General features: G+C 40.7%; 9 protein-coding genes across 12 annotated transcripts in view; 7 read left to right on the forward strand and 2 right to left on the reverse strand.

Annotated features, from left to right (window-relative positions):
• The window catches only part of LOC134879758 (general transcription factor II-I repeat domain-containing protein 2A-like), a 2,593-nt gene extending 2,501 nt beyond the window's left edge, over positions 1–92 (forward strand). Inside the window, exon 2 of the mRNA XM_063906258.1 lies at positions 1–92. This exon is cut by the window's left edge and continues 996 nt beyond it. The gene's annotated coding sequence lies outside the window, so the exon portion shown is untranslated.
• Positions 93–19,673: 19,581 nt separating this feature from the next.
• Positions 19,674–22,541, forward strand: LOC134879823 (protein FAM200A-like). The gene is made up of 2 exons (XM_063906348.1): positions 19,674–21,977; positions 22,116–22,541. Exon 1 carries the CDS (start codon positions 19,893–19,895, stop codon positions 21,972–21,974), a length of 2,082 nt encoding a protein of 693 aa, XP_063762418.1. The 5' UTR covers positions 19,674–19,892; the 3' UTR covers positions 21,975–21,977; positions 22,116–22,541.
• Positions 22,542–23,075: 534 nt separating this feature from the next.
• On the forward strand, positions 23,076–32,881 carry usf1 (upstream transcription factor 1). The gene is made up of 11 exons (XM_063907742.1): positions 23,076–23,238; positions 23,880–23,941; positions 24,080–24,129; positions 24,669–24,781; positions 26,194–26,307; positions 26,974–27,128; positions 30,429–30,530; positions 30,641–30,699; positions 30,779–30,873; positions 30,979–31,107; positions 32,139–32,881. Exons 2-11 carry the CDS (start codon positions 23,934–23,936, stop codon positions 32,226–32,228), a joined length of 915 nt encoding a protein of 304 aa, XP_063763812.1. The 5' UTR covers positions 23,076–23,238; positions 23,880–23,933; the 3' UTR covers positions 32,229–32,881.
• Positions 32,882–33,539: 658 nt separating this feature from the next.
• gkup (glucuronokinase with putative uridyl pyrophosphorylase) lies at positions 33,540–56,140 on the forward strand. 2 transcript variants are annotated; one of them, XM_063906244.1, is made up of 23 exons: positions 33,540–33,715; positions 36,679–36,785; positions 36,889–36,933; positions 37,103–37,256; positions 38,119–38,190; positions 38,332–38,420; positions 39,570–39,717; positions 49,299–49,376; positions 49,850–49,941; positions 50,061–50,166; positions 50,256–50,335; positions 50,425–50,493; positions 50,948–51,008; positions 51,106–51,122; positions 51,216–51,273; positions 51,925–52,017; positions 52,109–52,169; positions 52,249–52,362; positions 52,723–52,780; positions 53,687–53,755; positions 53,831–53,894; positions 54,024–54,095; positions 55,489–56,140. In XM_063906244.1, the coding sequence occupies exons 1-23, from the start codon at positions 33,659–33,661 to the stop codon at positions 55,582–55,584; spliced, it is 1,860 nt and encodes a 619-aa protein (XP_063762314.1). In that variant the 5' UTR covers positions 33,540–33,658; the 3' UTR covers positions 55,585–56,140. The 2 variants fall into 2 exon arrangements, with proteins under 2 accessions (XP_063762314.1, XP_063762315.1); XM_063906245.1 differs by having other exon boundaries at positions 33,612–33,715; positions 36,679–36,798.
• Positions 56,141–56,941: 801 nt separating this feature from the next.
• Positions 56,942–100,526, forward strand: ubash3bb (ubiquitin associated and SH3 domain containing Bb). Its single transcript, XM_063907479.1, has 14 exons — positions 56,942–57,184; positions 91,308–91,361; positions 92,342–92,528; positions 92,695–92,893; positions 93,752–93,921; positions 94,017–94,225; positions 94,620–94,764; positions 95,230–95,353; positions 95,456–95,575; positions 95,665–95,757; positions 95,846–95,990; positions 96,932–97,038; positions 97,158–97,267; positions 98,029–100,526. The coding sequence occupies exons 1-14, from the start codon at positions 57,057–57,059 to the stop codon at positions 98,164–98,166; spliced, it is 1,929 nt and encodes a 642-aa protein (XP_063763549.1). The 5' UTR covers positions 56,942–57,056; the 3' UTR covers positions 98,167–100,526.
• A 10,118-nt stretch (positions 100,527–110,644) lies between these two features.
• Positions 110,645–115,262, forward strand: LOC134880028 (uncharacterized). Its single transcript, XM_063906701.1, has 9 exons — positions 110,645–111,338; positions 111,639–111,716; positions 112,171–112,276; positions 112,575–113,311; positions 113,445–113,628; positions 113,899–114,156; positions 114,257–114,428; positions 114,760–114,908; positions 115,025–115,262. The coding sequence occupies exons 1-9, from the start codon at positions 110,958–110,960 to the stop codon at positions 115,210–115,212; spliced, it is 2,253 nt and encodes a 750-aa protein (XP_063762771.1). The 5' UTR covers positions 110,645–110,957; the 3' UTR covers positions 115,213–115,262.
• Positions 115,024–117,212, reverse strand: LOC134880030 (uncharacterized). Its single transcript, XM_063906702.1, has 3 exons — positions 116,693–117,212; positions 115,988–116,203; positions 115,024–115,812 (listed from the first exon to the last, which is right to left on the reverse strand). The coding sequence occupies exons 1-3, from the start codon at positions 116,938–116,940 to the stop codon at positions 115,653–115,655; spliced, it is 624 nt and encodes a 207-aa protein (XP_063762772.1). The 5' UTR covers positions 116,941–117,212; the 3' UTR covers positions 115,024–115,652.
• Positions 117,213–122,416: 5,204 nt separating this feature from the next.
• LOC134880645 (uncharacterized) lies at positions 122,417–126,398 on the forward strand. 2 transcript variants are annotated; one of them, XM_063907652.1, is made up of 6 exons: positions 122,417–122,575; positions 123,298–123,842; positions 123,923–124,059; positions 124,284–124,364; positions 124,865–124,966; positions 125,130–126,398. In XM_063907652.1, exons 2-6 carry the CDS (start codon positions 123,337–123,339, stop codon positions 126,017–126,019), a joined length of 1,716 nt encoding a protein of 571 aa, XP_063763722.1. In that variant the 5' UTR covers positions 122,417–122,575; positions 123,298–123,336; the 3' UTR covers positions 126,020–126,398. The 2 variants fall into 2 exon arrangements, with proteins under 2 accessions (XP_063763722.1, XP_063763723.1); XM_063907653.1 differs by having other exon boundaries at positions 124,874–124,966.
• Positions 126,399–127,389: 991 nt separating this feature from the next.
• Positions 127,390–138,794, reverse strand: LOC134880520 (porphobilinogen deaminase-like). Of its 2 annotated transcripts, none has more exons than XM_063907477.1 (14): positions 138,192–138,794; positions 135,560–135,613; positions 135,159–135,231; positions 134,117–134,166; positions 133,485–133,540; positions 132,773–132,850; positions 131,781–131,858; positions 131,628–131,703; positions 131,390–131,503; positions 131,083–131,121; positions 130,850–130,969; positions 130,631–130,684; positions 129,668–129,754; positions 127,390–129,569 (listed from the first exon to the last, which is right to left on the reverse strand). In XM_063907477.1, exons 1-14 carry the CDS (start codon positions 138,213–138,215, stop codon positions 129,393–129,395), a joined length of 1,080 nt encoding a protein of 359 aa, XP_063763547.1. In that variant the 5' UTR covers positions 138,216–138,794; the 3' UTR covers positions 127,390–129,392. The 2 variants fall into 2 exon arrangements, with proteins under 2 accessions (XP_063763547.1, XP_063763546.1); XM_063907476.1 differs by lacking the exon at positions 138,192–138,794 and adding an exon at positions 135,751–135,856.
• Positions 138,795–143,110: the final 4,316 nt, after the last annotated feature.

Genomic DNA, 143,110 nt, shown 5'->3' on the forward strand with positions numbered 1-143,110 from the left:
GATTAAATAGGCCTATAAATACTTTTGTTTAATGTTATGTTGTTCTGTTTGATGGTGATTACAGTGAAATAGAAATAAAGTGCTGATTTTGATATTTGTCTGTTTCCTTCCTTTTTAAGCCATTATTGATAATTAGGCCTATTGTGCAAATTTGTTAAAATGAGCAGTGTCCTCAAACAGGTGAATATAACTAATTAGTTTTACTATTAATAATAACATACAATTAAAGGTAAACCGCGCAAATTTGAAGCGTACCAAATTGGTAGCCCTTCACATTAATCGGTACCCAAGAAGTAGCCCTCAGTTCAAAAAAGGTTGGTGACCCCTGCTCTAGAGGGTGCCTTCCAAGACCTCTGTCCTCGAAAGCCGCTCCACCCAGCTGATCGTTCTCATTTCTGTGCTCTGGAGTGGCTCTTCTACCTGCAACTACTGACAGGAAAATAGAGTGGATATTTGTGGAGGAAATGACTCACAAACCGAAAGATAACTCAATGCGGCAGTTTCTAGGTGATTCAGAAAGACGGATGAAATGTAAGCAATTATATAAAAGTACAATGGTTGAATTGCTCTGAAAAGGCTCTAATCACTGATAAAGACATATTCATTCAAAGAAAGGAACAGTGATAAATCACCTCATCCGACAAACCACTCTTAAGAGAGGAGGCATGATGTACTGAGGAAAAGGATTCTCAGTACTGCCAATCTTGCTCAACCCATCAAACTTCAACACTCTGCAGCTTTCACAGTGGCTTTTAGAATATTCTTAGGATTTACTGGTTGGAATAATGGAGTTGTAATAGATCGAACTGACCACCTTTATTCAAATTATTCATTTTCAGGAAATTAAGAACTGTAAACTAGGAAGTGGGCAAAGTCATTTGAAACGGTTACCAACTATAGTCTAAAAAAGACAACAGGTTGAAACATGTTTTTTAGCGTTTTAAACTTGTCAAAGTATTTATTCATAGTTTTTACTAACCGGTATCATTATGTTTTTATTTCAGTATCATTTTGATATGTGTATTTCAATTAAATCACAGCAAAATATGTTAATATTGTTGTTGGTATTTACATGGAGATAAACCAAGCCTCCTCGCCAGCATGTCTTGTTTGAGTGACACAAATGATGCTGCTGTCAAACTCGCGCAAGTCTGGTGTGAACACATCATTAGAAATCGTCACTTATTGTGTAGCAGTGCTTGAAAATCTGCTGAAAAAAATCTTTAACCTGCTATAAATTCCATACCTCATGTGAGATAATTATTGGTAAAGTAGGAGAACTTATTATCAGTTGAACAATACCATTTTTGAAGCAAATAACTTATTTTGCCTCTTGAGGGCTCTGGAGTGACACAAACTCTAGATGGCTGCACATAGAGCCCCATGTTTAATGTACCCAGAACTTCCTTCAGAGCAGCAGCTTCACACTGTTCATAATTGGGAGTTTTGTTGTTTGGAGAATTAGGGTTAGGGTTAGGGTTGGGTTTAGGGTTTAAGACTATTTCAAGCAGTTTATCTAATCTGACAAAGAATCTCCTGAACCAAAATTATTATCATACATTAAGTTTTTAGGGTCTTTAGTTTTTTTTGTGTAAGGAGACACACGAGCAACACTACAGCAATGCAGATAGTCTTTTTCTCACAGTCTAGAATCACTATCCACTTATCAAGGAGTGGCTGTTTTCTTATTTCTCTTTGGGGACTGAGATCCTGGAAATGAAACCATGATCTAACTCATGTCCATTAGTCTTAATGCACTAATGACTGGAACATACTCATTTTCACTTAGTGTTGAAAAACATGCAGTTGCATGAGCAGGAAAGAGCAATGATTGTTATGTGGATACCAATAATTCAGAGAGTTTTTTAATAATGTGGAGAGACAAGTACTGTGCAGCTTTGGATTGAATTGTTATTCTTCAAAAAAGCAGATCCTTAGCATGTCATTCTGAAGAGCAAATGCAAACAACCTGCAAGTCACAGTTCAATAAGCAGAACAATCAATAAACCAGCTGTTAAAGCAATAGAGAAAAAGATAGTCACACGGGAGATACAAATTGACTGACTGTTTAAAGAAGAGACTTCTTATTTCGACACCACACTAGGAGACGGCTAATCACAAAAAAGAGGCCCATGCTAGGTCTTTGTGTTGTGACTTTGCTTCTGCCTTTTAAAAATATAGTGTTAATAATAAGCTGAAAAGAATGTTTTTATTCACATTTTCCCGGGAAAATTTTGTTAATTTCAATCAAGTTTATCACAAAATATATTCTTTATAAACTAAACTTATAGGGATACATTGGACACCACACTCTGCCGACATTCGGACGTAACTGAAACGCTCAAAGTGTTTGTAGCAAAATCAGTAACAGACATTTTACACTCAAGCGTTTTGAGCACCATGAAAAGCTCTATATAAATAACATGTATTATCATTATTGCTTTTATTTTAAATCAGCAATCACCCATAGAACTCAGTCAGCAACAACATGTGCTGTACAGTACAACACCACTTTAAGACTATCTTCCATCCAACCCTCCCACCCAACTCCATCCCAGCAGCTTCCCCCATCATGCCCTGCCCAGTCCAGCATGTTGATTCTATCATTTCTCCCATGCACTGTTGCAAGTCACAGAGGACAAAAGACCAAAACACAACTCAACGGTAAGATCTTAAAAAACATTTACCTTCCACAAAAAAAATGTAAATACTGTAGAATCATTTGACAGTGCATTAGACCTTATGGAACAGCAACTGTTGTCTTATGAATGGGTTAAGTTGAATGCTTTTTACACATTACAGCATGATATTAGTGGTGGAAATCGGTTACTGCTCCAATAAAAGCAAAATACAAGTCTAGTTCTTGATCTCATTTAACAGTATTAACAAGATCAAAACATGTATTGTGTACTGCTTCCGGCAAGTGGGGTCAATAGGGATGATTAAATATGCTTTTGTGTAACACATAGCACATAGGCAAGACTACATGTGTTACTCTTGTCAGAATGAAAAGAAAAGCATTATTTTGATCAAATGATCATTTTTAACGTGTAGTCTACTAATTTATGGATTTCTCTCTTCTCTCCTCAATGACTGTACCATGTTTTGTTTTTGTGAAATTTCATAAATGGATCAGGAAAAATGCACATCTCCGTGTTTCTGCTCTTCCTCTTTATGGGTAAGCTCACCTAAAAAAAACACATTTTATTTTAAAGTAATATCACAATTAAATATTTAAAGGATCTATTTATACGTATCCTAATGCATGATGTAAAATTATACTGGTGGATTAGATCTGTTAGAGGTAGAGTTTCTAGCTCTGAGATTCAGGAAGACACTAATAACATTTTAATGGTCCCTGCTGCATGTGTAACGAGCTTATCAATCAGCAGAAGCAGCCCTAATCGGATTTGAGATATTAGATTACATCACTCATACACTGAGGTTTTTTGTTGTTGTGCTTGTGTGTTTATGTGCGTTTTTGCTTAATGTCATTTCTTTGTCATATCAAAGAGCATTTGATCAAAATTGTAATTTTCCTTAATGTATTCCAGTTATGATATAATAAAGGTTATGATGTGTGATGTTACATAATTTAAAGTAGTAATTCTTCATTTTAGGAATTATAGATATTTGTTTTGTCTCATAGAAAAAAAAGAAATCATTAACGCTATAATCTAAATAAACACCACCTTCATGTTTGTGCACTAAGTACTGAGCAACATTGGGAGCTTAAAGGGGAACTCCAGCAATTTCTAATATGAAAGTATGTTTACCGATATTGGGGTCTTCGATTACAAATGTCGTAAAATTGTGTAAAGCCTTTTTGGCAGCTGTGTAAGGTCTGATAAATCGCCTCAGTTTGTCACTTGAGTCAGCTTTTGTTTTAAAAAGGAAAAGGGGTTGAAAAGTGAGTTTGCCAGCCTCCTGCTCCCCTGACAGTGCTTAACTGAAGGCAAAGTTAACACTGGCCGCGGTGAGCATTACATACCCAAATCTCTGGGTGAAATTGTAGGCAGACGAGCTGCATTTTCGAAAATGTAGATGTCATGTTTGCCAAGAAAGAAGAATTTTTGGAATAAATACATCTTGAGCTGCTGTATATTTTAAACCTTTTTTTTATGCAATTGTCAATTTGACAATGTCATAGGAGTGCAATGTTTAAATGTAAAAGTAGTTCAATACTTAAGGCACAGACACAACAGTGGTATGAACCTTCTTATTAAACTCTTAGAAAGAAAGCTAATGATTTCCTTAAATAACGAACCACTTAAGTGACCAAGCTGCTAATCCTCAATAATTCCTGACTTTAACCAGAATAATAATTCTAACATGAAAATAGTGCAAAATATTGCATGGATTCGATTGCAATAAAATCACTACAATAATGTTCACACAATGCAGAAACATGTTAGCTGATGGTTTTATATATAGGATTTGCTGAAGAGTTGGTTCAACAAGTTCAACTAAAATCATAAAATGTCTATTAACCTCACTTTAACCTTCTTTAGACTCTCACAACGTAGTGCTAAAGAACTGAAATTGGGTATAGGTCTAAGGAGCATCTTAAAAAAAGTCCTGTCATGTGATTGCAGATTCAACTTTAAACCTCAAGCTAGGAGATTTCGGCACTTTGGCTGCCTGCTACAAGAACAACAGCCTCAGGTTCAAGCATCCAGTCTACTCATTACAAACCCAATATTTTCTAATCATTTGTTATGTTTTGACAACATTTAAAGTGTCCCACAACATTTTTGATCTATTTAAGGTTGGATTGCTTTTATACACCTTGTGAACGCTCTCCATCGTATGTCTGTAAATTTACGGCATCGACTGGGCTGCTGGCGGCTAACACATCCAACAACTGCAAGCCTGTTCTCCCAGATCATCGTCTGCAGTACTTCAACCAAATTACAAGCTACAACTGCACCCTGACGCGGAGAGGCAAGAAGTATGTGAAGCATATTACCATAGACTACAGTAAAGGAAAAGGTTAGTAAAACTTACCATTTCAAGTTTTAACTGCATTAGCATTGCAAAAGTGTTTGCCAGGGGTGTCCAAACTGTGGCCTTTGGGACAACTGCAGCCCATGGTCGATTTTTAATTGGCCTGCAGCAAATTCTAAACGTATAATGGAATATGGCCCAAACATTAAGCTTGCTCTGGTCTTATATTGTACTTCTTAAAAATATATTTAAACATACACTGCTTGGCCAAAAAAGGTCAAACTCTAATATTCTTTGGAATGCCTTTATCTTTAATTACGGCACACATTCTCTGTGGCATCGTTTCTACAAGCTTCTGCAATGTCACAACATTTATTTCTGTCTTGCATTAATTTTTCGCCAAGATCTTGTATTGATGACGGGAGATTCAGACCACTGCGCAAAGTGTTCTCCAGCCCATCCCAAAGACTCTCAATCGGGTTCAGATCTGGACTCGGTGGTGGCCAATCCATGTGTGAAAATGATGTCTCATGCTCCCTGAACCACTCTTTCACAATTTGAGCCCTATGGATCCTGGCATTGTCATCTTGGAACATGCCCGTGCCATCAGGGAAGAAAAAATCCATTGATGGAATAACCTGGTCCTTCAGTATTTCAGGTAGTCAGCTGACCTCATTCTTTGGGCACATAACGTTGCTGAACCTAGACCAGACCAACTGCAGCCACCCCAGATCATACCACTGCCCCCACAGGCTTGTACAGTAGGCACTAGGAATGATCACTTCAGCCGCCTCTCTTCTTACCCTGATGCACCCATCACTCTGGAACAGGGTACATCTGGACTCATCAGACCACATTACCTTCTTCCATCGCTTCAGAGTCCAATCTTTACGCTCCCTAGCAAATTGAAGCCGTTTTTTCCGGTTAGCCTCACTGACAAGTGGTTTTCTTACGGCTACAAAGCTGTTTAGTCCCAATCCCTTGACATTGTGCGTTTGGAAATGCTCTTACTTTTACTATTAAACATAGCCGTGAGTTCTACTGATGTTTTTCTACGATTTGATTTCACCAAACGTTTAAGTGATCGCCGATCACGATCATTCAAGATTATTTTTTCCCACCACATTCCTTCCTGGAAGAGGATGTTTCCCCACTGTCCTTCCAGTTTTCAGAAAAGCCTTCCCTGTCTCCCCCAGAAGATTTTTGATTTCTTAGATGCCATTTCCTGCATTATAGTGCATTTTAGGGTGACCTGTAAGACAAATCCTAACCCCATGAAATAGATATAGAACAGTAGATTTCAGCCCTTAGTCCAAATGTGAGCCCTTCCCAAAATATTTAAAGTGAATTTTGTACAATTTTCATATAGGTCTATTGATAAAGATGTGCTTGTATAGAACATAGTTTTAAGAAATGCAGTATAATGACCAATTAACAAGTTACAATTCAAAGCTTGTTTTTTATTGTAGGCTGTCAAGTAGCAAAACACAAATACAAAATGTGCAATTGTTAACTTATTGGCTTCTTAAACAAAGATAAGTGATATTCTGATAATTAGGTCAAAAAGAGCATAGAAATATATCTAAATAAGACTTAAATAAATGCCCCAAAAGTACGGAGGCGTTCCCCATTCATTTCCACAAATCTTTGACAGATCTGTCTCCTGTCCAATGCATCCAATTTGTCTTGATGGACATGGCAAACGGCAAGATTGTTTAGCCGGGTTTGCGTCATTGATGTTCTCAGCCATGTCTTCAGGCGTCTAAGGGCACTAAAACTTCGCTCAGCCTCTGCTGAGGAGGCAGGAACAACCATGACAAGTCGCAAGAGGGCCTCCACTTCCCTAAAAAGATGTCGTACCTCTGGCGTCATACCCTTCAAAATCTCTGCTACCTCTGAGAGACTTGTACTGGGGTAGTTGGCCTTGAACATTTTCAACTGTATGTCCAAAGACATGGCATCCAACTCTGGGTATTCATTGATGAGTGTATCCATCTTCCCAGTGATGACAATGTTTTCTAACTTCTGTAGCCTCTGAAGCCCCTCTTGGCTAAAACGCTCTGAGCACTGTGTAACGACAGTGTCTAAAGTGCCAAAGTACTGCACTCTGTAGTAGTCTTGAGCCGTATGATGCTGATGCTGCATGGCTGGACCAGTGAAGCGTTTTGGGGGCATTCTCACGTGAGGCATTTTGATGGGCTGCAGGCTTACAGATGTTACAACCTGAGATGCTCTCATGTACAGCTGGCCAAAATGCCCTTCTGATCTTTTCTCCTGGATCCCTCTCTTCACATGCTCCACGGCAGCCAGCATCCCTGATGTCGTCTGTCTTCTCTGCTGCAGAGAAATGTTCAGCTCCTCCAACATCGACATCACATCTTCTGCAAGAAGAAGGCCAAGAAGTGTATTGCCCCTCAAAAACTTCTCATGAAGGCCACTTGCTTTTGCAGCTACATCCATCATGGAAGACTGAGCCATTTCCTCTGTTGCAGCAAGCACGGAGTGGTACTGATTGAGAACAGAGCGAATGGCTGGCGTTCGCACCGTCCACCTGGTGGGGCAAAGAGGCTTCAGCGATGTGTAAGGAGCTGTATGATCCGACTTCGCTATAGTTGCAAAGATGGCCCTGAACTTCATAGACTGGTGGAACAACACGCCCAATTCATGCACCAAATGAATAGCATCTCTTATGATAGTGGAGGATGCACAGGCAGCTTGGGTAGTAAGATTGATACAATGTGGCCCACAGTGAACATAAACAGCCAGAGGTTGCTCCTTCTTCAGATGTGCTTGCACACCCTGCATTCGTCCCGACATATTGGCCGCCCCATCGTATGCTTGACCTCGTAGCTGGGAAAGAGGTAGATTCAGGCGAAGCAGGACATCTTTGGCTGCACTTGCGATGTTCTCTCCAGTAGTGGATGTAACCTGGTAGAGACCGATAAATTCCTCTCTGGGTTGCAAGTTTTTGTCAATGAAGCGCAGACAGAACGACTCTTGCTCGACTCCAGCTGCATCCTGTGTCCCATCAATGATGAGAGAGTACTGGATTAGGGGCAATGACAGGATCTCCTTAACGATGTCATATACTATTTTGTTGCCGATTATTTTTATGATTTCATTTAGAATTTTTGGGCTGGTGAAGTTATTGCCTCTCTGGAGCCAGCTGTTGAATTCGGCGTCATCCTCTGCTTTATAAATCATCAGTTGGTGCAAGTTTCCCTCTTTGCTGTCATGCCCCCTGAAAGCATTGCCTTGCCTTGCCTTGCCAGATACATAATCCCACCCACAATCTTCAAGAGGCTGTTCCTAGCCTCATGCTGCTGTTTCTGTAATTGCGTTGAGAGTTGTGTAGTGATTGGCTGTTTGCTGTGCAGATAAGTGGTCATCGCTGCTGCATGACAGTCGCTGTTTTCATGCTGATGGAACTTCTCAAGTGCTTTTTTCCAGTTACTGAAACCTGTTGTTATGAATGCCCCATCAGCCTTACTGGCTAAAGACGATTTCTGAATTGCAAAATATTTGGCACAATAAAAACACAACACCCCCTTCAATGCCTTGCTGTAATGAAGCCACGTGTGCTTCCTAAACCAGCTGTCCTGAAATGTTAGTGTCTTTTTGGTCAAGGACTGAGTTTGAATAAAACAAGAGTTTGGCTGATGTGGGCAGCTACCAAGCTCCTCTGCATGCTGATCACTTCTCTCCCTGCCTGGGTCTGTCTCTCCTGAAAAATATATAATATGAAATGTTGACTTATACTGCTAAACTAAGCTTATTGGGTGCTTACCCTTAGTATTTATTTATGTGTTCTACAAAATTGTTGTTCTTATTCCAATATCTTACGTGTATCTTCTGAGCAGGTGCCTGTCTGTCCTCTCCCTGCAGGTGCCTGTGAATTTCCAGCCTCTGTCTCTGCTTGTCTTCCTCCACCTCCTCCTCTATCTCCAACTGTGGGTTCTCCTCCACTACCACCTCCATCCTCTCCCTCAGCCTCTGCTCCTCTATCTCTTCCTGCCTCTTTTCCTCTACCTCCTCTGTCCTCGCCTCCATCTCCTCCAGCCTCTCTGCTGTCTGTCACCTTACAAAAATATGTTGATGCATGGCATACGAACAGATTAGGGATAGTATGACTGTAGAATTGCATGGTAAGTTAAGTTGTAGCAAAAAGGGCTTGCCAAAAAGGACAAAATTATTACATCGACATAATTTATTCAACACAAAAACATGGTTGCACAATATCACATGCTCTTCCAGGATCTGACGATACACCACACAATTCCCAATTTGTGTTTTAAGCAGTAGCCTACTGTCTCTTCCACAGAAATACATGTAAATAAGTTGTTGTTATTTGTAGTACTACTACTACTAGTAGTAGTAGTAGTAGTAGTAGCAGTAGTAGTATTTTAATTCATTATCTGTTTTGTTTGGTCCTCAAAATTCACTGAATTTAAACTTATGAATAAAGAAATATACTTATTCTTAGTCTTCTTATTATTAGTAGTAGTAGTAGTAGTAGTAGTAGTAGTAGTAGTAATATCCTAGTAGTTGTACGGGTAGTAGAAAGAGGTCTCTGTAAAACTCCATACAAGTTTGAGGAGAGTATTTATTAAAGTGTGCAACACATTGCTATTGCGATATCTTAAGTATTGAGCATTATGGTACTGACTTATAAGTTAATGGTGCAGTACTTAGTTATGTTGTTTGTCCACTAGAGGGCGCTCTGAGACCTGCATAGTGGGCATGTCGAGGTTAAGCTACAATTGAGGTAGACCCAGCTAGGTAGCAGGAGATCGGGAACTGTTCCAGTCGGTGTTGTAATGTAAAGTGTGTGCTGATAATTCTGACAAGTAAATAAGTTATCAAACGGATACTTATGGAGTGAAGATGTTTTATTGGATGAAGATGCAACAGCTATATTTCTAATTTGCATTTAGTTTGGTGGTGTAGATGTATCAAATCAAATCAAATCAAATCAATCACTAACGTCCTGGGCTACTTGATGTTTTCGGGTTGCTATCGTGTTGTGGATTACTAGCTAGCTGTATTAATGTGAACCATGGCAAGATCCTGGAAGGTAGGCTAATCAACCAGTGTTTTCTTATAAGTTCTCTGCAACTGTGCAGTAGCCTAGCTCTAACGATGCGCCCTGCCACGTTGCTAAAAATGCTTTTATGAAGGGTTTCCATTCATTCATCCATTTTGCTTAGTTTTTAAAGAGGGACCCTGCACTTACATTCCTGACTGTAAAGAATGAACGAATGTCTCGTTTCTTGGGAGGGGGGCCGTCATCCATTATGTCACCGAAGTCTAGCTCTCCGAAGCTAAGAATCCGCGACCGCAACTTGACATTCTGGGCTAAGCCAAGTTCACAACGGGGGAAGGGGGTCGCAATGTTTTTTTTTTCCTTGATTGTTTGGTTGATTCGTTCTCTTGTGTTTCCCACATTGAAAGTAAATCTGGAACAGCAAGGGACTGATCTAGGAAAAAAGGAGGACTTTTATGTCACATACTAGACAAAATATTGGAGGGGACAGATTGGTACTTTCCCAACATTGAGGGGGACGTGTCCCCCTCAATGTCTATGGTGGTTACGCCCCTGCGGTGACGTTGTACTTTATTTTGAATAAACCCTCGTTCAAGTTTACCTGCCTCCCGTGACTACATTGGGTCTTCAAAAAACGTTTGGAATTAATTGGAACACGAGTCAGAACCAAGATACATTGCAGACTACGTGGCCTAGGAACTTTGGACATTATTAAAACGGCCACTACAAGGGTTAAATAACTTGTTGCCAGCTGAAACATAATCACCCATGCAGTAATTATCCAATGGAAGGCTCTTACCTGTTTGCTTAGCTAAAGCCAGGTGGTGACCTTTGTTTTGGGCCGGGCAGTGTATAAAACACAGTATTATGCGTGTGTTGGTCACATTTTCAAATACATTCTTTCAATTAAAGTTGAGAAAATGTTCTAACAAATCTTACTTGATAAAAGTCTAATAACTTTACATAACAAACTTGAATTATACCCTTCATATTTCCCCTTATTACAAGCAATAAGAGGTTTTAGTTATACCCTTTTGTAAAAAATAAAATCTGAGAGAAAGCTATGATGTGGGCTGTTAGCTTTTAAATCATTGTATCATTTTTTCTTAAAGGATATTCACGTAGCAAGCTTAATTAACCTACATTTGATTGATTCTGCTAATGTGGCAGGGTGGTGCGATTAATTGTGAATAATATTAAGATTGGAGGTTTAATAAAAAGGACCGACAACGCCACCTGGAGACTTGCACCCCAAGAAATAAACACATTAAGTGTTTCAAACGTGTTTCAAATTAAAGTCATTTTTATTCAATGAAGTCAAAAGAAACAGAAACCAAGGAAATGTTGCTGCAAGATAAAATAGTTGATTGGAAAATAAATGATTCAGTTTTAAAATTATCTTTATTATAGAATGGGATTAAAATCTTTATCTAAAATGTAACATTTTAAAGTCTATATAAGAAAAGAAACCAAAACTAAAATGTGGGCTAAGGCCAGGTAATCGGTTGGCATGCTACTTCATGTGACAATAGGGTGCAACCAAATGCTCACCATGTTCAGCCACAGCAAACCACACACAGCAAACAGGTCACTCACTAGGGCTCCCTGGTGATCTTCACCACAACAAATAGTGAGGGTGACCCAATGACCAGCACACAGCTTTACTAAAAGCAAAAGAAAACAGCTGAAAACAGATCAGAGTGGGTGAAACACAAAATAACAGGCTCACAATATAAAGCAAGACAGGAAGCTAAACAACTGAAAACTAAGAAGGGAAAACAGTATTATACAAAATAAGCAGAAGCTAGAACTATAAGACAAATGCAAAACAAGCTAAACTAAAATCAAAAGTAAGCAGTCAAACAGCACTAAGCAAAAGAGATTATCAAAACCACCCAAACAAAACAGCAGCAGGTGAACCTAAAAGCAATGGTTAAATGAGGGTTGAAAATGGCTTGCCATGTGGCATACAAACATTTCAGGTGCTGCCTATACTCACCACAGGACCAGGTTTTGCCACACTACTCATGTGCAGGGAAATTGAAAGTGAGCAACATATGCTAACAGAAACTGAGACGAATTTATGCATATTTACAGAGAGACAACCTACCTGTAACGACCATGACAGCAGAGCCAAAGGAAAGAACAGAAGCTAGCAGGTGCATGTTATACCCTGCTCTAATTTGGGGAGAAGTTGGGGGAGGAGTCAGGCCTTGAGCTGCATTCATCAGTACTACTCACTCCACTAACTGAACTTAACTTATGAGGCAATATACCTCACTTCTAGTGAGTGGCCCAGCCCTTCGTAGGTTTTTCTGTATGTGGCTCTCAGTGAGGCAAAAGTTTACAATGGAAATAACTAAGAAATCATCATTTTACTTGTGATTTCTAAGTTATTTAAAAAAGACAACTTCTTTTCAAAATTCCCAGAGTGTTCTTAAATGTTATTACCTTGAAATAAATGAAACATATTTCTTTACATTGGGTTTATGACAGCCCAGTTGATACCACTAAATTCCCATATGATGTTTTAGTGCACAAACCTGGTTTAGTCAAATGTTCGGAACAAGTCAGCATAACACAAGGCAGCAAAATGATTGATTCTGAGTTTAATGTCTTTCTCTGTTTCCCTTCAGCACAGATTAAGGAATGTCCTGCCACCACAGGGTTACTGCTGCATCAATCTCCAACCTTACTGTGGCCTATGGTGGTTCTGTCTTTATGGAGGGTCCTCAGTACTGACAGCTAGACCATATGAGTAGGGGCATTGACTAACAGAAATATGACATTTATCTTTAGATTTAACTGTCTTTAGAAGTTGATGAATGTGTGATATATGAATGTATTTAGCAGACAAAAACATTTAACTTTAGGAGATCCTTTTAGAAGGGCAGGTCATGCCTGTGCTGTAGTTACAGAGTGTGTATGTTTGGATATATGGCCCATTGGATCATTTTATGTTTGCTCTTCTAGGAAACGGACTGCCGTATTGAGGATATGGAGTGTTTGGCCCTTAGAACAGTCCCCGTCGCTCAATCATTGATTCATCTTTGTCATTGCGAAACACTCAACTCTAGTGAGGTTTCTTATTCCATTTGTTTAATACTGTTTAGAAATAGAAAGGTTTTAATTTGGTTGCTATTGACGGCATCAAAAATGCACGTTATTGTATCTCTAAGTGTAAATGTTGAGCTTCATTGCATTTCTTGTCTATTGTGACAGGAAGGAACTGAGTCTAAATGTGTTTACCATATGTATGTTTGATGCATTTGATACACAGCCTTCTCCAAAGCTTATTGTCATTTCATAGTGGTCAGCTCTTTTTTACCTTCAGGGCTTGATGATGGGTGATGGGGGCAGATGGGTGATGGGGGCAGATGGGGCTGCGTTGTTAAAAAAAAAAAAATCCACAACCATCTCGACAGTATTCAGAGTGTTGAGCTTTAAGATATTCTGACCGCACCAATCTACCAGATGATCTACCCCCACCAGAGATGAGTCCAATGAGGTTGGTGTGTGGTACCCAGCTTCACGTGCTGCTTCCTGTCAAACAAGATGTCAGGGAAGGACAGCGAGTGTAAATATTGCTGGCAATAAAAAGGAAAATAAAAGAATGTATGAAGTGCTATCGTTTATGGTAGAGTATGTATTATAAACTTTGCGCTTTGTGAGTAAGGTTACATGTTATATTTTTAGGCCATTGTTTTTTTTAAGTGACATACCAAAGCATTCTGTAGATTGTTTTTTTTTTTAAATGTATTGCAACATATAAGTCAAGTTAGTTTGAAATAAAGATCACAATTTAATTTGCCTAAAACAGCCCGTCAGCAGCTTGCGGTGTGTGTTCTGTTTACTCTAAAAGAGGTGATGTTCTTCTTCCACTTGAGGTCCCACGTGGTAATGGTACCCTGGAGGCAGAAGGACCACATTGTGATTGCCAAATCACACAGGGTGATGGGGGCAGATGGGGCTGCGTTGTTAAAAAAAAAAAAATCCACAACCATCTCGACAGTATTCAGAGTGTTGAGCTTTAAGATATTCTGACCGCACCAATCTACCAGATGATCTACCCCCACCAGAGATGAGTCCAATGAGGTTGGTGTGTGGTACCCAGCTTCACGTGCTGCTTCCTGTCAAACAAGATGTCAGGCACTGGGAGAGTTTGTCCTGTAGCAGTGCCGGGATGATGGTATTAAAGACAGAGCTAAAGTCCACATCAGGATCCTGGCGTAGAGTTTGTTTGTAACCTGTAGGCTACTGATAACGTTATCTTCACTTCGTTTTATGTTCAACTAACCTTAGAAGTTTAGATACTTGCAGACATGTTTACCTAACTATCGTTGCCAGAAATCTGTCCAGTATTTTGTTAAATATATGCAAGATCCAGGGACTAAAATGTATTTCCATTAAGGTGTGGGTTCAGCACCCTTTTGTTCCATCCATCCATCCATCCATCTTCTCCCGCTTTTCCGCCAGGGTCGCGGAGGTAACAGCTCCAGCAGAAGAGAGCCCCAAACTTCTCTTTCCCTGGCCACCAGTGGCAGCTGGTGGATTTTTTTTTTTAGGTAGGGCTGTGCCACATGCATTCAATTTAAGCAAACATCCCAATATGACTTAATGCAAAAAAACAGGACTTTTCAGTGTTAATTTAACAGTCTTACATTTTAATGCCTCCATAAACAATTCAAGTATTTCAGACTGAGGACTATGTACAACAACTTCAAAACAATGGCATTAGCAATACTGGTGAGGAAACGTGCATTTTTTTTACAGTTTATTTGTAGAGGAATTTTGCTCTTCTCTCCTTCAGTGTGGCAAACCTCTCAATGACCTACTTATTAAATTCAGGAATATCCCTGACAAGTTTCTTCTCCAAGGAGAGCATAGCCAGAGCATGTGTATTTCATATTTTAAACACACACACATATTGACAATTTATATAATCAATTATTGTCAAGTGTTCCGTCTTTTTTGGCTGTGCTTAACCCCCACTTGATAGGGAGGCACCAATTCTGAATGTTTTAACTGGGTTTCACTCAATGACCAGGCTTCTTATATCTTTATCCGATTTATTTTTCTTCCTTTTGTAGCCCAGACAGTACAGGTGAAAAACCTTAAAAACCAGAGAACACCAACCATTTACAAATTTGCACATCTCTTATAAAAATAGGCACAGGAATCAACAATGATCAATTATCAAAATGTTTGACCTGACACACACATGTATAAATAACCACATATATATATATAAATAAATAACCACATGTATATAAATAAACACATTTGTTAAGTTAATCATTTTAGCTTGAATCCATCACAGATATTAAATTAGCCTACATTTTCTAATACGAGAACCACAATGAGTGACTGATCAACCACATGGATCACTAAACAGTTAAATTGTTAGCAGCATGTTTAGCACACCATTTTTTCCCATATAAATATTTACAAATATTTACAATACATATTCACTCCCACCAAGTTACAATGTGCAATTTCAGCAATTCATTTTAGACAAAATTCATATGATCTAGGACTATGCACGTTTTAAACCATGGCTTTATGCCAATCCATCACAGCAGTATTCCATATCAAAGAGCTAAATCACTGAATTAAGCAAACTACAATAAAACTGACTAACCAACGTTTCCACAATACATTCTGCACTACCCGTGAATATTTACAACACAAAAGCAGATACTACCGTGCACAAACACAAATGACTTTCCCGCGGCAGCATTCAAATGCGTCGTCGGCGTCCATCAAACAATCAACAAGTGGCACTCGCAACAAAGTCTTAACGTAGCGATCTTACCGGCTGTCTGTTCAGTCTTTGAATAATTGGTACCAGATTCAGCACAACTTCGGAAGAGCTCGATGAGAATGCCGCCTCTTACTTTTCTCGTGCTTTACTGACGTTTGTCTTTTTAAACAGATATTAAGCTGGAACTGCGTGCGTCTTCTTTTGCTGCTCGAGTGTTCACATGCGAGTGATAATTAGTTCCGCTTGACTGCCGACGACGAAAAAGGGGCGTTCACCGTGACAATTATTTTTATTTTTATCATTAATAATAATGTTTGTGCGTGTGGTCTAGGGAGGGCGGTGCCCCATCGCCCCCTATGGGCCAGCAGCCACTGCTGGCCACATCAACCAGCTCTGACTGGGGGATTCCAAGGCGCTCCCAGGCCAGCGAAGAGATATAATCCCTCCACCTGGTCCTAGGTCTACCCCTCGGTCTCTTCCCAGCTGGACGTACCTGGAACACCTCCCTAGGGAGGCGCCCAGGTGGCATCCTCACTAGGTGCCCGAACCACCTTAACTGGCTCCTTTCAACGCGAAGGAGCAGCGGTTCTACTCCGAGTCCCTCCCGGATGACTGAACTTCTCACCTTATCCCTAAGGGAGATGCCAGCCACCCTGCGGAGAAATCCCATTTCGGCCGCTTGTATCCGCGTTCTCGTTCTTTCGGTCATGACCCATCCTTCATGACCATAGGTGAGGGTAGGAACAAAGATGGCCCAGTAGACAGAGAGCTTTGCCTTCTGGCTCAGCTCCAGCTCTCTTTACGGTGCGGTAAAGCGACTGCAGTAGGCTACCGCTCCCGCTGCTCCGATTCTCCGGCCCATCTCACGCTCCATTGTTCCCTCACTCGAGAACAAGACCCCGAGATACTTGAACTCCTTCACTTCGGGTAAGGCCTCATTCCCTACCTGGAGTGGACAGTCCATCGGTTTCCTGCTGAGAACCATGGCCTCAGATTTGGAGGCACTGATCCTCATCCCAGTCGCTTCACAGTCAGCCGCGAACCGATCCAGTGAGTGCTGAAGGTCACAGACCGATGAAGCCATTAGGACCACATCATCTGCAAAAAGCAGTGGTGCAATCCTTAGCCCACCCAATTGAAGAAGCCCTCCCCCAGGACTATGCCTCGAATTCCTGTCCATGAATATCACAAACAGGATTGGTGACAAAGCGCAGGCGAATCCTCACCAGAAATCAGTCCGACGTGCTACCGAGGACACGGACACAGCTCTCGCTTTGGGAGTACAGAGATTGGATGGCCCTGAGTAGAGACCCCCTCACCCCATACTCCCGCAGCACCTCCCACAGTATCTCCCTGGGAACCCGGTCATACGCCTTCTCCAAATCCACAAAGCACATGAGCGTACAGTACGCTCGGGGGGGCTTGGGAGTACGCTGCGTACTCCCAAGCCCCCTCCAGGATCCTTGCGAGAGCGAAAAAAACTGGTCCGCCGTTCCACGAACTGGTTGATCAGTTCATTTGTATTCTTCTTTTGAGCATTAGTGCTCGCCATGACAGTGGTGGAAACTTCTGAAGAACAAACTCAGAGAGACACTGGAGAGCAGGAACTTGATGGCAAAACACTGTTGGGTTTATTCGTTCGAGTTACGGCCGGAGAATTGACAAGACATTTACTGTAGACACGAGTTGCCACAGCGGTTGCCAAACCAAATTCTGAAGATCTCGACAATAGCAAGAGGTTTTAACTAGTTCCAAATGTATAATCAACATTCTTCAAACGCCAGACTAAACAAGCTCAGACAAGTTTGACTTAAACTGTCATCTAGGTCACAAATAAGGTGTTTACCGGAGCATCTGTGTCCAGATAAACTGGCGCTAGCTGTCCCTAAACAATAAAGCCAATCTTAGGTCAGCATGAGCTTGTACCATCTGTGGGAACAACAAAGCTTCGAAAGCCCAGGCTGCCCCTCCTTAATGAAGACAACAGCACCTGCAAGGCCGTAGACCCAGGTAATAGGAGGACAGAGAGAAGAGATGCACATAAGCTAAAGATGTACAAGCTTACAAAAAATATTCCCTAACAATGACTACCCACTGTTTGTTATAGATCTATATTTTGTGCGATAAGAATTATGCGTTTGTTACTAATTTAAACTAATTAGATGTAAACAAACAATGTTGAAACATATGTTACAGGATTCCATTCAGTTATAAAATGTAACAAATAAGTAAATATGGTTTGGTTATTAAATGAAGCTTCACTTTTACCAGCTGCAACATTTAAATGGTGATGATTCTGAAAAGGGTCCTGAACCATAATAAGTATTTTTTGTACTTAAGGTTTTTTATGCCAATACTTTTAAAATGTTGGATGGAGGACTTTTAACAAATTGTTCCCTTTAATTATGCAAACACAAAATTATAAATGTTTGGAAAGAAAAGTCTTACCATGATTGTTTATTTATTTTTTATAGTCATGTGAATGTTTGGTTTTGCATTTATTCTACATGCACTTGTAATTTTTAGTCCTCCATTTTCTTTATTTACGATGCATTTATGGACTTGAAAAAATATTAATTTCCATCATTCCTTATATGGGTGTCACAAGTAACGCGTCATTCTTATCATGTTTATAACGCCACTTACACACCAAACCTCTGCACTGGTTTAGCTCAGTGGTTACTTCGAATGCTCACTGTTCTCTGTCCCTTCGCGGGATCGAACCACGGGCGCTGCCCAGTGTTTTCTGTTCCTCTGGTCTTACAGGCTGTCGTCATGTAAAGGATTCGCAAAGATACCAACATTTTACTTTCAAAAAATATCTCAGTGTGGACATTAAAATAGTAAATACTTGAATCAGTAAAGTGCCACCTCATTTTAATGTAAATACTTTTCCCACGACCAAACATAAAAACCTAAATGTTTGGAAAGAAGATTCTGACATGTTTTGTTTGATTTTATTTGATAATCATGTGTTTATTTGGTTTTGCATTTATTATACATGCAATTGTCATTTTTAGTCCTCCATAGACTACACTTTATCCACGATATGAACTGGAAGGAACATTTCCTGTCATTCCTGTGGGTGTCACAAACAACACGTCAATCTTCTCCTGTTTATAACGCCACTTACCAGTTTGAATTTCCGCATTGGTTTAGCTCAGTGGTTAGTTCGAACGCGATTTGTTTCCTGTCGCTTCGCGGGATCGAACCGCGGGTGCTGTCCAGTATTTTCTGTCCCTCTGGTCTGCAGGCTGTCGTCATGGATTCTCATAGATACCAACATTTTACTTTCCAAACCTGTCTCAGTGTGGACATTAAAATAGCAAATACTTGAATCAGTGAAGCAAAATTGCTCTGAAAGAATATCTAGACGTTGATTTTGTTTCAGTCAATTCCATCGTGTTAAATAAATAATTCCATACCGTGCCATGCAATGTTACAATAAATAATTTTCCCACGACCAAACATTTAAACATAAATGTTGTGAAAGAAGATTCTTAAATGTTTTGTTTATTTAAAAAAAAAAGTATAGTCATGTGTTTATTTAGTTTTGTATGTATTTTATCCACATTTGTCATGTTTAGGTCTCAATATTCTTTATCCACGATACATTTATGAACTGGAAGAACGGTTAATTTCCTTATATGGATGTCTCAAGCAACAAGCCTTCTTGTCAAGTTTATATAGCCACCCACCAGCCAGCACCTCCGCGCTGGTCTAGCTCAGTGGTTACTTCGAACAACATTTCTTCTTAAGAATAACTGCTCTCCATCCCTTCGCGGGATCGAACCACGGGCGCTGTCCAGTGTTTTCTGTCCCTCTGCTCTGACGTGCTGTCATCATCATCATAAGGATTCTAATAAAATGTTACTTTCAAAAAATGATTCAGTGTGGACTCTAAAACAGGGGTTTTCAACCGGTGGTCCGCGGACCCCTGGTGGTCCGCGGCGGCATTGCATGTGGTCCGTGACAAGAGCCTATGTTGATCAGTTCACCATTGTTTTTTTTTAATATAAATTCGCTTTGATATTTCAACACATTTCCAGAATACCGTTACATATCGTGAAAAATATGTTTAAAATAATATAAAGGAAATTCAAGCTGACAGAATGTAGCCTTGCGCCTATCCAGTCTATGGTAGCCTGTGATTCGCTAATGGTAATGAGTTGCGTCGCTAACCTCACTTATTATTCATTACGTACAGTCTTGCGAGCAAAGTTGACACACATTTATAAGCATAGCCGACGAGAGTATTTTAAGATAGGTTGTAGTACAGCAAACATTTGTTACATATGTACTAGTCTAGCTATATATCTAGCACCAATGGATCGTTTTGTAGTGAGGAAAGTGCCAGAGGGACAGGCTGCCATGACAGAGGGTCAGGCTGCCACGACAGAGGGACAGGCCGCCACGATAGGGCAAGGACAGGCTTCCGAAGCGTCAACTTCGCAAAAAAGACGAAAAAGAAAATACAATGAGGAATATGTTAAATATGGATTCACAGTGACGACAGACAGAGCAGGAGAGGAGGTACCACTGTGTTTCGTATGTTCAACAATTCTCTGTAATGAAGCTATGAAGCCGTCGAAACTTACGCGGCATATGGAGACGCATCACGTCCACTTGAAGGCCAAACCCGTTGAGTACATGCAACAGATGTTGCGTGATTTCAAAGGACAGCAGGCTACCATGAGGAAGAGTGCAAAAATAAATGAAAACGCACTGAAAGCATCGTATCTGGTCGCTCTCAGGGTTGCAAAAAGTAAGAAGCCCCATACCATTGCAGAGCAGCTTATATTGCCAGCAGCCATAGATATGTGCAGAGCTATGGTAAGCGAAGAATGTGCCAACAAATTAAAAACTATTCCGTTGTCAGACAACACAATCGGAAGACGAATTGGGGAAATGGCAAATGATGTCAAAGACCAGCTGATGGCAAAACTTCAGACAGTTCTGTTTTCCCTTCAAATCGACGAGACGACAGATGTTACTAATGATGCGCAACTGTTAACATTTGTGCGATACGAGGACAGTGGCACTATGTGCGAGGAATTTCTTTTTTGCAAACCACTGCCCGGGCGAACTACCGGTGTAGAAATATTTAAAGCACTGGACGATTTTTTCACGGAGCACAATATCTCGTGGCAGAGGTGCGTTGCATTATGCAGCGATGGGGCCCGAGCCATGAGTGGCAGCAAGACTGGACTGTTTGCGCATGTAAGGAGGGTGGCTCCGGGGGTAATTTGGACACACTGCCTGATTCATAGAGAGGCTCTCGCCTCCAAAGATCTCAGTGTTGAGCTCAGTGGTGTGTTTGATGTCGTTGTCAAGACGGTCAACTTCATAAAACGAAACGCATTGAATACACGCCTGTTTTCATCCCTATGCCATGACTTGGGAAGTGAACACAGCTCTCTCCTTTATCATTCAGAGGTGCGTTGGCTGTCTCGCGGCGCTGTGCTCGCCCGTGTGTTTGAACTACGCGGAGCTATCTACGAGTTCTTGTGCGAGAAGCATTCTGATCTGGCTTCCAATTTCAACGATAGTTACTGGTTAACTAAGCTGGCGTACCTCACAGATGTTTTTGCAGAGCTGAACAAGTTGAACAGCTCCATGCAAGGGAGAGATGCAAACGTCATGCAGCTCTACGAGAAGCTCGACGCATTTGTGAAAAAAATGTCAAAGTGGATCGAACGAGTGGAAAGCAATAACTTGGCGATGTTTCCTTCAGTTGAGGAATACCCTGACAGCACTGACATCAACGACACTATATGTGAGCATTTGAGGAAGCTTGTGCGTCAATTCGCAAAGTACTTCACTGATTCGGAAGAGTGGCGCCGTGACAGCAAGTGGATCCTGCTCCCATTCAGTGACGATGCATCAGTAGGGTCAAGTCTGACGGCTGTGGAAGAGGATAAGCTGATTGAGATGTCCACAGACTCTGTCAGGAGGCATATGTACGACACACAGCCCCTTGTTAAATTCTGGATAAGTTGCCAGACAGAATTTCCACAGCTTGCTGCAAAAGCAATGAGGTGTCTTTTGCCCTTTCCAACCACATACCTGTGTGAGAGTGGTTTTTCTACACTGGCGTACTTAAAGAATAAGTACAGGGCTAGGCTTGATCCAGAGAATGACATGAGACTGTCTCTGTCTACCATTTCGCCACGAATAGACAGGCTGTGTGGACTTCACCACGCCCAGATATCACACTGACAGGTAGGCCTAATTCTCCCATGTTTTCACTGTTACGACCCTGGCGGGTTTAGGCCCCGCCCTGTGTTAATGGTAAGCCTGTTCTCTCTCCCTGCTTTTCTCAATCTCTCTCTGCTTTTCTCAATCTCTCTGTCTCTACAGCAGGTGATTGGTGACAGGTCTGTCCTGGCTGGGTTATAAAAGCCCTGACCAGCCAGCAGTTGAGGCTGCCTTGGTCTTCATTTGTTGGATTTTGGTTCTCCGGTGTTGTTGGATTTTTGTTCTCCGTTGTTGTTTTGTCACACACCTAGACTGACTTTGCATGACATTTTTAGTTACTTTTCCCAATACTGAATTGCACAACACTTTATTATTCTTTATTCTTTCTTTAAAATAATCTTTAATTTAATTTAATTTAATAAATCTACTTTTATTATTATAAAATCTGCGTGGCCTCTCTTTCATGTTTCATGCATTGAGCTATGCATGTAACACCAAATACACACGCGCACGCGCAGGCACATCAGTGGGCCGCGGATTGCTTTCTAGTCCGAATGGTGGTCCCTGGGACAAAACCAGTTGAAAACCCCTGCTCTAAAATATAAAAATACTTGAATCAGCGAAGTTAAGTTGCTCTGAAAGTATGTCTGATGCTGATTTTGTTTTAGAGAATGGCATTGTATTCACTCGTCTGAAAATAATTCTGTTTTACCGTAAATATCTATATATTTGTTTAAAGCGAATATATTCTGTCAGATGTCAGTCTGCCTTCATTTATGCATCGTTAATCTCACAATATTTAGGTTTTCCGGTTGTAACTGATACTTTGTTCTAAACTCAAAAGTTTAAAAAAACTATTATATCCTGTATAATATACTATCCTGTATAGTAATTCATTTTAATATAAACAACTTTTCTTTAGTTGTTGCTGTATAATAGGAGGCGTAGTTTCCCTGGTCCCAAAGAAACTGTATATCAGTGCTAATCATTTTAGAAGGTTTATATTTTAAAGTATAAGTTTTATTTTTTAGAATTGTCCAGTGTTTGGTTATCAACAAATATTTCAGATCAACAACTGCTCCTGAACGCACCTCCTCCCGAGTAAATGTGGCAGTATCAACCACAGCCCGTGCGTCAGATGTATGTATTTCCTTGTTTCTTAAAATGAATATTCAAGTATTATTAACTGATCTCGAATCAGCTAAATGGCTTCCTTATCGCGCATGCGTAAATCCGTCATCGACGCTGGTCTGTTGACAAATATCGGGGGAGGGACCACTGCGGCGTAAGTAGATCTTTGTTCAGACTGGAATATATTCAACATAATTTAGCAGTGTGTGTATATTATACCCCGCTCAAACTCGATTTAAATTGCGTGTGTGTGTGCTGTTGCAGTCACTACCCACACAAGGTTAGAGGAATGGAAAGTGCTTTGATAAACATCTGTAAAAACCGCTGGGGCCGAATGGTAATGTAGCAGAAAGGTAGAATCCGTGTCAAGCTAGCTGAAATGAAACATGACTTCCGGTTCGAAGCCCCAAAGCAAAATACTTGTTCAAATACTAATGGAAAACTATCTGAGTGAAAAAGCAGACAGCGTAAAATAGACAACTCGTCTGAACCAATCTGATAAGTGAATAAAAACGTGATTTCATAAAGCCGATTTTCATCGTATTTTTGTTTGGCCCGCAATCATTTTAGGCTTTAATTTTGAAGGCAACAACGGCCAGATTCCGGTATCATCCACGGTAGCTTTAGCTCGGCGCGCCGGGCTCAAAGCTAGCTACCAAAACCCTTATTCAAAACAACGTTCCAATTTTAACCTTTGTGGCCATGTCGTTTAGAGACACATGAGTAGGCAGTATTGTATAGTTTCTATCAAAGTTTTACTCGTTTCATTGTCTAACTTATGAACTTGTTTCACAGTCTGGCTGTGGACGCGGGTGAAGGCGGTCTCGTCGTCCAAGACTGTCGGCAGCAATGAAGAGGTGAGCGGGACTGTGACATGCACTATTGTCAACGTATAACAACAGAAGGACATTGATGGACATGACTACACGTCCTTTAACTAGCAATGTATTCATTAACCACAACATGACCCCTCTCTTGTATTTCCATTTGTGCAGCCAACAGAAAAGCCCTGAACCAGATGGGGGTGTAACCGTCAACGAGGAAGGTAAAAAAAGAAAGAGGAGGAAGGAGTACTACTCAGACCTTGTACTTGAGTGAAAGTAGAAGTACCAGAGTGTAGGGTTACTCTGTAAACTGTACTTAAGAACAGTACTTAAATCTACTTAGTTACTTTACACAACTGGTAAAAACACATCATTGCCTATTGAAACTATATTTACTGTACGCCAAATGTATTTACATGTATTCAATATGTGCCACAACAATGCTTTGCTATGATGTGTGTATTTCTGTATTGTCACAACCTGGTTTCCGACACTGCCTTTTTCAAGTTAGAAACACTTACTATTTTGTATGGGTTGAGGATTTTTAGTGTTTCCTTGTGAAACCCTTTAAAACCACCCTATGCGTGCATTTTAACCATGAAAACATGCTGAATGTGCTTACTGTATATCTTTACCTTCCACCTGTAGCTATAAGATGGCACACAGTTGTGGAATTATACCCGTAGTACAATAAAGCTGTTCTTTCTTTAAGATTTTTTAAAAGTTGACTAACATTTCCCGTGGCTTTGTGTTCCTTCAGGGTCCGTAGCCACGGCAGAGGACCCGGCAGCTATTGCCACCATTCAGTCTTCCGCCACCTTCACTGACCAACCCATAAAATATCTCTTCAAGACAGAAGGAGCAGGCGGACAGGTAGGAAAGCATATCAGTTAATTTTTCAGGAGGAAACACACAGACAGAAATCAGAAAGAGACATTACATGAAAATGAAAATGTATTTTTGAGTTTATTATTGCAAATACAAAACTGAACAATAAGGTCAAAGCACAATTCAAGACCAATTTTTGTGGAGAAAGACATGAAGTAGTAGCCTCTCCTGAACCAACATCTCCTTTACAAGACCTTGGGGGACGGGGTCACGTGACTGATGACTGTTGCCAAAAATAAAACAAAATAAGTAAAGGCCAAAAGCAGCTGATTTGATTTGCCAAATCCTGCCCCTCAGACCGTCTTGGTTAATCAGGTTCTCAGAACACAGTATTACCCTGATACATGCAACTCATTTGAAGTGCAAATCTTGCCTGTGACTCCACCTTCCTTGATAATCGTGCCAGTTTGCAATACCCCCTGGTCTCAGCACTCATGACCCACTTAACTTAATGGAGACCTAAAAGTAGAAGGTAGATTCAAACTCTTTAACTGTATGCTGTAAATTCGTACAAAGTGTTTGACAGCACTTGATCTTGAACAGTTATGTTGTCAAGGTTATGCTTAATTTTGAGCTTAATATCTGATAAACGCTTCATTTTTAACATAGACTGGCATTTCGTCTACACAAGTACTCATGATGAAATGAGATGGCTCAGCATTAAATAATCATGATTAAAACATACAATCAAAGTTAATATGAAAGGCTGCCATGATACATTGATTGGTGTGGGTATAAAGACATTTTTAAAACTTTCTCACAACTGCATTCACAGTTAGAACTTTATTGTTTTGCCTTTTATTTATAGTGACAATTTAAAGGTAATTGCATTCATTAATAATTAATGCCTTAGGAGTTAAGGGGGACACATAATACTCATTTCATAAAGGTCTGTTTTTCTCATACTGCACCTCTTTTCACCCTCTGTCTGAAACCAGAGCCCAGGCTGCTCTGATTGGTTAGCCGACCAGTTCGGTTATAGGTCAGAATATCCCGCCCCTTAGCCAATCAGCCAATCACGTAGCGCAAGTGTTACATAGTGTTGTCAATATGTTCCAGAAGTAAACAAAGGAATCCAATGGGGGCGTTTCATGCAAGGGGGGGTGGGAGAGAAACTCCCTCTGGGACACAGGATTTTAGCCTTTGCTGACCTATATAACACACTACAGGAAAGGGGAAACCCCCAAAAAGCATAATACAGCCTCTTAAATAAACAATGTATGAATCTTAATGATGAATTCTTTGAAAGTCTGGACATTTTTGGTTTAGGCTCCTTAAAAAATTCTATAATTTTAGTCAAAACGTGTCGCACGAACCCTGTTTGCTCTACTGTTGTGTGTTGGTCTCCTCAGTGATAATGAAGTATTGATCACTCAGTGTAACATGTTGTGCCCCAGGTGACTTACAGAGTGATCCAGGTGTCCGATGGCCAGTTGGAGGGTCAAGCAGATGGAGCTGCAGCCGTCAGCCTGGTCACTGGTTTCCCAGCAACCACTCAGGCTGTTACACAGGTAACAACCACACTGACCAACTGAGAATAAGTGTCTATAAAAGGCAAAAACTGTTAATTTGAGACTGAAATCAAGCACAGTTTAGACAGAGGTTGGCAAAATAGATGTAACATGAAAACAGGCCTCAATGAAACTGGTTCAGAATCAGAAATCTGCCTGCATCATGCCCGGAGAAATTACAGCAAGGTACAGAGCTGAATGCAAGAATAAAAAACAGTAGGCTAAACTGGCAACCAAACCACTTGGTAAAGAAATAAATAAAAAGCTGTATTTAAAACAAGGAAGTTAACATGTAAATGTATTAAAGGAGCAAGTGTCATTAAACAAATGGTTATAAATTGTAAAAAAAAATAAGAGTATTTTGCACACAAGCTGTTAAATGGCTCCCTGCAAAGATTGTTAGTGAGGAAAGAATCTCCACTCAGCCACACCGCTGTAGACTCAGAGTTTCGTAGTTCTCCCAACTCCAACAGAGTGATAGATCTTCCTCTCCATAGCAGATTGCACCCCAAAGAATCACATTTTCCCAGATGAGTTTCCATCCATATAATATCAATAATTTAAGCTTAGATAGGTAATTCTTTGAGCTTAGAAATGCAGTGTCTGGCTACGCTAGCTCCTTTACTTTGTGCCCGTTGAGGAGTGCTAACGTGTGTTTGCTGTCAGGCTGTGTTCTCCCAGCCCGAGGGACTCGAGGGAGACGGCAGCTCAGAGACGCAGTACACCTACTACCCTGCCACCATCGCAGAAGCCACCACAGGAACCATGGTAACCACAGTGCAGGCCTCCGACACTCTGCTGGGTCAGACCACACCCCACAGGTAAGCACTACTGTGTGTGTGTGTGTGTGTGCAGCTAAAGCTAATGCTGTTACCGTGTTTTCCGCACTATAGGGCGCACTGGATTATAAGGCGCACTGTCAATGAATGGTCTATTTTCGAAAAAATGTTTTCATATATAAGGCGCACCGGACTATAAGGCGCATTAAGCGAATTGTTGTTACCTCCAGCGTTGTTATGCTCTATACCGTAGTGAAGAGCAGCTGGGTATGTGACACTCTCTGAGGAAAGAGGAGGGGGAAACAGCGGAGCTAGAGTAATCCTTTTTTATTGTCTTCGAACACCCGACAACGCAGCCAACCTGGCAACAACTTCACTTTCCCAAAACTACTTCTTCCGCACACACACGCCCAACCCGCATGTCGCTCTCCTACACACTCCTTTTCTACATGCCGTAAAACGGATACATATTATATAATTATTAATTATATAACAGAAACAAAACAGTCAGATAAGTCAGTAATAAGTTCAGTTATAACACGTAAAATACAATAACGTTAGCGTATTCACAATAACTCTGAAAATTGTTCACTTATAACATGTAAAATACAACACAATACTCTCACTTTTTCAGTTCCTTCCTCGTCCACAAATCCCTCAAATTCTTCATCTTCAGTGTCCGAGTTGAACAGTTGGGCGATTACGGCATCCAGCATGCCCGGATCCCTTTCGTCATTATCCGAGTCAGTGTCGTTGCTGCTACCTGGCAGTTCAGTGATGATTCCGGCCTTCGTGAAACCTCGGACCACAGTTGAGACTGATACATTAGCCCAGGCATCCACGATCCATTGGCAGATAGTGGCGTAAGTCGCCCGGCGCTGTCTCCCTGTCTTGGTGAATGTGTGTTCGCCTTCTGTCATCCACTGCTCCCACGCAGCTCGCAGTTTAACTTTGAACGCCCTGTTTACACCAATATCTAGCGGCTGGAGTACTTTAGTAATCCACCCGGAATGATGGCAAACTCCGAATTAGTTTGCTTCACTTGTTTTTTGACAGCATCGGTGAGATGGGCGCGCATGGAGTCGCAGATCAATAGGGACGGAGATTTGTGGAAAAAGCCATCCGGTCTCTTGACGTAAATTTCTCTCAGCCACTCCCTCATCTTTTCCTCGTCCATCCAGCCCTTCGGGTTAACTTTGATAATGACGCCGGCTGGGAAATTTTCTTTTGGCAAAGTCTTCCTCTTGAAAATGACCATGGGTGGAAGTTTCTGGCCATTAGCCTGGCAACCGAGAACTACAGTAAAGGATGACTTCTCGTTCCCTGTCGTACGTATAGACACCGTTCTGGTCCCTGTTTTCTCCACAGTGCGGTTCACGGGGATATCAAAGGTGAGGGGAACCTCGTCCATGTTAGTGATGTGCTCTGGCCGGATCTTCTTTTCAGTGATCTTCTTTTCGCAGTATGCGCGGAAAGCGGCCAGCTTTTCTTCGTAATCTTTTGGCAGTTGCTGTGAGACGGTAGTTCGTGTGCGGATGGAGAGATGACGTCTTTTCATAAAACGAAAGCACCAAGAAGGACCGCCTCGAAAGTCATTGATATTCATGTCCCGTGCTAACGCTGTTGCCTTCATTCGAATAGAGACTGTAGAGACGCTTCTACCTGCTGCTCTCTGTTCAATAATCCACTGTTCAATGTTGTCCTCTAACTGCGGCCATCTCGCGTTGTTTCCTCGGAAACTCTGTGTGGTCTTCTTTACTTGGTGCAGGTCATCTTCTTGCTTCCTCCACTTCCGTATCATTGATTCATTAATGTTGAATTCTCTCCCAGCTGCTCTATTCCCATGTTCTACTGCGTGACTGATAGCCTTGAGTTTGAAGTCCGCGTCGTAAGCGTGTCTCTTGACCGGTGCCATTTGGTGCAACTCCGCGACGCTCCTGACTACGGTAGCCGTAATGCTGCAAGCGGTGCGGCTTTGTAGTTTACCAAAGTCGTACTAAAACATTTTGACAGAGCGCCTTGAGCGCTGTGTACCACACAAAATCACTTCGAGGTCAGTAAGCACAACCAGAATTACCGTAATCCATATATAAGGCGCACTGGATTATAAAACGCACTGTTGTTTTTTGAGAACATTTAAGGCTTTTAAGTGCGCCTTATAGTCCGGAAAATACGGTATATTGATTGGAAAAAATATAATGTTTTTTCATAAAATAATTATTAAAATATTATTAAAGTTGTACTGATAAATGTGCAGGTATGCATATTTTATAGTTCTGTACCTTATCTGTTATAATTGTTAATGATAGAGTGATAGAGACTATAAATTAGCAACCAATCCGGGTACTTTCCCTCTGTCGTGGCCCTGCCCTTTTTTTGGGTGAAAACATTTGCTGTTATATGATTGCCAGTAAAGACAGATTCTGGGTTTTTCGGTCTGTTAGCAAAAATGAACAACCTCTGGATTATCCAAATTGACCAATGGTAATTGAGTATAAAACTGAACTGTGTAAAAAATGAAATAAAAATCATAGTGGATCAATGTCCTTAGACTCTGCCAGTGGCTAACACTGAAACCGGTTTTGTCAGTGTTTTATATTTTAATTCTCCCACCACATTATTTTGACTTTTAATATTACAGCTGTTTACTTTGAAGATTGATGTCATTAGCATCATAATTAGCCTGTGAGGATATTTGTCCCACGGACATACACCCATTGCAATCTAAGTTTTTCATACATCACATAATTACTCAATAGTTTTATATATGTTATGACAATAAGCCTCTGACTCTTGAATCCACTGGCTGACTGGGTCTCTTGTTTATCGTCCTCTCTCTGGATGGTCTAAAGCCTCAGATCTTCCGTCTTTGTTTAAGTACGGAAATCGTAGCTTTGGATCTTATTTCTTGTTTGAAGTGCAACACGTGATAGAAGCTTGAAGGTATGATGAAACTGTTTTTGGCGCCATTTCCTTGTATTCACCAGAAAGGGGACGGGCCGTCATTTCTCCAGGCAGTGCAGTAGCGCTGCCCTCATCTATGTATTATTTGAAGTGTTTGACGATTGGTCGGTTGTTGTGTACCTGCTAAATCTGGCATCTCTTCTCTTTTTGAGAATTATGTAATATCATGCATGATCCTTGTTTAATAAAGACATAATAAGATAAAATAATACTAATCATAATTGATGAGATGCATCTTTTAAAATCATTAGCCAAAAGGTCATTTTAAGTAGTTTTAAAGAAGAAATTAGTCATTTTATTTTACTAACCATGATTAAAGGCTTTATTGTTAAATGTTCTTCCAAGATGCTTTACGTTTTCTCTGCAGCTTATAGTAAGCTTTTGTTTTTCAGGGCAGCTATACGTGATGATGTCACCGCAGGAAGTTCTGACGGGTTCCAATCAAAGGACAATCGCACCGCGCACTCAGCCGTACATAGCGTAATTACATTTTAATTTAACAGAAATACAGCACTGTTGCATTCATTTGCAGCTTATTGTAGAACATGTTTTCTATCCAGCTATACCTTTGTTCTAATCTTTTTTTATAGAAAGCAAGAAGCTCCTCGGGGTTCTAGAGATGATAAACGGCGAGCTCAGCACAACGAAGGTTAGTGCTCACGTCCAGTGTATCAATTTAATATCTGATCAGGTACGGATGATGAAGTCGATAAATGCTATTCCAACAGTTGAGCGCCGACGCAGGGACAAGATCAACAACTGGATAGTGCAGCTGTCAAAGGCCATCCCAGACTGTAACATTGACTACACCAAGACAGGACAGGTGAGCTTTTGGTTTTCTTTCCAGAAGCACAAACTTCACTCACTAAAAAGGATTGAGAAAGAAGGAGCTGATTATTGCTATAATTCCTCTTGTGTTTTGTTCCAGAGTAAAGGAGGGATCTTGTCCAAAGCCTGCGACTACATCAAGGAGCTCCGACAGAGCAACTTGAAGCTGGGGGAGGATATCAGCACCCTGGACCGCCTCAGGATTGACAACCAGCTACTCAGACAGGAGGTACCACTGCACGTGTTTATAGACAGCCGTCAAGTCTTGGTACTTTGAATCAAGTGGGCAAACATGGCAACAATATAACGGTTTCTCAAATATTGGTGGTGGTTCAGTGATGACGTTAGCACCGTGGATAAAAAGGAGTGAGATTCTTCCATTGGGTTTGGAATATTGCAAAGAATGACATCTGTAGCAAACGTACTCTTATAATCCTAACACATTTTGTTCAGCATTAGAATCTCAACATACAAACACCGTATTTTTTTAGGCGTAAATGCAAACTGTATCACAGTTGCATGGCTGTACATCACCACTGCTAAGCTAAAGGCGGCTAATGATCATTAAGTAGTCTCATTTAGTCACTTGTTAGCAGCTTGTGTTTTATTGGAAGGCACTTTGTGTGAGTGTAGGACTCATTTGTCCTTAAAGCTATTGTGTTAAATGTGTTAGGACCCAGGTCTTGTGAAAAAACAAGTCTTTTCCAACCTCCAAAGTCTCAAGCAATGCATAATGCTTTTTAACCAGAAATAGGGAAAACACTATATCTAAAAGTGGAAATTCAGCCAGGAAACCAATCAATTCAAATCAAATGTTTCTCAGAGCGATGACGTGTAAATCCTGCTATTGGTTTCTCAGAACAGTCTTGTCAAGTTTGCATTCTGTTTTTGTTTTTTACGTTTAAGAGCTGATACAATGGTGTTAAGGCAATAGAATAATGTATTTTCAACATATTACAAGTTCTACAATACATTCTTGACATACTTCCTTACAAAAGTGTTTTTGCACAGTTTTTTAGATGTGAATTCAGCAGTGGTGATTGGTTTAACTTATGAACAGGATTTGTCTACTTAAAGCCAGAATATTACTTTTAAAGCATGTAGTGGATACCTAAATGTAAAAAGCAAACTAATGCTCCTTCTTTCCACAGTTGGACATGTCTTGAGTTGGTCACAGTTGTTGCATGATAGAAAGTCACGAGTTAGCTGATAAGGCGTTATTACTACTACTTTTTGACTATCTTTTTTGCTGTTGTTCAGGTGGAGGACTGGAAGTCCAAGAATCAGATCCTGAGGAACCTCCTACGACAGCACGGCATTTCGGGATCATCCAGCACAGACCCCCAATGAGAACCCTGATTCCCCGGTGTATTTAAAGACAACCGCTTATGGGCCAAAAAAGTACTTGAAATGCTTTGAGATACTTTATTTGTGATTGAGAGTGCATGAAAACAATTGAATATGGTCATTGGTAATCATATCCAGCATATTTGCATAATGACATCTTTGAATATTATCTTCAAAGCTTTTTACAACTTTGAAATGTAAGAAATGTCATCAACAGTCAAACTAAGCCCTTGTAGAATGCCTTCCTCCAGAAACATTATGATTGTTCATTAACCTCCAGTACAGTAAGCTCCAAAACATGACCAGCTACTTCTTTTTTTAACCTCTGCAGTACCGTGCTTCTCTGCATCAAATGCAATCGTGTTAATGTCTCATTGTATCCATGCTTTGACTTGTTTTGATCTAATCAATGTCTCTTAGACCAGATGAAACCAACTTCATAGCTCAGCTCTATGCTTTGTATTTTTGTACGTTTCATAAAACCTTACCGGGGACAATAATTTAATCGCAACCATTGAACTTACTAAAGTAACAGAGGTTGGTTAGCTTTGCATTGTAGGTAGGCTATGTATGTCTTTATAATAAAAATTTAAAAAAGCAAATAATATACTGTACGTCATAAGCCACTGTTTATTAAAGGCGGTACATTGGTTAAATCATGACAACATGTTTTTATTTAATCTCTCATAGTCATGACTTATGAGTATATATTGTATAGTCCCCCTTGTGAAGTACTTGTACTTGACTTGAGGAATTCTATTCCACTATGTTTATTAAACAGCTTTAGAGACTTTTAGCTTAAGATTTTGCCTTAAATTACATTTTGACATCATGCATCTTTAAACATTCAACAAGTGGACTAACTGTTTAAGGGACAAAAAAGTAAAATTGTACAATATATTATAGTCTACAACAGTAAAATAATGCTTATACAGCAATATTAACAATCTAATAACGTCATATATTTAATAATATTGTAACATTAATGTATTGCGGCTTTTACTTAAGTAAAGGATCTGGATACTTCCACAACTGATCATCATCCAGTTATTCATTTATGACTCTTATGGGAAATTAGACATAACAATGTGGTACTTTCAGTATAATTCGATGGCAATGCCTTTGTGGTTTATTGAAGTAACATTTTGAGTGCAGGACTCCTGTAACAGAATATTCTTATGGTTTAGTATTGCTACTTTATCTGAAGTAATAACATGTGAGTACTTCTTCCACCACTGTTTTGTTTGTATTGCTCTACCAGGAAGAATTACTAAAAAGCTCATGGGTGTTTTATTGTGAAGGATCTTTGCGGAAGTACGTTTCTTCACTGACGCTGGGAAATTAAGCAGTTTAAGATATCGAAGATATTTTCAACCTCTGACACTATTCTTATTGACCTAAAAACACCATAACGACACAGTGAAGTTTCACCAATGATCTGTATACTGTTGGTAGCGGGCCACGGCACCGTTTTAGAGGCTCAAATTAAGGTGAGTAGCTTGAATGTTGCAGGAGAAAGGAGATAAACTGAAGGAGTGCAAAGTTCGGATTCGGTATAGCCGTAACGGTGCGCCAAACTACCTTACAGAATCGCGCAATTTACAATTTATTTACAAGTTGGCTAGCCTGTTTACCTGTTAGACCAACACGTAACACATGCACATACTCACAAGGATGTTCAGGTACATTCGGCGTACATGTGACCCAACAATGTTTCTGATAATCTGTATTAAATTACATTTTTAATATTGAACCTAGCTCTGGACCGCCGTTAACCCATCTTTCATTGTGGTGGAATTAAATTATTTATACATGCCAAATTATTCCTTATACATGCCAAATTATTATTCGTATGTTTAACATGACAACATTAACTTTTTTGTTAACAATTACGTATAATCACCGAGAAAAATAGAAGTTAAATTATTTTAGTTCGGCACATGATGTTCTCCAAAGTAACGTTAGAGGGGGACGTGTTGTGTTTAGGAACACCAGAGTTTGTTTGACGTTATGTAATGTAACCAGTCACAAAGCTAACCACAATTGCAACATATAAGCCTGTACGGATCATACAACCCCACGTGAATTCTTATCCCATTTAAAAATATATATAGAATTATACATTAAACAAAGAAACACATACACTGAGAATGGGAGTCCAGTGCTGACCTTTACTAACACAAACTGTACTGTAGCGGACTGTTATTACGTCAATTTACTCAAGGACTTTTACAATTTTGAGGTACTTGTGATTTACTTGTGTACTACTTCTATTTTTTATTCTACCTAATACTCATACTCCACTTCTTCATTTAATTGTTACCAGAGGTGGGACCAAGTCACTGTTTGGCAAGTCCCAAGTAAGTCCCAAGTCTCAGCAGTCAAGTCCAAGTCAAGTCCCAAGTAAAGACAGAGAAGGGCAAGTCGAGTCCAAGTCCAAGTAACACCAAAGCCAAGTCGAGTCCAAGTCCAAGTCCCAAGCTTCTTCGAGTCCTGAACAAGTCATCATGTACTCTTCACTTAATAATGCCATTATCAGACTAACGATCACACAATTTCAACATATCAACCTAATCTTCAGTATTTTTTTATACATACAGATTAAACTATGCATATATTTTATATATCTGTATATACGCATGCGCCCAAAGACCTTCAAAGTATTGTGTGTGAATGGTGGGTTAGAAATGTATGAGCACGGAAGGCACCACTGTCATCCTAAAGTTGGTAAAGCGCCTTGACTAGTGAGGCATGGACTGTGTGGATGCATGTAACTGGCATTGATGCTTCAGTGGATGCCAGTTACAGTAGGTCAACATTTTGCTTAAATCACAAAGAAACCTAATATTTCAATAAAACAATGTTTAATCTGCATAACAATTAAGCAGCATGACTACACACAATGAAAGGTGCTGGGGGTAGGCGCTTGAGAGACAGACAGACAGAGAGAGAGACAGAGTACACCTCCCTAATCTTAGTTATTTGTGTACATACCTGCAAACTCAGAAGGGCTGAAAAAGGTGACAAACTAAACCGTTGTAGGGGGGTCTGGGGGGTCTGGGGGCATCCCCCCCCACCCCCCCAGCCTTTGTACACGTTGCCTAGCAACGTCGCACATGCGCATTATATCCTGCTCCGCTCCGAGTTATAGTAGTAGGCTATTCATGGGAAACGCATGAACAGCACGTTAAGATCTCGGCCAAGTCGTAATTAAAAGCAGTTCTTCATTATTTAAGTTAAGCGGCGGTAACGCCAGTGTTAAACAAGGTGTTAAACACGCAAATGCCGGTTGGTGTGCGTACGGTACTGAGTGTTTATCGGTCCACAGCCGTAATGAACGTGTCGCATTGGTCCATATGTAATGCGCACGTTCTGTTGTTCCCATTGGCATAGAGCTATTGAACATTAATTTTAACAAAGGATACGGATAACATATCGCCCACGGCAGTTTTGTCATTGTATGTATAGCCTATATTTGTATTACGCTATCATCATTCAACATGTAGAATGAACGTGTTATCTATAGAGTCGATTTACATAGATAATTCACAACCATGAACCTAATCTGGATCTTAAACCTGCCAATTGCAACTGAGAGAGACGCAGACCAGACGGACAGCTCTCGACTAGGCTTCCCTTCCGTGGCACAATTGCATCTTTTCCGTAGATGAAATCCGGGGAAATCGTGAATATTAATGAGGGGAAACCCGGGGATTATCCAATCACGCTGGTTAGGTCCCTGATCCAATCCAAAAAGGCCAAAATCCACCACATGATTGCATTGCTCGCACTTGCCTGCCGGCTCTCTCACTTTGCGGTCTTTGGGGCTTCGCAGGTTCGCATTGCAGGGAAGGATGTCCATGATCAGGAAATTTAGCTTTTGACTCGAGGCATGTCAAGTCATTACAAGTAAAAGAGGCAAAGTCCGAGTCAAGTCTCGAGTTAATAGTATTCAAGTCCAAGTCGAGTCGCAAGTCATGCCGAATTTGATCAAGTCAAGTCTGAAGTCATTAAAATCATGACTCGAGTCTGACTCGAGTCCAAGTCATGTGACTCGAGTCCACATGTCTGATTGTTACTCTGTGCATGTAAATGGTCTGCAAAGGCTTAAATCCCAAAGTTCCCTCCAGAGGTAGTTTATCTCCCACATACTCTAATTGCATTAAATGCAATCAAAACGGGAATGCAGGACTTTAACTTGTATCTTGGTATTTTTACACTAGTTAATACTTTTACCTCTTCTGAGAACTGAGAAAATACTGTGTTTTATGTATACTATATGTAAGTGGAGTATCAGCAATGTTGGAATTTAGCAAAATTCTTTTAGTCGGAAAGCCAAAATCCTGTTCTAGACTAGCATTTGTACATTCCATCTATATACTGTCATCATAGTATATTTAGTTGAGTATCCTGTATTTGAATTCACTTATTTATTCCACCTCTACTCTCCCAGAATGATGAAACAGGCTTATACAGCCACCTTACTGGAGTACCAAAGGCTTTACTTCCTGGCGTTGGAGGAAGGAAAATCCTGGACTTTTGGTGGGAAACCGTCAACATGTGCGTGACAGTGGCAAGTAGCCCTAACATGATAACCCCTAATTCCTGATTTTTATTTATTTAAAAAACATTGACTATTTAACTTCTTCTGGTTTCTATCCAGGCGACAGCTGTTCACAGAAGTGTATTTGGTGACTAATGCGGACAAGTGAGTTCTAACGTACCCATTTGGTGCTTATTTGGAATACGGAAGCCTAATGCATTCACTTGAGATACACATATTTGGCAATTTTGAATTTACAAAACTCACAATTATTATTATTAAGTGAGTGCTCTAAATTCCGGTGGCTCCATTCTCATTGTGTTTCAACAACAAGGTATAAGTACTATGAGCGCTGGGCAACAGCTAACGACTTCCCAGTTGAAAACATCGTGAATGACGGCAGCACGACGTTGGAGGACCGCCTCGGAGCTGTGGCTGATCTGGAGCTGGCCATCCGCAGCCGCAAGCTGCAGGACGACATCATGGTGGTATGATGAATTCATCTGCTATTGGTGTTGGAGCATGTCTATTTTAAAAAAACTGTACTGTGTTTTATAGGTTTTTGTGCATGTAAATGGTCTGCAAAGGCTTATATCCCTGTGTCCCTCGAAAACACTCCAACAAATTGAACGTAACAGGCTAAGGGGCGGGACAACTCTAAACGGTTGACCAGCACATAACATAACCAGCCAGCTTACTAATCAGAGCAGACTGGGCTCTGGTTTCAGACAGAGGGTGAAAAGAGGTGCTGCAGCACAGGCAGTATGAGAAAGATGAAGAACTTTTTGAACATTAATGCATGGAAACATGTCAAAAACATGAACCTGAAATTGAGCATTGTAGGGCCCCTTTAATCTTTTCCGACCGCTTTTGGATTTAATTTATAAAACTTCAATAACAGCAAATATTGCACCTCATACTACAAAAAGTGGAAGCAGCCACCATAGAGTGTAGAGAGTTCGACACATACAGTATGTAATTCTTTCTCCCAACACCAAGTGGATAACTCTTCTATAAATTCCAAGCATTCTTTAACATTTAAACATTTGCTTATTATTATTATTATTATTATTATTATTATTATTATTATTATTATTATTATTATTATTATATGAAACCCAATACCATTCGTACCATGTGGCTATTATCTTATTGCAACCTTTTAAGATGTAATCGAGCGAATAGATACTCTGTTTTTGGTTATCGAATCATGTTATTCTGATTATACATTCATCCGTTGTTACCCAACCCTGCTGCGTAGTTTGATTTCATTATGTTGACTGGGTGTATGCTTGTTGAATAGAATTTAATGGATGTGTTTCAGTGACGGTTTTGTCTTTGTGGGAGCAGATTGCAGGAGACATGCTTTGTGCAGACCAGAACTTTGACATTGCTCAAGTGATCCGCTTCTTCAGGTCAGAGGTGATTCACCACAATACGATTTCATCTATTAAGTGGACATACAAGTATACAACCGAGTGTGTGCTAAGAGTTTTTATCATGGTAAAATGTTTTTTTTAAAGTCATGAGCCTCCCTTCCCTTTGTGTGTGTGTGTGTTGCAGCCTGGAGAACTGATCATATACTACGAGCTTGAGGAAAGTGAGAAAAGCAGCTCCAGGGGCATAGTGGAAGTTTGCCCCGACACCCACAGGTGAGAAGAAGTTATTTACCTTTAGTTCAATAAAATAGAGAAGTTGTGTATTTTTGAAGGCCAACTCGAAAGGTAGCATCCCAAGAGCTCCCTCGTCAAATATCAATGAGATTTCCCCATTGGATTTCAGTATATTGCAGAAAAAATGCTTTGTGATTTTTTAAGCAATAATGCAATTGGCAGGAATAATACGTTAGGCTATAAACAAAGCTACAGCACATTCGCACTACCCCACCGCTAGGCTGAAGGTGGACTTGTGTTGGCTTGAGGACGTTTAGTAGCTTATTTTAATTGTTTGTAGCAAACGCCATTTTTATGCCACATAGAAGCTTTGGACATTCACAAGTTGGGTATTTACTGATTTTAATATCAAAGAACCAAATTAAAAAATCTCTTCAGCTTGTGTAATCTAAAGTATGCACAGTATGTTATTTTCTGCCACTAGGGGTCTCTATCAAAACAATACCAGATGACAGAGTTTAGTGGCGTGCTGAAATAGCCTTGGATCATTGGAGGTGCTGCCTGTACCATGATTGCTTCTTCTACTCCTAATGATATGGATTCTGTTAGTGTTTATCGGTATATAGGTTTTACTGGAAGCCAAGTTTGGACATATCAAGGTGAAAACTAATTAAAACCAATATAGCCTATTAAAATCAGTACTTCTTCAATACTAGGGGAAAATAACTTATCAAAGCGAGAGCGATCTCAGCTACCGCTAATGTTTGCTAACTTTTTGCTCTGATAATTTAAGACCCAGGTCTCCAATGCTGAAAATTCTCTGTGTTTATCAAATATATGGTACCAAACAACCAAGGTCTAAAAATGTATTGTAACAATGTAGCTTTAAACTGCATAAATAGTCCATTAGATACGGCTTGCCTAACAGCAGAATTACACTTACGCATGCTCAAGGGCAAACTGACACCTTCACAGAAAACCAGATGCAATGGACCCTTACCTTTATCAAAATGAAAAATCTCGTTATGTATTAAATCCTTTTAATTTAGGAAAGTGTCACTAACAGGATATTTTTAAGACATTTTAATGCAGAAATGTCTCATAGTCTACCTTTAAAAAGTACTTTGTGTGAGGCAGTTTCATTTTATTGCAGATTTGATTTTAATCTATTGTAGTTTTTTGAATCAGGATAACATGCTTCTTGGAGAAACCGCAGGACGGGCTCACAGCGTCCCGGCTGGCCAGCGTTGTGTTTTACTGTCTCCAGAGAGAGACACTGTCCCACCTTTCCGACTTCCTCCACGTGCAGCCTCGGGCATCCTTCGGACGATTCTGGGTTCGTAAGTGTTAATTCAAAAAGTGTGTTTTCGGTCACGTGACGATGGTTGGCTGAAGGCTGTGTTTTCGCAGAGCTCCCGTGCCCATGTAACATTTATTGCAAATTATTTAGCCATTGTGCTGTTTTCTTGCCCAAATTTCGCAACCCCGGTGTAACTCACGACAATGAAGTCAAGCGGACAATCACAGAAAGAAAAACCATCGAAGCAGAGACAGACTCAGCCGAAAATCTCTGACCATGCTTCGATACTAGCTGTGGCGCCGCCATTAGCTAATGCTAGCACCATGACTGATGCGAGTGCATTGGACATTTCTGCTATTATGAGAGAAGTCACCAAGAATATTGGTGAGGTTATGGAACAGAAACTATCCAAGTTCTCTGACACCCTAGACAAAATTACGAGCCGCCTAGATGATCAGTCCAAACGTATCGGCGAGGCAGAACAGCGGGTCTCCAATGTGGAGGACCAATTGGCCACCATGGAACAACGGCTCAAGGAGATGGAGAAGTGTAGTGCGGGTATGGCTCAAAGACTGGACGAGGGGGAAAACCGGAGCCGACGGGACAACATAAGAATCCTCAATTTTAAGGAGAATGCCGAAGGCAACAACTCTATTCAGTTCTTTGAGTCCTGGCTACCAACAGCCCTTGGGCTTTCCACTGCGAAGGGTCGCATTAAAATCGACCGAGCCCACCGGAGCTTCGGACCAAAGGGTAATCGTCCTCGTCCAGTGATTATCAAGCTTCACAACTCGCGGGACAAGATGAAAATTCTGTCGGCGGCGAAGAAGGCGCAGAATCTGGAATATGCGGGTTCCCCTATCTACATCGCTCAAGATCTGTCCCTGGCTGTTCGAGAGAAACGTCGCTCCTTCAATGATGTCTGCCAAAAACCTCTGGATAAGAAGATAAGGTTCGCGATGCGGTATCCTGCCAGGCTCGTCGTCAACTACAGAGGGTCCGAGCATACATTTGAAAATGCATATGAGGCACAAACGTTTGTGGACGGTTCTTTGGAGTAATATGTTACCGGTGAGCCTGGCATGCACTGGGGCTTGCTATATCCTTGTACATGTAAGTAGGCATTATTAGTTTTGGACACGTTGCAACTATCTTTTACTGCCTTTTTCATTTTATTTTCAACTAACTAGCCAATGATAATGTATTTAGAAAACGGGCAGGGTAGCCTTTGTATGGGCGCGGGGGCTGCATGGAGAGTTTTTGTTTAGTCCTTTTTCCCTCTCCGTAGTGATGACCTCTTTCGGTGTCGCGGACTGCTGTGCTACCCTTTGGGTGTTTTATTTTTACTTTCTTAAAAGTTTATTTTTGTTAATAACTCTTTACATTTGTCTGTTTCTGACCCCAGTTGGGGTATTGTTACATGGGCCGCGGTTCAAGTACGGCCGTTTTTTGTTTGACAGCACCACCTCTTGTCGCTTGCTTAACGTTAATGTTGATCATATCTCTGCAGACGGTCATCCCGCCACTGATGCGTTGTGTGTGATCTTAGCGACATGTATTCAATCTTTACTGCTATGCGTTTTAATAAGTAGGCTATCAGTCACGGTTACAGACGTAGTGTGCATATTGCATAAACTAGCCCAATATCAATGAGTGTAACTAAGATTATCACGTGGAATGTTAAGGGGCTTGACAATGTAATTAAAAGACGCAAGGTTCTCTCCTCGCTCAAAAAGGATGCAGCTCATATAGCATTTTTACAAGAGACTCACCTTTCTGATCTTGAACACTTAAAATTAAGAAGGGATTGGGTTGGCCAAGTTTTCTACTCCTCCTTTAACTCTAAGAGTCGTGGAGTAGCTATATTGCTCCATAAAAAGTTACCCTTTACTTTAGAGAAATGCACAAAAGATTCTGAGGGGAGATGTGTTTTGATTACAGGTTTTTTGTATGGGGAGCGTCTTACATTGGGGTGTGTATACTCTCCCAATACATTTGAAATGTCTTTCTACTCCAAATTGCTGGCGGATCTATCTTCTGATATCTCACATCTTACAATATTAGGGGGAGATTTAAATACCTGCTTAGACCCTGTGTTGGATCACAACCCCTCCAAGACCTCCCGCCTTTCAAAGATGGCAGAGGCTACTAAAGAGCTTTGTTGTGATCTGAATTTATTTGACACCTGGAGGACACTTAATCCTAAAGCTAGAGATTACACTTTTTTCTCCCGCCCACACGGCTCATTTTCCAGAATTGACTATTTTTTTACATCAAGGCAGGCTCTGGATAGGGTTAAACTATGCTCCATCAAGGCAACTGCTCTCTCAGATCACTCACCTGTTTATCTTGAATTTTCTCCTCCTTACTATGATCCAGCATCACGACACTGGCGCCTAAATCCAGCTCTGCTTAGTAATACCAGTTTTCTTAAATACTTAGAGGAGCAGTTAAAACTCTTTTTCTCCATCAACGAAACTCCTGACGTGTCAGCATCTACAGTATGGGAGACTGCTAAGGCATACTTGAGAGGTGCGATCATATCATATACGTCTGCTAAAAAGAAGGAATCACTCAAGCAACAAATAGAGCTAGAACAGCACATATCTGATCTGGAACGGGATTTTAAACTGTCCTCTTCTAATTCAGTGTTACTAAAGTTAGATGCAGCTCGCTCGGCCCTTGACCATCTCCTCACTCAGAAAGCGGGAGCGGCTATCTTCTATGCCAAGCATCGTTTGTTTGAGTCCGCCAACAAACCAGGCAGACTATTAGCTCGTCTAGCAAGGGGTAGGACTGACTCCAATTTAATTTCTTCATTAAAGGACAGTAGAGGAGTGCAACACTTTCAAACCAAGCAGATGACTGAAATTATGAAAGACTTCTATCAAAACTTATACTCTTCAGACCTCTCTGATAATACAGAGGATAGGAATAGGTTCCTCGAGCATATTAATTTGCCATCTCTCTCTGATGAGAGCAGGAACACTCTATGTCTTCCCATTACAGAAGAAGAAGTATCTGAGTCAATCATGTCATTGCAAGGGGGTAAGGCCGGTGGTCCTGACGGGTTCTGCCCTCTGTTCTTTAAGAAGATGGCTGCTTTAATTGTTGGTCCGCTTACCAGAATGTATGTGGATTCTTTTGATAAAGGTTCATTGCCACAGACGCTTAATTTGGCCAATATAGCACTCATCTTAAAGACAAATAAACCTTCGGATTGCTGCTCATCTTACAGACCAATAAGTCTGATTGGGGTTGATTGTAAGATACTGTCAAAGCTGCTAGCCAGGAGACTGGAGGCTTTGTTGCCCACATTAATCAACCCCGATCAGACAGGGTTTATCTTGAACAGGTCCTCTCAAACAAATGTTCGGCGCCTTATTAATGTATTGCAGTATGCCCACTCAACGGGAGACAGAATGCTTTGCGTCTCTCTCGATGCGGCCAAAGCTTTTGATAGAGTTGAATTTGATTTTCTTTTCAATGTACTTGAGAAATTTGGGTTAGGGGTTACATTTATTAAGTGGGTGAAGGTGCTATATTGTTCCCCTATGGCTAGGGTATTAGTCAATGGCTGTGCATCGGAGGTTTTCCATCTGGGAAGGGGCACAAGACAAGGGTGCCCACTGTCCCCTCTGCTGTTCGCATTGGCCCTCGAACCCTTAGCTGAAGCCATACGTTGCCATAGTGGGATTTTTGGAGTCAATCTTGGAGGCGTTGTACATAAGCTGGCACTATATGCTGACGACATAATTCTTTTTCTAAAACAACCTGAGGTCTCTATTCCGGCTCTTATATCAACTATAGACACCTTCGGCAGCTTCTCGGGCTATAAAATCAACTATGATAAATCTGAGGCTTTACCGTTAGGTAACTTCGGGACCAGGAATGCGTTGGTAAACTTCCCCTTTAAATGGTCGGAATCTAGTTTCACCTATCTAGGCGTGAAGATTGCAGCTGATTTGAGTAGCCTCTACAAGCTAAATTTTGCTTCAATTGTCACTACAATAAAGACAGACTTAAATAGATGGTTCGATCTCCCATTATCTTGGATGGGTAGAATAAACCTGATTAAAATGAATATCCTCCCAAGGTTGCTCTACCCTATGCGGATGCTCCCTCTAACGATAAGGAAATCGTCTTTAACGACATTGAAAGATCTGTCTCCAAGTTTATATGGCACGGTAAGAGGCCACGCCTCAGAATGAAAACGTTACAGCTGCCCAAAGAAAGGGGGGGTCTCGCCCTCCCCAACTTCCAGTTCTACAATTGGGCCTGTCACGCACAAATTGTGTCAGGTTGGCTGAGACACTTCTTAGACCCTGGTGGAGAAACCCACATAGATGCTTGGCACTGTCCCTCTATATCTCTACTCAGCCTAGTCACATGTGATGCTTCCCGGCTTCCATCTGAGGTGAAAAATAGCCTAATGATGGTGAGTACAATTAGAACATGGAGAGACATTGTGAAAATGGTTGGTAGAAAGGGATACTCCACAATCTTGCACCCCATAACCCAAAACAGTGCCTTCCCTCCAGGGTTGGGCACGACCATTTTCCAGAGCTGGTATGATAAAGGGGTTAAAACTATTGGTGACCTGTTTGTGTCCGATACGTTGCTATCATTCGAACAACTTAGGGCAAAATTTGATATCCCATCCAATCAATTCTTTGGCTTCCTGCAGGTCAGGCATTTTATTAACAATCTGAGTTTCCCAATAGATAAACCAATAGCTACTCTTATAGAATCTTTTTTATTACATTACCAGGGCATTAAGAATTTCATTTCTCACTTTTATGGAAAGCTACAATCAGTCAACACAGTTAATATTGACAAGATCATAAATGTATGGGAGAGAGATCTGGGACTTGAGCTTGAGGAGGAGAAATGGTCTGATGCCTTGGAGTCAATAGGGAAAACTTTTCTTTGCAATAGACTCACTGAAAGTCAGTATAGAATCCTTCACAGGCTTCAGCGCACACCCCAGTTCCTCAATGTTATTGACCCAGAGATCTCTCCTCTATGTACCAAGTGTAAAACAGGCATAGGCTCATACTTTCACTGTGTCTGGGAGTGCCCCCTCATATCTAAATTCTGGGAAAGGGTAGCAAGGGAACTTGGCAAGATCTTTAACAAAGATGTAAATAAGGAGCCTGGTCTCTTTTTGTTGAATATTGTGAATGATGACTTGTCTATGCCATACATGCAGGAAAAACTTCTGTTCAAGCTTCTACTTTTGGCAAGGAGGTGTATTTTATTTCAGTGGATCAAGCCTAGGCCTCCTACTGTACACCAGTGGCGCGGGGAGATTTTCAAAGTCTTACCAATGGAGTGGCTGAGCGCAGTCTTGAAGGGTAATGAAAGTTCCTTTGATAGGCTGTGGCAACCCTTTTTTGACCATATTCCCCTCAGTGTCTCTGATATCTTAAAAGGGGGGCGCCACGCCCTGGTCTGGAGTCCTCCTGGTGGCCCCTAGAGTGGGAGTGACTGCTAAAGGCTGTTTCCCTATGTTGTTACTTTGCTTTCATTCCCTCTTCGGTTTAACCCCTCATTCCAGAATATTTTATCTGTCTGTACTGACCCATATATGACATGATGTTAGTGTGGTGCTGTCTGCCGTCTGCTGTCTTTTGCTTATCATTTTATTGTTTTGTTATACGTTGTCTGTTTGTATATTTGAAAATCTCAATAAAATATTTGGAAAAAAAAAAAAAAAGTGTGTTTTCCGATCAAGTTCATCCATCCATCCATCCATCCATCTTCACCCGCTTTTCCGTCAGGGTTGCGGAGGTAACAGCTCCAGCAGAGAGCCCCAAACTTCTCTTTCCCTGGCCACATCAACCAGCTCTGACTGGGGGATTCCAAGGCACTCCCAGGCCAGCGAAGACATATAATCCCTCCAACAGGTCCTAGGTCTACCCTTCGGTCTCTTCCTAGCTGGACGTGCCTGGAACACCTCCCTAGGGAGGCGCCCAGGTGGCATCCTCACTAGGTGCCCGAACCACCTCAACTGGCTCCTTTCAACGCGAAGGAGCAGCGGTTCTACTCCGAGTCCCTCCCGGATGACTGAACTTCTCACCTTATCCCTAAGGGAGATGCCAGCCACCCTGCGGAGAAATCCCATTTCGGCCGCTTGTATCCGCGATCTCGTTCTTTCGGTCATGACCCATCCTTCATGACCATAGGTGAGGGTAGGAACAAAGATGGCCCAGTAGACAGAGAGCTTTGCCTTCTGGCTCAGCTCTCTTTTCGTCACAACGGTGCGGTAAAGCGACTGCAGTACCGCTCCCGCTGCTCCGATTCTCCGGCCCATCTCACGCTCCATTGTTCCCTCACTCAAGATCAAGACCCCGAGATACTTGAACTCCTTCACTTGGGGTAAGGCTTCATTCCAGTCCATCGGTTTCCTGCTGAGAACCAGGGCCTCAGATTTGGAGGTGCTGATTCTCATCCCAGCCGCTTCACACTCGGCCGCGAACCGATCCAGTGAGTGCTGAAGGTCACAGACCGATGAAGCCATTAGGACAACATCATCTGCAAAAAGCAGTGGTGCAATCCTTAGCCCACCGAACTGTAGACCCCCTCCCCCACGACTACAACTCGAAATCCTGTCCATGAATATCACAAACAGGATTCGTGACAAAGCGCAGCCCTGGCGGAGGCCAACCCTCACCGGAAATTGGTCCGACGTGCTGCCGAGGACACGGACACAGCTCTCACTTTGGGAGTACAGAGATTGGATGGCCCTGACTAGAGACCCCCTCACCCCGTACTCCCGCAGCACCTCCCACAGTATCTCCCTGGGAACCCGGTCATACGCCTTCTCCAAATCCACAAAGCACATGTAGACCGGATGAGCGTACTCCCAGGCCCCCTCCAGGATCTTTGCAAGAGTAAAAAGCTGGTCCGTCGTTCCACGACCAGGACGAAATCCGCATTGTTCCTCTTCAATCTGAGGTTCGACAATCGGCCGGACCCTACTTTCCAGCACCTTCGAGTAAACTTTCCCGGGGAGGCTGAGTAGTGTGATGCCTCTGTAATTGGCACACACCCTCTGATCCCCCTTTTTGAAAAGGAGAACCACCACCCAGGTCTGCCACTCCTTCGGTACTGTTTCCGACTTCCACGCAATGTTGATGAGACGTGTCAACCATGACAGTCCCTCAACACCCAGAGCCTTCAGCATTTCTGGGCGGATCTCATCCACCCCCGGGGCTTTGCCACTGTGGAGTTGTTTGACTACATCAGTGACTTCCCCCCATGAGATTGGAGTTGATCCCCCTTCATACTCCAGCTCCGCCTCTAACATAGAGGGTGGAGTTGTCGGATTCAGGAGTTCCTCAAAGTGTTCCTTCCACCGCCCTAACACACTATCAGTTGAGGTCAACAGCGTCCCATCCTTACTGTACACAGCTTGGATGGTTCCCTGCTTCCCCCTCCTGAGGTGTCGGACGGTTTTCAAGAACAACTTTGATGCCGACCGAAAGTCCTTTTCCATGGCTTCTCCGAACTTCTCCCACACTCGCTGTTTTGCCTCGGTCACGGCTGAGGCTGCTGCCCTTCAGGCCTGTCGATACCTTGCAACTGCGTCAGGAGTACCCAGGGATAACGTATCCCGGAAGTCCTCCTTCTTCAGTCGGACGGCTTCCCTGACCACTGGTGTCCACCAGGAGGTTCGAGGGTTACCGCCCCTTGAGGCACCTAAGACCTTGAGACCGCAGCTCCCCGCCGCAGCTTCAGCAATAGTGGCTTTGAACACCGCCCACTCTGGTTCAATGTCCTCAGCCTCCACAGGGATGCCTGAAAAGCTCTGCCAGAGGTGTGAGTTGAAGGCCTCCTGGACTTCGGATTCCTCCAGACGTTCCCAGTTCACCCGCACTACACATTTGGGTTTACCAGGTCTGTCCAGAGGCTTCCCCTGCCACTCGACCCAACTCACCACCAGATGGTGATCAGTTGACAACTCCGCCCCTCTCTTCACCCGAGTGTCCAGAACATGCGGCCTCAGGTCCGATGATACGATAACAAAATCGATCATGGACCTTCTGCCTAGGGTGCTCTGGTACCACATACACTTATGAGCATCCTTATGTTCGAACATGGTGTTTGTTATGGCCAATCCATGACTAGCACAGAAGTCCAGTAACAAACCACCACTCAGGTTCAGATTGGGGGGGCCGTTCCTCCCAATCACGCCCCTCCAAGTGTCTCCATCATTGCCAACGTGTGCGTTGAAGTCTCCCAGCAAGACTAAGAAGTCCCCTTCAGGAGCCCCATACAGAACTCTTTTCAGGGTCTCCAAGAAGGCCGAATACTCTGAACTGCTGTTTGGTGCATAAACCCACACAAAAGTCAGAGTTTTCCCCCCCATGACCCGCAGGCGTAGGGAGGCGACCCTGTCGTCCACTGGGGTAAACTCCAACAAAGCGGCACTCAACTGGGGGCTTTTGAGTATCCCCACACCCGCTCGGTGCCTCACACCTTGTGCAACTCCGGAGAAGAATAGAGTCCAACCCCTATCAAGAAGTAAGATTCCTTTACCGACGCTGTGCGCAGAGGTGAGCCCCACCAGATCCAACTGGTAACGCTCCACCTCCCGCACAAGCTCCGGCTCCTTTCCCCCCAGAGAGGTGACATTCCACGTCCCCAAAGCCAGCTTCTGCTGCCCGGGTGTGGTCTGTCGAGACCCTTTGCTTTCAATGCCACCCTTCTGGCCGCGCACCCAACCCCATCGCTGTATCCCGTAGGTGGTTGGCCCGTGGGACGGAGAAGCGGAGGTGTTGCCCACGTTGCTTATTCGGGCTGTGCCCGGCCGGGCTCTGTGGCAAGCCCGGCCACCAGACGCTCGCCCACGAGTCCTCCTTCTGGGCCTGGCTCCAGAAGGGGACCCCGGACTTCCTCCGGGCCGGGTATCCTCGCTTTCAAGTATGTTTTCCATGAGGTCTTTTGAACCAATCTTAGTCTGGCCCCTTACCTGAGACCAATTTTCCATGGGAGACCCTACCAGGAACACAAGGTTCCAATAACCAATCAAGTTATTAACTGTTAATGTTGCCCCCTCACAATATTAAACTGGAGTGTTAGTCTACTAACCAAATGTTAAGTGAAGATTCCCTTGTTCATTTCGGAATTATTGTTCTCATTATCATTGAAAAATACAATAAATGATTACAGCGTGATTTGTACCCAATAAATATGTTTTGGCAGGTGTGTAGATTTGTAAGCTGGGATATCGCTGCAGCTCCATAATAGTTATCTTTTAAATAATATTTGACACATATTAAGCTATTGACAAATATTGTGCTTCCCACAATTAAAATATTGCACCGGTCCATATGTGATTTTGATAACATTTTGCAATAATTGTGGAGCCCTACGAGTAACATATTGAATGGGGTTGATTAATTCAAATCTTGCCTTTGTGTGATTACCTGTAATCATTAAAAAATGGGTTTGTGGACAATTATGACTTTGATTTTCATTTTGATTAAACTATTCTTTGTCAAAATTTGACTCTTAATTAAGTTAAATTAAGTTAATATAATTAGTCCCACTTTACTGGCATTGTCATGAATGAATAAAGTAATAATCATTTGTGGTTCATTTTTCTTCAGGAGTGGCTCATCAATGAAAAGCAACTGGATGTGTTTGGGATGAAGCTTCCTACAGGCTTCCAGCTCATTGGACAAGTGGTTTGTATTCTACCTCACTTCAGTCCAACAGAGGCGTTTCAGTGGGGTGTGGGGGTGTTAGGGGGGAGTGTAGGGGAGTTAAACTCCCTCTTGATGGAACTTTGGGATTTTAGCATGAGCAGACCATTTACCTACACAGAAACCTATATAACACACTACAGGAAAGGGGGGAGGAAAGCACAATAGGGTCTCTTTATGGTCTTAAAGTGACTGCGTGGCTGTCCCTTTGATTTAAGTGATGATCACGAGAGGTTTATTTTGATTCTAAACATCGTTTTTTGCCTATATTTAGAGCCAAACTTTGTTTCTTAAAGGTTGTTTTGGTCACTTTATTCATTTGTGAATATAATGTAACTCTCAATCTCGAAGAGTGGCCATGCATGTTATTTCTGATGTAATATAGTATCCTGTGATTCAATTCAAGCCCCTTTAGTCGTTCTAACAACTTTTCTTTCTTCCTCTTGAAATATCAGGGCCTGTCAGACTACACCAAGTGGCTCACCCACTACTCCACCAAGCAACAAGACAATCCTGCTAAACCAATCACATACAGATCATTCGCCCGGTAAGAAAACCTCAGCACAACATACTCTCACTTTCCCTCTTCTTCCTACCTCACAACAAGAGCCCTGCAACCTGAAAGACACTATAAAAACTGATTTCCATATATATGGTGATTCTCAGGGTTGGATTGATGGGGAACCCCTCAGACGGCTTCAATGGGAAAACCATCGCCATGTCCATCTCTAACTTCTGGGCGGAGGTCACTCTAGTGGAGAGCCAGACTTTGGTAACACTCACACATTCAGAAGTAAAAAAAATAGAACTTAATCTGGGAAATATTGTGGAAAACGTTTGTGAACTTCTGTGACTCGGTAGGTTTTAGTCCCTCATCCCCTCAACGACCCCACAGAGTTTGGAAGCTTGCAAGATCTGTTCTGCATCAGCAGGAAGGAAGGGTGCGTACACGTGAAATAAGAAAAATGACACAAGTTATGTTAAGGCTTTGTCTAATTGTTCTTTTCTAACCCTGACCCACCTACTTTAGGTACCTGGGAGGTCTGCGTTTGCTGCAGGCCACCTGCAAGAAGTTCTACCAGTTCTGCTCCAAACAAGGGTTAGTCACTCGATAAATTATTTAATTACATCATCCTTTTTCACCTCCAACTTTGTGTATCTTTTTCACCATAGATACTGCTATAACATTTTCCAATTTTTTTGGAATGAAATGGTTAATAAACAAAAACAATTATTACATATTTTCTTTAAGAGAGCTATTATGCTCAATTTCAGGTTCATATTTGTATTTTGTGCCTCTATTGTGACATGTTTCCATGCATTAATGTTCAAAAAGCTCTTTATATGTCTAGTACTGCCTGTGCCGCAGCACCTCTTTTTCTATTGTAAGACATCATTGTGTTCAGACTTGAGTTATGACTCTAGTTATGGATAGAGTTAGAGTTCAGATTTTTTTAAACTATTATGCAAATATGGATACCTCATCTTCCTCTTTAACAGTCACACTGATAATACTACCCAATGTCTGCTGTGTGTTTGTTTTTTCACTACAGCATTGCTTTGACAAAGCAGAACTTCACACTGAAGTATGACACCAACATTCCTCGGCAAGTGGTGAGCATCCATTCAAATACTGGAAAACAATCATTGTATAGCCCTAATGTGAAAATGTTCCGTCATGATGAAATTATCTGTCTCTTATTTACTGCAGGGCCTCGCTGGAAGCAGGTAAAAAATTCTGTTTGATGATTTGTATAAGACAATTGTAGATCATTTTCTATGCTTTTCAATAAAATAATTTACCTTCCTCTCATTTCACAGTGCCATCGTCTCAGCTACCCTGAAGTGTCTCATGAAGTTCTACAACATTACAGAAAATGTAAGGATTTGTCGTATCTCATTAAGTTACAAAAAATCCTTTAGGACCATTATTACATAACACGAAGAACAACAAATACACAGTCAATGGAGGCAATGGAAAAATAATATCTCAGATAAAAGTCACACATTTAAGAGAAGAAAAACTCTGAGAAATATTGTCTTTTCTTGGAACTACATGGCTTTTCTTGCAAAGGAATCAACCTTATCACACAACAGAAGCGGCCGGTAAAAACATTACTGCCATTATATTTTAGTTTTTTTCTAATTAGACCAAATTCACAAGATTTTATCTTCAAAGTCCCGATGCCCAATATAATACAGTTATTCCGGGCCACCTTCACGTTCATTTCTTTATTTATGAATCTCATTGCAAAGTATCATTTCAAAAAGTCACCCACGGCAGGCATAATACACATTTATCCAAGTTATATATTATTTTTAAAGATAGGACTGTGACAACCTATGGCACAAACACAATAACAAACAATTGTGATGGATTAAACCCAAACATGACCCTTCCTTAATATGGCTCTTACATATTAGTCAAACAAAGACTCAAACAAAAACAAAAATATAAATAAATGTCAAAATGACATAAAAGGCATTGTGTCTTTAACATGTTTATGTAGTTATTTATTTGACACTCCAGGATCTCCCGAAGCCGATCCGTGCCAACTTCATCCTCAACGTGGAGACTGATGAGCTCTTCATCACGGCGGGCCTGCAGGACAGAGTTGTTCAGGCAAGTAAAGAAATAAACTCTCCACAAATGTACCGTCACCACATCAAACCATGTCTCTTAACTTAATTTGAGTACCCCTTTGCCTTGACAGGTGTATGAAGGCTTAGTCTACATGGATTTCAGCAAGAAGCTCATGGAAGAGCAGGGCTACGGTATTGAAGTCACCATCTGTCTGTGGAGGTTACATGGTACAAGGACATCTCTTTCCTAATGTGTGTTTCCTGTTGTCAGGGAACTATGTTTCTATGGACATGAGTGGGCTCCCACAGTTTTGGTTGGCTTACCTGAGCGACCCCAGCGACTCTGGACGCATCCACAGCAACATCAGACAGCGCTGGCTGAGTGGTGAGTCTTCTTATGAAAAATGACTTTGCAGGTCTTCTTTGTTAATTAAAGAGGCCCTATTGGGCTTTTTTTGGTTTTCCCTTTCCTATAGTGTGCTATAAAGGTTTGTGTGCGTGTAAATGGTCTTCAAAGGCTAAAATCCCTGTTCCCTCCAGAGGGAGTTGCTGCAGCACAGGCAGTATGAGAAAAATAAAGAGCTTTTTGGACATTAAAGCATGAAACATGTCACAGTATCATCATTGGTAAAATCAGTCATGTCTTAGTTTAGATTAGATTGAAGTTTATTGTCAAAGTCTTCAGAGTAGAAGACCTGGCATAACAAAATGCAGTTAGCGTTCATGCTGCTTTGTCTTTCCACAGGGGAGCCTCTGGTTGTCGAGGCCATGAAGAGTTTTGCTGAGCTCACTGATCAAGCAAGGTGAGTTTGAGTACTTTGAAGTGTACTTTGAAATGTATGCAATAAATAGCACTGGAGGTTTGATTAAACATACAGGGCAAAAGCCAGATTACAATTACGCATGTCTGGCTTTTTTTCAACTGTCGTGAAATTACTTTGGTATTCATGAACCCTTAATCCGAGGAGGGAATGAGTCCTTACCCCAAGTAAAGGAGTTCAATTATCTTGGGTTATTGTTCTTGAATGGGGGTGAGATGCGCCGGAGAATCTGAAGCAATATAGGAGTTGCTTTACCGCACAGTTCTGAGCCAGAAGGCAGAGCTCTCAATCTACCTGACCATCTTCGTTCCTACTCTCACCTATGGTTAAAGAACGAGATTGCGGATTTGGTCAACCAAAATGGGTTTCCTTCAGAGGGTGACTCCCCCTTATGGATAAAGTGAGAAGTTCAATCATCCTGAAGGAACTCGGACTGGAACCGCTACTCCTTTGCGTAGAAAGGAGCCAGTTGCGCCGGTTCTGTCACCCAGTAAAGAAGCCACTTGGCTGCCTCCCCAGGGGGGTGTTTCGAGCACGTCCATCTGTGAGGAGACCTATGGGCAAACCCAGGACCAGGTGGAGGGTTTATAGCTCCACACTGGATTGGGAGTGCCTTGGAATCCCCCTATCAGAGCTGGTTGATGCTAGGTAAAGGGAAGTTTGGATCCTTGTGCTGGAACTGCTTTCTGAACAATCAGTATCAGGACAAGCGGTTGAAGATGGGCGGACAAAGGAACGGACGAAGAAACGGAGAGAGGACCAAGGGATTCTTGACTTGTTGTGTAAAATCTTGTCAAACTGGGCAAGTTTTACATGTTTTACTATGTTGTGGCATTTCAGAGATGGGACCATTATATTTGAAGCTGATTATAATTGTTCTCCCCTCAGGACGGCTCTACAGGAACGAGACTGGAGGCGTCTGACTCAACTGATGGACCAGAACTTTGAGCTGCGGAGGTAAACGGTATATTTTGATGTGCATGTGCAGGTTCTACAGGTTCACTCTTAGCTAAGTAACAACATATTCCACAGGTCTGTGTACACTGATGACTGTCTGGGTCCGGGGAACCTGAAGATGGTTCAGCTGGCGAGGCAGGTGGGTACTGAAAGGTTCATCCACCTGCTAAGAGGAAGCATTATTTATTGATTCACTCTTTTAACCCTCTCCATCTGTGCAGAGTGTTTTTCTGTTTATGCATTCATGAAGTTTTACTGCTTGTTGCAGTTTGGATCGGCGGTGAAGTTACCCGGCAGTGGGGGGGCTGTGGTGGGTCTGTGTCTGGATGAAGAGAAACTGGTAAGAGTACACTATGTAAGATTTGTACTCAATTAGATATGAGTAATTTAAATCCTTTATTGACACTACAGAAAAAAGTAGTGAGCATTTTGCTTAATGCACTTCCCCTAGAACACACCAATACACTGTTTATTGAGTCAAGGCTGTTTGAGTAAGATTTAATGGAATTATAGACCTTTTTCGTAATGCATAAAGCAAAAAATAGAACACGGCCAGAAAATGAACAAAACTAATTTGTTTTAACTTCAGAAGAAGAGCAACATAGGAGGAAATGTAACTTTAAGCATCAGTATGCACAGACTACTTTAAAGCAGCTGTGTATCTCCGTAGTTGGGGTTAAACTGTGGAATTCATAACCAAATTATTTAAAGGGCTGTAAGAACATCTTTAGGTTTAGGAAAATGTATAAAGAAATTCAAATTAGACAGAATGAAGATGTCAGGTAGCCGAAGGTACAGAAGATTGATTTTTGATTTTGGTTTCTGTATTTGTAAGCAGCTGTGACTGACTCGATTAATATGAAATATATTAATAATAAAATGTAATTTTATTTTTTTGATTAAAAGGGAAGTTTAAATAAGATGTTCTTCTCTATTAACCTTTTCTCCATGGGTTATAAAAAATACGTAAAGTGTACATATTTTGTTTTATAATTCCCATGAGTGGAATGAACAAATAAATAAAAAATAGATGAACTAAGCCATGTTCTCTGATGTGACAGATCAGAAAGTGACTTGTATTCAGAGAGCACATTCTAAACCTCTGAAACCATGAGTCTAGTTTCTGATGAAATCAAGAGAAATCATCGTTAGGATTCTCTGCTGAAGGAAAGATATGAAAGATTGTTCCACTTTGATTTGTGTTGGCTTTATTAACCCTTAATTAATGAATTTGTTATTTTTTCCAATGATACTCTACCTGATGCAGTGTTTATGGCAAATGTTTCTACTACCTTTTGGCTCAATCCCAAAAGCAATAAGTTCTTGTGTCAAAAAAATCATTTGAAAAAACAAATCAGCTGTACGATAGTGAACATACTTCCATGTAAAGCAAGTTATATGTCTTGCACTAACGCATGTTTTTAGATGACTTCAAATCTGAAGTAAAATAGTTTTCCTTTTTTTGATACCTTTTTAACATTTTTGCAGAATTTGAGCATGTAAACAATGAAACAACAAAAACGCTCGTTCAACAAGGTTATTCAAAATAATCCACAAATATTTTTTCAGCATGCAGTGTCAAAGTTCGTCAGTAATATAAAGAAACATGTCGAGATTCAAATCAAGTAAAAACTTGAAGTCTTAAGATTTAAGAGTAATTAACCAGTTATAGTTTGCAAATTCTTTATTTGTGAATCAATGCTGTTAAATGCAGTCTATGTTTTGCCCACTAGGTGGAAATGAGGCAAGCTTTCCAGGAGGCAGGCTGTGTCTTCTGTGTCATCGCACCATACAACCCATCTGCCAGCACTGTGGGCGGCCATCACTAACCTCACATCTCCCCAAGACTCAGTCAGGGCTACCCGAGGCCAGCTGATGGCCATTGGCTGGATATGGCAGAGTGCAACCCTCAATAAAGCCTGATGTAATTTCATAGACCTTATAACTAAATCAGACAGCAAAGATCATGATCAGTTCATAATCAAATTTGTACATTTCCCCTCTGTGGGAAAGATAAAGGTATTCTTATATATGAAAATATAAGAAAGCCATTGTTAAAAAAGAAAGGATCAGGGTTGCCATTAGTAAATTAAATCTTTGGGGAAACTTTGTGTAATGATTGAACAAATGCTGCTTTATCATCCATCAGGATTTGCATCACTTGATAAGTGAATCAGCATATTTTAAATGTTTCTTTCAGATTATATAACATTGATGAGGACATGGAATGTAAGGTCCTGCATGTGAATGACTGAGTCAGATATACCAATATACGCAGCAATGTAAAAAATATGTAATTATTTTTCTACATGTGATACTTTATGGATATTATCTTTGTATAATTAATGTAATTTGTGTACACAAATTAAAAGCAACTGTATAGTCTTCAGTGTTTTTCAGTTTTACTGTTCAGCCGTAATAGTCCGTACCACTTTTTCAAAGGAACATAATTCAACCAGTACATACATATAGTTGATATACAGTATTTCAAACTAGTTTAAATAACCAATAAGCAGAGGTGAGAGAAGTACTCAGATCTTTTACTTAAGTAACAGAGAGTGGGAATACACTGTTAAAAGTCCGGCATTCAAAATGTTTCCTTATTAAAAGTACAAACGTTTGGCATCTTAATATACTTAAAGTACTCGCTTTGCATATTTGCCCATTTCAGAATATTATATATTATCTGTTTAAATTATAATCATTGATGTATTAATGTGTTTATCAAGCCCTGTAAATGTGGAACAAATGTTATTTTTATTTTGTTTATGTTTTATTATTTGATTTACTGCTGATTATTATATGCAATTACTACAAAATGAATCGTATTGTTTATTTTTTTTATCATTAATCCATATATGCAAAGTAACTAAAGGCACTATATAAATGTAGTGGAATAAAAGTACAATATTTACCTATGAATTGTAGTGGAGCTGTATTACAAAGCAGCATAACATTTAAATACTCAAGTAAATACTACTTAAGAATTGCTCTTATTTACAGTACTTCAGTATCTATGTACTTAGTTACTTTACACCACTGCCATGACCTTTTTTTCCTTTGACCCTCTCATATATTGCGTACTGTTACCCTGTACTGTGTGTATTCAGTGAGCAGATCTAATTTGCAGTTTCCTCCAGTGGGCGGAGTAGCAGAGCTCTGCCTGGCCGCACAGCGCTGCTCTCAGCTCCGCTCTGTTGTTCCCCTCACTCATGCGGACCCGGCCGACGCTCATGGACTAGCTGGAGGTGTGGTGGTGGACTGTATCGGGTTTGTCGTGGAGTGGGGGACCCAGTGGACCATGGCTGCCAAAGAGGACCTCTACAGTAAAATCCTCCCTCGGAGGCTCCGGCAGAACCGGCCGGGTTCAGTGAAATGTGGCTCCAACCTGGACGTGCTGTTATCTATGGGCTTCCCCAGACCGAGAGCGTAAGTAGCCTGACCTTAACCCTGTATGTGTGTGTTGGCTGCGGGACTACATGCCTGTCAGAGGTCGTCCGGGGACCAGGCGGGGACACGGCCGGTGTGTAACGGTTTTGTTGTGGGAGTTAGCGGACGGGTCACACGCAGCATCTCCACTCGCCGTTTCTCTGCGTCGCTTTTCACTGTGCGCAGCTAGCTGTTATTCCCTGTATACAGCCGTACACAACTAAATAGTTGAATACAATCGTATAAAATATCATATAGCAGGTATGTTTAGGTAAAAAAGCAGAACAATATCGCATATAACTCAACAGAATAAGCAAGGAGTGTCGCGAGACTGAATTACCAAAGTTAACAGAAGTGAAGTAGTGTTCAAGTATTGTACTTAACTACGATTTTGTGGTACTTTACTTCACTTCATTATTTTTATTTTATGCTACTTTACTTTATACGTCTACTCCACAACAATTCGAACCCAATATTGTTCCTTTATTTGACAAAATGAGTTACTAGATAGCTACTTCCAAATTCAGTTTATTAGCTAAAACATAATATAAATAAACTTTGATATATATAATTAGGGGTTAAGATATACAGCAGCAGTATTTAAAGAAATCACCATGCTGTACATATTTGCAATTTTTAATTTTAGTTTTTTTACTTATTGTGTTATTAATAACGTGAGCCTACTTAGCCATTTGAAAATCCCTTACTTTATCTGATCCATCTGCTGTTGTAATCATGTTAATTTCTCTATTGCAGGACCAATAAACGATTTCTGAATTAAATAAGCTCCACCTTTAACAGCTGTAATGAATATATTAATGCATAAAAATAAATAATCCACTAATCTACCCATCTACAATAGGACATTACACACTATACATTTCGGTACTTTTAAGTATTTTTTGATGCCAATACTTTTGTAATCTTACTTAAGTTTTTCAATGCAGGACTTTTACTTGTAACAGAGTATTTTTAGACTGTAGTATTTCTAGTTTTTTAAAGTAAAATATCAGAGTATTTATACCACTGAGAGTAAGTGTGGCGTTAGGGGTTGGGGAATGTTTTCTTCGTCTCTTGGTGTAATTTTAAACTTGATTGTAAATACTGTCAGTTTAAATACAATGACGGGAAAGAAAAATCTTTATAGTCTTTCACAATTTCAGTTGAGTCAAATCAACCATAATTAGGAAGCTTATGTTTTGCCTATAATCTTGGAAAGCTGTCATACATAAACTATTGAGGAAACTGGAGTCAGGAGTCATGGAGTCATGACTGAGTGTGTTTGTGGAGGGGAGGTGTCATACGGTTCACCCTGTGTCCTCTGCTGTTTCTGAATGCAGCGACTGTCTTTAACTTGGCCAGATCAGTGAGTTCGTATCCGTCCTGTTGCTACAGGCTCTCACTGTAAACACAACACTGCTGTATACTGTATCACCGGCCAGCAAAGCAACAGTTTACTAAATACTGGAATACCGCTGCTGGACTGATCATTATTATGTTAGGCATTCTTTGGTAGTATGTTCACTTTGTATTAGTTTGGGGTTGGTTCTCAATTAGACAGCCATTACAAATGAGATATAATCCCATTTTCACTAATGTTAACACAGCTGCTATTGGCTAGATGTCTGTGGTGTCAGTGTCAGAGTTGTCCCTAGTGTAGTGAATCTCTAAAGTAAAAATGGATTCTTGGCTCTGTTTATACTTCAGATTGAATGGACACTGAGTCAGTGAAGTCAACAGATAATACTCATATTGTAACGGCTACACTGCTGGATAGTGTTTACTTCGTACACTGTAATTTCGTTTTTAAACAATGTCTGTTTGTCAACTAACGTTAACTGCCTGGCTTGCACAGTGGCTTTTCTTAAATGTATATATTTAAATGTCCCAAAAAAACTGGACCTATGTCATATACACTGCTCAAAAATATTAAAGGAACACTTTTTAATCAAAGTTTAGCATCAAGTCACCGTAACTTCTGGGATATTGATCTGGTCAGTTAAGTAGCAGAGGGGGGCTTTAATCAGTTTCAGCTGCTTTGGTGTTAAAGAAATGAACAACAGGTGCACAATAGGGGCAACAATGAGACGACCCCCAGAACAGGAATGGTTTTCCAGGTGGACGCCACTGACATGTTTCCCTCCTCATCCTTTCTGACTGTTTTTCACTAGTTTTGCATTTGGCTAGGGTCAGTGTCACTAATTGTAGCCTGAAGCTAACCCTTGACCGCACGGGCAGTCCAAATCCTCCAGGATGGCAGATTAATACGTATCATTGCCAGAAGGTTTGCTGTGTCTCCCAGAACAGTCTCAAGAGCATGGAAGAGATTCCAGGAGACAGGCTTAATCTAGGAGAGCTAGACTGGTCCGTAGACGAGAACGCAATGCTGCCTGAAATATTGTTCAGCGTGACCGGTTTGGTGGTGGGTCAGTGATGGTCTGGGGAGGCATATCCATGGACGGACGCCCAGACCTCTACAGGCTAGACAATAGCACCCGGACTGCCATTAGGTATTAGGACGAAATCTTTGGACCCATTGTCAGCCCCTACGCTGGTGCATTGAGTCCAGGGTTTCCTTCTGGTGCGGGACAATGCCTGGCCTCATGTGGCGAGACTATGCAGGCAGCTCCTGGAGGATGAAGGAATTGATACAATTGACTGGCCCCCACGCTCGCCTGACCTCAATCCAATAGAACACCTCTGGGACATAATGGCCTTGTCAGGCATGCACATGGGGGTAATACACAGTACTGAATACCATGTTGAGTTGCTGCGATGGAATTTTAAGCGAAATGGACTTTCATATTCTGGGTGTCTTTGAATTCAGCCCTCTGTAGTTTAAACATAGATATCCAGCATGGTTTTTTTTCCCATTGAGGTCTGATGTGTTTTCAAAGTGTATTTTTTTGAGTTATGTACTCCAACAAATTTCAACCACAATCTTTCATTTTAATTTAATCAAAGTAACAATCCGTAACTGGTTGCCTGTAACTTGTTATTTGGTCTTATTTCTTCGCATGCATTAGTGTTGTCTGTTGGAATAAATTTAATTATTATTATGCCATTTTCAGGCCACATTTAAATGATTATTTTTTAATCAAGGATGTGTTTCATTTGATCATTTTAGTCACTCTACCACTGGATCTTCAGCTATCGAGAAATTAACTGAGAATATACAGACCTGTAAAAAATTAAGAGACATTCAGCATTATCAGTTTCTCTTGTTTTATTATTAATAGGTATGTGTTTTAGTTTATTGGTTATATTTTTTATTTATTGTATTCTATAAACTACTGACAATTTGTGTCTGTGTTGAAATTCAACTAACACTGGAATGGTTGCCATACCTGTAGAGATAAAGATTTAGCAAACATTTGGAGTGGGCTCCTCATTTTTTCCGGAGCTGTATGTATTACAAAATAACAGGATTGTTGGAACCAGCCAAACATGGTAAAGTGAAATGTTACTGCTATTACTGTGACATCATTTTCCATGTATGATGCCTGTGTTTTACTATGCAAAAACCAATACTTTTGCTAAATAAACATTAAATAAATAAAAAATTACTTCCTGTTTCCAAGTGGATTTTCCAAGGATAGAACCCTTTGAATACAGCTGGTCAGAGCAGCAGATGGTAGAGCTTCCATAAACCGTTTATGCTGGATTCAGTATTGTGTCAGTTTAATTAGTGAAAGCACCTATTTGTGTCCATTTAGTGTAAACCACTTTTGCACTTCTCTTTTCTCAGTACATACACTTAACCTTGGGAGTCTGTCCACCCTTTTACCCAGACAGATGTCACACTTCAAGAGCATTTGTGTGTATGTGTAAATGTTAGGAGTGGTGTATGTGCTGTGGTTTGCTGAATGGACACAGCAGATGATGACAGGCCCCCAGGCAGGCAGGGCCATCGTTGGCCTAGAACACACTCCCTCAGGGAAGCCACAACCTCTTTACTATCAGCCCATGACTGCTTGGCCTTGACACGGCCACTTATGAGCTCTCTGTCTGTCTGTCTGTCTGTCTGTCTGTCTGTCTGTCTGTCTGTCTGTCTGTCTGTCTGTCTGTCTGTCTGTCTGTCTGTCTGTCTGTCTGTCTGTCTGTCTGTCTGTCTGTCTGACTCACTCCCTCTTTTTCCTGTCTGAAGGGGTTGACCCACTAGATTTCCTGACCATCTTCTTGTGTCCTGGTTTTGCTGTAAAAGGATTAGTGCTGTGTAGAAAGATGATCATCTATTGTTTTGGTTTGGGGCATCCCCATAGTTCTACCAGTGTTCACATATAGCGAGTAGATACACCCACTGGCTTTTTCTGCACTTTACTTTTATTTTAATAAATTGTACTTACAAATGTAGAACTTAGAGTACTAGAACAATATGAATCTCTATGAATACATCTGCATATGAGTGCAGTAAAAAGCCTACAAGACAATATTTTGCTTTCATTCTGGATTCAGTTCAGTGTAGTCAGAATATTGTTGACCAATCATGAATGAACGGGCTTTGGGTTCATGCAAGTTAACAGTAACAGTTAGCTTTTGAGAACAAAAGAGGTGGAACACATTGACTAAAAAATAATCTTGGTACCCATCGTCTAACGTTGATTTTGCTCTTTCATTTAAAATCTTTAAGAGATAACTGTAGATATCATCTCCTTTAACTCCAACTCCATTGATTCGTCTCATGCTGCTAATCGAGGAAATTATGTCCCATTAAAGGGATATTAGCTGGCTACACTGGTACCTCCAGAAATATAAGTCTTTATACCCAGACGCTAAACTGTCAGATAGCTGATGAGTTCAGAGATCGGAACAATATTGATTCAACTACGGCTAGGTACTTACCATGAATAATTTAATAAATGAGTATTTAGTGTAGCGTAGTGTAAATATAAACTGCCCTACATGGAAGTGATGTATCAAACATATATTAGTCACGTGTACGGAAAGTTCTTAAATAGTGTGGGATGCAAACATAGCTCACGGGTTGAGATGCCAACCATGAACTAGAACCCCCCCAGTTGGAGTCGAGGCTGGGGACCTTTGTTGCGTCTTTCTCTCTCTCATTATTCTGAGTAACAATGTAGGGATGTTACTGCCCTTAAATCTATATTTCTACATGTATGGCAGCCATTCATGCACCTGTTGAATTCCAACACATTTTCAGTAGTTTATAAAATACAACAAAAAAATAAACAATAATCATTTAACTCAAAGACATACCTATAAATAATAAAACAAAAGAAAATGATAATGCTGAAGTGGTCTCCTAAAATGTTCATGGCTGTTATTGACATCTGACATTTCCATCATCTGAAACGAGGAAATGATTGTACGTCCCCCCCAGGTGAAATCACTAAAGGAATACAAAATTGATTGTGCAAATTCATCTTTCTTCCAGAAGATACACATCCAGTCATTAACAAAGCCAATCCTCTGACCTTGTACATGACAGTGTGCATTTCAGCCTACTCTTAATGTAATGATTAATTATACACAAAACAAGCAGAGTCATGCTCACTTGCACAAGAGTAGCCGGACAAGGCTGACTAAACATCTCTGCACGTTGGCACAGAATGACAAGAGTGTGAATCATTGTGAGCTAAAGAGAGAAGGCTCCAGATCCAAGGTCATAAAAAGTGAAATCAGAACTTGCACAGGCGTATTCTCAGTCCACGCATAGAGAAATCTTGGCTGAATGATAGCAACATCTCTCTTTTGTGAGATTGAAAGGCCCTGAAAATATAATTCCTCAATCGCCCTTTCTCTATAAAAACATTGAACTTGAGAAGAGGGAACCGGGAATGATAAAATGCTAAGTATAAAAGGTCCTTAACACCTGTATAGGTTTAAGGACCTCTTTTCTGCACCATTCTTTTAAGATTTTTTTGGGCAACCAGTGTCTTTAATACAGTGAGAAATGGGGTGACAGAGGGGCTGAAATGCAAAGGGTCTCAAGCCGGATTCAAACCAGGGTCCACCGCATGGGGATCAAACCCCAGTATATTGCCACCAGCTCTACCCACTGAGCTATACGACGGCCTTCTGCACCATTCTTAAAACCAACTACCCCTCCATCGCTTAGCTCACTTCGACACCACTAAGCTAAATGCCGGAAATGCTGAAATGCAATTCAGGGCTTCATGGTTGTCTAGCATTGTTTTCCCACAAAGAAATTAATCTAAAGTAAGATGTAAATGAGTTCTTGATGTTATTTTGGTCAAAAATGTGCATCATTTTTCTCCACCTACTTAAAATTTTCAGGGCCTTTATCATATCCGTCCTCGGTCTTGTGGTCAGTATTTCCCGACTCTGGACAGTGGTAGATATATACACGTTAAAAGTAAGAAGGATAAAGAAGAGAGAGCTTCTCACCAGAGTATCCCCAGTCTGCTTTAATTTACCAGCTGTCTCATTAGTGTGATGAGATCAGTATCTTTTTTTCCTTCTTGTTTGGGCAAAACAATTCAAGTTAGTTCTCTGTGTTCAAACTGTCATCTCCCCCGCTAGAGATGATATCTCAAAGATGTTTCATAACAATTAAAGTATGCCTAATAACACTTTTAAACAGCTAAAATTAGACTAATCTGCACTGCAGTGGCATGGATTGTCACACTTAACATTGTACATTTACGCTATATTATTATTGCCTTTTTGTACATTTGTATATTTCATTTTCATTTTTATTTGTACTTTATTTTTACGTTTACGTTTTTGTATTTGTTTTGCTTCTCTTTGTATTTTGCTGCTGCAATGCAAAAATGTCCCAGTTTGGGATAAATAAAGTACTTCTGATTCTGATGTACAAATGCAGTATTAACAAAGTGTTATAGATCGAAAGGGCGACTTGTAACCTCTTTTCGCTCGTTGTCCGTTCATAAAGTTAGATTTGAGTTGTTATGTTCCATCAAGTGGACGCCCACTCACTTCCTGTGTAGATAATGTGGTTTTCACTATTGCTATACTGGTCATGTATGCACTGAGAACTACAGTGTTTCTTCTGGGCCTGAGATGAACAGTTGAAAACAAAAAAAGCGTTGGATGACATTTGCATTCACAGCGCCATATTTACACTTCACTTTCTCAGTGTTTTCTGTTCAACAGCTGTCTACATAGGAAATACTTACTGCTCAGCTCGAGGGTTGCATATGTGCTGATTTGAAGGAGGAAAGGAAAATGTCTACAGTTTGTGGGTCCAAGTGTGCTACATCTGTGAATGCTGCATACAGGAACTCTGAAGAGCTGTGGAGTTGGTAACTCATGAATTATTGAGTCATTCCCTTGTTTCTTTGCCCACTATCTTTGAAATGCAGATGAATACGAGCTGATTCTGAAGGTTTACTTCCATTCTGCCTGTCCAGCGCTTTTAAAAAATGATTGTAAAGTCAAAGCAATATGGCTATTATTAAATTTCATGTGTCATCATTATACAGTATGTCCGCCCAAATAGGGAGTCTCTAACAAGGTCATATAAATGTCATTAGTCTCCTTCCTGAAATATGAGAGCTGCATCACCGTCTGCTGTTGTTCACTGGTGCACTTTGTCTGCAGCTTGGCGATCATATCATGGTTCATCTGAAGCTCTGTCCGGAAGCAGGCAAACAGGCAGCTCTATCAGATTATGGGGGCTTGGCCTCCACTCAAAAATCTCACCCTGGTTGTATGAATTTTAAGGTTGTGTTGGCAATTTTGCATTACAAATGACACAGGCAACTGTCTTCTACTGCTGTTAATAATGACCCACAGTTTTATCTCGCTCTCGTTTCCATCATTCATTTTTTCGCTTCTGAAACTAGAGGATTTGTGACATTAGCAGCTTTTGGCCTCAGGCAAAGATGGAGAGAGCAGCATTAACGTGTAGGAGGGAGTAAGCTTCAAGATTTGGGCGATATGGACTTTTGGAGGTTGATATAAATAGGTTAGTAGGTTGCTAATACGTATCTTTGGTCTGATGATTTACAGTATTTTGTGTCAGTTATATCTTGAAATCTAATGTACAAATATAAAAGTATTCAGACATCGTCTTATTCCCAAACTATGTATAATTAATTACAGCTTTATATACAGCATTAAGTTAGGTTATACATCTTCTAAAACGGCATTTAAGATATAATGGGGTACTCGTTTGTTTTGTAGGTCTTAGCAGCTTCTCTAGGTTGGGTGAAGCAGTTTTTAATGCAATATTCATCATCTAAGAAACTCATTTAATTATGCAAGTGGTTTTAAAGTAAGAAGTTTGTGATACTTCACTCAAAAAACGGATTTAAATAGTAATTTATGGTCTTTAACCCAGTTTTTAAACGGTATATAACTGCCCTTCTTTTGATCGTAAATGATTGTAAATGGGTTAATTGGATCCATAGGCAATCCAAATTTAGGCACATACTGTACTCAACTTTTCAAAAAAGCAAAGGAATAATGTGGATTACTGCTCAAAACCATCCACAACTCTTATGAAAAAATAAGTATTTTAATGCTATAATCGGCTGGTTGTGCAAATCCTTCTGTCAGATGACAAAAAAAACGTACTCCTTGATTTTCTCTGCTGCCATTTTTTGTGTCTTCAGTGGAGTGGAAACTTCATTGGACAGTTAAATTACATGCTTCATGTACATCATAATTCATTGGTGTGATTTAATTTGCGCTTTTGTGGCAACTTTTGTTGTTTTTATTCGTACCTCATCTCATTGCATCAGTCAACACATCTTTCACTTCCTGTGTTTTCAATACACCAAAACATATTTGAATTAAAATAATATGTATAAAATGTTGCGTTAATGGCCAAATGCATAATCACCTGCTGTGGATTTGCTTGTGAGGTTGTGCGGAGGGTGCTGACAGGTTTTTAATAAATGGAGAATATCAGCCGCATATATGAGTCTAACCTCTGCGAGCAGCTCCCAGGACAGCTGTCTGTCTGTCTGCAGTTGCCGAGTCAGCAGCAGGTTTCATGTAGACCTGCAGGCTGCTAGGATTGACCTCTCCCTCCCTCTGCACCCCCCTCGACCACAACACTCCACCATTCTCAAGCTGTTTCTTTCTTCTGAGCTCACTCAAAGATGAAATGTTGATCAGAAACAATATTGTGAAAAAGGAATATAAAAAAGTGACGGCTAATCCAAGTTCCAAGAGTGCAAAGTCATTTCTTATAACCCCCTACAGCCAATGTTAGTTTAAGTGATATAAATCAAGAAAACCATGAACATGGAGATTAAATATTTTAAATAAGTCCTGTTTAATTGCACACAGCACACAGAGTAAAATTTAGTCTTTGAATCTAAGCCCTTAGAAAGAACGCTAGCAAAATGTCAGGGTGACTCAACAGTGGCGCTACAACTTCTCTCTCAGTATTGTGACAACAGTGGGCCAGGAAATACTTTCCCATTGACTTACATTTGGAAATACTTGTCTTTAAATCAGTGTATCATTTTGTAAGTAAGCCAACTACCCAACACGAACACTTGAGTAGCCCTTATCTCAATTAAAGGGTCCTAAATGTTGTTAAATGCTTTAAAAATAGGGTTTCGCTTAAAGCCAAATCCAGATTTACTCCCTTTCTGTTCGTTTGACTGGTTGGCCGTGACAGAGTGGATTAGAGATTCAGGGGCTTTAAAATGAGAATGCTCTATGGACCAAAACTTGAAGATCTGGGTATTATGTTTTTAAGAGTCAGGGTCACAGAATGACTTTTATATGAATGAATGAGGCACTGCTTCCAACGATGTATCCAGTTATTTTTAAGTCCTTAATTTAACCCCGGAATGCTAGGCTATTTACAAATTCAAGGTTTATATTTCAAATAACACATTTAGAATCCCATTACTAATTCCAGGTTACAATTTCAAATTCTAAATTGAAATTCCAAATAAAATTTTCAAATTCAAATTTAGGGTACCAATTTCTTTCCCACATTCCAAATATGGGTGTACATACTTCACAATATGCAAACTGTATTTGTCATCTGACAGTTTGTGCTAAAGAGATAGGACCACACTAAGATTTTTAAAATGTAGTATGGATGCATGTTTCTGAGAATTTGCCGAATAAATAAGGAGAAGTCATCTGATAAATGATTCATGTATGTGAAACCATTTCTGGCTGAACTGGTAACGGTTAATTGCAAAGTCCACATTCCAGTATAAGTTCCACGTCCAATTCCAGGTTCCAAATTTCTTCTACCACTGCAAAAATGTGATCTTGATAGACATGCTTGTTGGTGGAAAGCCAGTTAGGGTTTCTAACCCTGTAATTCTACATGTTCGTTGGCACATATAAAGAGGGATAAAGAGGGTCAGGCCAACAGTTACAGTAGCGTGTCAAAGACTCAGTATGCTCAGGGAAATAGGTGTTCCAAATTAGCCGTTAATGGGAAAAATGGTACATTACCCACTTTCTTGTTTTAACAATGAGAAAAGTGTTCTTCTTTAATGTGCCGATGAACTGAATTAAGCTGACATCTTTCTCACACAGTGTGGTCTTATCTCTTATTTCTTTTCCTACTTAATGCTGTATCACAACAACTAAATGACCCATATATTTCTTTTTCAAATAGAGAAATCAAGTTCACATCAAGTAACAGATTGTGTGTAAGCAATCAATGTAGCACTTACTCATATACAGTAAGTGTAACAGTGTCATTTTTATTTTGAATGTTTTAATGCTGGCATGACTTTGAACTTGGAATTGATATATTTTATAGTAAAATGTTTTCTCTCGGTTTTTCAGTGGAGAGTCATAACTTAGTGGGATTTCCCAAAATCTCACTGCAGAGCGCTTTACTCCAGGATTAAGGCCTCGTATTCATGCAGCGTCCCTTCCAGCAAAAAACACTATCTGTAAGATTGTTACTCATGGGCAGCCCCTTACATTTCAACTCTTCTGAGACAATACCGTGTCTGTGCTCAGTCATATTAGAATCTCACTATGTCTCACACCAAGCATGAAATAAAACCTCATATTCGTAAATGAGTCATTGACAATCGGTCTAATGTAGGCCAGCCTGTCTTCTCTTTAGGCTTTTAATATTCTTGTTTTAATATCCTGTCCTTTATGGTCTATCACCTAAATTATGTATACATTTAGAAGAGCTAATCAGTTAAACCTGACCTCCATGGCAGAGGTAATAAAAGATGCTAACTACACTTACCATGTCGATACATATGGTAGTTGCAGATTTTGTTGCCTGACAGACTCTTCATCCGAGTCAAAGACTTATTGCTGAATCTCTGCGAGACTCATCGCGCCAAAGCTTATTGGTGCACTGCTCTATCTAGCGTGCATTAGTTGGCAGGGCCATATCTAGAATATCTCTTTCCCATTTTCAGAATGTTTTACTTTTTATCTTCAAAGCCCATGTTAAACAAAATCTATATCATACTTTATAATTTGTGTCGAGGCAGTCCTTTATCCACAGTTTGTTTGTGAAAATCCCAAAGATATTCAGATTAATATAATGAAGAGAACAGTGGTAAAGTCATATAGACACTAGTCTATACAGCTCCGGAAAACCACTGCAGCATTACAGTTTCTCTGTAACTTTAACTTTTTATAAGTATGTCTTTTATTCATTTTTTATTGTATTCTTTCAACTACTGACAACACTTCTCTGTGTTGACACTGGAATGGCTGCCATACATGTAGGGATAAAGATTTAAGAAACATTTGGAGCGGTCTCTTTTCAGAGCTGTATCTTGCACACTGGTTGTCTTCAGGAGGCAGTATGATGTTTAACAGGTTTCTCCACACTGACATAATTCATTCATATATTCATTCATACATAGTGTGATCGTACCAGCGTAGAACAGCAGCTCTCTGCAGCAGCAGTCCACTCTCTCTAAAAATATCAGTTTCAGCCTTTCAAACCAACCCTCCCTGCTCTCCAGAACTTATTAAACATTAATTTTCTCTTTCTCAGTCTACTATGCCAGATCAAATTCAAAAGCAGTTGCCGGGTGGGCAGAGAGCAGACTCGCATTTGCATTGTGAGTGTTGAAAAAGAGTGGAATCACTTCATAATTTACAAGTCTGCTTTGCCATATAGCGGGAAAGCAGAGTGTGTCCTTAATGTCCCGGGATTCTTCGGTCAAGTCAGATTGTCCCTCACACTCTGTTGAACACACACACCCATGCAAATGCGGCTCATCTGTGAGCACAGTTGCTGTTTTTATTTTGGTTCGTGTAGCAGGGCACTAAGGGGTCGAAAGGATCAGGAAATAAAGTAGATTTGATTTGGCAGTTAATCTCATGCCCATTTTGATGTGTTGTGTATGTGTGTGTGTGTGTGTGTGTGTGTGTGTGTGTGTGTGTGTGTGTGTGTGTGTGTGTGTGTGTGTGTGTGTGTTCATTCACGTATTTTAGTCTGCGGGTGGCTGTGCACTAATATATTTGGTACTTGTTTGTTGCTCTTTGCCTGTGCGTGTGTTTATGTGTCATCTCCTGTGAGGGGCTTTTGTGTGTGTGTGTGTGTGTGTGTGTGTGTGTGTGTGTGTGTGTGTGTGTGTGTGTGTGTGTGTGTGTGTGTGTGTGTGTGTGTGTGTGTGTGTGTGTGTGTGTGTGTGTGTGTGTGTGTGTGTGTGTGTGTGTGTGTGTGTGTGTGTGGTTTTTTTTGTGTGTTCACTGATGACTGAGCCATCTGTGCCTGTAGTACCTTTGCCAATACAGCGTCTGGAGCAGCTCCAGCAGCCAGCGTCCTCCAGCTCCTGCCGTCTGCCTTCACATTCTCCTCACTGAGACGCGACAGGAGGCTCCTCCATGTTGGACGGGCTTCCTGCTCCGTTCGCCCCCACCACGCAACTCCCACTGTGCTCCGGTAATCCTGCTGGATGACTGGATTGAAATGATTTGGGAGGAAAACAGATTTGATGAGACATTTAATTACAGGCCTTATTGGATGTGGATATGTGGGTGTTAAGAAGTGTTTTGTTGAGCCTGCTGGTAAAAGCTAGTTGTACTCCTCATATTTATGAATTCAAGAGCGTTGCAATCCGTTTTATCGCAGTTTATTAGGTATGTATAATGCCAAAAATCCAGCAATACATAGGTATAAAATCGCTTTGAAAAAATACGCAAAGACACTTTACATGTGCAGGATCAAATATATCGAACCATTAAAAAACAGCACATATAAAACCCCCAAAAATAAACATAATCGGTTAAAACAGAAAGTGAAATATATGTGTATATACAGACTGTTTATCCTTTTTAATGTTTGATAAAAACACAGTTTTTATCAAACAAAAGATGAAATGAGACCTACAACTTCTGTTGTTACAATTTAGTGATAAATCAGAGAGGCCCTATTATGCTTTTGGGGGTTTTCTCTTTCCTGTGTGTTATATAGGTTTGTGTGCATGTAAATGGTCGGCAAAGGTTAAAATCCCTGTGTTCCCTCCAGTTGGAGTTTCTCTCCAACACACACCTAGATTAGACTACTTTGTTTAGTTCTATAACATAGTGACATCACTATCTAACACTCAGACTTTTATTTTCTAGTGCTACAACTTATTGGAAATCATTTGCTAAGGGGAAGGACATGTCGTAAAGGTTGACCAATCACCACAGAGCCGGCCAGCTCACCAATCAGAGTAGACTGGGCTCTGGTTTCAGACAGAGGGTGAAAAGAGGTGCTGCAGCACAGGCAGTATGAGAACAATAAAGAGCTTTTTGAACATTAAAGCATCCAAACATGTCCCAGTAGAGGCACAACATACAAATACAATATGTCCTCTTTAAGTAAATGGTTTTAAATTATTAATACAAAATTAAAGGATAGTCTTTTAAAGAATTGATACAGTATACCAATATTGCCATTGTTTATATCTCTATCTGCCTTCTTTCTTTATTCTTCCTGTACCCATTATACTCTGTAGAACATATCCAAATGCAGCAGAGCAGGCATCATTGTCAAAATCACATAAAAATCAGTTTACTGAGGCAAGAGAAGACCACAGCTACATGACTGCTCTTTAACGTTACGTGATATCTAATCTACAGCTACATGTAAAGCTGAGTGCTGCTACTGGACAGGAAAAGGCTGCTCAGCTTTCCATGAAGAGCTGCTCATAAATTCTGAATCAGGCCACTTACTTTTAAATTGAAGAGAAAGTTAAATCATCAGAAAGTAATACTGATGAGCTGCGTCTGCCACAAGTGAGCCAGTGATCTTTTCCAAACTGGTTAGTCAGTAATGTGCATTCGGTAGGCTATTCATAATTCTAAATTGTGAAGCATATCCTTCATAGATCAACACCTTGGGCTCTGGAGAAAAGCGATAAGAAAGCTTTAAAACTAGAAGTGAATACACGTCTGGGAAATGTATTTCTCAGCTATGAATTTTATAATAGTTTTCATAGTTATTTTAAACTGGCTATATGATCTTCTTGCTTATCATTAGGAAAGTTAAGTATATAGGGATAAATGTATTTTCACATTCTCTTGGCATATAAATAATCAGACTGAACGATTTTGTGTGACTGGCATGCATTGTGTAAGCTTGGGTTTAAATTAGCCAGCCTTAGAGAAAACACAACATTTTCCTTTTTTTATCTTTTCAAGTTCCGGTCTAACACTTATACTAAACCAGTATCTATTGAAAGAACATTTGCATTTACATTAACAAAAAAATAGGAAATGTTTTATGTTCATTTGTACATTTTGGCTCTATCTAATTGACATATATTTATTGTATATAGTTGTAAGAAAGAGCAAACGTGACAAATGCACGCAATAAACGTTTTCTCAATCCAAGCGATCTTTAGAATAAATAAGCAGAATGACATTTTGTATGGTTCATTTGAACACATTTGAAAATGTTTGACCATATTAAAAATATTTCAAAGCTTGTTGAGGATAGTATATATTTAGTGGATGGTAGATCTCTGGATATTGCCTATACATATTGTTTTGTTTTTCAGTGACCTGAATGTCTCTCAATGAGCATATTAAAGTGTGTGCTTCCATATGGTGCGTGAGATGACAAGGATTGGGTTGAGCGCTCCAGTTGATAAGAGCACTCTTTTATGCTTTACTCTTGTACAGTGAGGTGGTGTGTCAAAACGATGATAGTGGTTTGGTCTGTAAGATGTAAATTATTAAACAGGGTTGCAAGATCATTCTCCTAGGCTACGTACACACTACTGTTCCTAAGATGTGAAAACCTCCCATACACAGAATGATTGCTTTCATTTTAACTAGCAGTTCATGCCCTGCTACTTTCAGTGTGTGTCAACACAGTATGTAATCTTTAGTCTCCACTGTTCACATTATTATCTGAGAGGCTTGTCTTGTTCAGTGTGTACTGTTGTTTAATGCTCGATTCTGATTGGTCATTTACAGTATGATACAGTACAGGCTCCGGTCATTTTGCAATAATGACCTCAATGCTTTAAAATATTTATCTTTTTTCAAGTGCTGTACATGGTCCCTTGAGTGCTCGAACCGAGTTAAACTGTGATGGTGTTCTGTCACACAACCTGTTCCTTTGGTTATTGTTATGGGTATGAACCCCTGAACCTATTCACTTAGGTTCACTGAGGTAATTTCCCAAAGAGTGGATTCAATTAGATGTAGATAAATAGATCCCAACAATTCAAAGCTGCATAAACGTTGCACTAGTGCTCCTGTTACTTCGTGTGTTATCGTTTGCTAGGCAGTACAAATGTCAAGGCGTTGTGTCTTCTTCTGCCCAATAGTTGCCAAAAAAAGATGAATGCAACTTTAATCAAAGATATGAAGATTATGTTGGACTACATATGTATGCCTCTGGGTATCTGTCTGTCTGGAGGGAATTTCTTCAAATTTAGCAGGAATGGAGGAATTGCATTGCCTTATTTCTAGTTTTGTTTCATAGTCACTGGTCTTATTGTAATCAAGATGTTGATCATATTTCTGGACAGAAATAAAAGAATACGTTGAAAGATATTTTACAACAGTAGACCTAACAGTGATGTTAGAACTGGGACTATGGTCTGTCCAGTGAGGACAGCCAGTGAGAAAAGTGGCTGCTCAAAGCCAAACTGTAGCAGTGGAATATAAATTAGATTTTTCTGCTCTCCATCAGAGGCTGTGTGTGTGTGTGTGTGTGTGTGTGTGTGTGTGTGTGTGTGTGTGTGTGTGTGTGTGTGTGTGTGTGTGTGTGTGTGTGTGTGTGTGTGTGTGTGTGTGTACTAGTTTATGAATATGTGTAATCGGACTGGCACGAGTGAATACGCAGTCAGAACAGTGAACACTCTCTGTGGGTTTTGGGCGGCTGCAGCGTCGGTCTCTCTCTGCAGCGAAGACCAATTAGGATTAATGAGTTTGGAGGACAAACAGAAATGAGTTGTGGAGAAAGATGCTTATTGTTTCCCTGAAGACGCCAACAAAAGGCTCTAAACCGAGAGTTAATTTTCACCATGAATAACAAACAGGCTGAATCTCCTCTTATTACCGAGCAGATTAAAGTTTTAGCTCCATACACATTTTCCTACAGGCAGTGCTAGCCCAGCAGAAAGGCATAAAAACTTGTGTTGAAATGCAAGAGCCCTGCAACAAATACTACCTTAGGTCATACTTTCATGTTTTTTAAGAAATGTGTTATTGCTGTACCAAATAGATTCAAGCTTCGAAACATCTTATATCACCTAGAAAATCCTTATTAATCCTCTTAATCAACATAGGAATGCTGCGCTGCAGTTTTGTCTTTTTTTTGCATTACCTTGGCGCTGAATTTGATGCCTAACATACAATCCGGACTAGCTAGTTAGCCTGCTATATATAATTTTTAAGCAAAATACTGCTTTACTCAGTTAGCATACTTTTATACTTACATGGCGACAATGTCCTATAGCAAAGTATGGTAAAATGCACCAAGAGTACCATGGTGGTTCACTAATAACAGTCAAAAGGTTACGAGTGGATTGTTTGGCTCTTACAACTCTCCACGACTGCCATCTTGGGTCTGTAGCGGAAGTCGCAGGACTAGCTGCAATTGAGGTTGCTCCAGGTCAACACAGCACTAAATTAATAAAAATGATACAGGTTAGTTTTATTAAATATTTATTTAATGTATTGAATAAGAAAAATAAGCCATCTATTCATTTCATTAATTGAGCAGTCCGTAACGATTTTCTTTTGCAAACAATAAAGCTGCTAACTAGCTAGCTATCTTACAACAGCATCCTCACATCTAAATGTCTACAAAGACTTAACTTCCTCTCAACTGACCACAATATACAACATCACATCAAATTCATCAATTGGATATTAGTAGCCATCTAACCAATGTAATTGAACATCACAACAGCAAAAACATACTGTAAAGGAACATTTATTTCTGCATTTGGATGAAAGAAATTGCAGATTAATCTGTAATAAACACTTCCTTCACAGGGTAAATTCATATTAAAAGCTGATAGAATTGTGCAAGGCCTAAAACCTGGAAATTAAAAAAAAGAACCAACACATTTTTCTACTACCTTTATCTTGAAGTCAATGTTTTTTGGAACTTGTTTGTGGTTAGAAGCTTGAAAAAAGGTATGTGGTTGAAACAAGCCAATGAGATTTTCACAGGTTGCTCTCCGACTTAAAGTACCTCAGTGATTACCTCACTCGTGAATGTCTGTAGCTTCTATGTGTCATAAAAAAGGTGGTTGAAAACGAGTGACTTCATAGGCAACCGTTTTTCAGTTTGTTCATAGCCTAGCATTAGCTTTTTACTTTCAATGGGAAATTCCCATTCCTATTTGTCGACCTTTGCGAAGCTTACTTCCGGGTCGGCCTACAAATATACATCATCACTGCACCACACTGGCAACATTTGTATGTAGAACTATGGTATTGGTTCTTGTGTGAATTGTATGAATTCATATTGAAACAACTGGCCCGTCGTGTAAAGGGTAAATCGGTCCGCATCCCTGTATGATAGATTCAAGCATCCATGCAGAAATGCACCATCATTTGAATGCATCCATGATTTAATTTGTTCATAGTGCTTCATGGTATCAGTGTTTGTGCCAACTTTCCAGCCTGAAAATGCTTTCAAGGAGGCAAAAAGGAAACTCCTGCAGAAAAAGCTCTGCATATTTAAAATTGTAGCGAGTTGGCACAAAATATAAACAGCAGCTTAAATCCAAAAATACCTCAGTGGGGAACTTTGCTGAAGTGCACTGTATATATACGTCTGTGCTTTTGTTCAGCTGCAGACTCCCTGAAACAATGTACAGTAACACAGGAAAAACATTATCGGTTCTATTATTGTGACGGAAATTCTCCTCATCCGCCACACACATCACAATGCTGGCTGAGTTTAGGAACAAAGAAGAGAACAAACACAAACTTGTGCCAATACGATCAGAGCCACTAAAGCAGCTTAGGAACATCCTTGAGAAAGCTCCATTCACCAGCACACTATCAAACACTCTGCACAGGCAGGTCTCTGCAGAGGCAGGTCTCTGCAGCGTGTCGGGCTGCAGGCAGGGCTGTAGTACAGTACAACGTTTTACAACTGAACAATACCGTATTTGTAGAGCCTTATTTGTATGCAAATAAATGCACTGCTCAATTTCGAAAGTTTAGCTTATTTGCTTCAATCTCTCCTTTCAGGCTAGGAGAAATACATAATCCAAACTACACGTGTTCAGGTTCAAATATACTAATAGATTTAGGTCCAACAAGTTGTTTTGGGCAGAACATATACAGTGTAGTTCACTATTGATGCTTTTTAAGATGTGATGATTTTCTAACCATTGCCTGGGAAAACAACATACACAATTCCTGTAGTATCAGGATAGAAAATAACTGTAGTTCACGGGAACTGGAGGTAAAGTGAGGCAGAATTGCTTCTTTAAGTGCTGAGGCTAGTGACCATAATAACAACTTCAAATGAAAATGTGCATCTTTTAAAAGATTCTTCTCTTAATAGGCTAGATACGTTTATTACATTTTTTTTTTTTAAATCTGTAGTTATGAAGTCAGAGACCCTCTCAGATTCTAAAAAGGGAACTTTCTTCATGAAGGTGTGGTTGCAGGTGTTTGGAGTACTCTGGCATATGTGGTTAAGAAAAGGTCTTTGTGCTTCCATATGGAGCTGGGCCGAGTCTGCAAACTCTGACCCGTCCGTAAAATTACTTTTTTGGAGGATTTTAGTCCAGATTGACTCTTGTTGTCCGACCACCTGGGAAATCAAAAGTGATTATAGCTGTTCTGAGCAGCCACACTCCATAACACACAGAGGAGATACAATTTTCTTTGAATATGGAGTATTTCTTAAACCTAGAAATGAGTTAGCATTTTGCCACTGCTGCTGAAGGAAACCTTTTTATGAACGTGTCTGTGGTTAGAAGCCTAAAATAAGGTCTATGGTAAAGACATGCTTACAAGATTTTAATCTTGGTCTATGACATAAAATATTTCAGTGAATACCACACTCCTGAATGTCTAAAGCTCCGATTTGTTTTAAAACCAACGTTGCTAACACAATGAGTAAGTGACACTAATAAACGATATTTGCCTCCTTTAGCTTAGCGGGACCGTGATGTAGTTTGTTTATAGTCTCATGTTACCTTTTGACCTCTGGCATTTGTAGTTATGCTTAAAAAATGCTGTTAACATATGGGGATTATCCTGCTCAACAAAACATGTTAAAACATAAACGTGTGTTTGCCGCAGATCATATTTGCTGGAATATTTCAGCATCCAATTGATTTTTCAAGTGAACCCTTGTGATGGTAACTCCTTGGTTGTCTTAAAAAACACGTCATCACTGCACCACCACTCCATGGGGATAACAGTGCCCATTTTCATATAGTTTGTATCAGGCTTTACACATGAAGAGTGACAGAAATAGCATGAACACAAACAAGAATTATTGACACTAGTGCGACTTTGTAGTGGCAGAAAAGACCAAGCAGCTTTGTTTATTTTTCTGACTTTTTCTTGTGAAATCCTGGATTGTTTGACCTTTTCAGAAAAAAATCTGTCTTTGATGTAACTGCTTACAACTCATGGACACATGCAGCTTTTTTCTGTGTTGGACTAGCTGGACAGATTTGAAGCCGCTGTGTTATAAAATACACAGAGACGCAGAGCCTGTGGTTTTTACCTCTATGGATACTGTGGTGACCCGTTTCTCTTTACGTGTTTATATACATGTTCAAGTCTCTACAGTGTGCTTGTGTGTGTGGTCGATGTGAATGTGTGCCTCTTTGCGAATGTGTGTGTGTAAACAGGAAGTGTAAGGATGCATGCAGTTAGAGGAAATAGAGCCATGGGATTTCCCACAGTGACAGAACTGCGTAGCTGAGCGAGGCTTCCCGCGCGTGGGTAGTGTGTGTGTGTGTGTGTGTGTGTGTGTGTGTGTGTGTGTGTGTGTGTGTGTGTGTGTGTGTGTGTGTGTGTGTGTGTGTGTGTGTGTGTGTGTGTGTGTGTGTGTGTTTGTGTGTATGTATGTGTGTGTGTGTGTGTGTGTGTGTGTGTGTGTGTGTGTGTGTGTGTGTTTCCTTTCACATGGGTGGGCCCATTTCTGTACAGCTGATAAACAGCATGAGACCAACAACGCATTTAATTATCAGTGAAATATATTTATGTGTATTTCATTTGGTAAAAGGTCAAAGGCTTCTAGCAGAGGGTGTTATGATACATTTTGAAATTCAAAGGCTGGTATCAGCCCAGTGTATCAGCTAGAGAAAGACATGTGTCAGAGCAGTTGGTGGTGTCAGCTCCTATTTCCACATGTGTGCATGGGAGTTTAAATAAGGACAACTGGCCCCGGCAACTGCTGTTCAACAATCCAGCTAAACTGCTCCCAGTGAATACTGAAACAACAGTAAAAAGCACAACATGCCACAACACCTTGTCATATTTTTTGTCCTTGTCACTTTGATATGCTCTTGTGGAAGTGAACTGCTGCCCACTGACTGCTGCTTTATGAAACAGAAGACAGACAAGTGTTGCTGCCTCAAACATCCCAAGCTGATTTAATTTCAGAACATAAACCTCTATCATAGAACTGATTTTTGCAGTTTGGTGCAGGGAAATGGGTGTCTACTAATCAGACAGTCAGTGGTTTGATCCCCAGCACCAGCAGTCAACCTCTCAAACTGTCCTTGGGCAATATTCTTAACCCCAAACTGCCCCCATAAGCATGTAGACGGTATTGAAATGTATGTTAGTTGCGTTGGATAAAAGCGTCACTAATGCAAACGGAATCGTGACAGGGTGAGCCGGTTGTCTATATTGACCAATCAGAATTGGGTTCAATTAAGTGTAATAATTGGTAATGATTTCAGCCAGCTCTTTAATTTGTCAATCAAAGATCCTGCCGCATATAAGCTACTATATTTCGCATAACACTGAGGTCATGTGATAACATTGATAGCATCAGCATCTCTATGATTTTGGGGTTGGTTGGTGATTTTTTTAGTGCCATTCATGAATTATGGAGGGTGTGTTGGCAGTTATAAATGAAAATGTTGGCAGTACTTAATGTCCAAATGAAGGAGTGTGTCATGTCTTTTCACTACACAGCATGAAGTCCCTTGGTAATACTGTGTTTTAAAAAAGACATGACACACTCAGCTCTGTCGTGAAATGACCTTATGGTGTGAATCAGGATGGGTGAGATAAGTCTCAAGCACTATAGAAGAACAAATAGTTTTTGTGTGCGATAATGCTCCACTGCATATACAGTGGGGCAAAAAAGTATTTAGTCAGCCACCAATTGTGCAAGTTCTCCCATTTAAAAAGATGAGAGAGGCCTGTATTTTTTATCATAGGTATACCTCAACTATGAGAGACAGAATGAGAAAAAAAAATCCAGAAAATCACATTGTAGGATTTTTAAAGAATTATTTTCAAATGATTGTGGAAAATAAGTATTTGGTCAATAACAAAAGTTCATCTCAATACTTTGTTATATACCCTTTGTTGGCAATGACAGAGGTCAAACGTTTTCTGTAAGTCTTCACAAGGTTTTCACACACTGTTGCTGGTATTTTGGCCCATTCCTCCATGCAGATCTCCTCTAAAGCAGTGATGTTTTGGGGCTGTCGCTGGGCAACACGGACTTTCGACTCCCTCCAAAGATTTTCTATGGGGTTGAGATCTGGAGACTGGCTAGGCCACTCCAGGACCTTGAAATGCTTCTTACGAAGCCACTCCTTCGTTGCCCTGGCGGTGTGTTTGGGATCATTGTCATGCCCAGCCACGCTTCATCTTCAGTGCCCTTGCTGATGGAAGGAGGTTTTCACTCAAAATCTCACGATACATGGCCCCATTCATTCTTTCCTTTACACGGATGAGTCGTCCTGGTCCCTTTGCAGAAAAACAGCCCCAAAGCATGATGTTTCCACCCCCATGCTTCACAGTAGGTATGGTGTTCTTTGGATGCAACTCTGCATTCTTTCTCCTCCAAACACGACCAGTTGAGTTTTTACCAAAAAGTTCTATTTTGGTTTCATCTGACCATATGACATTCTCCCAATCCTCTTCTGGATCATCCAAATGCCCTCTAGCAAACTTCAGACGGGCCTGGACATGTACTGGCTTAAGCAGGGGGACACGTCTGGAACTGCAGGATTTAAGTCCCTGGCGGTGTAGTGTGTTACTGATGGTAGCCTCTGTTACTTTGGTCCCAGCTCTCTGCAGGTCATTCACTAGGTCCCCCCGTGTGGTTGTGGGATTTTTGCTCACCGTTCTTGTGATCATTTTGACCCCACGGGGTGAGATCTTGCGTGGAGCCCCAGATCGAGGGAGATTAGCAGTGGTCTTGTATGTCTTCCATTTTCTAATAATTGCTCCCACAGTTGATTTCTTCACACCAAGCTGCTTACCTATTGCAGATTCAGTTTTCCCAGCCTGGTGCAGGTCTACAATTTTGTCTCTGGTCTCCTTTGACAGCTCTTTGGTCTTGGCCATAGTGGAGTTTGGAGTATGACTGTTTGAGGTTGTGGACAGGTGTCTTTTATACTGATAACGAGTTCAAAAAGGTGCCATTAATACAGGTAACGAGTGGAGGACAGAGGAGCCTCTTAAAGAAGAAGTTACAGGTCTGTGAGAGCCAGAAATCTTGCTTGTTTGTAGGTGACCAAATACTTATTTTACCGAGGAGTTTACCAATAAATTCTTTAAAAATCCTACAATGTGATTTTCTGGATTTTTTTTTCTCATTTTGTCTCTCATAGTTGAGGTATACCTATGATAAAAATTACAGGCCTCTCTCATGTTTTTAAATGGGAGAACTTGCACAATTGGTGGCTGACTAAATACTTTTTTGCCCCACTGTATGTTATTACAATGTATACATTTAACTACCAACACTATTACATACCACCTTGTAAAACCTGCAATGTACTGGCTTTTTGGGGAGCTTGAAGCTAATTTCCAAAGATATGTTAATCTTTTTCAAACTTGTAGTCCTTTTGCCTTCACACAACTTCCTCTAGAAACATTAAAGACTTCTTTATGACGTACGCAGTAGAACTCCCCAACACCTTCAAACATGTTGGTGAGAAAGCGGAGTTACCCTTTAAGACTTTACAAAGGGATCACCAAAATACACTACTATAAAGGATTTCTAGCTTTTTTACCATTTTTATTTCACAGGACTTTATGACACATCTCTGACTCGCTAAATGTCACCGTTTTTTTCTTCCAGTAAATTTGGAACGCTTTGGAGGATAGTAGCCTACTATGGTACGGAAAATAAATGACTAAAGATGTGGGCCCAAAAGGGTTCCCTTGTTTCGATAGTAGGGGTTTTCTTTTCTCATTGAACATTGAGTCATGGTAATTCATGATAAAACAAAGCCCCACTACATAAGATATGCTGGATCTGTAATATCTAATTGAATAATGAATGGAAATAATATATCATCAAGAGGTAGATTACTCATTTAGGATACTACAATATCAAACATGTTCCCATTCAAGTTACCAGAACTCAAAGTGAGTGTCTTTTAACACAGTGAAAACATTTACAACTTACGCAATTTACAAATGATTTGAAATATAAAAAAGCTAATAGTTTTATTGTAAAATCAATTGACATAGAGGAGCAACTTTTTGTCACATCTTTTCCACGCAATGCATAACAAAGAAGAGGAGAGCTTTCACGTTCCATGCTAGCCGGAGAGTTGAGCAAACCTATCGTTATATCAGAGTTACATCCGGCTTCTCTTGATATGCACTACAGGGCTTATTCTAGGAAACGTATGAGGGCACTGATATTGTGTATAAGATACATAAATTATCGCAAGAACATGAGGCCTGTATACAAGATGGCGGACGTAAACAACAACAGGACATCGGAAAACGTAGCTGTCTGTTGCTGTTGCGAATTTGACCCGATTTTCATATTTCTTTGAGTAATTATACGTTTTTTGACTAACTGAAATATTTTTTTTACTTGTAAATTTCACGGGGAAAATCTGCATTTTGGTATGAGGGGCGCACGTTGAAAGTAAGAGGGTGCAGCGCCCATCTTACCCGGTTAAGACAAAACCCTGCACTGTATGCTGTACAACAATATTTATCCAGGTAACCACTTCCATTAAACACCTGTAAAGACATGTAATGTAAGACTACAATTTCGGATAAGGACAAACTCCCACGAAAATGCAAGCAATATCAGAAAGAGGTCCCTCTCACAGGACAGATCAGCAAAACATATTATGTATAGCTCAGTGGGTAGAGCTGACAGCTATTTGAATCAGGTTCGAATCCAGACTTAGACTCTTTTCCCCGCGTGCAAAAAAACCAAAAACGCATGGAGTGAACATATTATCAGTTTTATCCGGTTTTACTATTTATAGACATGTCTTTGAGTTACATGATGATTTGTATTGTATTTTATAAAGTAGTGACAACATTTCTCTGTATTGGAATTCAACAGACACTGGAATGGCTGCCATACATGTAGAGATAAAGATTTAAGAAACATTTGGAGTGGTGTCTTAATTTTTTCAAGGGCTGTATATGAATAAAAAGCATCTGGAGGGATATCCTGATCCTACATGTGTTCATTTCACAGAGTGAGCAGTACATACACAATATGGACCTTTACTTTTCATAATTTCTTATCATCTGTGACTAGTATTAGCAGACATTAGTGCCATGAACACTCAAATGGACAAGTTACTATCCCCACTTCTCTTTGCTATAGTTCTTCAGATCAATGCGTCTTGAACTCCTCTATAAAGTTGTTTCTGATGAATGTGTTATTGTGTTTTTTTGGCATGCTGAAATGTACTTAGTTTAGCAGTTTTAAACGTTGTGTGCTGCACGATGTATAGGTCTGAGCCGTGTTGTGTTGCGTGGGCGTGTTGCTCGCAGCCTTGTCTGTTTCTCTTCCTGTCTCGCTTTAAACAGAGGATCTCTCTACGGTTGGAACATTTACTTTAACATCTCTGTGGGCGAGGAACAGCGAGTGGTTTTCTCACAATAAATGCTTTTAAGATAATAACATAACTCTGTAGGTTAAATAGGTGACAAAAGTGTAAAGAGCTGTTGTTTAGCTGAAGTAGAAGTATTTTTCAGATTGGTGTGATGCATGCATGTGAGGTAATGTTTAAGAGTTGGACCATTGAGTGGATCCATCAGCTCTAGGGGAAGCTGAGGAAAAACCAATGCAGCACTCAACAGCTTGTTTTCCTCTGTTTTCATTACAGATAGGAGGAAAAAAATCATCAAGGGACATTTTCCTACAAAGAGCTTTCATTGAGTGAGTTCTCAGCCCACACTGTGCTGTCCACTCACAGGTGGAGAGCCTCGAATAGTGTCTGTCGGGGCTGTTAGGCAGGGAAACAGCTGTAGAGCAGTCGTATTATCACGGGGATACAGGGAGTGGACACCACCAGAATTTGAGAAATACATACTGTAGTGCTGATTTCTTTTTAGTAGATTAAGACTCAATTATTGGGAGAAAGAAAATCCTACTTCTGTTGTGACATGTTCAGATACAATTTCAAACACTCAAATATATGAAGAAAGAACACATTTAGGAGGGGAATTCTCTGCAAAGTGACATATTTGTTAGAAAAGGGTCTTAAATGATTCAACGATTGTCAGAATTATGGGTTTTCTGGTATTACATTTATGATTGAAGTGTATATTTTACTCAATACATTTAACTTTTAATATTTTTAGGCTAATAAATAAAAATAATTACGCAAAAACATAAATAAATATATAAATGTGAATTTTTAGGGGGAAAAATTCAGTTTTTGTGTCTATATTTTCAAATAGTTAAAAACAAAAACAGACGTTTATGTGGGGGGGTCAGCATTTGGGGGAGGGGTCAGGACTTCAATATTTATAAAATAACAAATACATCTGGATAGCAAGTGTCGGAGTTGTTTGAAGGCCAGTTATTTAAGGTTAGCAGTTCGGTATTAGCCGTCATGGAAACCGTTTTTCCACAATATCTTCTTATTGCCAAGATGATTACACCCCAGCGTGTTACACTGACCAGTTCTATTTTTCTTTAAAGTAAAATTCATTTTCTTTTAGGTGTCATGTGTGATCTTCACTTGCAGTCCTTTTCTGCTGCGTAATTTGTAGCTTAAGTAAAAGTGAAGCTCTTTTTTCTTTAGGAAGCTGGATTTGGACCACCAGTCTTCTAACAAACAAGAAAAATCAAGAATTAAAAGCAGCAAAAAACAGAACAACTGGAGGCCTTTTTTAATCCCATTTCAATGTCCCTCCAATGCTTTCCAGAGACCCAGTTTCTCTGCAAAGAAGGGACAAGGCCATAAAGAAGTCATGGTTCTGAAGATATGTCTGTAGACGGTTTCATTTTCTTCTGTGACTGCTTGAAGCCACTGACATCTTCTCCGCGGCATTAAACTGAGCAGTGTGGAGGGTGGGGAGCGATGGTGCAGAGCTGCACCGTCATCATTAAGACGGAGGGAGTGGAGAGTAGCTGGCCTTTGAGGCTTTAGCAAGGCTGCTCTCTGTTCCCACCAGACCTTTGTGAGCACTTTGATCAACAAACCTCAAGACAGTCTGCTCTACCATCAGCTCTCCAAACACATGAGCTTTGATTTCTTTCATGATTCAAACTGAAATGAGTTAGTTCCAAAGAAAGCTCCTTGCTGTGTTTACATGGGATCCTCCTCGGGTTGCCACAAGCCTCTAATCGGCATTTCAATTTAACTCAGGGCTCGCCGCCTTATGAAACAAACCACCCACGGCTATGGAAACCTTGAAAGGCAACAGCAGAGGAAGGAAATGTGGGATGTGTTTGGGAGTCCAAAAAGATATGTTTTGACAGCTTTTTTCTGTTGTGGTTATTTTACGGCCATGATTCCGAAACAGCTACAAAATGGAGAAAAATCTAATTTGGGTTTCCATCCTGTTTTATTCAGCTACAGTTGTTTTCTAAGGGCCTTGACACACCAAGACGATTATTGAACATTGGTGAAGTAAGACCTCTCGACCGGTTGACCATGTTGTTGTGTGTGTCCCGTAAAAACATAAGAAATTGTAGCGGCTTAATCTTCTCATTTTTAACCTTCATCTCATCTGATTCTAATACTCGCCACCTGCTACTATGGAGATTAATTTCCATTCACGAAGGGGCAGAACATAGGTGTCTTTGCTGTGTGTTCAAGTGCGCCTTTTTGGCCGACACAAGGTAATATGAAAATTAGCAGCTGGCTCCATCAAAACAAGTTAAATGGGTTTTTTTTTTTCGGTGTATCAGGGCCTTTATTTATAACTAATCCCCCACACAACAGTAACCCTCTGAATCGTGATGAGCATAGGTCAGTCAGATACAAATAATCACGTCATGAACAGTTCTGTTTTAAAAGCAGAAAACAAGGCTGTAAAATTAAAACTGGAAGTAAAAATAAACTCCATCCAACTTAACTTATGAATCACATAGTTTTTAACATCTTCTCGGGGTAATATCAGCTAAAAAAAATGTTATTTTAAAAATCTAATAAATGAACTCAAGACTTTAAACAACTATTTGACATGGAAAAGGTCAGTTTACCCACCGTGGAGAATACCACTTCATCATTAAGAGCAGTTTCATAATGTCTCCTGTGTCTGTGGAGATTAGTTAAGTCGAGTAGAGTGGATGATGTCATCAGGCTCATCTCGAATTAGGCTTGAGAATGAACAACTACACGACATACTGGGGTTGTAAAATCTGAAAAATGAGGACCCTAACCAGCCTTCGAAGGTCTTTTGATCATCCTTTTTAAATGTGTTGTTACAAGTCCCCTACATTCATGAATGCTAATACAAAACTGTTAAAGTATCTCTTTATTCCACATTTTAATCCTGAATAGTTCATATTTGCTAACACTTTGCTTATCCTTGAGGTTTACATAATATTTCACACAATACATCAGTAGCAAACAGCCATGGAGTTAAGAACCACAATATGTGATATATTGCACCTTTGATCCTTGGATGATTTATTAATTGAGTCAAGTTATGAAATACCACGCGTCCCAATGTAAAAAAGTGATGTGGCATTAAGATTCGCTCACTGGTTATGCTTCATTTAGCAGGAATTAGGGGAACACAATAATAGTTGTAGTACTTGCTCAGTGTCACACAGTGTTGTAAGGGAACTTTGGCTGATTCTACCTATAAATCTAGTGACATTTGTTTGCTTTCGAGCAGGAGTTGCTGTTACAAGCTCTGGATTTTTGGACTTTGCTGCAATCAGTTTATTTTTTGTAGTTTTCTGGCTGTTTTTGTTGATTCAACTCTAGACTGTGAACGTAATGCCTGATTTAATTCTGCATTACTCTGACATACAGGTCAGAAGGAGGTGATTGAAAGTGATTCAAGTCTTGATGCAGAGAAACACCTCTGCCACCACATGCGAAGGTCTTACTGAGGAATGCTGTTCACCAGACATAACGGGCCGTGTTAGCCACAAATAACCAATTGTGAATCATCTGTTCATCAAGCCGCTTCCCAGAAGTGTGTTTGACACACACATTTTTTCTTAGTAGGCAAAGATTTCTGCCTAACTTTTATTTTTGCCGTATTGCTGGGTGGAGTAGTAACTCAAGCTGGAGAAGTGAGCAGAGAAATCTGGTCAATGTGGGGTTTTCTGTAACTTCTTGGATCATTGTACACATTTTCTTTTGAAACATGTTGTCCTGTACCCATTGTGCAATGAATAATGCTGTAGTTTCTGCTTCTTAGCATTTTTCTACTTTGTTGAAGCTTCCAAGCTTTAGGATTGCCTTTGGGGCCCAGGCTAACTTATATACAACCTCAAACACAATATATTAAAGGCTTTTCTATTATATATTTACAAGGATTAATGTTTTGATCATTATGTTATGAAGAAACATTTAGTGTATGTTGAAATTCCTCATCACTATGTATATTTTGATCTCCATTTTAGAATATATTTGCTTTAATGTAACTAAACAGCATTACATTTTTTTTTACTCTGGAACGGAACTGAAATAGCTGAAACGGTTTCTATCAGATCAGCTGTATCCACAACTAGCTAGCATAAGTTATTAGTTGCATGAGTTGGTTGAGTTCAACCATGTGTAATGTTAACGACCGAGTGTTTCTTAAAGGAATACCCTTTTAAAGGCTAGGGCGGTGGTGGCAAAGTCCATAGGGGCTTGGCCTGGGAACAGGAAGGTCACCAGTTCAAGTCCCCGAAAGACCAAGTTGTTACCGTGGTGTCCAGGCACCGTTCCCTACACTGCTCCCCGGGCGCCGTACATAATGGCAGCCCACTGCTCCTAACACTAGGATGGGTCAAATGCAGAGACCGCATTTCGTTGTCCTAGTACTTGTACTCTGTGCAATGACAATAAAGTTGAATCTTATCTTATCTTATCTTATCTTATCTTAAATACACCTTATGACTACATACATAATAGCATAATGGAATCACTTTGACACGGTTGTGGGAGCATCCACTTCACTAAATTGTACAATATGACAGAACTGCTAATGTTAGCCCAAAGTCCTCAGGCATTCAGATCCATTTCCACACCGTTCAAAATGCTACAGTGGGTATGCTTGTCTAGTCGTGAATTTTACACAACTTGTAACCCCACAACATGATGAGGTGTGAATTTCTCCTTGGCCTTGGAAGGCCTCAGTAGTACGGTTGCTATGGGTATTGAGCTAGATAACAGGGCATGCTAACGTTACCGGCTAACTGGAGCAAACACTGTTTCACTTTTGACTTTTCTCCTGTAATAATGGCTTGGGGAAGGGTAAGAACAGTCCCTTCAAACACATACTAGTATAGGAACCAGGATTAGGTCTTGTCTGCTTGAGGTCATAACAGCATATTTCATAGGACACATTTGTTGATGTTTATCCATTGATATAAAGCAACTACATCAAGGAGGAATATGTTTCTGTAGGCAGTATGAATTATATGTATGATTGAATTTATGGCATACGCACACATTTTAATAAAATATAGGCGAATAGCTACATTATGGGACACTGTGTTTGTCCTGCACAATGACTTATGTCATGATATACGTCATATCACAGGACTTACTTCCCCTAACCAGTTGTTTCTCATGGTTTTGAGGACCCTGAGTTAGATATGGTATGGGTATGGATTATTGCTAAATTTAATCCAGCTGTTAGTATATGTGGCAAAGTTTTTCTTTGTTTTTTCTAGTTGTACTGTTTACTGGTGTGTGGGTGTGCGTTGAAGTGGTTCCTTAAACAGCTTCCTTCAGCCGCTGCTTCTCATTCTCTCTTCCTTCTTTTGATTCGCTCACACGCATATGCAATGGTATGTAGGTCCACACCTGTGGGACACAGCAGCTTCACACAACCCAAGCCGCTGTTCGCACACCAGTGAGCTGACTCTGATGTCTCTGCTGTGGTCAAAACGGCGTCTTACTGGGCTCTCTGTGGTGGTGTTGTAGAAAAAAGGCCGGATATCTTTTTGCTTGGTAGATGTAATTTGAGTCTTGTGTCTAAAGATTTAACTTAAACTCAGGGATTCCGTGGAAATACGAGTCCGATATAATCTCTGGCCATTCAAAAATGTCCATCCCCTGCAGTCTACACAAAGAAGTTTCCATGGGCAAGATACTGAACTCAAGATACTTAAACATGTGAATGTCCTTCTTGGTAATAAATTGGCACTGTGTGTTGTAACCTCTTCCACCAGTGTATGAAGTTGTGTGTGTATGCTTGGTTTTTATTTTAGAGGTCGTTAAGAGTGTGTGCCATATTAAAATTCACTTGTTCTGTATACACACACACACACACCACACTTCCCATCCCACAGGAACAACATCTCACGCCATGCTGAGGGAAGCTGTTAGCCCCCGAGAGATGAAAACCGCATTAGCATATACAAGCTCTTATCTCCTGAGTGGCACCTAATTAGATTCTGCGGCTCTAATGTGAACAATCTGATCTGCCTTTTCCTCCTCCTGCTTATCAGCTGTGCCTCCAAGTGCTGCTGAGGTAAGGACGGAGGCATGAATGGATAATTCTCTCCGCTTCTTTCATCATTTTTAATGCTTCCTGGCAAATTAAAACACGTGGAGTTGCCATGGCAAAATGAAAATTGAGCCATCTGTTTTCATCATTAGTTGCAACATTGTTTGTTTTGTGAAATCAGGACTTTAATATCTTCTTGAATTGGGAACGCTGTTTGAAGCCAGTTCAGTGTTTCCTCTGTTCTTTTTTTTAATGAGTTTTTTCAAGTATTGTAATTAGAATTATTTGACTGACTGACGGATTGATCACTCTCTTCAGTTCTTCAAAGTAGATAGTAAACACATTTTTAGAAAATAATAATATGCAGTTTGAAGTTCTTCACTCAAAACAGAACACACTTCAAAGTATTTCCTGAGTAACTGAGAGTCTTACGTTATGGTTAAGAGGAGTCCTTCATGAGTCCTCCTACGCATGCTATGTATCACTTTCCCTGAACCTGAGAAGAACTGACGCTTCCTCCAAATGCAGCATTCTTCTTATCTTGGTGACATGAATGTATCATTACTCATTTAAACTCTGACCTTTGAGATTAAGAGGTGGCAGTGGAAAATGCTGTGTTTTATTTCAATACAAAACTAAATAGCTTCCTTCTCCACAGACTCTATCTTTTTTTACGGGTCAGTTTGTTGGTTTGTCAGCAAGATTATGGAAAACTATTGGCACAATTTTCATTTGATGGCAGGGTAGAGCGTTGGCCAAATTTCAGGGCAAATCTGAATCACCCGTATAATTTTTCACTGATGGAAACGGCGTTGGCGGAGTTCTATGCTCTCCAAAAGCCTTTCTATTTGATCAAATTCATAATGAAATGAATTAAAGAATCATTACTCAACTCTTCCTCCAATTTGCAATCCATTCCGTTCTGCCCCCAGTTGGTCATTATTCTGCGTTACTCACATTTGGTTCGTCTCATATCTTGGTGACATAAATGTACCATCACTCATTGACAAACTCTGACCTTTTGCATTAAAATATAGGAATGGAAATAATATATAAAAACCTTGCGTAAATGAAAGCGTTGTATACTGAAAATGTAATTACTGCAACACAAAACTAAATTGTTACCTTCTCCTATGAAGTTATATTTTCGGTTCAGTTTATTTGATTGTCAGCAAGATTATTGGAAAAGTACTGGCCCAATTTTAATAAACTTGGGGAAAATTGAAGCATAGGCCAAATTTTGCAGTCAATCCGAATCACAGGGTGGATACAAGTATCAATTCTTACTTATGGAAATGGCGTTGGCGGAGACCTTTAAAAGCCGAATGTATTCAAAGAAGTACTACTCAATGCTTCCTCTGATTTTTTTGCAATATGGTTCCCCCAGAATTTGTTGCCAGTATTCTGTTCCTCATGGTGACATAAATGTACCATGACTCATAGAAACACTCTGACCTTTGGGATTAAAAGGTGGGAGTGAAAAAAATATATAAATCCTTGCTCAAATGAAAGTGTTCTTACATGGAAGTAGGTGTGTTTTACAGCAATCCAAAGCTAAATTGTTACTTTCTCCAAGTTAGGGTTTGTTTTTTTGGTCTGGCAGCAAGATTATGGAGAAACACTGGCCTAACTTACATTAAACTTGGTGAGAGGTAGAGTATTGGTCAAATTTCAGGGCGAATCCAAATCAAAGGGTGAATACATGTATTATTGTTTACTTGTGGAAATCGTGCTCTCCAAAAGTCCTTCTGGTTGCATAGGTATAGGATGGTTTTATTGCAATACAAAACTGAAGTGTTACCTTTTGCAAAGTATGGTTTGGTTTGTTGGGTTGTCAGCAAGGTTATGGAAAAAAATACTGGCCAGATTTTCCTAAAACTTGGTGGAAAATTGAAGCATGTGCCAAGGAAGAGTAAATTACATTTGAGGGAGGATACGAATCACGGGGTGGATACACATATTATGTTTTACTTATGGAAACGCGTTGGCGGAGTTCTACGCCCTGCAAAGGCCCTTCTAGTTCACCAAATGTATTATTAAATGTATTAAATAAGCACTGCTTAACATGTTCAGATTAACAGGTCTTGTGACTCGTGGTGACAAACCAACAGAACATGATCATCAAATCGTAATGTATTGCTTTTATAGCCCACAACATACTCTACACATTGTCAAATTTTAAGACCTCCAACAATTATATACAAAGATTTTTGTTCCAATAATTTTGTTTGTACCCATTTAGAGCGGCAGTATTCCATCAACAGCTTTAAACCTTTTTTAAATCCTTAAATCTTTAAAGCCTTAATTTTCCTCTTTAAATGTGCACAGAGTTTCCACATAGGTGTGGATTCACAACACTTTTTCTTTTATCTGCCATCTGCAAGAAAGCTCCTGAGGAGGCAGACTCCTGAGAAGATCAATGATTAACTCATTCAAATGGAAGTATCTTCTCCAGATTTCTCCTTGCTGCAGTGCTGGCTATAAATACTCCATTAATAAGGACATTTTCAGTCTACAGATGATTAAAATGTACATGAACATTCTCAGTGTTGTTAAAAAAAAATCAATATCCTGCAAATAACATTTTAAAGTACCGTTGGGCAACATACTTATCCCTGAATTGCTCTCGTAGGCATGTCTCGAAATTGAAGTAAATGTTGGGCGCTTTGGATTAAAGTGTCAGCTAAACAACCTGTAATGTAATAAAAATAACGTTTTTTTTCCTGCTCTTTTACAGACTGAAAGCTCTGGTATCAACAGGAGGTCGGAGTGTGCAAGCAGCATGTGACTGGTGAGTGGAAATATTGCATTTATGTATAGTTCATTGACATACAGTATACCCATCCCAAGTTACGGGAAATGTGTGTTATACTGCCCTCTGCTGTACAAAAGGGTACAGTATATCCTGTGTATGTTATTGACAATTAATGATTGTATTCATCTATTTCGAACAGCCGTTACCTTTCAGAAATGAAGTGCTCTCTCAGTGGCAAATAAATATAACAATTAATAAGATTTCAAATAATAATAATGATACATTTAATAGTTTCTTTAGATTCCTCTCAACAGATTTAATAAAAACAATACCAAATTAGAAGAACTCTACTAACTGGACAGTAGACCTGTGGCTCGTGCTTGAATAAATTCACCCCTATCGAGAGCTGTCCTGAAGAATCAGAAGCCTCAATGTTTTGTTTTTTTCATAACATTGACATTGAAATGCTTTCAAATGCATTTTGCATGCCTATTGATGTTCACTGTGTCTAAAACTGCTACTTCTGCAGCTGCAAGATAAGGATAGAATAATAATATAAGTATGACACTATTGTATAATTAGATTCCAGTGGTGGCTGCATATGAATGATTCAGACTTGTGTGAACTTTCGCAATATCTCCCAAGGGTTGTAAGGAATAAAAGTCTAAACGTATTAATAAAAAAAAAAACACCATGAAATAATTGCCTAAAATTCAATTAAAAATCCAATTAAAACTGGGACTGGGACCATTTGCGGCACGTCATCCCCTCTGTCTCACCCTTTCAATTCTGTCTCAACAATAAAGGTACTGGTTGCCCAGAAAAATCTTTAAAAAATAACAAATCCAACAAAGTATTCTGCTTCAATCAATTTATTTTTAGCATTTTAGCCTTTGCTCTCTTGCTTGCCTCACACCAAGGGCGCCAATAAAAATGACGACAGACATCCAAAGCATCATTTGGAAACCTCAATAGAAGCTTCAAAGTAACTAAAGTCTCTGTCCCTCTCCCCCCAGGCTCTTCTCTCATGTGGACGACCCGTTCTTGGACGACCCTCTGCCCAGGGAGTTTGTCCTCTACCTGCGTCCAAGCGGACCCCTGCAGAACCAGCTTTCACACTTCTGGCAGCAGAGCCGTGTCACATGTGGCAAAAACAAAGCACACAACATTTTCCCACACATCACCCTCTGCCAGTTCTTCATGGTGAGTTGGTCAGTTAATATCAATTGGACTGTGATTGCGTCTTGTGTGTTACCCCTCCATCTGACATGCACCATTACCATAACTTACCTCTGTCTGCACAACAAAGAACCATTACTTAAACAGAATTGTTTTCCATTTTCAATTTCCCACGAACCCTTCCACACAGTGTGCAGACCACAAAGTGGAAGCACTGTGCGAGGCCCTGCAGGCCTCCGTCCAGCAGTGGCGGGGTCGATTCCCCAGCCCGTTGCCTCTGGAGCTCTACACTTCCTCCAACTTCATCGGCCTTTTCGTGGAAGAGACGGTGGCCGATGTCCTGAAGCAGTTTGCCGCCGACTTCACCACGGAGGCCGCCAGGAAGGCAGGTAGGAAGCAATGGAGCCATTTACGAAGAGCATATCTAAAAGAAACTGTGTATATATATATATATATATATATATATATATACACATTTTTTATTTATTCATTTTCATTTGATTGCCCGATCACAATAGTGATTTTTGGATTGATTTTATTTTCCGGAGTTTATTGCTGGATAAATCTTTTTTTTAGAAGAACTAAGCCTCATATCCGTGGATATTTGTATGTGTTTAATGATCTTATTTTCTTGGGAGTGGACAAGTATGATGGCTTTATACAAATAGAAACATTTAGAAACATTTAACGATTTTTTCTGGTCGCCATTCACAACTCTACTGCGCCATCACTTCCTGATTTCCCACGTTGAAGTTGAGAGCCTTAGGAAACGCTCATGTAAAGTACAAGCACCACAAAATGCATTTAAGTACAGTGGTTGAGTTAACATACTTGGTTTCTTTTCACCGCTGGTATAGAGTTCAGCTTCAGTTCATCACTATGCCATGACCGTGTGATGCGTTGTGAGTGACTGTCTCCCCCAGCAGTGTCAGTAAATGATCGGTCAGGGTGGCGTTCGTGTCGGGTTATTAAAGATCTCGCTCATCTGTCGTTGTAACTCTCTTTTAAACACAAGCGAAAATGTGACTGACTGCCAAAGAGTATTTCAGGCAGTTCAGCGCCAAATCAGATTAGATCCGTGGCGTTGGCACTAACACGCTGTCATATTTCTGTTTCTGGTAAAGATCAGAGCATGTCATTTACATTTTATGTGGAAATGTTGAACGTTGTTGCTTTTACTCTCTGATGGTTATTACTCACCTTACTGAAACTTCTTGATCCAACAACGTATTATCTTCCAACTCCAGAGGTGCATGTGGAGCCTCATAAGAAGCAGCTCCATGTAACTCTGGCCTACAACTTCCCCACCAATCACCTGCCATCACTGGAGAAACTGGCCAAGGGCATTGAAGTTAAGCTGGGCTGTGATTGGCTGGCAGTCCTGTTCTCCCGGGACATTCGTTTTGCAAACCATGAGGTGGGTAATATTAAAAACCATACATACTTCAAGGTCAGTGATGCCTATTTATAAGAGGTAGATGTCACTACGTCAGTTAATGAGTTCCTCTGCAGACGCTGCGGGTGATGTACCCCTACACGCCTCAGAACGAGGATGAGCTGGAGCTGGTTCCCGGAGATTTTGTCTTCATGTCTCCAGTGGATCAGAGCAGTACCAGCGAGGGCTGGGTGTACGGGACCTCGCTGGGCTCAGGGCTGTCCGGCTTGCTGCCAGAGAACTACGTCAGCCTGGCAGATGAGTCCAACACCTGGGTGTTCCACGGGTGAGCATTGCACGACAGCCTGGCACGGGAGAGGGTCCTAAATATCCAAACACTATAAAAAGATTACAAAAAAGCATATGGTAGAACATTTATTTAAAAACATTGTAGCGTATTAGAGCCAGTGTAGGTTATACAATTTAAAAAAATACAAGTTATAATTACATTTGTAGCCCGGGAATGGGATAATAATATCAAAGGAAAAGTCTGAATGTTATCTGGGCATGTAAAAAAACTATTTAATACTAAATAGTATTAAGTTATGTACAGATGCAGGTAATAAAAAGATGTTAGGCTGTTCTATCAGCTTTAAAAATAATTTCCAAGAAAAATAAATGATCTTGTTGCACTGAATAACGGGTGTATGTTCTGCCCCCCCCCACACACACACACACAGCTCCCATTCCTTCTTCAGCTGTGGGCCAAGTGACAGGAGCAGTAAGGACAGAGGGATGTTTGACGGGCTGCTGGACAGCCGACGTCAGGAGAACAGCAGTCCTGGAGACAACCCCACCCTCAGTCTCATCTGTCATCCAATGCAGGTACGTTAGTCTTTATCACTGTTATTGTTCTGTTTTTGTGCATGCTCCCCCTAACGGCAGAAATTATGAAAAAAAGAATATAAAAAGGTCATCCTGGCAAAACCTGACATATTGAGGTCACTATAACATACACAGGGAGTTTAGCCTTTGCAGACCATTTACATGCACACAAATGTAACAAACTACCGGAAAGGGAAAACCTCAAAAAGTATAATAGGGCCTCTTTAAGACAAGAGAAAAAACAATTAGGATTAAGTTTAGGAAATGCATCACCAGAATTGTTCTGCTTGATATCACATCTTAAAATAAAAAAGTGCCTTGGTAACCGAGTGGTATGTATACAGTGCATGTCTTACCCCTCTCTATATCCATATTTATAGTCTGTGCTTTTACACTGCCACCTGTCAAACATAACGCCTGAATATTTGTACAAAGCAATGTACTGATGCATTTTATTCCCTGCAGGTCCTGCGGATAAGTAGCAGTCATTCTAGGCAGCCCAAGCGGACACTTTTCGTCTGTCGGCACGGGGAGAGGATGGACGTAGTGTTCGGAAAACACTGGCTCAACCTCTGCTCCGACAGTAAAGGTGAGAAGCAGCAGGCAGACAATAAGTCAAAAACATTCCTACCTTTCACTGCCTTACAGAAATGGCCTTACAGTTGAGAATGTGTGCTCTGTGGTTCTGCAGGTAGATATGTACGCTCCAATCTGAACATGCCTCCCAGTTTGCCGCTGTGGGGGGGACAGAGAGATTACGACATGGACGCTCCCATCACTGTGATCGGATCCACACAGGCTCGACTTGTGGGTACGTCACTAAAATAGTTGTAAATAAACACATGTTGACAGGGGAATAAATCATTTTGTTTAATGTGGCTCATATGTGCTTCTTCTCAGGTGAGGCTCTGTTAGAGAGCAACACAGTGATCGACTTTGTGTATTGTTCTCCCTCTCTGCGATGTGTTCAGACGGCACAGAACATCCTGAAAGGTGAGAGAAGAAGCCAAGCGTGCCTGGATTTCCTTTTCACTTTGAAGATGAGCTCTAAAGAGTTGTGTTGGTGTATGTGTGTGAGCAGGTCTGCAGCAGGACAGTAAGCTGAAGGTGAGAGTGGAGCCGGGGCTCTTTGAGTGGACCAAGTGGGTCTCGGGGAACTCCCTGCCTGCATGGATCCCCCCCGCTGACCTGGCTGCAGCCCACTTCAGTGTGGACACAACATACAGGTGATACAAACAAGGCAAACAGTTAACACGGTTAAAATATTGTGTTCATTAGACATGTAAAAGAATGTGTCATCTGCTAAACGTCCCACAGTTTTACCAAGTCATGCCTAGATGTTTGCTTGTCAGAAAATAATAATTGATAGGCAGTAGATCACCTGGTAGATAGGCACCCCATGTCCTAAAGACTGAGTTTTACCCGCCTGGGTTCGAATCTGGGTGTATTTTAAGCTGTTCTATCAAACATAGGCAAAAATCCCACAAAATAACCTTTAAATTGAAAAAATGAAAGATGTAGATAAGGTAATATACGGTTTGTTTGTGCAGTTTAGATGCACAACATGCAGCAGATGTAGTGCTGTTAAACTGAAGCTTTCTAACTGAAAACAACAGCCCCAATCCACAGTGCACTTCTGATAGAATCTCCCTTGTCACCGGCTTGAGTTTCAAAATAGGATACATGTATTTATAATCCTTGCAAGAATTGAAGTAGTCATCACATACAGAGCATATGGTACAACTAGTTTGTCGAAAAGTGTGCTTCACTTACTTATATACAGCAAGTGAAGCACAAGACGGAGGAATACCGGTACAAAGCAGTATACAATGTTTTGTTCAGATTAGCAAAGGCCCACGTCAGAAATTATCACACTTGTCATATTCCTATCTTCATACAGGCTGAATCATCATGTTAATCGCTGTCACATAGCTTATCATATGCCTAAAACAGTGTGTCATGCTTCTCTTCTAGGTAATCATACATCCTGTCGTACTGTTATACACTTGGGCCTTCGTTATCATGTGCACCTCTGCCCCTGAAAGAGTACATTCAGTATTTTCCAAACAACTTCCATTCGAAGTCCATCGAGTTTAATATTTTTTCAAAATATATATTTTTTTATGTACCAGTGGTTTTCTAAATATCTGTGTTTGTCTGGATGCAGACCTCTGATCCCAGTCAGCAAGCTCACTTTGTCCGAACCTTACGAAAACTACATGAGCCGGAGCTACCAAGTGACCAAAGATATCATGTCAGACTGCAAAATCACTGGTGAGAAACACACAGCCGAGCTCCTGCGGGGAAAGGAACCTTATACTTCATTGTTTTGCATGCTCATGGGTTTGTCCACTGCTGATGTTCCATCCTGCCTGGGTTTCCACTCTCCGCAGGAAACAACGTGCTGATTGTAGCCCACGCTTCTTCCTTAGAGGCTTGCACACGGCAGCTGCAGGGCCGCGGCCCACAGAGCGCCAAGGACTTCATCCAAGTAGTCCGAAAGGTCTGTTCAATAGATTTTTTGCTTTTATACATTTCCTATCCATCGATCATTACTCCATTTGGTTCCTTCAGTTACTAGAATAGAAAATAAATGACCAACTTGGCTGGATAAATGAATGAAAATACCATACACATTATTTAATGTAGACATATACAATTATTTTGCATGCATATGGAAAACAACAGTTAAACTAACAATTGTTTTGCCTTTTTTTCATTGAACAGTACATCACCATTCAGAGGCTATATATATATATATATATATTTGTATGTAAAATGTAAATGAGCAGAGTAGGCAACTTTAGATGTGTAGATGTACTTGGTAAAGTAAGAAATGTCTAAAAGTTGGAATATATGGATCATATCTAGTAGAAGTGGCCCCCGAAATGGCCATATTTGAAAATGTATGCACCATATCAAATAAATGTAATCACACAAAAGAATTCAACTACAATTAACAAAGACATCTTTTCTTTTTTTATTCTGAAACTTGTTTTTTTCGTGCCACAACATGGCAAAACGTGTGCAAAATGTCGAATGAGCCACTGCAGGGTTGTGTTAATAAAGAAGGGTTCAATAAAAAAAACTGAAAAGTTGTCATAACAAATGTAGTTACAGTTATTACAGTAGGAGGTAAAACCACTTATCTTAGTGATCATTTCCTGACCTAAAGTTCTTACATCAAGCTACTTCATCCAAAAACATCTTTATTTCTTTGAACTTCTTCTCAAACTCATCATTTCTTCTTGTTCTTGCTCTTAGATCCCCTACCTGGGTTTTTGTTCCTGTGAGGAGCAGGGAGACACAGGGGTTTGGCAGTTAGTGGACCCTCCCATCCTCCCCCTCACACACGGACCAAACCACTCCTTTGACTGGAGGGAGACACTGACACAAGAATGACATCTAATCTGAACTCTGTCCAACCTGATCATACTGTGCTCCTTCCCCTCTACTGACTGCAGGAACAAATTTCAGACCAGTGCCGCTAAAATACTGGAAGCTTTCTCTTTGCCGCCTCTTCACACAGCTGGTGGCTCAGCAGTGAGGCAGGAAAAAGCTTCCTGCCTGGATATGAAGAAAAGTCGCAGCCGATGAATGGTTGACCAACTGACTGATCTTACTCGGAGGCTGAATTAAATAACAATTTAACAAATGTCCACTTACAATAATAACATTAATTTCATTGTTATTTTTATTTTTGCAAGTAGAGGGAGCTTTAGTTAGTTTGGGAGTAGGGGTGTTGGCTGCACTGTGTGGGAGAACTCTCACTGAACTCCAGCTGACTTTGTCATCCCAGTCTCAAAACATTTTGTGAAATAAGCACATTTTATAACAGATAATATTGTCCCATGTGTTGAGAAAAATAATTGATTACCAACAAAAATGCGTGGATTTTTGTTTTTATAAACAGACATCTGTATGGATGCAGAATCTGGAGGCAACATGCCAAAATGTTGTAATTGGAAGCATTCTGGTTTCTGTTTGTAGTCTGAGCATTTTGAGCACTATTGACCAATTATTTTTGAACGTGATTCGCTTGCACGCAGCTAAAATGTCTGTGAGAGTGAAAGAGGCAGAACTGCACTGCCTGCCTCCAATTTTTGAAGTCATCAACCATTTTCTGATGACAATTTAGTTTTTATTAAATAAATAAATGCTGTTAAGTCAGCTACTTGTTAAAGAACCTGATTGCAGAAGTCGTCTCTTGACTCCAACTTAATTTCAATGTCTCAATTTGCTAACTGTACTATCATTTACTGAGGCCTCTCTCGAAATCAGCATTGGTCTCAAAGGCTAATTCAATTCTGAAATATCAGACTGATAACCCATGGGTTCTGTATCTAACATTTTAGGTACTTGTTTTTTTCAGTTAGACTTAAGAGTATTTATATCTTGCAGGCTAAGTTTATTTCGAATAAATAAAATATCTATTTCACCAAGGCACATTTTTTGGTTCCCTAAATATGAACTGGATAACTCAAAACTCAAATTGGTTGACTTTCCTATACCTAGCTAACCAACATTAAACATTAGCTGTTAGCAGACAAGGGTACATATTTAAACCTGTTAGAATGAAATGTTTAAATGAGGTCTTGCTAATATTAGCATGACCAGGCTAACCATGCATTTGTTTATTATTTAGGTTTTAGCATTTGATATTAGCCTGTCATCATGCAATAATAATCAAACATGTTATGCTAACATTAGCATGACTAAGCTTATGTTGCCTTCCAATTGGGTTGTGGTTAGCATCTTCAAGAAAAAGATATATGGATGGTTGACGTCATTATGTATTTGCATTTACTGCATTACCTTACATGCTTGTTAGCTTACTCAAATGTTTCAAAGACACATTGTTTCGAATGAACAACTTTAACAGCAAATGTATTGTGTACACATTAGGACCCCTGTCATAACCACAAGCTCATGAGTTCCGTCTGACTGAGCATTAGTTCCAATATCTCTGATGCTAAATCTTGTAGCACATGAGTTTTACTTTGGATACTGTAAACCATTTTGATTCTGTAGGATTTAAACCCCACTAAAATCTAGAATGTAACAGAACAAATTAGCCTCCAAAATGGTTTTACTGGTGTGTAATGCATTTTTTACAGCCTCAGTGGGTTTCATTTCTATGGCTGTAGACTTGGTGGTTGCAGGTAGATCTTTAGTCCAATGTAACTGAAAGTGTGCTTAGTTCACAAAATGTATTGAGATTTTTTAAAGAGAGTGTTATATCATACAGTAAATTCCCTGCTTTCGTGTAGAGATCCCAGCAGTAATTCACCGTTCATTCACCCCGCTGCTTGCCCTTCTTCAGTGAAGGAAAACATATCAGTGCTGGCTTCACGTCTTCATCAGGGACTCGCCTATTTTCGTAGCACATCCAGTACAGCAATGTCTTCTGTCTTTAATGTGTTGTATGTAAAAGGAACAACAACTATATAACAGCACAACCTGCACTATTGACAATCATACAGCAGCTGCTTTATTCTGTTCCGATTTTTTTGTTTTGTAAGTTTGTTAAATGTTCTTCAAAATTCAGAGTAGCTGTAAGTCATCATATTTTAGGGGAAAAAGTCTTCCAGTTGCATTTTTATTTATTCATCAACTCTTCATTGTTATAGGCAAAAATATTAACAGCATGCACACTTTTTATGCTCGGTATCTCAGGTGTTGACTGCATTTGAAACATGTTCCAGTAATTGAGTGACTGTGTTGTTGTGAGTGCCTGTTGGGAATAAAGTGAAGTCTCCTGATGTTATGACTGTCTATCCAGGTACAGAAAAGAAGCTGTTTTAAAGAAACAGAATGTTTGTGGTGTAGTCATCACAGCCTTATTGATAAAAACATCTCAGGGTAACATTTTTGAGCCTCAGAAAAATCGTATCACAGAATTAACTATTATTTTTCCTGTCTATGACATGAGGTGCTTCTAAAGTCATATGGTTCCAACCTAAAGACAAATACACTTCAAGTATGGCTCTTATGGAGACCAACAAAATCAGAACCTGTAGTTGTTACAATACCATTATTCTAGAGTACATTTTGGTCCATTTTCTGACAAAATCATCCAATTGTGGAAGACAAACTATCACCTCTTTTATTGTATGGCTGTTTGGAACTCCACTTTTATTGACTAAATACAGAGCCTTGCAAAAGTATTCACCCCCCTTGGCTTTTTATCTATTTTTGTTACATTACAACCTGTAATTTAAATGTTTTTTAATCTGAATTGTATGTGATGGATCTGCACAAAATAGTCTAAGTTGGTGAAGTGAAATGAGAAAAATATATTTATATAAAAAATATTTTTTTTAAATAAAAACTGAACATTGGAATGTGCATATGTATTCACCCACTTTGCTATGAAGCCCCTAAAAAGTTCTGGTGCAACCAATTACCTTCAGAAGCCTCATAATTAGTGAAATGAAGTCCACCTGTGTGCAATCTAAGTGTCACCTGATCCGTCAGTATAAACACACCTTTTCTGAAAGGCCCCATAGGCTGCAACACCACTAAGCAAGAGGCATCACACCATGAAGACCAAGGAGCTCTCCAAACATGTCAGGGACAAAGTTATTGAGGAATACAAGTCAGGGTTGGGTTATAAAAAAATATCCACATCTTTGATGATCACCCGGAGCACCATCAAATCCATAATTTTCGACTGGAAAGAACATGGGACCACAACAAACCTGCCAAGACAGGGCCGCCCACCAAAACTCACAGACCGGCAAGGAGGGCATTAATCAGAGAGGCAACAGAGAGACCAAAGGTAACCCTGAATGAGCTGCAGAGTTCCACAGCAGAGACTTGAGTGTCTGTGCATAGGACCACAATAAGCCGTACACTCCATAGAGCTGGGCTTTATGGAAGAGTGGCCAGAAAAAAAACATTACTTAGTGTTAAAAAATAAGAAGGCACGTTTTGAGTTGCCAAAAAGCATGTGGACTCCCTCAATCAGCCCGTCTGGACTTTTTTCTGGCCCACAAGAGGTTGCCTGCAAATCGAAATGGCAGATGTGTAATAGCATAAATAGCACTAATGTCTGAATCACACTAAATCCGGCGATGCGGCGAAAACGCAGGTTTCTCCATTCATTTGAATGAGGCCCGTTGTTTTGCCTGCTGCGCTCAAATAACGGGCCTCATCAAATGCGTCTGGAAGGTTCGCGGGCCACAGAGGCAGTACTTGAACTAACAACAGCTTCAAGATGTCTCTCTCCAAGCCAAAGAAACGTAAAGTTGATTCGGAGAATCGCCAATTCCAGAATGAATGAACTGACAAATATTTATTTATTTGCCAGCCGCAACAAGTAATAAACCGGTGTGTTTACTGTGCAACGAATGTATATACGTGATGAAAGAATACAACGTAAAGCGACACTATAACTCAAATCAGGGCTCGTTTTCTGCCAGTTTTCCCGCGGGCTCAGAGGAACGGAGAAGGAAAGTACAGGGACTGCTAGCATTCGTTTGAACTGAGTGAAGTGGCTTTTAGTCCCTTTTGCACAGAACAAGAGAGAGCTACGATAGCATCCCTGCGAGTAGCCTGGACACTAGCCGGACAGAAGAGGCCCTTTACTGACGCGGAGACCGTTAAAGAGTGCATGCTTGCTGTCATTGATGAAGTGGTTATTGAACAAAAAGTAAAAGACAGCGTCACTTCAGCCATTAAAAAAGTACCTCTCCCAGACACAACAACACTTCGCAAAGTGAAACTACTTGCAAAGGATGTGTCAGGGAAGCTTTTGGAAAACCTTTGAAAAGCGGAGTTTATATCAATCGCTGTGGACGAATCAACTGACTGCACTGACATGGCCCAGCTATGCATCTATGTGAGGTTTTTTGATGGAGATCGCTTTAGGGAAGAACTTCTGGGGCTTATTGCTTTGGAGGGACACACTACAGGTGAGGTTATCTTTCAAACGATAGTCTCGTTTTTTAACGAACGTCAACTGGATTTTAAAAAGTGTGCCTGTTGGTCACTGATGGCGCTCCAGCTATGATTGGCAGAGTGCAGGGGCTGGTGGCGCGTCTATCTGCCATAGCCACACACGTGCAGTATTTACACTGTATTATTCATCAATCTGTGTTGTGTGCAAAGCTCAGTGGTGATTTGAAAAACACCATGGACACTGTCATGAAAATTGTGAATTTCAATCGCTCAACCTCCAGCCTACAACACCGCCTGCTCCGTCAGCTGCTTGCTGACACGTTTGCTGAACACACGGACTTACTCGTCCACAACGATGTCCGGTGGCTCAGCAAAGGAAAGGTCCCGGACCGTTTCTGTGAACTCCTCTAGGAGATTGTGTCTTTCCTTGGCACGTGTAAGCACAAACAAGCTTCAAACCTCTTGGAGCGCATGTTGGGTGAACAGTTTATGGCAGATGTTTACTTTCTGTGTGACATTTTTGGACACTTGAACACTTTGAATTGCGAACTGCAGGGCCGCGAAAAGTCTATCGCTGATTTGGTTGAAAGACTTTGTGCCTTCAAGACAAAGCTAACGATCTTCAAAACAGACCTAATGACAACAAAACGGCTGCATTTCCCACAACTCCGTGCATTTATGACCACATCACCCAGGGCAAACACCAGTCATGACAGACTTCATGACAAAATTGACTGAAAACTTTACTGACAGATACCAAGGCTTCAGCATTCCAATTGAGGTATTGCAGTTTGCTCGTGACCCATTTTGCATCAAGCCTGATGCAGACTTCTGTGTAAAAGTAAAAGAGGTACTGTCTTGCATTGATGAGAGCCTCTTTCAGATGGAGCTGGTTGATGTGCAGTCTTCCTTTGCTTTAAAACAGCTCCTGCAGTCTGAGGGTGTGGTAGACTTTTGGTCTAACCATGTTAGCCAGCTGGCCTTGTTTATACTGACAATGTTTGGATCTACCTATACTTGAGAGTCTAGCTTTTCTCATATGAATGCCATCAAAACAAGGGCACGTTGCTCCATGATCAATGAGAAGTTGCATGAGTGTCTCAGGATTGCTCTTACCACTTATGAGCCAAACTATGCTGAAATAGCTAAATCAAGGCAGTGTAATTTCTCTCACTGACTCAAACAGGCTAAACATGACAGAAGTCTGCGGTATGCAGATCTGTTTTTATGGTCATTCAAACAAGCCTACTTACTGTTTTGCCATGGATGGTACTAAATACAGGGATATTCTAGAGCAAAACCTGTTTCAGTCTGCGTGTGATTTGAGACTGGGACGGAGGTTCACCTTCCAGCAGGACAATGACCCGAAGCATACTGCTAAAGCAACACTCGAATGGTTTAACCAGAAGAATTTAAATGTGTTGGAATGGCCTAGTCAAAGCCCAGACCTCAATCCAATTGAGAATCTCTGGTTTGACTTGAAGACTGCTGTTCACAAGCGGAAACCATCCAACAGCAAGGAGCTAAAGAAGTTTTGCGGGGGTGTGAATAGTTACAGTGGGGCAAAAAAGTATTTAGTCAGCCACCAATTGTGCAAGTTCTCCCATTTAAAAAGATGAGAGAAGCCTGTAATTTTTATCATAGGTACACTTCAACTATGAGAGACAGAATGGGGGAAAAAATCCAGGAAATCACATTGTAGGATTTTTAATGCATTAATTGGTAAATTCCTCGGTAAAATAAGTATTTGGTCACCTACAAACAAGCAAGATTTCTGGCTCTCACAGACCTGTAACTTATTCTTTAAGAGGCTCCTCTGTCCTCCACTCGTTACCTGTATTAATGGCACCTTTTTGAACTCGTTATCAGTATAAGACACCTGTCCACAACCTCAAACAGTCATACTCCAAACTCCACTATGGCCAAGACCAAAGAGCTGTCAAAGGATACCAGAGACAACATTGTAGACCTGCACCAGGCTGGGAAAACTGAATCTGCAATAGGTAAGCAGCTTGGTGTGAAGAAATCAACTGTGGGAGCAATTATTAGAAAATGGAAGACATACAAGACCACTGCTAATCTCCCTCGATCTGGGGCTCCACGCAAGATCTCACCCTGCGGGGTCAAAATGATCACAAGAACGGTGAGCAACAATCCCAGAACCACACGGGGGGACCTAGTGAATGACCTGCAGAGAGCTGGGACCAAAGTAACAGAGGCTACCATCAGTAACACACTACGCCGCCAGGGACTTAAATCCTGCAGTTCCAGACGTGTCCCCCTGCTTAAGCCAGTACATGTCCAGGCCCGTCTGAAGTTTGCTAGAGGGCATTTGGATGATCCAGAAGAGGATTGGGAGAATGTCATATGGTCAGATGAAACCAAAATAGAACTTTTTGGTAAAAACTCAACTCGTCGTGTTTGGAGGAGAAAGAATGCAGAGTTGCATCCAAAGAACACCATACCTACTGTGAGGCATGGGGGTGGAAACATCATGCTTTGGGGCTGTTTTTCTGCAAAGGGACCAGGACGACTGATCCGTGTAAAGGAAAGAATGAATGGGGCCATGTATCGTGAGATTTTGAGTGAAAACCTCCTTCCATCAGCAAGGGCACTGAAGATGAAGCGTGGCTGGGTCTTTCAGCATGACAAGGATCCCAAACACACCGCCAGGGCAACGAAGGAGTGGCTTCATAAGAAGCATTTCAAGGTCCTGGAGTGGCCTAGCCAGTCTCCAGATCTGAACCCCATAGAAAATCTTTGGAGGGAGTTGAAAGTCTGTGTTGCCCAGTGACAGCCCCAAAACATCACTGCTTTAGAGGAGATCTGCATGGAGGAATGGGCCAAAATACCAGCAACAGTGTGTGAAAACCTTGTGAAGACTTACAGAAAACGTTGGACCTCTGTCATTGCCAACAAAGGGTATATAACAAAGTATTGAGATGAACTTTTGTTATTGACCAAATACTTATTTTCCACAACAATTGGAAAAGAAATTCTTTAAAAATACCTATGATAAAAATTACAGGCCTCTCTCATCTTTTTAAATGGGAGAACTTGCACAATTGGTGGCTGACTAAATACTTTTTTGCCCCACTGTATATGGACCGAATCTATGTTCTTCTTCTGGAGCTTTGCATAGAGGAAGTCCACATGTGGCATTATGGGGTGAAAAAGTTGCTGAAGGAACTTGAAATCCTGATCTTCCAGTAGCCTAACGAAGGCTCCTGCTTCTCTGATGGTACTGGGGTCAAAGTTAGAGTCACGTATGCTCTCAAAACAGTGAATGAAGTCCTCTCTGTGCTCAAACACGGTATTGATTGCATAGATGTGAAAGTTCCATCTAACGTTGCTGGATTTTGGCAGCCTATGGGCAACTATTTTAACAAGAACACCTGTCCGCTTGGGTGATCTGGGAAAAAAAGCTGGCAAATCCACCAAGGTCAGAAAAGTTGGATATTCAAGAGGTGGCTTGTTGCATTATGAGGTTGAGCTGATGTGTGTAGCAGTGGATGTAGTGGGCATTTGGGTAGACATCTTGTATCTTCCTCTGAGCACCTGCAGTGGCACCCCTCATCACGCTGGCTGCATCATACGCCCAGGGGCGGATCTAGCCATTTTGGGGCCCTAGGCAAAATATAGACATGGGGCCCTCATTCTTGAAACACACACATCAACCAAATAACCATTCCAATACCCTTGCTTTAAATTGAGATTAAAGAATCGCAATAAACCAATAGTGCACTGTCACTAACAATGGTCTTAACTCTCCACAGTAAAATCAGTTTCAGATTGCTCCAGCATTTGCCAAAATGATATGTTTATTATTCAGAGAGACAGGCAAAGCAGTGGTTGAGTGTGTGAGTGAATGGGTGGGTGAGTGAGTGAGTAACAGGAAAAACAATGGGAGAGAGAGAGAGAGTTTAGGTTTGCAGGTAGTTAAGTCATCTTCAAATGTCCATTTTCCATGTTGCCTTCACCATTTCATGTGAGTGAGTGAGTGAGTGGCAAAACAGTGTGTGTGTGTGTGTGTGTGTGTGTGTGTGTGTGAGAGAGAGAGTGAGAGAGAGAGAGAGAATGTGAGTGAGTGAATGAGTAAGCTGTGTGTGTGTGTGTGTGTGTGTGTGTGTGTGTGTGTGTGTGTGTGTGTGTGTGTGTGTGTGTGTGTGTGTGTGTGTGTGTGTGTGTGTAAAGGAGTGTGTGAGCGAGACAGAAAGCATTTGTAAAGTCCTACTGTTGTCGTCTTCTCAAAAGTCTTCATATCATAGAAAAGTGGTGAGCAGCTGTATGGAACCCAACCTGAAAAACAGACAAACACAGCATTAGAACAAAAACACTCACTACACTGTGTTTCATTTGGCAAGGATCCTTATACAACAGGAATGTACTTTGTCAAATCAAATACCTTGTTCAGCCAGGGCTCAAAGCCGTATAGCTCAAAAACACCCTCCATGTGTGAAAATCTCTCCCTGACTGTGACCGGGGTTGTGTCCACCATATGCAGGAAAAACTCTCTTCTGAAATGCTCTTCTGCAGTACACACTGTCTCCTCTCTCCCCTCATACTCAAACTGCCTTTTCTTCTTTCTCTGGCGCATCTCTGGCCAGGCCATCTCCAAATCAATCTTCTCTGCTATCTCCCTGGCATCTGTTTTAGCAGAGTTGAATCCATCCTCTCGATAATCTTTCAGAAATCCTATCACTGCAAGGACCTCTCTCCTCATGACCTCCACTGACACCTTGGGGCTCTGCAATAGCTTGCTGACTTTGTTTATGTGAAATAGGACATTGTACCATACAACTGTACTCACCAGAAAAGGCCATTTCTTCATCTCTTTGTGAATGCTGTTGGCATTGGAGGCACATTCAGAGTCCTGCTTCCCCTCAGCATACTCCCTCAGAGCGGTTAGGGCATCCAAAATTTCAGGCAGCTGGTATCGGACAGCTTTCACGGACTCCACCCTATCCTCCCATCTTGTTGCACTGAGTGATTTAATGGTAAAATCCGTCACGTGTTTTTGAAGGATTGTCCAGCGGTGAACTGAAGCACTGAAAATAGCATACAGTCGCTGTAACAGTCCAAAAAAACTTAAAGCTGTCACAGAAGACTTGGCAGCATCACCAACCACCAGATTCAATGTGTGGCTGGCACATGGGACACAGAGTGCTTTGTTGTTAAGCTCCAGGATTCTGCTCTGGACCCCCTGTTTCTTCCCCTGCATGTTACTGCCGTTGTCGTAGGATTGCCCACGACAATCAGCAAGATCCAAATTTAGTGTCTGCAGGTGTCCCAAAAACAATTTGAGTAGGCCTTTCCCAGTTGTGTCCTCTGCCACGAGAAAGCCAACAAAGTGCTCATGAATAGACACTCCTTCGCCAGGCTTACAGTCCACAATCCTCAGCACCACGGACAGCTGCTCATCATGGCTGACATCTGGGGTGCAGTCCATGATGACACTGAAGTATTTGGACTTCTTCACCCTCTCCACTATTGTTTTCGTCACGCAGCTTCCGATCAAGCAAATCAATTCATTTTGAATCACTTTACTGAAGTAACTCTCAGAGACTGCTTTCTCAGCTACCCTCTTCACGTGGCCCCTCAGTACAGGGTCAAACTGAGCCATCAGTTGAACTTGGCCTAAGAAATTGCCATTGCCGTGCTCATACAGCTTCTCTGAATGGCCTCGAAAAGCTAAGTTGCGCTCGGCCAGATGTGTAATAATGGCAATCAGTCGTTTCAGAATCTCTCTCCATTTGTTAACTTCATTTACAAACAGCTCTTGGTTCACATTATCTATGGCTTTACCTGTTTGAAGCCGTTGATGAAGTGTTCGCCAAGCAGCCATATTATCAAGATGATCGGCAGACCTCGCGTGATCTTTTAAGAAGGCTGCTAAATTTTTCCAATCGTTTGTGCCATCGGAGCTGAACCGCTGCTTGTTGCAATTGCCAAACAGCCGACAACAGAAGCAAACAGCGCGGTCTTTCATCATGCTGTACACGAGCCAGGACCTCTGGATTTTTTCGCCATTCTTCATGTTCATGTTGTAGTACTTGTTTGTGAATCATCTGCCCTGAGTGTTCTGGGGGAAATCTCCTCGTATCTGCACTGGTCCTTTCTGTACTATTGAACAACGCTCTCTGTCTGTTAAATTTTCTGGCCAATGTGCAGGGTCGTCGCCTATTATTAAATTATCTCCACTGCTGGTGGTAAATGGCCTAGCACTACTCACCACTAAATCACCTTCGTCTTCATCATCCAGAGTCACCTGTTCCTCTGCTTCGGCTTCTATAGCCACCTCTTCTCCTTCGGCACCCATAGCCACCTCTCCTTCCACTTCAACATGTTCCTCATCAATACCTGCTGAGCATGTAGAACTAGCAAGTTCAGGAGCTACTACAGCGGATGCTGTAGCAGCAGGAGATGTAAAAAAAGCCAAAGGACGTTAATTTTGGCAGTGTATCTGCAATTCTTTTGCTCTCTTTCTTTTAGAATAACCACTTTCGTAGCTCCGCTTCATTTTTACCGAGTCGCATACAGTTTACTTCCCGCTGCTTTGGTTTGAAGGCACGTCATTATTGCTACGTCATCATATTATGGACTAGTCAATGCACAGTAATGGAGGGGGGTATGTGTGCTTGGACAATTATTATTTAGACATTAATTCGGTATTATGCTGATATTTCTTGTTTTTTTATTAGAAATGTGTTTTGTTTTTTTACTTCACTTAAGTAACAAATTAACATTCGTTTTTTGTGTCTTTACTGTGACTGGGATGGTCAGATTTGGGGGCCCCTATTTGGTTGAGGCCCTAGGCAATTGCCGAGGTTTGCCTAATGGAAGAACCGCCACTGCATACGCCTGGCAGATGAGCTTGCTTTTCTGATCCTCAGGAAGGATGGCAGAAAGACGCTCTTTTAATGGTGTAGGATGGACTCAGCTGTAGCTGACTGCAAAGGAATGAACTCAACATATCGTTCCTGCATGTTGTGTTTATCATCAATGCAGCACAAGAACAAGTTGGCACTGTGTGGCAATATCGATTGTCTCATCTGCCTGGATTGATTTTTTTTTTTTTAAAACACTGCTCTGAGCTTCTTTGATGATGTGTTCCCTAACAACAGAGCTCCTGCAGATGATGTCATATATGCTGGTCACGTGACGAGATACGACAGGGGCAGCCATTTTGGCAGTCATCGCGGCAGTAAATTGACAGGCACTGGCAGACTGTCAAGGATGGTGGATAACTGCTGTGCACCAGGTTGCACAAATAGGCGTGGGAAAAAGAAAGGTGTATCGTATTATCGCATTCCTAAAGACGCGGAGAGGAGGGAGAAGTGGATTGGAGCGATTAAAAGAGCCAGGAGCCTTCAGAAAAAGACTGAAAGATGGGACCCCCCGGCCGTTGGCTTTCGCTTATGCAGTGATCACTTCATATCAGGTGGGTGAAGGAATACAGTACAATGCTACAAAAAGTTTCTGGTCAGTTTAATTAAATTTAATTAGTTTAATTTAAGAAGTAGCACCCAGTTATTATAGCTAACGGACACTGTGATGTCCCTTTTTAACTCAACAAGTGTGGCTCTGGCGCAGCCTAGCCAGTTAGCAAGTTAGCTTGTAGCAAGCTAGTGGTAAACAAACCCGTGTTGAAATATTCCTTCTTATTTTGTAGGGAGAAAGAGTGATAATCCGTTGAGTCCGGATTTTATCCCCTCAATTTTCGATTACCTTCCATCTCCAGAGAAGAGGAGACATAAAACGAGACTGGAGGTTTTTAACAGAAGGCAGAAGGCTAAACTGCACAAAGTAGAGCAGGCAAAGATATCTGCAGAAGCCATCCGTCAAAGGTGGGTAGATCAAACTCCTGTCTGATTACATGTTGGGTCTACTTGTGATCGGTGTGTTATTCAGATTATTTTATTTCAAATAGTTAACTGCCGTGATATGGTTATAAACAATAACGTCACACCAGTCATTTAAAGACCTCATGACACCTAGAGACTACCTTTTTTTATTTAGTCTAAAATAACTTTTATTTTCGATTTGAAATACATAATTGTGATAAATATGCCCGGTTCTCTGTTATTTTCGAAATTTGTACGCAAGCCACTGAAATCCACAGGCCAGTGTCTTGACAACGTTCCAACATAAAGATGACGTATGCTCCGGAACGCTTTTAGACCTGATTGCACCTGCTGCCACCCTTGACCTTGATCATTTCTAGTCACAGTAAGTCGTACTCGCAGTTTTAGCATCTTTAAAGTTTTGTTCTTAATATTTTTGTTGAGAACATGCCTGAGCGGTGTGTTGCAGCGTATTGTTCAAACACCAGGGAGAACGGTTTTACCCTTCATCGGTTTCCGAAAGACCCTGCTTTGTGTGAACTCTGGACGCAACAAGTTTGTAGGACAAGAGCTGGTCCGAAAGGAACAGTATGGAAGCCAAGCTCGTCGTCTGTACTTTGCTCAGCGCATTTTGAAGAGGAGTGCTACGACTCGATCCCCGCTCTGAAGGAGCAGCTTGGTATTGATGTTCGTCTGAAGAAGGTTTTGCTGCCCAATTCGGTTCCGCGTATATTTCATCGAGGGACAAGCTCGAGGTTAGCCCCGGGGGCGAACGGCGACGTCAAGAGCCGGAGGTCTCATGCTCTGGAGAAAAGGCAGAGATTGGAGGTACGTACCTTCTTATTTTGGACTATATTTTAATAATGGAAGGGAAATGAAATGCAAAGGAATGAGTGTTTGGCACTGTGTAAACAGCTTGCGGTGGTTCTTCATAGTTGAAGTTGGCGCTAGCTCTGAACACTTCAGCTCAGCTGGCTACTAGTGCTAAGTGCTTTAGCTATTCAGCTAAGTTCACCTCAGAGTGTTAGCAAAAAGTCAAGTCTCAAGTGTTTGTTTTAGGTTTGCGGTAGCGTTTTTTTCCCCCTCCAACTCACGCTAAATCTTGTGATTTATTTATTTATGTTTCAGGTACTACAGGAATGCCAGTCTGAGTATGTTGCTGAAGAGGAAAGCGATGACTTTCCTGACGGGGACCCATCTACTGATGTAAGTTTTCGGAAAGCGTTCAGGTCAACTAAGTTACTGACTAAAGATTTTATTTGACTAACTACACACAGCATTACAGTATATCAAGTGCCAGTGCCCCCTCTCTCAGACCTTCACCCTCACCATCTCCAGAGGTGTTAAAAGTAAAAGTACTTTTGTGGTGTAATTACAACAGTAGCACATATAACATAACCGTTACACCATTTACTCCATTGTACCTAACTAGATAGATGGACTGTCATTACTGAAAAACACTAAAAACCTAACAAGGACCCACCACAAACTCAATTCAACCAGTGCAGAATCAGCTGATTGTAAGACAAATACACTGGTCTACTTTTTACTAGGTTACCTGTGTTGGAAGGAAACTCTATTTTTTAGTTTTTTTTTTAACTTTTACACACACACACATATGTATACACACATTTATTTATTTACTTACTTATTTATTCAGGTGAATTCAACAGAAGATCAGCACAGTGACTTTTCCGTTCAAGTGTGTCTGAGGCCACCAACAAGGACGGTGGCTATGCAGTTCAAAGGAAGGGGACGGACTAAAGGTATTTTATCATTTATGTACGTATTTTAGCCAAACAGATGTCCGGGGAAACGGGTCTTTTCAGCATTGCATCTTGTGTAGATAGATACATCACTAATGACAATCCTTTTCTATGTCAAACATCTATTTTCACATCTACACAAGAATGTTGGAAAAACTATCTGTCTTAGGAAAAGACTATTTTACAATCTACAAATTTACTAGTGCGAGCAAGCTTCACAAAAAGTTGTGTGTATTGAATGAAGATTTCCTTCAAGCTGACACTGATTTCTATATACTAAACATTGTTTTTTCCCCAGGTGTGCAGGCTACTACATCAATGGTCACTGTTGGGACTCAGACTGAGGATGACTGCTTTTGCTTTCACAACACCGACAACTCAACCTCTTGTGGCTCTGACTCAGATGACAACATGTCGACAGATGATCCCGACTACAAGCTGCCGTCCTCTGATGATTCAGCTGAAGAGAGTCCTGAACACAATACTCCACCAGTGCCGCCACCTGAGGCGCCAGCAGGTAGCGTTTTTCTTGTGTTCTGGGAATGCCTGGTGACGCTGTTGTCAACATGGTGCAGCTGTGGACTTTGTGGGAGCAGGTCACTGTCCTGGCAGTGTAAAGAAGTAGGAACACAGTTGCAGGTCACCATCCAGTGCGGGGGATGTGGGAACCAAGGACTATGGAACAGTCAACCTTTCTTCGGCAGAACAGCAGCTGGGAATGTGTTGTTGTCCGCTGCCATTCTCTTCAGTGGGGCCACTGTCACCAAGGTGCTGCGTGTCCTATCCAGATTGGGCGTTGCTGTGATGTCGGAAAGATCGTTCTTCAGACATCAGGACCAGGTGCTTTTCAAAGCTGTGAAGCGAGTTTGGGGCGAGCAGCAGTTTGCCATGCTCTGTCTGCTACAGGCAGAAGGGGAACCCATCGTGTGTGGTGGTGACGGGCGTGCCGACACCCCAGGGCATTGCGCTAAGTACGGCACCTACTCAACAATGGAGCTCCGGAAAACAGCTGTTATTGACGTACAACTTGTACAGGTACATTTCAGATGTATTATGCCTCTATGTGAGTCCTGCCCAGTATAGAAAACACACTCTTCTGTCGTAGTAAGGACAATTTTATACTAGTCAATGTTATGCTCATCAAAATCTCCTGCTTTTTATGTTTTAGAGCAATGAGGTTGGAGGGTCCTACCACATGGAGAAAGTGGGACTGCAGCGATCCCTTGAGAAAGTCCAGGGCTTTGTGGATGTCGGAACTCTCGTGACAGACAGACACATAGGCATCAACATGATGATTAGAGAGGACCATCCAGACATCACGCACCAGTTTGACATATGGCATGTAGCCAAGAGTAAGTGCAACATGTTTAAACCTGTTTAATGTAATTTTTAAGAGAGACTTGAAGCACTACCTTGACATTCCTTTTTGAAAGATATGATTTTTTGGGTTTGGACAAATTTTATGTGTGAAATCCTTGTGTGTGTGGAGGACAGGGCCTATTTCAGGCTATTACAGGCTGTTCATGTATCTAAAAAGGGTTTTAGTTATGCCCTTGGAGTCAAGACCTTCAAGCAGTACATTAGATTTCTATTTATTTATTCATCTACACATGTTTACTCAGGTGTCAAGAAGAAGCTGCAGAGCCTTGGACAAACTAGAGGTTGCCAGGACCTCAAACCCTGGGTGGGAAGTATTATAAACCATCTGTACTGGTCCGTGGTCTCGACGCCTCCTGGCAGTGGACAACTTGTGGTGGACAAATGGACATCAGTCATCGATCACATCCACAACAGGCACACCGGGTTCGAGGGACTGTTCTCTTCTTGTGCGCACGGAGTCCTGGAAGGCAGGGAACAGCGTAAACCGTGGCTGAGTTGTCGTTAGTATACTCCTAATGTTTATTTTACAGAGATTGTGATCACAGTATCATGTTGCATCATGTTGCATAATTTACATGTATTTTGTACAATGTTCTTCAGATACGAAGGTGTCTATTGAAGTGGAGAAGATCATCCGGAACAAGAGGCTGTGTGCAGATATACAACGCCTGTCCCCGTCACACCAGACATCCTACCTCGAAGCATTCCATAGCGTGATTACCCACTTTGCGCCAAAGATGTGCCACTTTTCATACAAAGGGATGGAGAGCAGGTAATCAAAGAAATATTCCGTGAAACATTCTTTTAGGACATTATTACATTCTATTACATTACACTTGCCAGACGCTTTTATCCAGAGCGACTTACAATCGAGGACAAAATCACAGCTTGCAACATTTGCAGTGCACAGGAAATGTACATGTCCTGAAGTGGTTTTGTAGGCAAGGGTCAGGGCCTTGTGCCTGGTTTGGGCAGCCACTGTTAGGCAGTGCAACCTGATAAATAGAGGGGTAACATGGGCTCTTTTGGGTTGACTTGTTTATGTTTCGCTGTTAAGAATGGTCATCTTGTTCCTGATTATTCTGTTTGTGTTCTGTTCTTAGAGGGATCCTGGCTGCTTTGCATTTCAACGAGAATGCCAACAGGGAGCAGCGGAGCAGACACGATGGCGAGATGATGTTCAACCTGCGGTATCCAAAGTATAAGAAGGGCGGCTACATTGTGAGGAAAGTCTTACAGGAGCCATCTTTTGGTAAGCATAATAGAAAGTTGATTGCAGATATGATTTGTATTTTGAGATGTACATAGTCGTGTGTCATATCTATGGTTGGATTAATTTGAACCTTGTCCCATATTCCTCTGCAACAGGCTATGCTGAAGAGCTGATGCGGATGGTGGAGGCCATGTGTCGAGGTGAGGACTACAACGGTGATGACTTTGACATCCCAGACCCGTCCCCTGTTACAGAGCCACTCAATGCATCATTCGAAAAGCCGGATAAGAGGGCAGCAGTCAATGCACATATGACCCGCTTTAGCATTACAAATAACACCTAAATGTACACATGAGAACCGGACTGAATGGAATAAACACAAACTTAATTTCATCTTTGCCGTGAGTGCTTTGATTTACTGTGTTGGGAACCTCCTGCTCCATCCTCACCTTGGTGTTCTGAAAAGTGTCATTACAGGGTGTGTAGTATGTCTGTGTTGCTACAGTTTTCCCCCTTATCCATGTGGGCTTGTATTGCATTGTCCCTGAAGTACAGCACATCTTAGACACCGTATGATCAAAAATATCAGCTACCCTTCCATGGTGAAGGTGTAAATTGATTTGCTAGGCCTATTTGTTGTAAGCTGTTGTAAGTTGTAAAAATGAAGACACATTCATGTGAAGCCAGAGGTATCATGTATTGACATTCATTTTCATGTATTTACAAACTCATGTATTTAAACTAAAAAAACAAAATTAACAAGTTAACAGCATACATGTATCATCACGGGCTGTTGGTGTCCTGGAACCCCCTGTAATCAATGGAGGGAAAAGTTCTCCGGATACACCACACCACACAGGAAGGTATGGGGACCCTGACATGTCTTCCCAGGTACTCGTAGCACCATCGCACAAACTGTCTGTATCCAGTGTACCTCTTCCACCTAAAAGTTGAAAGAAAATCAGAAGAAAAACACAGGTGTTTTAGATGTAGGCCTAGGCCTACTGTAACCTACATGACAGTTCGTTTTACGCATACATTTACGTCATTGGTGATATCAAATCATACAATTCCTACTAGTCCATACAAATGATTTTACAATAGGATTGTATACTCACTCGTTTCCCTCTACATCCCCGTATTCTTGCCGATAGTGGAAATGTGCGGTGCGCAGAACATGCAGATTCAGACAAACTGGCTCAAAGCCAGAATGTTCTGTGATGCAGCGGGTGTCTGCTCCCTCCTCCTCTCTCCTCTCGCACACTCTTGACTGTTCGCGGCAGCACACCGACTCCACTACCAGTGGCATTGGCTCACATCTCCCACAAGAACACCTAAAATATAACAGATAAAGGCAAGGGGCTTGAAACAATCTTACAATTGTCACAGAACTTTACAAAGTGTCAATGTCATGGGTTGATTCGCGTGAAAAGCCGACGTAGAACTAGCCTAATCGCGGAAGGATGGCCACTGGTCAGGAGCTAGGTTATAGCATAGGCTACTACTGGGTTATAGCATAGGCTACTGTATGAGTATGACGCAGGGCAAACTAATATAGTAGACCTAATTGGTATTTTCATCGCTCTCAAAAAAAATAACATAACTAAATAAAGATTAAGACTATGACAAGCACCGGGAAACAACAATGGCCCTTTGCGATCTGTAGGCTAGTAATGGTGACTATTTGGCTAATTCTGGGAGGTGAGGAGGCAGACTGCACACACACATGCTCGCTGGTGCAAACGCTGGTTGTGGTGGATATTACAAAGTACAATATCTTACGGAGTGTTCATTGTCAGAAAAGTGAACAAGAAGGAAGTTACCATTCCACGTGCTGTAGTCTGCCAAAATCCATAGGCATCCGACCGTCTGCCACAGCAGCACCACCAACAGCGCCTTCTGCCTCGCCATCCGAACTTTCCGTAGAACCCTGTGGCTCCAACTCATCCAAGTATGGCTCGTATCTATAGGGCATAACGCCCCTCACATTGTCCTCCAGCATTGGGTCGGACTCTGCCACTTCGAAAAATGTGTCAGGATCCGAGGATGAATCGGAGTTGTCAGAATCCATGTTGTTGACAGGTGTCAGGATAGTCGTGAGTGACAGGTGGGATAGTGTCTTGACCAAGGAGCCGTTCCGGAGTGTACGTCATAGGTCATGTGACTGACTAATAGGAAGGTCGGTAGCAGATCGCAAAAATCGCACTTTTAAAAGGCCGTACAAACTCAATTTCTCTATCATAATGATTAAAACCAACTTCAAGTGACTATTTTGTATGTGTACTTTCAATGTGTGTATGTATATTACTTTATTTTCCACGTGTCATGAGGTCTTTAATGAAGGCTAATATCATATGATTTCCATTAAACATGTCAAACTGTAAACATGTAAACATGTCAAACTGCCATCAGTATTGTATGCATGAAAGCTTATTTTGCTGCTTCTGTGTTTTCATCAGGACATCAACTGATGCAGCCCCAGAAGACCATATCACAGAGCCTTTGAAGGAGCCCCCCATCACAGATCCGTTGGAAGACTCAGCCGATGATCCTGTCCAGCCTGAACCAGTAACACCACCATGCACCTCTGAAACCTGCTGTACCCGCATCCAGAGTCTTGAGCAAGAATGCCAAGCTCTAAGGGCTGAAAATGTGTTGTTAAGGGAAAAGATTAATAGGAAGACCCTGACAGAGATTAGTTTAAATAACAATGATAAAAAGGTGAATGTCCTCACTGGGCTGGCAACCTATGCATGTCTCATGACCATTTTTCAATATCTGGCTCCATTTCTCAAAGTTAAATCATCAATAACATGTTTTCAACAATACATGTTGACTTTGATGAAGCTTCGAATGAACTTAACATTTGACTTTTTGGGTTTTTATTTTGGCATCGACCCAACTACTGTCTCCAGGCACTTCAAAAACTGTGTTAATTTGATGTATTGTAGACTGGTGCCAAGCCTAGTGGTGTGGCCTGAAAGAGAATCTTTAAGAACATCTCTTCCATATGTATTTAGAAATGGTGACTACGAGAAGACTGTTTGTATCATTGATTGCTTTGAAATATTTCTAGAGAAACCAAGTAGATTGCGACCCAGTGCGCAGTGTTACTCAAGATACAAATCACATCACACCATGAAATATTTAATTGCCATTTGCCCTCAAGGTTCAATTTGTTTCATTTCTACTGGATGGGGAGGTCGCACCAGTGATAAGTTCATTACAGAACACTACTTTTTTACCTAATATTCTCCCAGGGGATGTTGTTTTGGCAGACAGGGGGTTTCTGGTGAAAGAGTCTGTTGAAAGGTGTCAGGCTGAATTAAAAATTCCAGCATTTACTCGTGGAAAAACACAGTTAGATCCTGCTGACATAGAGAATACAAGATCTCTAGCCTCTTTAAGGATTCACATCGAAAGAGTCATAGGAGTACTTCGTCAGAAATATACTATCTTACAAAGCACTGTGCCAATAACTTTCACAGACATAGAGAAAGAAAATGATGTTACTTATCTTGATAAAATTGTGAGTGTATGTTGTGGACTAACAAATGTACCTGATTCTGTGGTGCCCTTTGAGTGATGAATTTGTGCGTCAACAGAAAATAAACCTTTTTGATTCGCTTCTCACTTGTTTCTTGTGACTTCTTTTCTCACTCACTAGATTTGAGTGACCTATCCACATTTTAAGATCGCTACAGATACTGCTACAGACACAGAAGACATTGGTTTAACAGTTGTTTATTAATTAATAAAATATTTACATTGCATCAGCTCATTCATATTCACACATTTCGTAAGTAAGTAAGACTAAGTAATTATGTTTTTTTTTTTTGAGCATTGATTAGTTTCCTACAACTAGGACACACCCACTGTTTCGGTACCCTTTTCATCCGAAGGCAGGTTTGGTGGAACCTCTTCACGGCACAGAACCCTGAGGCACAAACAAGCATATTCCCTGCCGCAGGTGCACGGCAGTAGCACCACTGTTGCTGGGGATCGGTGCTTGCAGTTGCTTGTTTTGGTGCAGAAAACCATTTGCCTAACAGCTCTGGGATGATGCATTTTAGGAAGAAGTCACGAGCAAGTTCAAGTTCTTTGAGAAAGAATTCTGGGTCAAATGTAATGCGTTCCACAAAGGGTGAATCACCTTCCTTTTCAGTCCACAGAATGAAATCACAGTATGCCAATTTGGTAACAAATAGCTGCATCTGCACTTGGTAGAAGTATGCATGGTCTCGCTTAAGTCTAATTTTTCCTAGGGAATCTTGTTCAAGGCAAAAGTGTGCAACAGAATTTACAGCTTCATTGACAGAAAGCTCCTTTGCAGAAAATGGGCACTTCATTTCTAAGACACCTGTACCACAGCAGCTACAGGACACATACCCATCAGGTGAGGCCCCGATAAATGGGTGCAGAGGTGAAATTCTAAATCCGGCTGGTCGCACCAGGACGTCTGTGTGTGATAGGCGATGCTGCATTTCGTAGTATTTTCTGGCCAGTTCTTCATTATTGCATCCCCATCTGAAGAAACAATGGAAATATGAGTTTTGGACAATAGTAATGCCACCCCACATTGCTACCTCCCTGCCCTTTACAAATGTTTAATGCTGTACTTGGTTTTACACTTCTTTTTAAAGAATAGCCTAGTACTTACTGCATTTACCCTCTCTGTTCATTCACCTCACACTAATTTTCTTGTACACCATATGTTGTACGTAAGTAAGTTAACACATACATAGAAGAGATTACACACTGCACACCCTATTTTAGTTTACAGGGAAATTCCAGCTGATTTCAACATGCAGTTGTAATGCTCACACACACTACCCTTGACTTGTCAGTACCTTCCTGAAGATGTGGCATATATCATCCCACATGATACATGATGATAGGATGTTCAACTGCATGTTGACATTGGCTGGAATTCTCTGCCCATGAATACCTGGTAGCCTCACTGCTGAAAACATGGGACTTTGGGTCACATATCTGTCTTATGAGAGACACGGCTGGCTTTCTGAGGTCTGTTCTTGTTGCTGCTCTGAAGGTAGATCCTGTCACCCTACCACTCCTTTGATCAAACCAAATTCTGGACTTGGACTGTGCTTGGGTCTCCTCCTCTACAATATCACTCTGAAAACATGGCAATCCAAACAGTTTCTCATTTACATTGCAAGATAGCGCACACACAGTACACGTGCACATAACATGGTAGATCTTAGATTTCAGTCATTAGTAAACAGAATATGTTATGTACCTGTTCTTCAGTGACAGTCAAGTCCTCAAATATTCCTTCTGCACGCTCTTGTAATTCAGCCAGGTTCAGGTCTCTTGCCTTCTTGTCATACAGACTGGTAAGGGGTTCAGGTAAATCTAGCTTGACAGCCTTGGGTACATAGGATGTGGCGTACCCGCGAACAACTGACAGGACTGCAGGTCTGCAGGACTTCCCATCTTGAGTCCGGCACTGTGAGAGATTTTGGTAGAACTGTGTTTGCTCAGCAGCAGTCAGGGGTGGGAAAGATGGGGGCGCAGAGGTACCCTTGGTGGAATTCCCCTTTTTATTTTGTTGAGTATGGTTGAATATGATGTCCTTGCCCTGCAGGTACTCCACATTCTTCGCAGCATCCTCACTGGGAGAGGCCCACTTGCATTTTTTGGATGTGCAGCTGATCTCCTCGTGCCTTGCGTTGTTTTTTCCCCACAGACTGAAGAGAACAGCTGACACATGAGAGCAGCTCTCCCCGAGTCCCGCTGTGCAGTTGCAGTGGGCTCCCAGCACAACACCGTCGTTCCTCACCACCACCCATGGCTTTAGTTGACTTTCATTAAGCCTTTGGGAGTGATTAACCTATATGAAATTCCAAAACAGATAAATAAAGGTAAAAAACGCCAGCCACTTTGGTTGAGTACGATCAAAAATACAAACTAGCAAGTTACAGATGCACTGCAGTAGCTATCCAAGCTAAAAAACAAGCTAACGTGACACTTCCGTAGCTAGCCAAGCTAATAAACAAACAATGCTAACGTGACACTGCCTATCAAACTGGAATAATTTAATACTTACCCTTGCAGTGATGATGCCGAAGTTTTTGGATGTAAGACTCCACAGTTGAATGTTGTTTACGAAGCCGGACTGACACCATTTGTAAGCCTCCAAGCTTTTGTACGCTCTGAGGGAGTCTCCTGAGTACACTGATGGAAAGCTTACAAGATAGCTGTGGATGTCTGCGTAGCGCAAGTCGGGTACATCGTCTTCAGAGCAGGAGGTTATGCTCTTGAAAAGCACACCGGGTGAATTATATGGGTCGCTTATATTTAATCTCTCTAATTTTGTACTATAAAGCCGAATTTCACTTGAATTAAAATGAGAAGTATACTCGCTCGATAAGAAAACACTGGCACCGGTGGTCATGTTGACTGCCAAAATGGTGGCTCCCAACCAAAAGTCACGTGACCGCAGGAGCTCTATACAGTCCAGTAGCTCGCTCTGCACGGGCCTTAAATACAGTCGCGTTCTCAAGGTGCTCTTTCAACACTCCATCAAGGGAGGCAACAAAATCCATCAAACCAAGGAATATCCAGGGATTATCGGAGCCCTCACTCTTATCATGGCCACCCAAAGCAAACTCAAATGATCAACAAAATGTCACAGTCTATTATTCGGGACAGATCGGTTGGTTTTTTCCTAAACCTAGCTAACCAACATTACACATTAGCAGACAAGGGTACATATTTAAACCTGTTAGAATTAAATGTTAATTTAGTTTTTGTCACCTCTTGGTTGTGCTTTCCAATGCCGATTCATCTAGCTGTCCAGCAATGCTAAGCCTGCCCAAAAAGCTTAGCCTCATACTGTTGTCTAGACTCTAGATAACCGCGGCTACTTTCGTGCCGTTTGCATTTCTCTCTAAAATGTCTTACATTTTGTACCCCCGTCGTTGTCCACAACGCTTTGACACAGCAGGCAGGGAAAGCAATAGAAGGCATTGCTAACAGCACATCCAGCTAACAGCTCCGTTTATCGTGAAAAGCCCCGGTTGTAAACTCGTCCTCGATCACTTACCTGCTGATGAATTTTTAAATCGGGTTGGTCCGGTCCAAGCTCCTTTATTCTTCCAGGGGACGCCTTGGGAAAGGATGTTTTTGTAAAGAAAAAACACAATTTTCTGCGGCCGCATTTACATTTTCCATGACGGCATGATCCAGAAAACTAATGGCGGGTGTAAAAATATAAGACAGGGTCATGGTCCAATCACATGAGGTCCAAGATCATGAAAACCGATTGGCTGTCAATAAAAGTGGAAGGGTCGAGGCGCAGAGAGTTGCGTCCGTGGAAAAGTATGAAGCTGCCAATCAGCGAGCAGCTTTTGGTCACCTGCTTACCAAAAGTTTAACGACCATCTGGCCGGCGTCTCTCAACCAGGAAGTAATGTAGTCACACAGAAATACCCGAAATATTTTTTTCTAGAAACTCCTGTTCCTATCTGTGGAATGGTAACCCTGTTGTCAGTTCCATTTTGTAAATTAGTTGTTAAAATTCCAATTGAAATGTTTACATTTGAACAATGAATGAATCACAGCAGAAGTTAAGCGGGGGGCTCTCCCGTTAAACTAAGCTGACAGCAGGAAATAAAAGCCAGCAGAAAGCACTTGCTAAAAAGTAGGTGAATAAAAAAAAAGGAGGAAAGAAGGTCATCCTGGTGAGTTACAACTCTGGCTGATATGATAGCTCCTGGCAATTGTGTTTCTTATTCAAAGGAAGGAAGCACAAAAGTAGCATGTAGCTAATTTTTAATCCTTTCATCAACCCAATAGTACATTTTTAGAAATAAACGTAATCTTTTTATCAACAATTATTAAATGAGAGCACAGTTGGTCAAGTTGGTTTGGTAAATTTAAAGCTGGAGCTAGCAGTCGGTTAGCTTAGCCTTAGCACCCAAGACTGGAAAAAGCTAGTTTTGTCTTTTTGTAGTTAGATGTATTTGTGGTCATTTTTATGTCTCTTTGTAGTACTTCAGTGATTGTTGTTGATATTTTGCTCATTTTCATAGTCATGAAGCTTTTAGTGGTCTTTATGGAAGCGGTTTCCCATTTCTTTGTTGTTCCTTAGTGTTTTTGTAGTCTTTTTTTCGTGGTCTTTCCATGTTTCTTTGTAGTCTCTTAATGTTTTAATTTTTTTCCAACTTGGTTGACGTGTTTAAGTGTTCTTGAAAGGTCATTTCAAATTCTGTTATCTTTGGGCAAGGCCACGCTAGCGGTTTTCATTTGTTTCCAGTCTTTATGCTAAGCTACGCTAACCATCTTCAGGCCTTAGCCTCATATTCAACGTACATGAGAGAGGTGGCCAACTCTGTAAAACAGGAAACGTATTTTCAGACATATCAATCCGTACTTTCCTCTTTGACATCTCACTCTTATGCAGTTACAGCTTGATGTTGGGCAACACTGGTGCAAGATTCTGATGTCCCAACATGTGAAGAGGGCCAAATATCACATCATGTCGGAAACTGTTGATGTGAACATGGAGCCTCTGAGGTGGCCCATAGCTCCAGATGGATACATCCCTAACTCTGTGATCCGGAGCTGGGGGAGGAAGGGAAAGGCTCTTACCATGAAGGGCTATTCGGATGATATATGTTATAGTGTTCAGCACTGCACAACATATGATCAGGAGGATGTAAGCACAAGAGTGTTCTGGTTGGCAGACGATGAGGAGGAAGAGGAAGAGGAAATAAAGACAGATTATGTGAAAAGGAGGGGGAAAGAAAAGGAAGATAAGGGAAATGAGAAAGGCAAGGTAGAGAGAAAGGAAATGGCGGATGAGAATAAAGAAAGGGAAGGAGACAAAAAGGATGGGTTTGAACTTCTGAAGCCCACTTACGACATCCAGACTACATTGCAGAACCAGCCTCAGAGGCAAGAAGTCAGTTCAACATACAATTCAAGAAACACTGTGGAGAACTCCCTGTAAGTGTTACAATAAATGAGAATTGCTATTTCTCATGCAATTTAGAAAAGACAGCTTTAAGCAAACCTTTTTCTTCTAGACTTACTTGTCATGACAATGGACCTAAACAACTGGGAGAGAAACGAGAAGGCATCAAGCCTCAAGAAACCATCAAAGCTCCCCACCAATATGTTTCTGTGCCTGTCAGAGAGAAACTATCCAGCTTCATTTCCAAAGGTACCAGCAATTTATGCTAATATGGCATTTGGGATGATTATTTTCATATGCTTTAACAATACATAAGAAGCCTATATAACAGCAATTAATCTACTAGGGTAAGAAAATGATTTCAAGAACCCTCTTTATAAGTTGAAGTTAACACAGCATTCATTTTAAGACTTGTATATTTAGGAACCTTTTTGTCCTAAATGTCATACGACTGAATTTAAGATTTCTTTAAGGACCAACAGAAGCCCTGCAGCTTCCAGAATCTTCCGTGATGAGTCCTGTGGTGTCTCCAGTTGCTGTCATCTCAAAGCAAGGTTACTGTCTGAGGATCGATTTATCATTCCAGTACTTTGAATTGTGACCAAATACTATCATAGCTAATGAAATCCACAACAGCTATGGTCTTAATGCGACACTAGCATTGCTGTAGACTCATGGAGGTATAGTTGTGCTGAGTCTAACATGAGACACTCGTCCAAACAAACCTTGCAGAAAAAGGTAGGTGAAGATAGGTTTAGGAAAGGAATCCTTAAATGTTCTTGCCTGATGCCCATTGCTTCTTACAGTATTTAGATCACCACTCATAAGTTTACATTTTTTGTGTTCCATGTTCCTTTCCATACTTACAGAATCCAGGATAACCTCGAACAAACCACCCTACTTGGTTATTTTCGCATGTTTTAAGTTTAACAATACATATGTAGCCTATTTAACAGCAATTAATCTACTAGGGTAAGAAAATAATATAAAGATCTATATATTCATGAACCTTTTTGTCCTAAATGTCATATAACTGAATTAAGATTTCTTTAAGGACCAACAGGAACCCTGAAGCTTCCAGAACCTTCTGTGATGAGTCCTATGGTGTCTGCAAAAAGTGCTGTGGTGTATCCAGTTGTTGTCATCTCAAAGCAAGGTTACTGTCTGCAAAAGAACATACTGTATTCATTTGATGTGGGAAGACATTTGGCCTCATGCAAGAACAGAGTTGTTGTTAAGCAGGAAGTCCATGTGATTTTAGAGATATCCTGACCTTACAAGCAAACCAGACCATCATTAACTCTGATTGATACTTACAGCATCGAGGATAACCACAAAACTAACCTACAAATCACCTACCGAGCCTCAAAACTTGACTCCTTACCCACCTAAGCCTCCCCCACCATCACCAGAGGATCCTCTACCACAACCAGACCTTTGGCCTTCTGTATGTCCACCAATGAGGGAATGCTTCCTCCCATTGGCCAGCAAATGTAAAAACATCAGAGACATAGCACAGGTACGCCTTGATCGAAAAGTCTTAGAAATCTACAAGATGAAAAGGTATGGCACCAAAAACTTGTCACACCCTGGAAAGTGTTCCACAAAAACAGAACGCTTTCCTGCTTCTAAGGGTGCCTACTCCCAAGTTCAGACTAATACTGGCGGGCTGCATCTGAACGGTGGACTGTATCGCCGTCCTGATCTTCGGTCTAAGATCTCCACTATTCCAACTCAGCCCACAAGTGTTAGCGGTCTTGAATGGCCGAGCGACCAACTGTTTTCCGATTTATCACCACAATTTGCACAAACTATCCTTCCCACCAAAGACCAAAAGGGCAACATTTCCATGCCTGACTGGAGGAAGAACCTGTACAAAGGTATTGTTCTCCAAGGTTTCTGTTCTCAACGGGGAGCAAGGTTAGCCGCTAGAGGGCATCCAGTCAAGTTTTCCAACGCCAGACAACCCGCTGAAACCATCCCATCACTGCAGCTTGGCCAGGCAGAAGCACATCAGAGGGTGGTGCAGGAGGTTCAGATGAAAGACACCCGAGAGCCTGCCTCCTTTAAGGACCACTTTGTGATCCCAATGAACTCCCAGCAGAGCTTCTTCACTTCCAATCTCAGGGGGAAGACTCAGTACGGAAGGCTGCAGTTTGACTGGATGAGTGGACATGATGAGGAAAAGCTGCTGTGTTTTTGCGGTTAACGAGAAAGACACTGCTCAACTCGTACCATCCTAACAATAAAATAAAATGTTGCATCATGTTTTCTACATCTTGTAAGTGGAATTTCAAACTACGGAGATGGCGCTGCTGGTTTAGTTGGTCCTTCTCTTTGGTCCAGGCTAAAATCTTACTCATTGCATTGAATTGATTAGCATGAAGTTTTGTTTAGTTGGGTAGGGCTGGCTTAGCCGTTTTTTTATTATTATTTTGAAAGTCCGTTGCCCACTGGCTCTGAATACACATACAGACAAACCAGGGGTCAAAGTAGGGGTGGGATGTTGATCAGTATTGGCTTAGGATGGGCGTCATTACGTGTCTCAACCAATGAGAGCAGACTGCTGCAGCGCTCACATGAACCAAAGAAGAAAAAAACTAGCGGGGACAGAAACATGGAGAAAGGTACAGAACTCTTACATGGACAATCAAAATCTCTTCCCGGAGTTTTGAGATAGAACCAGTTATTTGTAACCACTGCAGAGTTTAATTTTCGTATCACTGGACTCTGAGGGTAACTTGGTTTTCTATAAAATATTAGATTAAACGTAATCCCTTGGCAGTGGCAAATAGCTTTGGTTTTATAATTGATTTGATTATATTAATTAATAGTGAAGTTGAGATGTACAAGAATATTTTAACTGCTTCTGTGTAGAGGGAATACTGTTGTTAAAAAGATAAGATGTACCTTTATGAATCCCCATGGGGAAATTCAAGTGTTTATGCAGCAACAGAGAAGAGGAAAAACAGTACAGGTTCACACACGGATATGAAACTCAAATTCAAACTTTTTTGTAAAAAAGCACCTTATTTGAGTAAAATGTTTGCAAACCAACTGTTGCACTTTTGTTTATATAGTACTATTAAAATAAAGTGTGCAATACACTACTTTAATTCATTATTGAATTATTTTGTATAACAATGTGATTAATCACAGTAATCGTGCAGTTAATCGCAATTTTAAAAAATGTCATTATTGCCCAGCTCTAATTTAGAGATCATGTGATTTGTCTTTTAGTGCCACCTGTAGGTCACATTTCCATCTGTCATCAAGTTCCTCGACATTTCTAGAACATGTGTACTTACAGAGATTAGGGGATCCCCTTCACATAGCACCATCACTTGACATTTTCAAGTGATGTCTCAAAAACTAAAGGAAGTATTTCTGTAAAATGTAATTGGACTCCCTCTCACATATTCCTGTCCCCCACTGAGTGAATTGTTAGAAGTGTTTTAAATTCACTGTAGACTGTAGTGTTCAGTATAAAGGTGAGAAAGAAAAGTAACGTAAATCATCAGCATAAAAAGTCTGAGCTCTCGGCTGATATACACTTAATTATAATAAACAGCAAAATCATTGACAGGTTTAACACACATAGCTTTATTGACATTTGATTCTTGAAATCAGTGATTTTATTTGACATGATGTTACCATAACTGGCAACAAATTACAAGTTTGATGCAACAACGAATACTGTGGTAAAGAAACTAAATACAGAACATTCTATATAATTCACACAGGAATTAAAGCTGAAAAACAAATATGGCTAACATTGTCTCAGGAGGTTTAAATTAAGTTTAATATACAATAAAGAAATATAAAAGGAATACGATATGACATCACACAAACTGTAAAGTGTGTATACTGATGCAGAATGAAGGAAAACAGGCATTGTAAATGTAAGGCATATGAGCAGAAAGACATTTGAAAAGATGGCACTTTGATAGAAACTAACAACAAATGTTATTCAGGACATTTTAAATAATAAGCAAGTGATTCATGTCTTCAAGGCTGAAAATATTTAGCTTTTGGAAACACTTTTGATATGAGGAGTACAGCATCTTGCATTACAGCAAATACAAATGTGTTTTCATTCATTTCCTTGTTCATTTGCATTACATTCACCAGAGTAAATATTGTTGTTATTATGACTTCTGTATATCTTCATGAGAGATTCTCAGTAGGACATCCACATCTCAACATTTGAGAAAATGTTAAAAAAAAAAGTTGAGATTTTGACATATGAGATTACTGTGTTCCATATTTCATTATTACAAGATTTAAATCACATAATAGATATGGATTTTGTAATGTAATACGATTACAGAAGTCATAATTACAAGAATATGGTCTCATGACGACAAGTTCTTTATCTTGTAATTAAATGAAAAAGATGGTATGATTATGAAATACAGAAGGCAGACCTAAGCGTTATTTTTAAAATATTAGTTTTAACCAATAACGTGTTTGTTGCAAGAATTAGAGCAAAATGATGACTAGTTGCAGCCGTAAACATTTATAAATGTGAAGAAATAGCCTTTAGTATTTTCAGTTAAATAAGGTTTGGTTGGCCACTTTACTTATGTGTCCGTTACCTTTAAAAAGTCGATTACACTACTTTACACACAAATGTAGCATTTACACCATATTTAAGTATCATAAGCCTAACATCAGCACATCATGAACAGGACAATCTTTTGCAGTATAACAGCCCAGTGCACAAAAAAAGTAGCAGTTATTGCTCCAGTATTTTACAACAGAGTAAAATAAAATCCTCCCACAAGCTTCTCATCATTTGTATTAAATATATTCTCTCTCTGTAAAAACGGGAACGAGCACGCTCTAAAAAAGCCTCCTTAGCTGACAATGTTGCATTCAACGTGATTTGGATGGAAAAAGGTGAAGCTTCTAGAAAAAAATACTCTTGTTCTAGGACTGAATTCACATTTGTATTTACATTTCTCAACTTTCACACTAAATGAGGCTCATTTTCAGTGCAGCGTAGGCCTACTGCGATTGGAAAAAATGTGCACACATCCCTGGAATCTTTGGTACCATCAAAGCGAGCCTTTCCAAAGGAGAATGTAAAAGCCAAACAGGAAGTCTAATGGACACTGATTGGTTGTGTTGGGAAAAATAGTTTGAAAACGTTTAATTCTCATGGCGTACCATTTTAATATACTGATTCTAACATGCTTTAAAAAAGGAATTTTATTGTAAGGATATCAGCCAATGATGGTACTGTAGTGCTGAGGACGATGTTGGAGGGTCATTTTGTGTTAAGGCGGGTTCTAAATGGCTCAGGTGATGGTTCCATGAGGTATTCATGTAAAAGGCTTGGACCAAGAGTGACTCTTAACAAACTGATAATGACAAACTAAGCCTGACCGTAGTCCAAGTAGTGTTTAAAATCCTTAATATTTTCTTGATTTAGCACACCCAATGCAGCATAGTTGTTTGTTTTCTTGCGCAATGTCAAAATGTGTAGCAAAAAAAAAAAAGGAATTCAAGATTTTACTTGGCTGTGACACACTGCACCCAATCTCCTCCAGAGCCTTGACCTCCCGGGAGGGGCGGGATTATCTGGCATCGTTGAGCTGCCGGGCCACCGTCAGGATCTCCTTGGCTCCTTTGCTCAGCAGAAGGTTGGCAAGGTCTATCCCCAGCTTCTCAGCCCGGTCCTGGGCCGCACCGGAGATCTTGCTGGCTGTCACTCCGACACGCTGCACACGCTCGTCCACTTCCTCGTCTACGCTCTGTCACATAAACAATACCAACGGAAGGTTTGCTATATGGTATGGTGACGGACACGCAAGTGAGAAGAAAAAAAACACAGTGGACATCAAGCTGTTACCTTGTCATCAGCAGCGATGCTTGTCTGCATGGTTTCCTTCAGACTGTCTGAGCCATCCAGGCTGTACACTGCCCCCGTCAGGTAGAGCTGCAAAAACACCATACAGTTTGACCTTAAACATCAGACAACATTCTGCAAGTTTACAGGTTGCATTGACTGGAACAATGATGCAAGTAGGCTATTCACTCACAAAAGTGCTGGTGCTTAGATCCCACTATGTCAAGACTTCTCAGTTTAATGTCAGCATATTTCGGCTATCATTAGCAACTCTGTCTTAAACTTTTAACAACTTACAGGCCTAACTCCTCAGTTAAAGCACTTTTTCATACCCCCATTTATTTTGCAAAGCAGATTGCCTGAGTAAAGCATCATTTTAATATCTGTGTCTAAGTACGTTTTTCTATCGTAGCATTCTTACAAGGATTAGCATAACACAAATTCAGTCTCATTTTACATTTTCTTTATACTTATGATACGAACTCTTAACTTGTACAGCTCTGAACTGGAATATGAGATTAATACTTAATTTTTCTTCTTATCTTTTGTCTTGTACGTCTAGTGAAGATGCTAACTTTGTACCTGGTACCAGTTAGCTTTAGCCTTTGACATGATATCATGTTCGTGGCCATGAAGTCTAGATTGTAAAACTTTCGCAGGGTTTGCATCTAAAACAACTCAGCTAGAAACATTAAAAAGCCAGCAGGAGAAAGCGTTTTTAGCTAACTCGTGTTTAATTAACATTAAATGAGCAACCTAGCTATAGCTAGGCTAGCTAATATCTGCCAGTGAGAATATCAGCTGTTGCTAAGTAGAAATTAGAAGACTGATTTGTCTATTTCTGTCTAAAGTTAAGAATCCATTGTTTCAATAATGACTAAGAATTGTTAGTTATAAATCTGCCAGCATTTTTCTATGCTATAATATCCAAATGTGTTTATGTGTGCCTCTACCTAGTGTTCTTACCTGAGAGTCTTTCACCTCAGTGTTTACTGCCACCGGAACACTGCACCCACCCTCCTAAAAATGACAGGTAAATTGAATACATGGAGATTGCCATTTTCATACAATTATTCAATATGTGTGTGTGTGTGTGTGTGTGTGTGTGTGTGTGTGTGTGTGTGTGTGTGTGTGTGTGTGTGTGTGTGTGTGTGTGTGTGTGTATGAGAGTCTGAGTGTGTGTACCAGGTGTCTGAGGAAAGCTCTCTCAGTGATGCAGCGCAGCACAGTTTCCGGGTGATGGAGAACCGACACATTCTCCAGGATGTCTAAATCTCTGGCTCGAACCTCCACTGCCAGAGCCCCCTGACAACAAACACATGAGTTATAACCCTCAAAAACACATGGATGTCGTGTGGCATTATTAGCAATTGTTTAGCTTTTTTAATTTTATATTTATATTTTTATGTTGTACTTACCTGTCCAACAGCGTACATACAGTCTTCAGGACCCAGGATCTAACGTGTCAAAATCAGAAAGGTTGACTGTTAACACTTAAGTGGACAATCATATACATTTTTGGGAAAATGAAGATTGCTATTTTCTAAATAACACCCATAATACACCTTAAAACATCCCCTATTACACCAATATTACACCATTATTGCACCAATAATACTTTGTTAAAACTCCCCACCATCTACAGATCAGAACCTCATACAACCCAATGACAAATGGTGACACAGAGCGACTTCACAGGGAGGGCTTGAGAAGATGAAGTGTTACCTGGCTGATGCGGTTGTCCCAGCCCATTCTCCGGAGGCCGGCCGCCGCCAGGATGATGGCGGCGTAGTCGTCCTTCTCATCCAGCTTCTTCAGACGCGTGTTCAGGTTCCCACGCTAGAGAACACAGCTAAGGACAACACTTCTGAGACTCATACTTAAGCTAAAGACGGGCAAAGTGCAGTGAATGGAATCAAATTCTCAGTTATCATGTTCTAACATTGCTTCCGAGAAAGGATACAATATCTTTGAACTCCAGGTGTGGGAACCTCTTCTTCAGCTGGGCGGCGCGGCGCAGTGAGCTGGTGCCGATCACACTACACAAACCCACAGGATGAAGATGAGCTTTCCATACTTCAGATATGAATGAAATACACATTTAATTGGGCTGTACCTGTTGTCTGGCAGAGTGTCAAGAGTTTTGCCAACATGTTTGGGGTGTAGCACTACTGCATCATGGGGGTTTTCCCTCCTGAAATCAACAGTAAGCAAAGGACAGTGAATGGTTACAGCTGATCCAATAACAACACAATGAGATTGAAAGGGTTGAAAATATGTTATATTTTATATGTGCTGAGGCAGAGCTCTTATTCCAGTCAGGCTGGACGATATGGAGAAAATCACAATATCGCTGAATAATACTTTGATATCTGATATAGATATAGAGATGATATTGTAGGGTTGACCATTGATGCTTTCAGAAAATGTTGAAATGTTTACACAATGAGGGAATTTCTCTCTCATTGAAATGACTCATCTTTAGATAAAGAAGTTTATGGCTAAAAGTATAGGCGGCTGTGGCAGCAAGGAAGTGCGGCTGACTTTCAACCAGAATGTTGTGTGTTCGATCCCAGCCCGATGTATCCTAGGGCAAGATACTTAATGAATGTGTATGAATGTTAGTTCCTAGAGCAAAGGGGGGTGAATGACTTGTTTGTAAAGCGCTTTGAGGGGTCGTAAAGACCATCTGGAGAAAAAATGGCTGTGCTTCAGAATCGATGGCAGCATGCAATGTGACTGCATCTCTGTATCCTCTCTTTTCCTTGTACAAGATCCTTAAACCATCACGTTGGACTCTCTCCACGCTTCTTTGATTCTAATTAATCTGCTTGTTATGATTTCCCTTCACAAAAACTATAGCAAATGATTTACTTCATTCGTATAGCACCGTTCACAAACAAACTGGGAAGGAAAGGCAAAATAGACAAATAATGAATATATAAAACAAGGGATAGAAAGCCAAAGTTAAATCTATGTCATATTTTGTGAACAATGTCCATCTTTTTAAATTATTCATTTTCTATTAATCAAATGGAACAATACATAAATTAAGTATTTTGGTTCTGATTATACAGATTTAATACACATCACTGTGAGAGCACCTACTTGAGCACGGCCCCGATGGTGAATCCTGCAGGCAGGGTGGTGGGGAGGTCTTTCAGGGAGTGAACAACCAGGTCCACCCTGTGGGGCAGAGAACAGGCACATTACATCATATACAGGCCCTTTATGTCTCATGGTAGAATACAGCCATTTAGTTTTTGGAATGTTTAACATGTTCACAGCAGCTGCTACATCTGAGGCGAGGGGGGAAATCAAAGAGTTTTCCTGCATGTGAAGCATACAGTGGATGCTCTTATGGATTCCTGATAGATGCTGCATTGAAATATAAAGCACTGACAAGCCACGGAAATCCAAGTTTCAGTGACATGGATACCCTATTGATTTATTTAACCATATATGGACATCATCGTGTGATTGTTTTCCTGACTGACAATCATATTTAGACTCCATTCAGTTAAAATGATTAACTGTATTCTTAATAGTTTTTAACCGACTGGCAAGGACCTCAGAATCTGTATTTACCTCCAGCCCAATGACAGCGAATGTGTAACCCAAAAAGGGGAGGGACATGACGTGACTCTCATCTACTGTATACCTGAAGCTTTCTATTGACACTAAGTACTTGTCACTGACAGCTTCAATGCTATGTCTCACAAGTGATCCTGTCACTGAGCTCTACTGCTTGGTGTTGGACGGTAAAACAATGGTGTGCAGCCAGTGTGTGTCAGCCACAGATGACAGTGCTAACACTCACTCATTCCTCTCCAGAGCATTCTCCAACTCTTTGGTGAACAGACTCTTTTCTCCAATCTGCATTGAGAGGAAACACAAACAGAGAGGGATTTAGGGTACATTGTTGCCCGTTGCATTAAAAAAAAAAACATCTACTCTAAGGACATGATAGCAAATTTCCTTCAATTCACAAGTACAGTATGTAATCAAGCGTTAACATGGGACGCTATAGGCAAAAGCATTGTTTTCATGTGCTGGTCAATTTTGAGAATTTATTTTGCTTCCATTACATGTCTTTAAAAGTAATTTGTCTTTGTGTATTTGTAGTCCTAATAAATATCCAGTAAAAAATCATTTGAATCTTAAATGGCAAAGACAATGAACCAAACATTTTTAACCTTGTTTTAAGCAAGTTATCATTTTTTTTTACTGGAAATCTATGCAAATATCTAATCAAATAAAAGGCAAGTTCGTTTTTTAGTAATATCTATTAGTATCATTTTTGACCCTATTCACCCGTGGTGTCTCCCAATATATCATAAATTACTAATCCTGCAATGGTGAGTAGAGAAGAAATACATTTATATAAAAGTCTATCATGAACTTTATGTAAACGTAGATTTGAATTTTCTGTGTGCAGATGTAAAGCCTCACCTTTGATAAAGCTGTGTCGAGGATTTTGTCTCCTATCGTTGACATGGCAACTGGAAGAGAGAAAGACATTTGATTAACCAGATATAACAGAAACACTAGTATTGTCTCATTAAACACATGTCCACAGGCCTCTCACAACTTTTCAGGCAATAGAATGAATATATATGAATGAGATTTTAGGGGATCATAACATCAGCAAAGGTTTAGCCTAGCTGATTGAAGGAAATGCTTTTTAATACTGAAGCAGTTGTTGATCGCTAAAAGAGGAGTGACAAGTAAGCAGTCAATGATGATATAAAACAGTCAATAAAATTGATTTTTGAAATCAAAATAGTGCATGACATTTGATTTGATTTGATATATATAGCCCAATATCACAAAACACATACAACTCGGGGGCTTCACAGATCACCAAACATGAATGACAGTGTAAAAAGATATAATCAAATTACAAAATATATTTAAATTACAGGTTGGAATGTAAAATACAAGTAAAGAGTAAAACAAAATAAAATACCAACAAATATATGACACCGGAGGATGTTCTAGGGAAGCCTTAAACAGCCCTAACTGTATTCCTAGACTTTAGCCTACTCTTCAATGTGGAGATGCTCTCTTCCTCCCTAACAGAAAGCTGGTTGCTGATTATGAGCTCTGTAAAGTAGGATTGAGCCTGACCATTAAGAATTTTGGATCAAATTCTGAACTTTACTGGGAGCCAGTGTAGATCTGCTACTATGGGATTGATATGATCCTTTTTCCTTGTTAATACAGCATTTTGAATCACTTTGAAGGGCTTTGCTGGAACAGCCTGATAATAGGGAATTGCACCAATGGGCATAACTTTTTTTAAGCAGATGGATCCAGGAGTGAGCAAGATTAGCTGGGAACAAATCTTATCTTGTCTCTACAGAGTCTAACCCCTTGCGGTGATACAAGTGCAAACATTATTATATAAATATAATTACAATCATTAAAACAACCCACATTTGCAGACAACTATACAGGATCATGTGTTATAAAATAAAGGCAGGGTTTTTACCTATTTCCAGGTTTAGTTCAGGGTACAGCTCCTTCAACTTGTCTGCCACGCTGTCAGTCTGGATGCGAGCCAACTGGGATAAAAGAATAAGTTGGTTGATATATTGCAAATAGCCCTCCACAGTGACGGTCAAATCATTAAATGGACTGGAGGAGGAAGAGGAGTTATCTTAAAAAGACATTGTTGAGCCTGAGCTACATTATCTCTGCGGGAGGAGCTCCAGAGTTCTTGCTCTGCAGTATCTTTACATCAGATAACTCACATTTAACTGACATAATGACTTATGTTCAAACGTTTAAATATGCACTGATGCGAAAGCCGCTGTCTTTTTTAAATATATATAAAACAAAACAAAAAAAGCAATCAAGGTTAAGTTGTGGTCCAATTACTCAGTACTGTACCTGGCTCTTGCGGGTTCCAATCCGAATGACACGACTAACCTTGCCATTTCCATCCTGCCGGGACAAAAAAGGAATGGTTTAAACTTACTTTCTGCCAAATCCCTTAAAGATATGATCATCCCAACACATTATCAACCTCGTCTAGAACTAGTTTTCTAATTGTACTGATACATTTTCTCCGCCGGCCTCACCCTTATGTACTTGTAAGGTCCTTGCTCCATGCTTCTGTTGCCTTGCACTGTGGAGGCTATTGTGTGTCTGCGAGGCTGAGGCTGCCTGCTGTGTCTCGGTAAGGAGATGAGCTGAGGTCATATAGTCTCTTGTCTAGATACAGTGGTCTTTTTAACCGGACACCCCCCCCACCCGTCCCTCCTCCTTCAGGACCTCCACCCCAGATATCTCTGGTTCCAAAAGATAAGTGCTGATTCATTGAGTTCGTTATTAAAGGCAGGGAGGGGCCGCAGAGGAGGGTTTGAATATGAGGTGTGGTCACAGGGTTTTCGAGCAACTTTGGTTACAGACTTTTGGCAAGGCATTATTTTTGATTGAAAATAAAACAGCTAGCTGCCATAGAATAAGACAGATAAATTGATGGTAAATCATTCAACATATAAAGCACAGTTGTCGTTGCCGTTTCTTTGAGGAAACTAAATAAAAAAGCACCTTGCCTGTCATAAAAAAGCTGTTTTACTGTGTCAATAATTGTTATTGGTAGGCATGGGATAGTATGAAAATTAAATGTCATGATTTTCCAGGCTATGATAATTCCGTGTCATGATATTATCCTAATAACCATCAAATTTAGCTTAAAACTCTTAAAATGTCACTAAAATCCCTTGACTTTTGTTTGTGAACACCCTTTTTTGGTGCAAAATAATAGTAGATATGGTAACCGAAAACAATTAAGGTCCCTCTGCATATAAAAATTATACTTTAAAAACAGCAACATTGTGCAAGTCTGTCGTTTCTTGCTGAATTTAGAAAATGAGGCCCTTTTTTAAACTCTGAAAAGTTAAAAGTGAGCAGGACAACTTTTTCAACTCTATCATGTGGGAATATTCTCAATTATTCTGATCACTGTAATGTCTGAAAGCTTTTGATGGCTGACAGCTCAAAGTGTTGGAAACCACACTAATGAAAGTCTTTATGGAACAGAAGTGTCACAGAATCAAGTAACAATATAAAATAACTCCAAATACATCAATGTACAATGAACATCAGTTAATAAAACATATCTTTTACTGTAATACATCGTAGTAGAGTAACATCATTGATACATTTTTGTATGTATTACTGTATATGAGATAATGTGTCCAATTAGATCTAGCATTATATATATTTTTTTTCTTCAACATTGGTCTCACTGGAGTTCCTTAGCCAATGTTATTACTTCGAATTTTGGTTTGCTAGGAGTCAGGTTACTTTGTAAAAATAAAAAAAACACAATGATGTTTGTGCTGTTAGCAGTAGTGGAATGAAATACTTAAATACAGTTCGAGTACACATTTGACGAATCTGTTGTTTACTTGAGTATTGCAAATAGTATTGCAATGCCTACACCATCATCCACAACTAAGTAGCCTATATTATATTTGAAAAAGAAAATTGGTTTTCTAATCATTAATCCAAAAAACATTCAGTTAACTGTTGAATAATCAATTAATTGTTAGCAAAAAATAATGCATTTTATTGTCTGAGTAATTCAAAGACTTGCAGATTTCTTCCTGTTGAATTACATTTGAAGGTGTCACTGATGAGATGCCATTTTTACAAACCAACCAAAAATGATAAATGACATAAGAATAGGACGGATGCATCAATGATACAGATTATTATAAAAAGTTTCAGCACAATGTTTAAGATAGTCCGCAGCACATCAACTGAATATATTTACTTTATATTTTATATTGATGCTCAATAATGAATAGTTATACTCACTATTTAGGACATTTACTTGTAATACAGTGTTTTTACAATGTGGTATTTTGCTGCTTCACCCATGTATGTCTGCAGTTGGTAGGTTAATCCTTTCGGCATGCATTCAGTTACATTTATAGCACCTAAACATACAAAAAAAGCCGTAACATTTAACGTGGGTGGGCGGACGCAGCTGCCCATTTCTTAAAATTGTAATAAAACTACTAAAGCAGTTCAAACGAAACACTTCTGTTGGTTGATTTGGCTATTCCCAATGTATCTCTTGATGGAAGTTAACCTCCATGTTTTGGAGTGTCATTCTGACATTCTGTGTTGCTAAATTAAACAGGGACACCGACTGTATATATTGGTAATGTTTACCGCTTGCTATTTAAGCAATGTTGACAAAATATTACTAGTCTGTTATATTAGTTTATTACCCTAAAAGGTCGTATATGAGGTAAACATATATCATTTCAAACTCAACCCTTCAACTAACATTTTCATTAGCTTTTTCTAGCTCGCGTGTGTCAACGTTTGACAACTCTTTTTTCTCGTCCAATGAGAAACTAAGCATTGGAACAGACACACGGATTAACCAATCACCGCTGTCCAAATGACGGAGCATACGGAAATGGCGCTTGCCATCCACAGCGAGTACTGAAGGTTCTCCAGGCATGGCGCAAAGCACCGGGTTAGTTTGCTTAAAACCTACCAAAGAAGTTCCTTCCCCCGACATGTCGGTGATCTGGTTCGCCCCACCGTTCTTGCACGAATCCACAACAAGCTTTGCTTGACTCAGAGACCATTAAAACACACGAAATCCTTGAAAAAATGTCAGGGTGCTGCTCTCATTCAGACACTCGTGAATGAACGCTGAGGCTGTGATGTCATTGGATCAGCCAGAGGTCATTTCCTGGTTCCGCCTTCAGTTTCCTCCACAAGAATAAGCAGGGTAAGAGGGTCAGTGTTCGATGGTTTTATGATAGATCCATGTAATAATAGAGGTATATTCCTAGCAGACGCTGACATAATCAAGAATAAACGTTGTATACATCAGTACAATCAATATACTTAAACTGTTACTCCGGCAACAAAGATTGATTTTTGGTCTTGGCTTCATGGAGAAATGTCTTTGCGTGAATTGCTAGCTTGAAATTACTTTATAAATAATCAAATCAAGCTTTATTTATATAGCACCTTCCATACACAGTGGTATCACAAAGTGTTTTACAGACACATAGAAAATTCAGAAATACAAACAATACTATTTGCCCCTTCCCAGTCAATAATCAGTCTAACACATAGCTTTGCAATTAAAAAATAAAAATATATACACATTTATATATGTATGCATACATACTGTTTATACATACATACATACATACATACATACATACATACATACATACATACATACATACATACATACATACATACACACATACACACACACACACACACACACACACACACACACACACACACACACACACACACACACACACACACACACAATAAAAATAAATCAAAGACGAATAAAATACAATTCAGTTAAAAGCTAAATTAAAAAGGTGGGACTTGAGTTTACTCTTAAAAGTATGAATGCTCTCTGCTCCCTCAGGTCCTCTGGGAGGCTGTTCCACAGTCGTGAGCCAGTAAAAAAGACAGAGAGAATTAGAATTTATATCAATTATTACCATAGAAACAAATTGTTGATTGCTGTATGAATTGTGTAGGTGTATATTCAACACCATAAGAAGGAATCTTCAAAATGTATTATTATAAAAATAAGTAGGCAATTAAAACCAATGATGTGTTTGATACATTTCCTACAGACAATACGTTACTTATTAGTTTTTTGTCATATAAAATACCTTAGTAGATGCAACTCTGTTGAGTTTTACTTTGTGATGCGCCCTTACTCCAGTTATTACGGTACGTAATATGTGACGTCACTACAGGGTGCACGCTAATTCTATCTGTTCAGTCACCTGTGATTATCAGTGCGTGAGACACGAGGGATGTAGTCGAAGGACTGTGTCAGACTGTAGGCTATTCCTAAAATAAATATGCCTGGATGAAGGCTAAAGAAAAAGGAATGACTCTTTGCTTAACCTCCACTAACGTGAGTGAAACGAAGATTGTGCCGCCATGCTCAACAGGTTATGGGAAAGTTCGATATAATGTAGGTTTTTTTTCGGAAGAAGTTTAACGCGAAGTATTGAACTTCTGCAAACTATATGGACCAACATGGAGTTGTCGGAAGAAGTTTAACACGACGTATCGCGAGGGCTAGCGAGCTAGCTTAACAAAGTATAGCAAAGCAAGCTAATAAGCCGTGCTTGCAAGATGGCATGCAGAGCAACGGGAGTTTCGTCACCGCAGCTCGTGTGTGATGGATCGGAAGATAAGTATGACCTTGGGGAAACAAGATTCCTAGGCTGCTTACATATCCTGAAATTAAAGGAGACTATTTTACATGAGCCCACCAACAATACACCGGAGCTACTAGCTGAAGATAGAAAGAAGAATGCTGATTGCTATGCTGAGTTAATACGACTGATAGATGATACAAGCCTATCGCTGATCAGACATGATGCCGCTGAGGATGGCAGGAAGGCTCTAAGAATTCTGAAAGCAATTAAGGAATTATTCTGGAAAAAGCAAGCCGTGAATAATAAATCTATACACATCTTTGACCAAGCTACAAATGGCAGAACACGAGACTGTGACGGACTACCTAATAAGGGCGGAGAACACCATTCCGGCCCAGAGAGATGCAGGTGAGACCATGAGCGATGGACTGACTATAGCCATGATATTAGGCGGATTACCAAACACTTTTAAGCCACTAGCTGTTCATGTAACACAGAACGAAGATAACGTGACATTCATAGACTTTAACCCTTAGATGGACGAGTGATTGGACCCTACACTCTTCCATAAGTGGGTCAAAAATGACCCATATTAGAATCAATGTGTTTTTATGCCATTTTTGTCATTTTGGTTAAGAATAATCACTTGTATAATATTTTGTATTATATTTAGGACCACACAAGAATGATTTCATGTTTGAATTTTTTTTTATTTTTCACTTCTTAACCTTTTTTAACATTTTGAAAAAACTTTTTAAAAACGTTTTGAACATATTGATAATTGAAAAAGAAGAAAATTACCCAGAACAGCAATAGAAAAATGTGAACATCCTGTTTTGCCTTCTTGTCTCCTCACTGTATGCAGTTGAGACAAACTGTCTGTTTCTGGCTGTGATCATTGCACACAGGTACATTGCATTTCCCACACCTATTGTTGACTTTGCGATCTTTGTTACATGGGCAGATCTGACACCTCTTTCTCTTTGGTTGTCAGGGTTGTAGTGAAGGACCCAAATGCAGCGAAACAGGGGGAATCAGGTAGAGGGGTTTAACAAAAGGCAAGCTTTATTTCACAAAAGCTGTAACAACAAAACTCAAAAAACGGTGCGAGCAGACACGATCATCAAAAGTAAAAGTAGCAAACAAAAACTCAATCAAACCAGAAAGACAGGAGGGCAGCAGAGAGGAATCCAGACAGGCAGACAGGACTGGGAAACAAACAGAACTGGACCACGAGACCCAGGGACAAACATGGGGATGACGACGACCCAACAAGAGACAAAAGGGGAACCAAGACTAAATACACAAGGCTAATCACAAAACAACACACAGCTGGAGAGGGGAGGAGAAACACGGGCAACAGGTGAACACAATGACACAGGCGTTTCTCAATACCAAGAATGCAAAGAACGGACTTGTGTACTTGGGGAGAACGTTCTTGCGAGTTGTTCTTGGAAGAATGAACTTGCAATTTGACGAGCACACAGAGCGCTGTTGGCGGTTTGAGACGATGCGTACTTGCTGGTATTGCGCAATACACAATTGTGGAGCTTCTCAACTCCGAAAACGTTTAAGCAGATTTTGAATTCGCCATCGATTTTCGTAAAACTGCTAATATTTGAAATCTAAACCCTTGATTTCTCGCCTCAGTGAATTTGTAGTGATGAAATAGCATACGAAAATAGTAAAACCATACCGTTGTTCAATGGCGTCGAGTCATTTTCCGCTCCTCGCTTGAATGCCGAAATGAATGCTGGGATATATTCGCTGCCGAGTTAACACAAGTTAGCATCCGATGCATCCTTGGTAAAATGGGCGTGTCGAGAACATTTCCGGGAATACATCCGGGAACTTTATCCGTTCTTGGTGAAAGCAAACTTGGGTTTGGGACAGTACTTGGGGCAGCAAGAGATGACGTTTAACAAGAACATGAGCGCACAAGTACACCCAAGAACGCATATTGAGAAAGGCCCACAATCAGGGAAAGGAGGGAAACTCAAGACAGGAAGTGAAACTGAAGAGACAGATGGAGCAGTGAACATGCCTTGGCCAGCCCACCATGCTTCCAAGAAGAGAAGCCCTGAAGCTGAGGTTAGCACAACATCGCTGCTACCTCTCTTGCGAGACCCAGCCCACTCGGTTGCTACCATCAGACATGTCATGGACAAAGTCAAAGAGACTATCTTTCCTGAATCCAGGTCAGATACCTGTCATGACTGCCAACCAGCCAATCTATGCATTGGCAAAGCAAATCCAGTGGCACTGGCCTGAGCAGTATGGTGAGGATAAGTTTGTCATACTGTTTGGAGGCCTACACATTGAGATGGCTGCACTGAAGTCAATTGGAACACTTCTACAGGAGAGTGGTTGGACAGGAGCCCTGGTGGAGGCAGGGGTGGCTTCCTCTGGGACCGCAGAATCTTTCCTATCAGCAGCAAGCATCACTAAGACACGCCAGGCCCACCAGATAACAGCATGCAGTCTCTACCAGCTGTTGAAGGCAGCCTACAATGACTATTGCACCGAGGCAGCTGACAACTCGGAGGAAGTGCTATGCTTTGATGCTTGGTGTGATAGTCACAAGCTTCGAAGTCCGCAGTTTCAGTTCTGGAGTTTGGTGCTGTCCATGGAACTGTCGATCCAACTACTGATCCGAGCATTCAGGGAAGCCAACTTCAACCTGTACTGCCAAGCAATGACTGAGCTCATCCCATACTTCTTTGCCAACAACAACACTAACTATGCACGCTGGCTCCCCATCCATCTCCGAGACATGGTGACCCTCAAAGAGAAACATCCCCAGCTGGCCCAGGAGTTTGCGAGTGGAAAGTTTGTCGTTCACAAGTCAAGGCGAGAGTTCTCTGCAATGGCTATTGACCAGGCTCATGAGCAGTCAAATGCTGTTATTAAAGCTGACGGGAGAGCAGTTGGTATGACTGAAGATCCCTCAGCACTGAGGAGAAGGATGATAGCTGGTCCTCCAGCCTGCCACCTGGTTGCACAGTACGAGGCAGCATCTGAAGCCAAGGAGGCTGCAGAGCAAACTAGCCACCACAATGAGACACCACAAGCCCAAAGGGTTTTCCTTGAGAAAGTCAAGAAGCTGACCCAAGTTTTGAAGGAGCTGGGCAATCCTTTCCAGGAAGAGAGTGGGGATCTGTTGTAGGGCTGAACGATTTTGGAAAATAATCTAATTGCAATTTTTTTCCTCAATATTGCAATTGCGATTTAATATGCGATTATTTTTTCAAGGTCC

The sequence above is a fragment of the Eleginops maclovinus genome, chromosome 18 (assembly GCF_036324505.1).
Source record: "Eleginops maclovinus isolate JMC-PN-2008 ecotype Puerto Natales chromosome 18, JC_Emac_rtc_rv5, whole genome shotgun sequence".
Taxonomy (NCBI): domain Eukaryota; kingdom Metazoa; phylum Chordata; class Actinopteri; order Perciformes; family Eleginopidae; genus Eleginops; species Eleginops maclovinus.

What these genes read in the sequence shown, in the direction of transcription:
- LOC134880520 (XM_063907476.1), bottom strand. Translation starts at nt 135,780, where the DNA reads ATGGAGCAAGGACCTTACAAGTACATAAGG. An exon ending in GACACTCTGCCAGACAACAG is followed by an intron (nt 131,704 to 131,780) that starts GTACAGCCCAAT and finishes GGGTTTGTGTAG; the next exon opens with TGTGATCGGCACCAGCTCAC. An exon ending in GTATGTACGCTGTTGGACAG is followed by an intron (nt 130,970 to 131,082) that starts GTAAGTACAACA and finishes GTTTGTTGTCAG; the next exon opens with GGGGCTCTGGCAGTGGAGGT.
- usf1 (XM_063907742.1), top strand. An exon ending in TGTAACCGTCAACGAGGAAG is followed by an intron (nt 24,130 to 24,668) that starts GTAAAAAAAGAA and finishes GTGTTCCTTCAG; the next exon opens with GGTCCGTAGCCACGGCAGAG. An exon ending in ACTACACCAAGACAGGACAG is followed by an intron (nt 30,874 to 30,978) that starts GTGAGCTTTTGG and finishes GTTTTGTTCCAG; the next exon opens with AGTAAAGGAGGGATCTTGTC.
- gkup (XM_063906244.1), top strand. Translation starts at nt 33,659, where the DNA reads ATGATCTGTATACTGTTGGTAGCGGGCCACGGCACCGTTTTAGAGGCT. An exon ending in TTGGTGACTAATGCGGACAA is followed by an intron (nt 36,934 to 37,102) that starts GTGAGTTCTAAC and finishes TTCAACAACAAG; the next exon opens with GTATAAGTACTATGAGCGCT. An exon ending in GAGCTCACTGATCAAGCAAG is followed by an intron (nt 52,781 to 53,686) that starts GTGAGTTTGAGT and finishes TTCTCCCCTCAG; the next exon opens with GACGGCTCTACAGGAACGAG.
- LOC134879823 (XM_063906348.1), top strand. Translation starts at nt 19,893, where the DNA reads ATGGTAGCCTGTGATTCGCTAATGGTAATGAGTTGCGTCGCTAACCTC.
- LOC134880028 (XM_063906701.1), top strand. Translation starts at nt 110,958, where the DNA reads ATGCCTGAGCGGTGTGTTGCAGCGTATTGTTCAAACACCAGGGAGAAC. An exon ending in TTGACGTACAACTTGTACAG is followed by an intron (nt 113,312 to 113,444) that starts GTACATTTCAGA and finishes TTTATGTTTTAG; the next exon opens with AGCAATGAGGTTGGAGGGTC. An exon ending in TAAACCGTGGCTGAGTTGTC is followed by an intron (nt 114,157 to 114,256) that starts GTTAGTATACTC and finishes AATGTTCTTCAG; the next exon opens with ATACGAAGGTGTCTATTGAA.
- ubash3bb (XM_063907479.1), top strand. Translation starts at nt 57,057, where the DNA reads ATGGCTGCCAAAGAGGACCTCTACAGTAAAATCCTCCCTCGGAGGCTC. An exon ending in GGAGGCCGCCAGGAAGGCAG is followed by an intron (nt 92,894 to 93,751) that starts GTAGGAAGCAAT and finishes TTCCAACTCCAG; the next exon opens with AGGTGCATGTGGAGCCTCAT. An exon ending in CACACAGGCTCGACTTGTGG is followed by an intron (nt 95,576 to 95,664) that starts GTACGTCACTAA and finishes GCTTCTTCTCAG; the next exon opens with GTGAGGCTCTGTTAGAGAGC.
- LOC134880645 (XM_063907652.1), top strand. Translation starts at nt 123,337, where the DNA reads ATGTCCCAACATGTGAAGAGGGCCAAATATCACATCATGTCGGAAACT. An exon ending in TGCTGTCATCTCAAAGCAAG is followed by an intron (nt 124,365 to 124,864) that starts GTTACTGTCTGA and finishes GATTTCTTTAAG; the next exon opens with GACCAACAGGAACCCTGAAG. An exon ending in TGTTGTCATCTCAAAGCAAG is followed by an intron (nt 124,967 to 125,129) that starts GTTACTGTCTGC and finishes TGATACTTACAG; the next exon opens with CATCGAGGATAACCACAAAA.
- LOC134880030 (XM_063906702.1), bottom strand. Translation starts at nt 116,940, where the DNA reads ATGGATTCTGACAACTCCGATTCATCCTCGGATCCTGACACATTTTTC. An exon ending in AGACTACAGCACGTGGAATG is followed by an intron (nt 116,204 to 116,692) that starts GTAACTTCCTTC and finishes GTTATATTTTAG; the next exon opens with GTGTTCTTGTGGGAGATGTG. An exon ending in GGGGATGTAGAGGGAAACGA is followed by an intron (nt 115,813 to 115,987) that starts GTGAGTATACAA and finishes TTCAACTTTTAG; the next exon opens with GTGGAAGAGGTACACTGGAT.